Source organism: Pagrus pagrus (genome assembly GCF_965226575.1).
Source record: "Pagrus pagrus genome assembly, chromosome: 20".
NCBI lineage: Eukaryota > Metazoa > Chordata > Actinopteri > Spariformes > Sparidae > Pagrus > Pagrus pagrus.
Window position 1 is genome coordinate 2,680,113 of NC_140207.1, and position 112,500 is coordinate 2,792,612.

Sequence of the window (112,500 nt, forward strand, 5' to 3'; positions counted from 1 at the left end):
TTATTTTTAATACACAACATATAATTGTTGATTCATTTGTTTAAAAAAAACAAAAAAATTGTTTAAAAAAACTTTGGCTGTAGCGACTAGCTGCCAGTAGCAAGTTAGCTCAGTTAGCCATGAAGCTAAGTGACTATTAGCTGGCAGGAGGCTGCAAGGAACGCAACCTCGGATGGAGGTCAGCTGGACACAGAACTGGGACTGAACACAGCCTCTGAGGGCGACGGAGGTCAGTTTGAAGACAGGGGATAAAGTACAGAGGCGATTTACAGCGACTCCGACCAGGACTATGACTCCAGGGATGAGAAGACGCGACAGATGAGGACATGAGAGAGGAAGTTGGACATGAGCATATTTATTTTGAGACCAGAGGTGATGATGGAAAGACAAACCAAGACCAAGTTTTGGTGAGTTTGAATGAAGTGTGTTTTACGATGACTGAACGAGGCGATTAAGCTCGTTTTAGATCAATAATGGGTACAAAGTGGTATTAGGCGGACGGGCCGGGGCTAACTGGTTAGCATGCTAACTTCAGTAAACATCTCTGTAACACAGTATGCAGACGTCTTTGACTTAACATCAACACTGTTGTTTCTTCACACTGTTGATAATGTTCGTTTATTTTTTGAATGTTTAAAACTAAAATTCTGGCCTTATCTCACAAATTACACCTTTAAAATGAACAAATAATTTGAGTTTGAACAATTTCACCCTCAGACAACTGAAGGAACTGATGAATGTGACACCACACCTCTGACCTAATGGATGCCAGCTTAGTCATTCAAAACCGGTTTGACATTTGTGAGAGTTTAACGACAGCAGCAGCGTCACTTGTTTCTGAGCCTCCAGACTAAACCATCAATAGGTTGGCATGTCGTCTGACATTAATAATAACTGTACAGAGCTAAATGTCATGCAGGTGTGTGTGTCTGTGTGCACCTTGCTGACGCTCCTCTGGGTGGAGACGTTGAAGCGGTCCTGAGCCGAGGTGAACCGCTCCACCTCCAGGATCTTGGCGGTGATCGGAGAGGACAGGAAGACTTTGGCCGTGGGCTCTTTGAAGCCCACCGTGTGGTAGATCGCCGTTAAAGACAAACGCTCCGCTGCAGAAACACAAATGACGTCAGATGACAGACGCTCAGCGACGACAGACGAACACCGGGCAGACAACATGTACACACCTGGGGCGTTGGAGTCGGCTATGTCGTACTCTCCGTCCTCCAGGTCGAGCTCGCGGGTGTCCAACTTCTCCATGATGCCGGACATATCGTTGGCAACCAGCTCCAGGGTGCTGGAGGTCGGCTCGGACTGGCGCAACATGGTTAGCACTCAGTGTGGAGCCCGGGGCTCACCTGGAGAGACAGGTAAGGAGGGGAAGGCGGTGTTAAACCCAAAATAAGACTCAAACATGAATCATATCCTTTCATTTCCTTGCTCCAGGCCTGCGTGGTGGCACAGGGCAACCAAAGAAAAGATAATTAATCAGGTGCTCAAACCGCCTGGACTGCCTCGTTTCAACATGAAGGAACGCAGTCCAACAGTTTGAAAACCTTCTGATCACCTACTTAAACATTGTCAACGTCAAGTCAGGACAAACTCAGCAGTTGGACACCCTGGCTGCAGGAAAACGTACCTGTAGGTTAAACCTGAGGAGAGTTTCTCCTCAGAGTGAATGTGTAACTGTTTACTGCGTTTGCACTAATGAGGAAGTGTTTTCATTTGTTCATTAACTACAACGAGATGACCAACAGCAAAGAGCCTGGAAAACTGCTCAGGGCGCAACATGAAAACACAACTCTGCCAGAGTAAGAGGACTGGATTGTTGCCATCATGAGTATTTAATGTGTAAAGATATTTTCAGGCACTTTAAAAGGTCCACAGATACATATTTGTGAATATTTAGGAGTCACAGCCTGAAACATCTCAAAAAAGAAGAAGGTGTGATTTCAGTTATCAGTAATAAAAACACTTTACGGCTGCTCTGCTGACCGGCTGCTGTTATCTCTGCAGTAACCGACAGTGGAGGAAGCTCTGCCGGTGTTTTTGCGCCCGTGGCCGTGCTGCTGACGGTGGCGGATGAGTAGTTGTGACATCACGACCTCATGGAAGTCCTGACGGTTCGCTTGAAGGCAGTTTGCCTGAAATGTAAAAGCAGGATTTGACTGCTGTATTTTCATTCTGGATCTGATTATTTTCTCCATTAAATCGATTGATCGCTTTGTAAAAATGCTGACAATAGATTTATTGTCATGACTGATTCTCCTGAGCCCAAAGTGACACCTTCACACAACCTCATCATCATCACAAAGACAATCAAATGAATCAGCCGTCCTTGTATAAACTGTTGGGTTGTATCTCATCCATCATCGCTCTCTTCATGTCTCTCTGATGGATCTCTTCAGTGTTTTTTAAACCTCCATCTTTCCTTCCTCGCTCTCTCAGCTGCCTCCTCGGCGGTTTTATCTTCCATTCATCTCTTCCTCTGTCAGACCACATCAGCCGAGAGACGCTAATCCAAACAGCGGGATGAGCAGAGGAGCAGCACAGGAAGCAGAGGTGTGTGTGTGTGTGTGTGTGTGTGTGTGTGTGTGTGTGTGTGTGTGTGTGTGTGTGTGTGTGTGTGTGTGTGTGTGTTCGCTCATGAATGAAAAGAAGGATTGACTCGAGGGAATTTCACAGAAACTGACCCAGAAACATGAATGTGACGATAAATACTGTGAGACGGGGAGAGACTGATTGTGTTTGAAGATAAGAAGAAGCCTAAGTATAAGAAGTATAAACATTTTTGTAGTTGTTTTGAGTATGTAGTTGTTTTGAACAGCTTTCTGGGTATTTTCAGTGTCTTTGTGGTCGCTTTAAACAGCTCTGTGGTTTTTCTGAGCATCTCTGTGGTCGTTTGCTGCCATTAAAGAGTTATCACAGTCATCTGTCCTGGAAACAGGCCTCTGATCTGTGAAACATGAAGAATAAACTTCTAAATCAGTGAATAGTTTCTTTATGTGAACTTCTGGAATTAAAAACAAGCAATGACCGTGATTAAACTCCTCATTATTTATTTTGGAGTGAGCCTCAAACCTGCAGTCACGTCTAAACTGGTCCAGAATAAAATGGATGAAATATCTTCCCGCTCTGAAGCTGTACATAACTGATATCACACTTGGGACATTGGGGCAAATATTTATTAAAAATAAAACATTTCTCATTAGATTACCCTCCTATAAGTATCTGCTGTGTAATATGAGCAGAAACAAGCTGTCAGAGGAAGTCTGAGTCGATCGTGCATGAAGTGTTTCCTTTTCAACAACTTTCTAAAGTGAACTTCTGAGGAAACAACAATTTGTGTGTTGGTTCAGCAGACAGTTAAACTGTGGTTTGGATGTGGTCTGTCTGCTTTCACTTCCTCCTCCAGGCGACACCACTGCCAACACCACCAACCACAGCAGGCAGGGAGACTGTCCAACATCCAGGAAACCGACGGGTCCGAAGCCCACGGAGGCAAATCAGCTGATCAAAGAGCCTTTGTGCAAAACACTGAACCCCGACCTGCTCTTTTAAAAAGCTACGAGCCAAGAACGTAAAAGTACAGGGAAGAGATTTAAGTATATGAAACTATCCCAATCCCAGAATAGTTACTTCATACTTCACATGTTCAGTATCCTTTACCTTCGACACCGAGACCATCACAGGACCTTAATGATGAATAGCACGTCTAACCCCCATCGTGTACGACACCGACTGACTGATGTCTGACATTTCAAAATAAATGTATATAAATACAGTAAATTATATCATCTTTACCCTTCAGCACGCTGTCGGATCCACAAATTGTTTCTCAGTGGAAACTGAAACAAATCAGATGCAAATTTCCTGAACTTTACTGTTTTACCATGAGACCAAAACACACATTTATATCCTCAATCCAAACACACACACACACACACACACTGTGTACATAACCTGTAGTATGCAAACCATCCCTGGCATTAACATCCTGTGAGTCTCTGTTTGTGCCACTGATGTACTGAAGCTGCGTCAGAGGTCAGCTAACAATAGATCCTGGTGGAGCCGCTGAGACGGGGAATTAAAATAATACCAGCAGGAATAAAAGTGAAGGAGAGACACAAAGATGTGGAGTGAAGAAATCTGGCTCCGAGTAGAAAACTGAGATTATAACAGATTAAAACAAAGCAGCGGAGGAGTTTACAGAACGTAGCACAGCTTCAGTTACACCTGCTGTCTTTTGTCTGCGAGGGAATAATGTTATCAGCTGTGAACATCACAAACTGGACCCTTTTCCTCCACGTCTGAACCAGATTTGAACACAAAAGAGTTAAAGAGCAGAAACATGTGAGCTGCTGGAGCTTTTTAATGACTGTCGAGGTGGAAATTAAAGAAATCAGGACAGTCATGTTTTGGGTAAAGACCCCGGCAACAAAAACAGCCCTCGACAACATTAACACTCACATCCAGCATGACAAAATACTTTCTCACAGGAGCTCTAATCCTCCTCCATCGAGGCGTGACGCTGGTTCATCATTTATTTTTAAGTATATTCGAGCATCTTTTGCCCTTTTTAGATGTTGTGGATTATAGAAACAGCAGGAAATGACATTATCATAACAAAACCTCTGGACAACAATAAGCCTGTTTAGTAGAGCTGCAAAGAGTCGATTCATCGATCGGTCAGTCGAAAGATAATTAATCACCAACTGTTTGAATAATTGATTAATCGTTTCAGTGATTTTTCAAGCAAAAAAGTCAAGAAATGTGAGGATTTGCTGCGATTCTTCGTCAGTTTTGACATTAAATGAAGAGTCTTTAGGTTTTGGATTAAGAGCCTGACTGATATTAGGAAGTAAAGATACTCTGATATCAATATATCGGCCTATATAATGGATATAATCACAGAATACAGACATAAACACATCATTTTTTTGCAATTATCTCTCATATATGGTTATTAAACACTTGGGACACAGATAGGTATGTAGTGGAGGCAGGATGTTTTCATATCTGCACATATCCGAGAAAAATATATGCTGATACCAATATATCTGTGACAGGCCAATATTGGCTTTGGTTTGGGCTCAACAATGAGCATTTATCACAATTCTTTGACATTTTATGTTCAGACTAACACATATCATATCTTACTGACTGTCTTTCAGCTCTGTTTTGGTCTCCACCGCCTCGTGAGAAAAATATCCGGCTCTTAAGCTGCTAAAAAATAAACTCATCTGATCCGATTCTCAAACTAAACTACAGATTATTGGAGCTTTCGATATAAATCCTGTCCGTTTAAAGATATTTTCTGAGGCCGTGATCCGAGTTAACTCCACGTGACTCAAATCAAAAGAGGAAATGTGGCGTGAAGGTTCATTATTGACCTTGGAAATACCGATGATCAACTCTGGCAGTGTTCGGTGTGTGTGTGTATTATGAACCAGCCAGCGAGCACTCACATTAATTGGGTAGAGTGAGGACCAGTCACCCCCCTCAACTGCATCACTCGCCAGCCAGGTGGCAGGCTGTTGAGCCCTCACACACACACACACACACACACACTGAAATACCAATGCAATCAGGCTGATTGACACACAAAAACCTCTTTCTTCCTCTTTTCTTTAACTTCTGAAACGTCTCTCTGTCAATCCTCCTGTAGAGTGATGTCCTAAAAGGCAGAAATGACAAATATCTGATGGTTCCTGCCGCTTAAAGGTGCAAAATGTAACAATTTTAGGTCGAGACATTCAAAAATTAACTAAATTATCAACCGAATGTGAAGAATTAACACCTGTGTGTTGTGCTGAAGAGAAATGTACTGCAGTTAGCATGCTGACCCGCCTCCTCAGGCCTGAAAACCTCTTTCTAAACACCAACACTCCTCTAGTCCAGCTAGCTGTACGGCTAACTGAGCTAACGAGCTAACAGAAGCTAAGAAAACAGTTAGCAGGCGCTCTGGTGAGATGAGGGAGTGAGCGAACACTTCCTACATTAAACCACATCAGATAACTTTATTAATCCCCAGAGAGGAAACTAGCTCGGCTGCCTGAAGAGTCACAAGTAAGAAGACATGAGTCACAACAGAGACAATGTCACCACAGTCAAGACATTGTATAGAAACACTGTGACAAGCCTGTACGGTGAATCAGAGGTCATTAGTGATAAATCTGTTGTGTATGTCTGAAAGACAGGAGGGCAGCACTGTCACCTGGCAACACAACGTGTATATGACTGATCAGGTGATCAATAAAAGTGATCATGAGTGAAGCACCACAAAACAAGATGCAAAAAAAAGCCTCGAACGTTTGTCTCGGTTCATTTACTTCTGCAGGAGGAGGAGGTTATCTGGGCGCTACAGCGATGCACACGTCAACTTGTTTTCAGAGAGGAGAGTGAAAAAACAGCGAATGAAAAGACATTTTTCGGTACTCGATGCCTTTAAATGCAGCAGAGTTCAGTACCCAGCTCTGACCGTGAGCCGCGTCTCCATGTGGTCACGATCGGGCCAACTGGGACGTCATCGCTGTGAATTCACTCCATCTGGATTTTTGCCCACCGTGAAACACCAAAAGCTTTTTAAAGACGTCACATTGTGATTGAGCTCGACTGATAAAACAGACGATATTAGTCGATATTATCCAACGGGTCAGACTAACAGTGCAGTTGAGACTGGAAGACACAGCCTGATGTATTAACATGCAAGTTTTTCTATGTTAGCCTGGTTGGGTTTCGATAAAGTGACAGTCCTGACGAAGTTTTATGAAAAATTAATATCCACTAGTGTATCATTAGTAGTTTTCTTTGACTCTATCGGCCCCAAAAACGCACTTTGTTTCTCTATAAGCACTTTGAAAAGTTACTTTGAGCTCCGACAACACATTTTTGATATTTTAGGGAAAATTAAAACTAATCACAAAAACTTAACAGCTTGATTGATCATTGAAAAAAAAGGGCTTGCAGTAACATTTAGTCACACACACACACACACACACACACACACACACACACACACACACACACACACACACACACACACACACACACACACACACACACACACACACACACACACACACACACACACACACACACACAGAGGAAACTGGAAACTAGCAGCAGGCTGCAGATCACTGTATTATACAATAGCACGAGGAGCATGAATTTCCTTTCTGTGCACACACACTCACACACACACACACACACACTCAGAGACACACACACTTCGGACTCTCTCTACAGTGATGGTATCCACTCACCTGAGCCCGCGGAGGCTGAGGGAAGCCCGTCATCATCACCACCATCACCACCATCATCATCATGTCTTCACTTCCCTGAACTGTCTCTCCACCAGCAAAAAAACACAACAAGCAGCCACCTCTCCTCCTCTGCTGGGACGCTTCTTCTTCAAACCTCCTCACACACTCTCTACAACACACACACACTCACACACACAGACACACACACACACACATTCACAGAGCCCTGACAGACAGGCTGGGAGGTCGAGAGCAGAGTGCAGCAGCGCTGCAGACGGACGAGGGGAAGATCCAGCCAGGCGGGACGCAGCACGGGAGGGAGGACACGCGATTGGCCCGAGTGGCATCCAGGAGCCCGAAGACAGCCAATGAGAGGGGAGCAGGGGACTTCCTGTTTGAGGCACCTGCCTGTGTTAAAGGGGATTTGTGCCATTTCAAAAAAACTTCCACCAACTTTTCAATCTAATCCGGATCGACGGAAAATGAATCTGAAATGTTTCAAGCAAACAGGCCGAACATTCGCTCATCTGCAGCTTTTCTTTGTCTCATGTGAGAATAAACGTGAATATATTAGGTTTATCAACTGATGGTCAAACTAAAGAGAAATATGGGACTTTGAGCTGTAAAAAAAAAAATGCAATTCATTAATTTCTCCATTTTTAGTCTGACAGATATTGGCCGCGTTTCCCAGATTCGTTAAGAAGCTCTTAAGTGCTAAGATCTTCTTAGGAGCGCTCTTAAGAACGCTGTGAAAGAAGGATGTGTTTTCCAGAGTCGCTCTTAGCTTAAGAAGATCTTTCACTAAGAAGGAAATGTAAGATCGAGCTGACCCACTCTTAACAGCCTTCTTAGCGACCAAATGCTCAGTGATCAAGCGCGTCAGGGAAATTTATATCCTCCACTTTGCGAAATAATAAAACAATGCTCAGTGTTGAAATGCGCTCATAGCTGCGGACCACTGGCGCAAGAAAAAAAAATAAGAAAATGGTAGATGAAAAAAAACCTTTTTATTGAATTACACGTTTAACTTTTCTGCAACATCTGCATATATGAGTTTATAGTACTACACATAAAAAAAACAACAACCCTGTGGCATTTCACAGATATCAAGGGAACAGATGTATTAAACTCAGCTGAACCTCATCCAGAGAGGCTTCACCTGCTACTCTGCGTTGCCACGGCTATACAGCACATTCTCCCTGCGAACCAACAGCGTCGCCGTGCGCGAAGCCAGACGGTTTACATAAATGCATACGTGCGTCAGCACTTCTCCCCACTGGACGTGCTGTCAGACCGGGCTGTCCAGGCAAAGTACCGGCTGCCCCGTGCGGAGATCCAACGGCCGTTGGATCTTTTTGCCTGGACAGCCCGGTCTGACAGCGCACTTATGCGCTGATAAAGAGGTGGGTGATCGATTTGCCTGGCATCGATTGATTCAGCACAGCAGCAGCGCGGTGGACAGCTCCCACTAAGAGCTTCTTCAGAAGCTTCTTTGGCTTGATCTTAAGGTTCTCCTAAGAAGGCAGTTAAGAACGCATCTGGGAAACACCCGCATCTTAGCGCTCCTTCTTAGCCGAACCCTTCTTAAGAGCCTTCTTAAGTCCTTAAGAACGATCGAATCTGGGAAACGCGGCCATTATCAGCCGCTACAGATAAATTGGCTTCAGGGTCGATGTTGTCTGACATGCACCAATATACTTAGAGATTATCATGCAGGAAAAGATGCTGAGAGTATTTTTATTATTAGATTCCCAGTGAGGTTTATTGTTTCAGTGCACTGATGTAATTTTGGGCAATTAAGCATTTTGTTAAATGTTTAAAACCGTCATCGAGCTCTGCTGAAGCCCGATAACGACCCACTCATTTGAAATATCCTTCTGCAAGTCAGATGGGAAGATTGACACCACTCTCGCTGAACCTGCAGCTTCATATCCTGCAGAGTCGACCGATGCTCGATTAAATATCGGCCAACCGTCACATCGATCTGAATATTTCTGTGTCTCAGCCTCGTTTTTAAAAACAGGCTGTGCAGGGATACATTTTCTAGCAGTGAGTGTGTGTGAAGCCGGAGGACCGAGCGGCTCCCGCCCGAGACGAGCCGGCTGACGTGACTCATTGTTGACATTCCAGAGACGGACTGAAGCATTCGAGCTCCCGCCCACGTGTGAGCGCTGCAACACACACACATTCATAGATAAACTCACATATACACACACACACAGAGGCATACATAGACAAAAAGCTTTCACAATCCTATTTGAAGGGGGGAGAATGGGATGCAGTGACTGTGCTCAAAGCTGCATGAAGCACAGCTTAAATTGCAACATTTCTCTATGGAGTCTGGTGGGCGTCACAAGGGGAAAGCAGTTATTGCCCTCAGACTACAAATCATTTCCCAAAATGACTCATTTGTTCACTTTTTACTCCATTTAATAAGTAATACCCTCAAATTACTGAACCGTGCCCTCGCTCGACTTCCTGTTCATTCACCATGAAGTGCTCCAAAATTTTAAAGCTGGGTTCATTATGAGTGAAGCCTCGGGGGGGAAATGATCCGCTCTCCTGTGAAATGTTCGAGGAATATTAAAAAGAGGATAAAAAATCTGTGATTTCAGTCCAACATCACCGTAAAAAACAGTTTCAGATCCAAGTGGAAGCCAGTGTAAGCACATGAAGAACACAGACTTATTATTACAATGTATTATTATGAGGAGGGATATCGATGCCAACATGCTGATGTTCAGAGGGTTTAATGTTTCCCTTCTTCATGATCTTAGTGTTAGCATGCTCGCATTTGCTAGTTTGCTCCAGCAGCTATCACTCAGATGAATAATGGTGCAGATTTTATGAGTTCCCAGTCGATAATAGTCAGATTTATGAATCAGACAGTCAGACGCACCTCAACAACCCTGACCACACAATCCATGGTGGCTGCTCCACTTATCCACAGCCGTGAAAGCTGCAGACTGTCTCATTAAATCAGTCTCACACACAGCGCTGTCCAGCTTTCTATCCATGAACAAGCTGCTTCGGTGCTTGTTTGCACAAAATACTGCACATAGACTCACAATGAACTGGTGTCCCGACTTCTCCACTGGAATCTGGTCAACTCGAGCATGAACGAATGAAAGTAAAGGAGCAACCAAAGTCACTACATCTCACCCTGGACAGGACGTGTTTCTGCACTAAGCAGATGTGATGTATTATAATGAAACAGTCCATTTTTTAGACTGTATCCAGGTTGAGTATCCTGAGATTTTGCCCAACACAGAAAAAAATGAAAATTCACAGGACCACGTTAAATATTTCACCATCTAGGGGAAAAAAAATCAAACCTCAAGACCCTAAACAACTGATATTCTGTGCATGACAAAAAATACCCTTTAAGGCGAGAAACAAGACGTTATCACTGTAAATGAACATTTGCTGTAATGACAGGAGTGTGTGTGTTACGCAGAATAACTCCTCGACGGCACTCTGTCGTTCCTGCTCCTGATCAATACTGTGCGTCGCCTCGTCTTTGTGAGGCTGCTCATTATGTAACAATCACCATTATTCTTCACTGACGTCTTAATGACTGCTCCTCGGTGCTCCTCCAGTCATTGTGCTCATCGGTGCAGCTGTTTGTCCGTTCATCGAGCCTGAGGCTGAGCTTAAAGGATCAAATGTTACGAAACACAAAACGGTCTTAAAACACAGAGCAGAAACTTTCTTTTGAACCGTTTGTACGTTGTCGTGTCACCGTCCAGACAAAAGGCCTCAGAGAATGAACTGCTGAGCTGATTTACCTCCAGAACAAACACGTAGTCACAAACATGAGTATTAATGTGCGACTGTTGCAGAAGCGGCAGGAAGCCAGAAACAACAACACACACGTGGAGGAGAAACTGATTCATGACCGAACTCAACTCAAATCCTCCAAAAACTGATCAGAATCTGATGATCAGGTGCTGAATATGGTCCCAGCAGAGACACTGTGTGCCACCGCCACCTGGTGGTCGAAGAAATGCTAAACTCTTCTTCACACTTGAGAGAGTCAACAGCGACGTCTCCTTCCAGAGGTCATGATCCGGTTCCTCAGGATCATCCAGAGCAGTTATTTATCTAAGGAAGTGTGAGTCTACTCATTAGGAGACGCAGGTACGACTGAGTTCTTACAACTGAAATAACATTTTGTTTTAACAGAGACGGATGAGTACTGGAAAGAGAGGCGGTTGGGTATTTGTACATCATTTCAGGTGTTAATCCAGGCTCCATAGAAACACGTAAAAACCAATATGTGAAAAATGCAGATGAACCTTTGCACAACAAAAGAGACCTCAAGTATTCAAAGAAGTATCCAGAGTAAAGTTTACTCTCGCTACCGGATAAAAACCTTGTATTTCCGGTTTGGGGGGTGTGTCGTCATGCTTTACAAGAAGAAGAAGAAGAAGTGATGACTGTAGGAAGGAAGAAAGAGGGAAGGGAAAATGAAAGACCACAAGAAAGAAAGAAACCCCACTTATCTCATGTTAAAGGTGAAATCAGGAAATGCAGACTAACCAGTGACTGCAGCAGTCTGTCAGATAAATGAAGTAAGAAGTTCAATATTTCTCTTCAGATTCCAGTGAAGAAGAACAAGAGCAGGAAGTCAACATCTATATCGACTCGATTAACACAAATCACTGCAGGAACAAAGCTCCTTACAGCTCTGCAGCCTCTTATACAACTGCCTTAGTTACTCATAACTATTGTTTTAAACAGCTGTAAAACTGCATGTTTCAATAAAGCAGATATTTAACGACGAGCAGCTCTGACAGAGAGCTCGGTGCACCGATCCAGAAGCGTGTGTGCATGTAAAACTTCTGAGGTGTCACAGAACTCAGTTCAAAACTCGTTCTTGTGTTTCTGCTCCTGATCGGGGTCTTTAATGACGATGAAATGATAAAAGCCAACCATAAAAAGGCTTAATCCAAGTCTAATCTGAGTCTAACTCGAGAGCGTGTGCACCCTCAGCCCAGTCTCCAGGATGTGATGTCAGCAGTTAACGTTCCTGTAAACCACACATACGTCAAAGGTCGACATGTGCCAAGCGTGGTTTATCACCATCACATCATATGATTATTAGCTGACTTTCACATCAGGAGGTGGAGGTGGTGGGAGTTATTACAGCCACATGGCTGACTGCACTTCCAGTCACACCACTGGATACTTTCAAGGACACTTGGGGAAATTTCCAGCTGCTTTTGTGGCGACCAAACCAGGCTACTTTTCCCAGGAAGCCGGACCATCTCCATCTGTGATGGTGGTGATGTTTTCTCACCTAAACCCAACCAGAGCATGAGCACAGCGTTGTGACAAGAAATAGAAAATTCAACCTAAAAAGATGTAAAGTTGCAACATAAAGAAACGTCCAGTTTAAACGTATCTGCGGTCACTTAGCTCACATTTATTCTGGTGTTTGGGTCGACTGTGTGGAGCCATCACCTGAGACTTCACCTGAGTTTACATCAGCGTGGACGGAGGAGATGATGACTCCATTAATCCGCTTAGAAATCTTTAAAAAAAGACGCTCCTTCCATGTGCAGAACTTGCCTTAGAAAAATCATGTTTTTAAGTTTTCTTCAGTATCAAAGTAATCCAGTGATAGTCATCTGTACATCCATGAGCGCGCCGCAAACAGGAAGTGCTGATAGCTAATTCGGCAAAGTTGAAATTGAGTTTTGGATAATTATTTTTTTTCTTTGCTTGTTTTTTCCGTTTTAAATTTAGTCTCCAGCTACTTCCACCTGACTTTCCATCAACATGTGGGTGAGGAGCTGATGACTGGATTTACATTTGTGGGTGAACTGTTCCTTTAATGGTTTCCTATATGTTTGGACTCTTTTCAGTTTCTTGAGGACGTTTCACCTCTCATCCAAGAGGCTTCTTCAGTTCATACAGCTCATCACAGACTGAACTACCAGCACCCGGATGACTGAGAACCTCCATCAGTAGATTTTGTATCGTGTGCTGTAGTGCTGAGTTCACACTTCATCTGCGGTGTGTCATAAAGGAGTTGTTATCGTGTCTCTTTCTCTTTCAGTCTCTTGCTCCTCTGGAGGAGGGCTGTGGGGTCTACGACATGTTTTAGCCGTTTGACAGTTGTAGCAACATCGGACAGTTTGATGAACGCAGACTGACATCATCCAGCACCATGTGACTGCCAGTTTGCAGCTCACTTCCTCCTCTTTCACTGTAAATGTGTGCAACCTTCAGTGTGTGTGCGTGTGTGTGTGTGTGTGTGTGTGTGAGCGCTGGTCAGGTTACACTGGAGCCTGATTTCATTAAAAGATCACGACCGCCTCTTTCTTTATCGAGGTTAAGACTCCTCTTGTTGTGTCGCACCAGGAAGTCTCTGTTTCTGTCAGATGATCATAATCTCCTGATCCACCACGACATCACGGCTCGGTGCGAATGCTTCCACCAGACAAACCAGTGGCACAACAGGCCGAGTGTGCGCTCAATTTGCTCAGACATTTTAGGCATTCGGCTGACACTCCCACAGCATCCAAAATCACCATTATTAGCAACAGCACGGAGCTGATGTGTCGCTGAAAACACACCAACTCAGTTCACAACGAGCATTTTTGTTCCACTGACAGATTAACGGCCCAGTCAGAACAGTTTCAGAAACCCCGCTTTAAATTAATGTGACGTCAAATAACACGTTGGTCTCAATAAGCATCTGGGTCACTTCTCTGTAGAAGCGCTGGCGGCAGTCTTACAGGTCGGACCTGTAACGTTTCCACTACGTTTCCTGAACGTGACACAAGTCTGAACTGAACTCAGCATGAAGGTGACGCATACAGACATCATCACGCCTCATCTCTGGAGAGACTAATAGAGGGGGTGTGTCTGGTTTACTGTCAGTTTGGCTTCAACTGTCCATCACTCGTTGGACAGATCAGTCATGGTGTGACGTCCCTGCTGGCGTCCTGATTATTAACTGTCAAGCACACGAAGCTTCGGTTGCAGTTTTTGTTGAATTCAGGCTGCACAAACAGTTTGAAGCCGTCGTTCTTTATCAGCCTTTTGATCAGTCGTGTTGATATTTCCTTTTTTCCCACCACTGCCTGATGTGAACTTTTACGACTGTTGTCTGTAATAACTAAACACACTTTTAACAGAAGTAGTTTTCTACCATTACAGGAAACGTTTTCACGGTCGACCTCGTGCAACACGTCTCACGCCGTCTGATCTCGGCGATGTTCGCTCGTTTCCAGGAGATTCTGGATGAATTTAAGTGCCGCAGGTGATTTGTCGTCTCGCCTGTTAACCTCCTGCAGGAACAGTGAACCTGGTGCTCTGGTGGACAGCAGAGCAGCAGGAGACGGATGAGAGCTGGAGGCTGACTGTTGGATTTAAGCATCGTTTGCTCATGTTGGAGTGCCACATTCAATAAACTGTCTAAACGTCCTACAGATTACTGACGGAGAAGAATGTAAACAGACATTTCCGACTATTGTCACGCTGTAAATACTTTCATGGTCATTCATTTCATCCGAACAGACGAGATAAATGTGGCTCATGTAACTGCAGCAGCTGCAGACCGTGACACGATGAAGAGAAGTGTGAGGGAAGAGTGAGAGCTGCTTTTATCCAGCGGGGAGGTTTCTTCAGAGAGCTAATTCAACTCGACACGCTGCTGCAGCGACAAATCAAACCTGTGACCTTTTGGTTCCACAATAATCTCTTTAAACCTTTTGTGTGCCTGTGAACCTCTGAGAAACGAGCTCTGTTCCTCCGCTCGGATTCGATTTCAGCAGCATTTTGGGGAAGTTGAGGAAATATGAGCCTAATATCTCGCACTAGAATTTTTTCTCTCCGTCCACTTGCAACCACTTTCTGCTCATCAGACGAGTTTAGTGTTGTGTTGTGATGCAGGTTTCTAAGGACTCAACTCCCCTTTGTTCAAACAGAAGCAAACCTGTTTTGTTTCTCAAATCAGATCTGAAAGACGGACTGTCTGCACTTTTATTTGCAAGTGATCAGATCGGATTTTGGAGTCAGTAACTCTGTACGCTGGTGACGGATGATCAATCATCTCGCTGTCCAGTCGTCTATCATGACAGCTCACTGTCAGTCTTTGATTGTGTGCGGTGACATTTCCCTGCTGACAGTTCTGATTAACAGCTGGACCTCTCCGACCGACCGACCGCGCCCACTGCCCCTTGAGCTCTCCTATCAGCTCTCCTATGTTTGTGTGCTGGAAGGAAAAGCGCACACACACACACACACCCACAAAGTCAATTAAGCACTCCCATGCTGTGGACTGAGTTTGCTGGAAGAGCCATTACATGAATATATAATCACACACACACACACACACACACACACACACACACACACAGTATCCTACCTACAACAACACTAGAGCCAAACCCAAACCCCGTCTCTAAGTGACGAAGCAAGTGAGTCAACTTTGCCCCATTTAATCATAGAAAAATCACACACACACACACACACACACACACACACACACACTGGAAGAGCAGGTCGTGCTATAACACACCGTTACACACACACAAACACGTGAACGCCCATCACGCACATAAGAAATCCGGAGGAGACGTTTACATTCTCTCCTTTCTTCTTCTTCTCTCATTTCCTCAGACTTCCTGTCTGGGCTTCCTGTCCGTCGGTGGCGTTACTACGACAACCTTCATGCCCCCAGACCAGCCGGCTGTTACCCCACATGTGTTGCAGCAGGAGGACAGCAGCGTTACAACACAACAAGTCAGACCTACATCAACATGACAACATGGAGTTGTGATGGAGCCGAGCTTGTTGATCTCGTAGGCAACCGGTGTTGGCACAAGAAGTAGATCACTGGGACAAGACAACAACGCTGTTTACATAAAAATAAAGACATATATTCATGTAAAACGTTTGCTGAATGAACAAGTGAGCCCAAATAGATAAGAATGTGTTGCAGACAGCGTTTAATAAAGTTTAAACAGCTCCTTCTAGTGAACAAGTCTTAAAATTAAACGTTTTTGTAAGGGAGTCTGGTGACTTTCTCCACTTTATTTTTACCCCAAAGAAGTAGCCTACTAGTGAATGTGTTAATGAGTTCAAACAGCTGGCGGAGGACAAGACGCACCTCAGACACAGAAGCAGACAGGATGCACTTTAAACATTAAAAACATTTGAGATATCACCCAGGCTGAGAACGAGGTTTATATGTGGCGGACCCTGCCACCCTTCTAGCTTCAGGTAGTGTTCTGGGGCCATATTTTCCTCTGAGAGCAGCTTGTTGATTCACTTATGGAAAAAGTTTGTATTATTACCTCATTAATATTGTAAATATTACAATCCTGAGTGTGAAAGTCTTGTACAGAAGCACACAGCGCCACGTTAACGTCTACTAAAACACGTCAGGCAAAGTTTCTCATGTTTTAACTTGTGCAGCTCGATGCAACAGCACCTTCCTCTGAACATCACGAGCGCCTCTCATGATGAACAATCCCATAAGAATCTCTCATCCCACAATGCACCTCTGTCCTGAGGTGACACTTGTTTCATGTTTGGTTTCGTGGTGACTCAACCTCAATTATTCAACTTGTTACCGTAATAAAATGTGATCATGTAGAAACCGACAGTAAAAAGAGGAAACAATCAAGATCTCACGAGCTGATAGAGGCAGAGTGAGGGCTTCTGGATTTGTGTGCAGGAACCAGCAGCAGAGACACTGCTGTCAGCTGTCACTCAGGGCCTGATGGGCTGCTGCTGCTGCTGCTGCTGCTGGTGTGAACTGTGTGGTGGACGGGTTGATTTGGAGGAAGTGGTTTTTATTTGACTGCAATCTATCGAGGAGTGGAAAAAGGAAGAGGCGAGCTGTGACAGGCCAGCTGCTCAGTACAGGTCTGACCCGTTCTGATCCTCCTCGGGAACCCTCGGTGAACCTGCCTCCGGGCCAGGGTTCGGCTCCTCGGATCAGATCCTGTAATTCAGCCGAGATTCAACATCACCGACACCTACACACCCGAACACATGGCTCATATCTGCCCACTGCAACAGCAGGATGCTGAGCCCGACCACTGCAGAGGACGGATGCCTTCACATGCCAAAAAACACCGCGCAGCAGCAGCAGCAGCAGCAGCAGCTGCGCGCCGCCGCCGCATCGTTAATTACGCGTAAAGGCAACAAATACCACTAATTACGCATTTACGCACCTGCGCTGCGGCACCACGAGCAAACTTTACCAAACACCGACAGGGTTAAGTCTCCACACACACTCTCTCTCTCTCTCTCACACACACACACACACACACACACACACACAGAGGCAGCACCGCGGTGGTGAGCAGAAACATGAAGTGCGGGTCCGGTTCTTACCTGATGAGATGTGAAGCGACAGCAGCTGCTGGGCTGAGTGAGAGGAGGCGCAGCGAGCCGATCACCAAACCACCAGAGCGCTGTGACAGCAGCAGTGACTGACGACAGGACTTCCTGTGACCTCACTTTCAAAATAAAAATACTCTTTAGCGTCCATCAGAAGGTTGGAGTTCCCCCTGAATCTCCTTCACACTGTCATGAGCCCTTACACTTGATATTTACTGTGCTGTGTGCAGATAATGTTGGGTAAAAAGTTAATATTTAATAACTCACCCAAGCCTGGGAAGAGGCACAAGATACATTTATTGTCATTTTTCACAACACTAGAGTTTCAGAGGTAATTCATTCAGAGGTTCATCATTTTAATGTGAAATTAAAATATGTATTCACAGAGCGAGTCGTGCATATTTGCAAAATCGCTCCATGCAAATTAAAAAAGAGATGTTTGAGGATGGTGACATTTCTTTATATTAAATATTGAAGTCCATTAAAAGCACCAGAGCATCAGCTGTTCTCAGACACGTGACTGCAGTCTGATCTGCAGTATCGGATCTTTACAAAGAGAAGTTATGAACAAAACTTTTCTGGAGCTTCACAGTCAAAACAGCGTTGCAGCATTCTGCTAAACAGCTGAAGCAGCTGGAGACTTGATTTAAAACGGAAAAACAACCAAAAAAACACAAAATGGCTCCATGCAGCTCGTCTGCTGTGATATAACCCTCAAGAAGATCCCAACCTGATTTGAAAAGACTTATTTCAACCTTCTAAAGATGAAATCTTCACTGTAGCTGCTCAGCTAAAGGCCTGACGTGGTTGAGTGGGCCTGTCCCCTTATCCAGGCTGAGGATGTTGTGTGGTGTTTTATCTGTAAAGCCCTCTGAGACACATCTGGCTCGGGGCTGTGTGACCGACGTTGACTTGACTGTGACTTCAGCTGTTTGCTGAGACAAAAACAAGGTCGTCTCTTTCCCCGAGGCCCCGACAGACAGGTGGATCCAGACTCTGATGCTGGTACAAGGAGCTCCACAGCCCTCCGACCTCCAACTGTAGTAAATGGGAAACCAAAATTACTCTTGCCCTATTATTTTAACCATTTATAGTCAGTATTATACAAAATAATGTGACAGATATACCTTAGCAATGACCAGTGATAGAATGTAACTGGGTACATTTACTCAAGTACAGCACATAAGTACAATTTCGATTTAATTGTACTTGATTATTTCCATTTTCTGCTACTTTATACTTCCACTCTTCTACATTTTTGAGGCAACTATTTTACTTTTTCTTCTACTACATTTATTTGATAAATGTTGATTTCATCTCAACAATAGCACAGAGGCCCAACACTCACATTTCACTGTACCTCACTCTTAACTACTACTAATAGTGTTCGTTTCAATGCATTTAAACTCATACAAATAAATATATGATCACTATAAAGGTTAAACATTTAGATAATTACATTGCTGCTTGGATTTTAATCACGTTAACATGTTTATTTTGAAGGGTAATCCGCCTGACTTCCGGTTGCACTTGCTTCCTCGCGCTGTCTTGACCCAGCTGATCTCAATCAGGGCTTCCTCTGTTAAACCACGCCTGGAAACCTCCGTGCACTCTTCACAGAGGAGACACACAGTTTACTTACAATGTGTTTTAAAGGACGTCATGAGAATAAAACAAAGAAACTGTTTTAAAAGTGACAGAAAGAGCAGAGAGGAGACACAGGAGACACTGACTCACTAACTTCAAGTCCCTCACTGAGAGGACAGGACAATGATTTATGGTCTGATGCAGGAATCTAATCAGTCTGAGGTCCATGCACACACACACACACACACACACACACACACACACACAGATCTTGCTTTCTCTGCAGAGCTGCAGTAGCTGAACCACATAATCAATGTGTCAGGATGTGTGTGTTTATGTGGGAGAGAGGGAGGAGGACATTGGACAGACAGGACGTGGTGTCGAACTCTTCTGTCCCGGGTTCAGTGGGCGCCTTAACAACCCGTCACCCTGTTATATAAAGTTATTGTAAATCATGGTGCTACTTACAGGATGATGAATGAGTAGATTATAACTCAACCTTTAATTCCAGATATTGGCTGCAGCTGTAGAGGATCCTAATGTGTGGTGGACGACTGAGACAAGCAGAACAGATGAGTCATTTCCAAACTGGAGAAACTGCAGAGCTTAAATTGATTAACAGCATTAGACAGTGCAATAATCGCCTTTAACAGAGTTGTGTTAATGCTATTAAAGAGACACTTCAGCCCCAAATCAAAAACACGTTTTCCCTCCTAACTATGGAGCTATTCATCCATCTAGATCAGCGCTGCCCAAAGTGTTGCCTGAGGGCCGATGTTGGTCGGCCGTAAGGTTGAAATCCACCCATCATAAGCTTCTAGAGAAAAAATATACATATTTAAAGTCACAATATGTAAGAATTTGAGTTGGAAACAATCAAAAATTAAAGTGACTACGAGGAGCTTTCAGTTTGTGTTGATTCTAGCGCCCCCTTTGGAGAAAAGCAGCACGACACCACGTCTGCTGTCGTAAAGATCTTTGAGTGATGGAGAAACCGCAGGAGGGATCACGATGAGGTAATCTTTTTATATGTGATTTTATTTGTGATACATGTGATCGGACCAGAGCACAGTTAGTTAATAACAACTATATAACAACAGCAGTCTGTTCGCTGATGGTCTCGTTTGCTGTTACAGGTCGTTTATGATCATCAGAGGACTCAGAGACTGATTCATTAACTGGATGTCTTTTTTAGGTGAACGGTTCCTTTAACATTAACATCAGAATTTAACACTTTGACATTTGACCTTCTGATCCTAATTATAACGAACTTAAACCTCTTTTTATCTTTAAAAGCTGCCTCACAGACAGACAGACAGCAGCTTCCTCCCTGACACACAGCAGCCTTTATCAGTGAGGAGAGGCGGTTAAACCTCTCTGCTATCACATACTTAAACACACACACACACACACGCGCACACACACGCACACGCACACACTCACACACACACACACACACGCACACACACACACACACACACACACACTAGTCTTAATAACCACCCACACACGCAAACTCTCTCACACAGACCAACCGACCCCTGAAGGCATCTGCACAAACACACTGACACACACACACACACACACACACACACACACACACACACACAGACCACAGCTGGAGCACGGAGCAGAAACAGAGGCCTCAAAGTGAATTGCGCAACATTAAAGGAGCAGCACGTGTATTTCTGACTAAGCGGGGGCGTGTTAACGGACCGTCGGATCATCAGACTGATGATTTTTGGGTGTTTTGTATCTCAGCTTGTGGTCGGCGCCGCCTCAGCTCCTCAGCAGCCACAGCGACTGATAACACGTTCACGAGCAAAGATGCAAATACAGTTTTTCCCACCGGTCACTTGTTGTACTTTCTAGTAGTGCGATGCAACCCACGTACATTCACTGAAGCAGTACATGTTTTCACTTCACTTGAGTATTCCCATTTTATGCAACTTCATACACTGTAAAAATGATTACTGTAATTTTACAATTTATTACTAGCTAATAATCACAGTTCACAGTAGTATACTGTAATTATTTTACAGTATATTATAGATGATAATCACAGGAATATATTGTGTTTCTGCAGTAACCTGGATACAGTTGTACAGTGAAAATACAGTATTCTGATGTAAAATTACTGTATGATGCTGTGATAAGCATCTGCAGTTATTGTAGATATACAAATGTAGCGTAAATCTATAGTAATATGACAGTAATGTGCTGTGTTTTGATGTAAAACAAACCATATTGCTTGTTTGCATGTTAGCCTGTCAACTTGATAGCATGTTAGCACATGCAAGTGGACCTTGTTGGACCTCTTATAAGCCTGTTAGCCTGCTGTTAGCATGTTGTTAGCCATTTGGCATGTTAGCACGTGCTCAATTACTGTACGCTGCTGTTTATAGTATCGCCTTGTAATGTACCATTTTTTACTTTTTTACAGTTGCTTCATGTCGCTTAAATTCAAATTCACTTCAATATTTCTACAATATGGTATTTTTACAAGTACTGCAGTGCTGGAATGTAACTAAGTTCATCATTTCTCAGCTGTTTGAACTGTTCCCCTCCAATAACCTGCAGGTATATTGTGTATACATACATACATATGTGTACGCATACATACAGGTGTGCGTGTGTGTGTGTGTGTGTGTGTGTGTGTGTGTGTGTGTGTGTGTGTGTGTTGCCAATGAGAAAATTTAAAGGACGAACCCAGAAAATGTAGAAATGATTTGTCACACAGCCTGTTCACTTTCTATCAGGCTCAGTGGTTGAGCCAGAAGTTTCATCACCTCTCAACAATAAATACAGGTTGTTGTGTTGCTCCGGCTCGCTGCAGTATCACAGCGAGGGAAGGCGAGCAGCGTTATTGACTGTTTCATGAGCCTGAATGGTTCCCAGGGGGGCATTTTGCTTCTGATAAACACCAAACTGATGCTCCCGGTGCAGATTAGTGAGGCTCATTTTAAAGGAGTAATGATCCTCTGTTCACATAATGAAGGTTCTGAGGCAACGAAATGATCAGAACTCTGTAACATAACAGTCGATGATGAGAGCAGGATAATAACATGAGAAAGCCTCCTGGCAGGGCAATTAAAAGAGATGTGGAGAGACTCAGAGAAGCTGAAGGTACATATCAGGACGAGATTCAGCTCACTTATCTCCCCATTAAAGTCCACCTGCAGAGATTTAAATCACTCTGGAGGACGAGTTTACTGGAATTTACTGTACGGATCATAAATCACATTTATCCAGTTATAAAAACACAGTTCAACTGAGGACACAGAAGAGATGGAGGAAAACATTCTCAATTAAATGATTTGAGAAGAAGGAGATGTTTGCAGGCCACAAATACATCATCCCAGCAGTCGGATGATTATAGCTGAGTCAAACCTACAACACAATATTTCAGCTGGATGTGAGTGCCTCCCTTTCCAAAGTAGGAAAAACATCCTTTTCTGTTTGAACTAGTCAGGAGAACATAAACTGCTTTTATTTTGGCAAACCATTGTAGTTTGTGCTGTACTCGCTCAAAGTGCAGACAAAAAGTAGAAGATAAACACTGACAAACATTTAAGATTACAAAAAATATACGTTAAATCATAGAGTTTACTATTTCTCATTTCTGAACCACTTTAGAGGAAAAAACTTCTGTGTAGCTTTTCTTTGTTCATCTTATATTCTTAGGCCATAGTAGCCCACTTGTGTTTGAGGAGGTTTCAGTAAAAAGCACGACAGTCCAAAATCTACAAAAAAGTATACTGAGGTGTTTTTATGGACAGAGTATGAGCAGCTTCAACACCCAGCTGACCAGAAGAGATTTCTGACACAACAACAAGGCATGTAAAAAGCTTTAATGAGGCCTCAGAGTCTAAAAAGGTGTCATAACAATGACTCTGGCATCAGAAGGGTTTAAATATGAGTGGAGTGGCGTCCAACATCCACTCATTTGTTGCAGCACAAAGGCTGCAAAAGTCTTTAAATAGCTAGATTATAATTTGGCATGATCTTTCTTTTTTTAATCTTTTTTTGAGGGTCATATTTACTCACATTGTTGCAGTCTTTCCATCATGCACCATAAGGTTATCTGGGATTTTGTCCTGGTATGATAAAATCATAATAAACACTTTCAGTCTCGCTCTTTAGCATTTAGAATATCACTGACAAATATCATAACAAAGTGACATTTGTGGAATATTTCAATAAAAGGAACATTTTTAATTATTAAAGGAAAATCCCCTCTGTTTATGTTTTGCGATAGTCATCATCATGAACTCCCGTCCGTCGTCTGGCAGTGGCGGTGTTCATCTCGACTGAGACGAATCTCTTTGCTGGCCCGCGACGTCTCGCGAGAACTCCTGACGTCACGAGGTAATGGCTGGAGATCGCGGATATTAGAAGGTACTTTTCTGCTTTTATTTACTTTGCGGCGGATTAAAGTGGTGCATTTACACCAACTATTTATTATAACTGACGACGCGTTTGCTCGACTCGTCTTTGAAATCAGCGTTTCTAACAGTTTTGTGCCAACTTACGGCGACACCGCCGGTACAAACCGTCAAACCTTCGAAATAAGAGCACAATGTTTTCCGCGCTCTTTACCACTACAAAAACAGTTAGCTTTAGCTTCGCACTGTGTCCGCTCTGGTTACACACGGGAGGGTCATAATCGCTCCCGAGGTGGCTCGTACGGTGCACAGAGTATTCATAAATGTACGTGAAACAACAAACGACCACCAGGAGTCATTTGAACCCATCTACGACACCGCTGTTAGCATTAGCATGTCTGTAAGGCCTGCTCAGGAAGCAGGCGGGAGCTTTTATTTTCCAAAACTGTTTCTGCCTTTCACCTGTCAAGGCTGCTGAATCAGAGAAATAAATCTGTCCAGAAGTGTTTCTGCACATTGTAAATGGTTATGCACACTGTCATTATGCGCCATGGATTGTGTCAATAGTCTCATTCATGACTCTCTAATCTCCAACAGGGAAATCTACAATCAAAAGAGTTACAGGGGAGGTGAAGCAGACACACTACTGAGAGTAAGTTGGTAGTTTCCAGCAGAGTAATCCTTCTGTGCTTTGAGTCCTTTTTCTTGATAAATTCTAAATTTAATGTAAATATTGTGTTTGTGTTTTGTAGCTCTGGCTTTGGATTTTCACAAGGTGAGTGATTTAAACACACAATCCAGCTTTATTCAAATTACAGGCTGGTTATAGGTCCTTAAATGCACCACACCGTGTCAGTTACATCTAAGATGAGAAGTCACTCTACTACTGGAAAATAAGTTAGGGATACTGGGATTATAGGGATATGTGCATATGTACGTGTGCATAGATGTGCAATAAAAGTCAAGTAATATACTAAAATATCACATTATCCCTAACTAATGTTGAGTAGTGTTCATGTTTTATTATCGTCAGGTCTGATATATCGTCCTCCTCTGAACCATAGAGCTCTACTGTTGTCCAGAAACTATTAAAACACATCAATGAGCCACTCCTGCTACAAATATGAAGCACTATTACCTCCTGTCTGGTCAATATACTGACCAACTTCTTAAAGAAATTATTGAGCTTTTTGAACCTTTAAAGACCTAGAACAGTTTTTCGGGGCGCCTGACTCTCCTGTATTTATTTTATTTGTCCGGCCCGATTCCAGCAGCCAGCATCAAGTGTCACACTTCATTTGATTCAGAAGAACCTGAAGTTTCAGTCTGGCTCATTCAGAGTCTGAATTTTACTTTTGTTTTGTCTGAGAATGGCCAAATTTGCCAGAATTAAAAATAAAATTTAGAAAAACACAAAACAAATACGCCTGTCAAAGTTGTTTATTTTTTCAAACTCAGGAAGTTTAGTTGTTTTTTATTTATTTAAAAAGTTGTATTTGGATGTTTTAGACTTCCACAGGAATTGTTGTCTACATCTCATCACTCTTACAGCCATTCATTACAGATGTTTTTAGCCAGTTCTGGTCTTGTAAAGAATGAAACCATTACTACTAACTGAAGCAACAGTAATTTAAAATTGAATTAAATACATTATTTATTTGTCTCTATCAGTATGTCTATGGCCAATGTCAAACAACCACAGTGCTACAACATGTCTGTGCTTCATGAGGCTGATTGTTCTTGGAATGAAAATATTCTCAGTTGATTTTAGCGTCTCACAGCGCCTCCAAGAGGACATCTTATAACCAGAATAACAGTGGTGTTCATGATGTCTGTCTCTTCCAGCAGTGGAGATGGCTCATGTCACCAATCATGGGAAGCTGCTCCTGCAGCGCTTACATCAGCAGCGGGAGATGGACTTTCTGTGTGATATAACCATAATGGTGAGAGACGTAGAGTTCAGAGCCCACCGCAACATCCTGGCTGCGTTCAGCAAGTACTTCTCCTCCCAGGCTGAGAAGGGTCAAGACGTCACGACGTTGGACCCTGATAAGGTCAGCCGGTACGCTCTGGAGAAGCTCTTGGAGTTCATCTACACTGGACAGATGAACCTCAGCAGGTAAAACTGAATCCAATATAGGTTGTGATGATTTTTTTTTTTAAAAAGAGAAACAAGATCAAACTAAATTATTCTTAACAACCTTGATAAATAAAGTGTTTGTTTTCATGGTTTCAGTACCAGACAAGCAGCTGTGCGTCGAGCAGCTGTGTTCCTGGGAATTACTGAGGCAACAAAGTACCTTGAGGAAGCCATGACCCACTGGTTCGAGCCGGGCGAAACATCCCAGTCTGAGGCTGATAAAGAAGGCGGTCTCTCTCCTCCCAGTCCAGGATCTCCTGGCAGCCCCAGCTCACCTCTCCCACTGTCCATTGTGTCTGTGACAGGTGATTGGCATGAAGAGGGGAAGGGTGGCAAAGGGCAGGGTGACGAGGCCAAAGATGTAGATATGGAAGAGGGAGGCAGAAGCGATGATGAGTACACCCCCATTACTCTGAAGAGTGTTGGAAGAGGACAGGGGAGGAAGAGAGGCAGAAAGCCCAAGAGTTTCAGTGGCGAGCAGGCGGAACCGAGCAGCTCAGCCGACACCACCCCCAGAACCAGGGGGAGGGGGAGAGGCAGAGGGAGAGGCAGGGGGAGAGGGAGAGGTGGTGTGACAAGTGTAGACGTGATTGTGGAAGATTCAGACACCAGCGTGAAAGACTTCGGGGACACGTCTGCAGACTGGAGCCCTTCACAGGACGACGAGACTCCAGTCAAGAAATCCCGAATGAGCGGCGGAGAGGGACGGCGAGGGCGAGGCCGCGGGAGGGGGAGAGGCCGGGGGCGAGGCAGGGTGAGGGTCGAGGAGGCAGCAGAGGAGAGCGACATAGAAGGGGCAGAGGATGACGAGGGTGACGGTGAGATTGGGGAGTTATCGGATGTCTCAGGAATGGACGAGCTGACGCTGTCGTGCACCGAGTGCAACAAACTGTTTAAAGATGCGAGCAGCTTGCACAGACACGAGAAAATCCACAAGGGGCTGAAGCCGTTCGTCTGCATCTTCTGCTCTAAAAGCTTCAGACAGGCTACCCAGCTGAAGACTCACCTGCGCATACACACAGGTGAGCTGAGTTATGAGTCAACCTTTAATCTGTCAGTTCATTTTCTTGATTCAACGATTGCTCATTTAGCCTTTTAAGTTGTGAAATAGTGGTCATCGAAGTTCTCAGAGCCTGAGGTGAAGTCTTCAAATGTACATTTTAAAAGAAAGGAAAAGGAAAAATACTCTTTCCTGTCTGTTGCAGGCGAGAAGCCGTTCACTTGCACCGACTGCGACAAGTGTTTCGCTCAGAAGTGTCAGCTGGTCGCTCACCGCCGGATGCACCACGGAGAGGAGAAGCCTTACACCTGTGAGCGCTGCGGCTTCAAGTTCGCTACCTCGTCCAACTATAAAATACACATCAGGTCATTTTTTTTTGTTTTTAGCATTTGCTTTCATGTTGTATCATTGTGTACAGAACGATGTTTATTGTATAGACACACCACTGACTTATTTTCATGCGTATGTGTTTATTACAGGCTGCACAGCGGGGAGAAACCGTACGTCTGTGACATCTGTGGTCAGGCTTTCGCTCAGTCCAGCACGCTGACCTATCACAAGCGACGACACACCGGAGAGAAACCGTACCAGTGCGATCTATGCGGCATGTCGTTCTCTGTCTCTTCTTCTCTCATCGCTCACGCACGAAAACACACAGGTAATAATGTTTTCACATGTTTACTAAGACGGCAGGAATTGAACTGGTTTTGAGACGAAACCTGTCGTCTCTGTTCTGTCACACTCATGAATATGTTTCTGTCTACATGTGTATTAATGTGTTTGTGTTCCAGGTGAGACGCCGTACAAATGCTCGCAGCCGCAGTGTAACTCAAGTTTTGTGACGTCTTCCGAACTGAAGAAACACATGAGACGACTTCACCCAGGTGAGTTTTTCTCATCACACGTCAGACTTTTGACTTTGTGAAGAGGAGGTTTGATTAATTCATTTTCTGTTTTCGTGACCAGCTTGTTACCGGTACAGTTATATTGAGGCTGTAACTGTGTGTGTGTGTTTGTGTGTGTAGATGGGAACAGTGGTGTGCAGTGTCTGCTGTGTGGAAACCGGTTCGCCAGTGTGAAGAACATGATCAAACACCAGGAGAAGGCTCACGCTGACGAAGTGCGGCAACACAAGGAGAGAGCCAGAGCAGGTGAGCAGTGTGTCACAGTTTCTTCTTCTTCTTCTTTTTTTATTATTTTATCTTTGGAAAAAGAAGAGAGCAAATACAGAGAAACAAAAACAAACAAACAAAAACAAGTAGTAGTTGAAGCATTCTCATCACATCCTGATGTTTGTGTTTGTGAGCAGTAGTCCTCCTGGCGTCCAGTCATCCCGTGGCCTTTGTCCAGAGCAAACTCTCGCAGGAAAACAAAGGAATGGCTTCCATCCCGGAAGGAGAGCCACCCAACCCCGAACCCGCCACCCCCAACCCCAAAGCCACAGCACCATCTGCAGCCGCCACCACTGACGCTGATGCTGACACTGATGCTGACGCTGCCACCACCCAAACCATGATCCAGGACTTCAAGGGGGAGCCCGCTCACTCCACCATCAACACCACCGACCAGGTGACCTTCGAGCCCGACCAGGAGCAGACCATCAACTCAGACACCCTCCACGCTCTGGTGGAGCAGCTACGACCGCCGCCCTCCCCCGCCCAGAGCCTGGAGCAGATCGTCATCATCAGGACGGTGGACAACGCCGAAGCCAACCCTCCTCAGCAGTGAGGCCCGAGCCACGACGGTGTCTCTCTGGTGGAACATTTTCACTTTTTAACAAACAGTCAGTCAGTCAGCGCTCACATTCAGGCTTCTGTCGCCAGAAAATAGACTTTAATGGATCTTTAGTCATCTGTGAAATAAAGATAAATCTGTTAGATTACAATCTGGCTTAATTTAATAGTCCACTGGTTATATGAGTAATAACAACATTGTACTAAGCAAGTTGATAGCTGAGCTCAGGGAGCAGAGTCACATGATCAGAAAAGTTGTAAAAAAGCAAATTTATTTTGAAGAGAAAATGAAGGTGTAAAGTAAAATGATCAGCTTAATTGTCCACCATAAACCTCAGTGATCGACTACCTGATTCAGGCTGGTGTGTGCACACAGTTTACCAACATTTCATGTGTGCTTGCGCTCAGTCTGACCTCCAAATAAAGTGCTTTAGATAATCTAGATAATCTGTTGGTGGGTTTACAACCAACAATGTGATTGTCAAGTTTATCTAAAGTGATATTTGTATTACGTCGACTTACAATGTTGTTGTATCTGGTAGAATCAGTCATCGAATTTTGCATTGGTGCCTATTGAAGTCTATGGGAGATGTGTTCAATGAATGGACTAACGACTGACTACAGTAGAGATCGCACCAATGCAAGATTTGACAACATAATGTCCCTTCTGTCTTTGATAGGTTCCTTGTTTCCTGTTCTCTCAGTCATGGTTGCCTGCAGTTGACACAAACAACTCACAAACAACTAATTTAAACAGAGAACAGGATGTAAAGTGAGATGGTGGAACCAGAAATATCAGAGCCTGAACACATTAACCCCTTTTTACTGCAGTCATCCTAAATGTACCTCCTACACCATAGTGTTAAAGTTGCCGAGGCGAAGTGTCCTCAGTGCCGCACAGTGCCAGTAGGAGGCTGTTTAAAACAACCTGTGCTAAAATGTGGAAATGTTCCCCAAAGTCTGAACTTCTGTCTCCATTTAGAGCCGTTTGTCCTGCGAGCGTCAGCTAAATGATAGAAGTTGTGTAACATCACTGACGCCAGATAGAAACCTACTCTCTGCTCCGTTTCCATCCACTTCCTAACCGCCAACTTAACTTCCACTACCATATAAGAATAACTATTTTTTCAGAGATGTGAAGAAAAGTTTATCCGATCAAAAAATCTACAGTGAAGCAGCCAGTCCAAGTCTCGCTTTAATAGTTGATGTAGTCAGTAGGAGCCTTGTTAACTTCATGAGATATATTATTTAATACAAATGTTTCACCCTTGAGTGTTTGACATGTGATGGTGGCTTCATTAATGTAAACATAGCCCTGTTAATGCAACCCGAGGTTTTTGTTTCAGTGTAATAAAGTTCAATTGTTTTTTAAAGCAGCTGTTTTAGGTCTTAGCAGAAGTGTTTGTGCTTCAGGCTTGCATTATATACAGTATGTATCTCAACCTGAAAGAAGCTGGTTTTTTTTGTGTGAATGTGTGTCACGCTTTATTTTATTTTCTCTTTTTAATTTTGGATAAAACGTCTGGATTTTCTTGTACAGAAATGTGAATTCCATATACAAGTTCCCCGCTGTGTAAAAACTGTACAACAGGAAAATAAAATTAAAGACAAAAAGGGACAATCAGATTGTTTGTCTCAGTGACTGCTGCAGATGTGTTGAGAAATAAAGTATTATTGCTTATAATTGCATACGATTTTCACATTTTGTCCAAAGCTGTGTCGGTTTTTCTTTCAGTGCCTCATATATTCATATTTATGGCCAAAATATTAAACACTGAATATAAAAGACAACATTACAACAAAAAGCTACTGTACATTTGAATTGAATAGGCTTAAAAAATAAATGTTTTAAAACATAATATAGTTTATATATTAATATATAATTAAGTATATATATGAGTGGTTTACATTAGTAAATTTTGTGTTTCGAGACCATAATAACAATTCTGTGGCTCTTCATGTGTGAGAGAGAGATTCCTGAAAGAAAAAGCAGCAAATGTATGTCTGTGAATTAAAATAATATCCATAATAACTCAAAATATTTCAGTAAAGTCAGAAGAGGTGCTTTTGTTCTGGAAACTTGCACCAACTTCCTGTTTTGACTTCTACTGTCCTTCGCGCGACGCCATCCTGCCCTGTTGCCATAGCAACTGAACTCTTCCGCCGGTACAACGATGGCTAACGAAAACATTTCAACTTTCAGCGAGTTTTTCGCTGCTGTCTGCGCAGAACACGAGATTAAAATAAACCCGCACATTGTAGACGTGTTAAAGAAGACGACAGTAACAAAGTAAGTGGCTGAAAACAAACTCGAACGACTAAAAGTTGGAATTTAAGCCAGTAACGAACTTTAAGATTAAGCTAGCTCTCAAAGCTAATGATGCCTTCAGGTGCCGCTGACTCAGGTTGATATTATTTAGAAGATGGCGGCAGGTTAAAGTTATTTTATTAGCTAAATTATTAAGTCGATATTAAAAGTTTAATGTTGAATATTTCTAAACTGGGGTGGTGAACCCTCCCACTACATTCATTTAGTAACTTTAGTTACTTTGCAGATTACATGCTGCATCAGAGCCAAGTTTAGTTTATTCAATTTATCAACAATCAGATTAAAAAATAAATAAATAAAAGTGCTATTCATATGGATGACTTTCACTTTTAAGTAATATTTTAACACAATATCTTTAATTTTACTTAGTATGATTTTTGGATATTTATATTATATTTATATAACACTGGTCTTCTTTTAGAAGCTCATTGTGTATCAGTGATGAATTGTAATTAAGTACATCTACTCAAGTACTGTACTTAAGTACAATTTTGATGTACTTGAGTATTTCCATTTTTTGCTACTTTTGGGGGCAAATATTGTACCTATTACTCCACTACATTTATCTGATAACTTTAGTTACTAGTTACTTTGCCGATTACACGCTGCATCAGAGCCAAAGTAGAACATTTTTAAATTAACCTACACTGATTCTGATCATCAGGAAAATGCTGACTATCAGAGCCAATAATAGTTCGATCCATAGTATACAGTATATAGAGTAATATATATATATAATATACAGTATATGTAATGTTTACTTTTACTTGTACTTTTGATATATAATAAAAAAAAATAGCTGAACACACAGCGGCTGTGTCTGACTTCAAATTTAATCCGGTGCACCTGAAGGCAGCACGGCTGATCATGAAATAGTTCATTTTTGTTGTTTGTGTTGTTGTTGTTGTTGTGTGTTTGGCAGGAATGTCACCTTAAAACTGGCAGGAAACAACCGACTGAGACGTGTACAGCGACTTGATGACGAAGACGTTCTCGCTCTCTCAAAATGTCTGAGAAACAACTGGTGTGTGACAGGTGAGCTGCAGGTTTAGGTGAGCACCTTAACTTGGACGTTCTTGACCATTTCACACCGTTTGTTGTGTCAGCAGGTCTTGATGTCAGGTACAATGACATAACAGATGAAGGGGCTGGACACCTGGCTGACCTCTTACAGGTAAGCAGGTAATGGTGTCTAAATGTGTCAGATTTAGTTAAATAAAAATAGGTCTGTATTTATTTCTTCTTTGTTATATTTCATCACCTTTGTTCCAGTTGTGGTTTATGTTTATCGGTCTGTTTTCATTGAGCAGGAGGACAGCTCAGCTTTGCTCTCTCTGGACCTGATGTTCAACAACATCCAGACAAATGGAGCTGAAGTTCTCGCCAAGAGCCTGCAGGTTCATCTTCCCCTCCTCCTCGCTCTCTCTCTCTCTCTCTCTCTCTCTCTCTCTCTCACACACACACACACACACACAGACAAACAAAGGAAAGGAAAAGGAAATCCTTTCAGCTTGCCTTGAAGGTTTTTTCAACAAACTCCCAGAAAAGAACAAAACCAGTTATGTGTTACTCTTTCTCTCAATACTTTCTGACTTCCTGTCTGTGGCTCTCAGTCTCAAGCCCGTTGGTTCCTGCTGAAGATGTAAATCTTTAAAAAGAAAAAAAACAAAACCGGTTCAGTAATTACTTAAAGCAGCTGCTCGCTGTAGATTTGAGCAAACAGGAAGAGATAGTGCATTAGACTATTTTCAGCAGCGGATGAATCCACATTTGGTGCTCGAGTGAGTATTTGTGGTGCAGGACTGTGAACATTGGATTGAGTCAAAATCATTGACTGTATAAAAACATGGACGGCATGACAGGTCCTCAAAAGTGAAGCCAAAACATCTCAATCGCCTCCTGGTGGCCGGCTGCAGTACATGTCATAAACCACGTCCCCTGCGTCTTCGCAGATGGGACGTCTGCTCATATCACAGTAATCAAGGAACGATTTTAAAGATTGACCCAAAGTAATGATTTCCCCATCTCTCTCTCTCTTCAGTGTAACAGCACCTTGCTCTCTCTCGGACTGTCAGGTAATAAGATTGAGAACAGAGGAGCCATGCACCTGGCCAGCATGCTGCAGGTGAACAACACCTTGAAGGAGCTGGAGCTGGCTGACTGCGACCTGGTAGACACACACAGAGTGCTGTTAAGCACGCTGGTCGGAGAAATTATTTTTTAGTTTTTAAAGAATCAGTGTGACTAAAGCTGAAAGAGTAACAAAAAATATCCACAAAAAATAAAGTAATTCCTGTGATTTTATGTTCATATTGTTGGGGTCAGCGTGGTTGTTAGCCGTCCTGGTTTCCCAGCAGGATTTCTAACCTGCAGTCAGACAGAAGCCAGCCTCTCTGACCCTGCCTCTGTCCCTGCAGGCCACTCAGAGTGTGATAGCATTCGCCATCATGTTGAAGAGCAACAGCACTCTTCGCTCTGTCGATATCAGCCGGCCGCTGCTCTTCAGCCACCAGGTACAGACACACAGAGCATCACAGTGGTGTATTATATAAATCTGGTGTGGACGGACATATGACTCTGACCTGGAGCTCTCTCTGTCTGTCTTCAGGAGGAGTGGGCGGTGCACTTCTCTGAGATGCTGGTGGTGAACAGCAGCCTGGTGGAGCTCCACCTGGGGAAGATGGGGATGACCGACACCGGGATGGAGAGGCTGACTGAAGGCCTGCGGCTCAACCACAGCCTGCGCTACCTGGACCTGCGCTGGTAGAACAAAACATCCTCTACGTCACAGTGACTCATCCACCTCTTCCTGTCTACTGTCCCTCCTCTTGATCTGGTCTTTGTTGTCCTGCAGTAACCGTGTGACTCGTGACGGCGTGCATCATCTCTCCAAGGTGCTGAAGCAGAACCCGACCCTGGAGGTCATAGATCTGTCGTCCAATCGGATTGAAGATGAAGGTGCTGTGTACCTGAGCGAGGCTGTGGCCTGGCCAGGCTGCGTCCTGAGAGAGTGAGTCCTGCACACTCAGACAAAAACTTCAACTTTAGATATCCAAGTTAAAGGGATATTCCACCGGCTGGCTAGAGGAACATTTTCTCAGATGTGCTCTTGCTTTTAAGAACTGTTGTATTTTGGGCCGCCATGGTGGCTCCCAACCTTTTGGGCTTGGACCTCCTTAAATGAGGGACTGACTATTGTAGACCCCCATAAGTCTGGTTCCTTCTCAGATTTGTCTCATTTGAAGGAATTTTAAGGGTCAGAACAGAATAATCAATTTTTTTACCTGTTTTAATGGTTTTTAAAGATTTGAAGAGGTGAAAGTATCCAAATTAGTTGTTTTTGCTTATTTTCGTGTCATTTCACTCCGTTTTTTTATAAACTTTTTCAACAAACATATTATCAGACTCTGGATCAGCTGGAAGTATTAACATAAGACACACTGTCTGTCTGTCTGTCTGTCTGTCTTCAGGCTGTCTGTCAACAGTAACAACATCAGGACGGAGGGTCTGCTGTCTCTGGCTCAGGCCATGAAAGTTAACACAACTCTGAGCCACATCTACATTTGGGGAAACCACCTGGAAGAGCCTGTCCGTCAGGTGACACACACAGAAGTATTCAACATATTCTTGCGGATAAACTGTCTATGTCGTATTTTATGGGTATGATTTTAACTCCCTCCTGCTCCCCCGTCAGGCCTTCAGAGAGCTGATCAGCAGCGGCCGCCTGCCTCCAGAGCAGACAGACGTCAGCGCCTACGAGGTGGACGGTCAGGTGTTTCTCGCTGAGGTCTTCCACAGTTTGAGGAGACACTATTACAGGACAAACAGCGACGGGACAGACACATCCACCACCTCCAACACTGCAGCAGAACTGTTAACATCCCACGCTGCCAGCCCCGACTCCACCTCTCCGCCACAGATTGAGGGTCAGCAACTTGTTCCCATGCAGCCCTGCTAGACTCTCATTGACCTCCTCACACCCACCAGCATCCCCACAGACTGAGACTCAAACATAGACTGATTACAAAATACACACACGTCAAAAGAAGAAAATAAAACACTTCAAATAAGCTAAAAGAAAGAAGTCATGAAACTGATGAAAAAAGCCTTCTGTGAGATTTCTTTTAATTAAAGGTGCATCCAAAACGTACATTCTCTCTTATTCACAATATGTTTAGTGCGTAGATTAAAAAGTGCATCATGTAATCCATCTGTGTTCATCACATATTATATAAAACTGGGCGATTAACTCAATATCACGGTTACCAACCTTCAGACCAGAGGTTTCACAGCTTTCATCAAATTGTACAAGTTTAATTTGTTGTTTTAATTTTTTAAATTTACTCTTGATCTGAATTTCCACTTTGTTTGGAAATTCTCAAATGGACAAAAGTTTTGTCCAGTTTATCAAAAGTAAACTACACGTGACAGTTACAAAGTGCCTTCATGTGTCTGTTTAGTGTTTTTAATTAAGTGTCCTTCATTAGTGACATGTGATATCAGATGAGCAGCATCTTCAGGGTCTTGAGCCGCTACTCCTCAGGACGACTCTCCTCTGGGCTCTCCTGATTGGTCGCCACTGCTGTGTCCTTATTTGGTGGATCCCACTCCAGCAGGACGCTCCTCTTCCTCAGGCTGTGGCTCAGCTTCTGTCTGTCCTGAGAGCCGATGGTCCACCGCTGCACCGCCAGGCGAGTCAGCGCAGGAAGTCGAGGCAGAGCACAGAGCAGCGCCGGCACCCAGGCCGAGCAGGAAGCAGAGGTCAAAGGTCGGAGGCTGATGTCAACGTCCTCCAGCGAGCCCAGGCCTCCTGCAGCGAACAGGGTGGACCAGCCTTCGTCACCTACGGAGCCGTTGTAGGACAGATCCAACACCCGCAGAGAGGACAGACATCCACGTCTGCACACAGCAGCTGCACAGGACAAAGATGGAGGACCGATCAGTGATTATCAGAACAGCTCAATGGAATCTAGCCATCATTGATTTTACTATTTATAACAAATATATTTTTGTGTAGGTGTGTGTGTATATATGTGTGTGTGTTCGTGTGTGTGTGTGTGTGTTACCCAGGTGACGCAGGTCGTCTGTGGTGAGTTCACAGCTGCTGAGGCGGAGCTCCAGGATGACTGACGGCTGCAGAGCGTCCAGGAGCAGCGCTAAACGACCACCAACCACCTTACACCAGGAAACATCCACACTGCGCAGGTACGGCACGGCCAGGGCTGACACACACACACACACACACACACACACACACACACACTCTCACATATAAGTAAAAGTGAATGATACATATATGTAAAATAAAAGTAGTATCAGTAGTAGTAGCAGCAGTACTGTGCGTACCCAGAGCAGTAAACGACTCTGCGTTCAGGCTGCAGCTGTTGAGCGGCAGGCGTCTCATCCGTGTCAGGGGGAGGGCGGAGACCAGCGAGTGGACCACGCCCCCTGCCTCCTTATTGGACGACACGTCAAGCTCCGTCAGCGCCGTCAGAGAGGGAAGCACCTGGACTGGAGGAAACGAGTCACATGACCTGATCGTCACAGCTCACCGTCATTCACATCACTTCAGTGGGTGTCACACACACACACAAACACACACACACACACACACACACACACACACACTCACTCAGGGCTTCCAAGTCGGTGTGTGTCAGACAGCAGAGGTGAAGGTCGAGGCTCTCCAGGTGTGTGAGGTGAGCCAGGTGGAGAGAGAGGCGGTCCAGTCCTCCAGACAGACTTTTGTTACAGGACAGGTCCAACTCTCGCACTGAGGGGAGGCAGCGGAGCGAACCACCTGCAGCACAGGGAGGTGGAGGCAACAGATGGAATAAAACCAAGCTGTCTGTCACATCACGTTTACTGACAGGAAGCTGAAGATTTCCTACTGAGAGCTTCGAGGCTGTCCGTCGTCAGACCGCAGGCCTGTAACCGCAGCGTGGTGAGGGAGGCAGCGTGACAGAGAGAGGAGGTCAGCTCCCTGAAGCCGCCGCCGCCGCCGCCGCCGCCGCCGTCCACTTCCTGTGTGAGCTGAGGATTACAGGAGACGTCCAACACACAGAGTCTGTGGAGCGCAGACACCATTCCTCCTGAAAGGGACGATGCATGAATGTAACATGTGTTCTCCACTGGCATCATGGGAAATGTAGGAAATGAGTAAACAGAAGAAGATCAAGGATTATGAAAGTACTAATACGTTAAAGTCAGTACCCAGTACAGTCGCATCGGCCGCAGTGAGCTGGCAGGCCACCAGGCGGAGCTCCCTCAGTGACGGGGGAGGTTTACCCAGCAGGCCTTGCAGGGCGCCGCCCCCGACGCTGCTGTTCCAGGATAAATCTAGGATCTCCAAGAGAGGCAGGCAGCCGAGAGCTTCACCTGCACAAACACCCCCCATCGGTAAACGGCTCCGGATCAGAGCAGAATCTGAACTGATACATTTAACAGTGACCCACCCAGTGCAGTGATGTCATCAGCGTTCAGCCTACAGCCGCAGATCTTCAGCGCTCTGACCCCGTCCACATGCTGGAGGTGAGAGGTCAGCGCTTTCAGACATCCGCCAATCAGCTCGTTCCAGGAGACGTCCAACTCCTCCAGCTGAGGGAGAAACTGGAGCAGCGTGGCTGAGAGGAAGAAGAAGAGGAAGAGAAGAGGAAGAGGATGGTATCTGTAACTATAAAGCCCAAACTGGAAGATCCAAATTTAAAGCAAAACCTTCATTATATCTATATTTTAAAACAAGTCTCCATCTACTTCATTTGTTTAGGAGAAGTTTTAGCACAGTTTTGCTGTGAAGCTCCAGAAATGTGTTGTGGCCCACGAGACTTCCCCTGACTTTCCATCAGCATCGGGGAAGGAGATGACTGACTTTTCATTTTTGGGTGAACTGCTCCTTTAAAGTTAAAAACACTACCGAGCTCCAGCAGGTCTGTAGCAGTGAGATCACAGTGGGCCAGACGGAGGCTCCTGCTGTCGACTTTCTTCCCGAGTCTCTGCAGGAAAACTCGCACTCGACCCCAGCCGACGTCCCGCTCGCTCTCTGCTGCCTCAGCAACAACTGAAACACAAACACGCGTCACACACATCCGACCTCACGAGGCTGTTTCCTTCACCTTTTACCTCTGTTGTTAACTCAAACGTCTTCCTCTTCTTACATTGTTCTGTGCACGTCTTCATAAACACTGCAGCTGTTAAAGTATAGATTCATGTTTATAATCTTAAAACTACACTAGCATGCTATAAGAAAGAGATCCCTATCTATGGTTTTATCACACTTTATTATGTGTTTCACCTGTTGTAGGCTACGTGCCCATCAACATCAGGTGAAGGGCCAATGAAACTAACTCAGGTGCATTACATTTGTTTCTAATGTTGGATAACGTACACTGTCCCTTCTCAGAAATAAAGAATTAAAGAATTAAAATGCTCCATAAATCAGGCTATGAGGAGGAAAACATTAGAGTCTCTCGCTGCTGTGAAACACCACCTGAGCTCTGTCCTCTGTCCTCCCGGGCCTCCGTCTCTCCGTCCTCGGGGATCCCCGTCCGGTCCGAGCTCCAGGACAGGAGGCGTCCCAGCGGCTTCCTGTCTGAGGCCGTGCGCTTCCTGCGGATCTGGTTCATGATGACGTCGAGAGGGGAGCGCCTCTGACTGCCGCCGTCCCGCCCCCGCTGACCCTCTGACCAATGAGAGGCAGGAAACAGTTTAGAGGACTGACAACACTATCAACCAAAATACTCCGTAAAACGTCCTTAACTTCTCCTTTAAGTTAAGATAAACTGATTATAAATGCTTTAAGTGAGGGTTTTTGAAGGTATTCATTCCTGTTGTGATTGCTGAATTGTCCAACAAATGACCGACTGACAATCAGAGGGAGTCTGATTTTTCCTGAGAGACAGAGACGAGTTTGAGATGAACATTATTTTACTAACATGTAAGACTTCTCTTAAATCTGTCGGACTAGTTTAAAAAAGTAAGAGGCATAGAAATGAAAAAAAAAGTATGGGAAAAGCCATAAGGGGGGCGTTAGGGGGCGCTACTGAGCTGTCTGAGCTACGGGCCAAATTTGGTGAGTCTGCGAACATCCTAAAGTCCAGAAAAATGCATCGGAAAAATGAATATCACCAATTGATCACATGACCTGGGAGCTATTGAGCTAAAATGCTAATATTTACATAACAAAATTAATAAAAAATAATAAAAATTAATAAAAAATATGAACAGATGTAAAATGTAAAAACAAGAGGTGTATCTCATGCAGCCAGTGTAGTTACATGATCCCAACATGATTTTGAGTCAATTGATCACATGACCTGGGAGCTATTGAGCTAACATGCTAATATTTACATAAAAAAATTAATAAAAAAATAATAAAAAATATTTAGAGATGTAAAATGTAAAAACAAGAGGTGTATCTCATGCAGCCAGTGTAGTTACATGATCCCAACATGATTTTGAGTCAATTGATCACATGACCTGGAAGCTATTGAGCTAAAATGCTAATATTTACATATAAAAATTAATAAAATTTATAAAAATTTAAGCTGCAGGCAGCGATGAACTGGCCCTTGCAGTCCACGCGCGTCGGGGCGTGCTGCTGTCGGGGTTTGTTCATGCAACAACTTCCGTTGAGGAATGAAAAGTGAAGGCAGTCGAGCTGTTCTTTCGTCATTTAACAATAAAAGCGCCCCCTATTGGCCGATTTGCACCAAATTCTTCACAAACCGTCATCGGGCCATGGAACAGAATTTAAAAATGTTAAGTGTTAATGGGACTGTATTTCATCAAGATATGCAAGACCGTCTGTTTGACCACAACGTGCAGGAAATTGTTGTTTTATTTTTGGGGCATTCTTTGGACTATCTCAATTCTTTTAATAGGTTTTTGTCAGGAGGCTCCACAGATGCTGTGTGCAAAGTTTGGTGCAAATCGGTTAAATTGCCCGGGAGGAGTTCGAAAAAGTTTTGCGACATTTGGCGAATTTGCGAAAAAAAAACGGTAGGCGGAAATGGGCGTGGCCTATATCAGGAGATTCAGCACAATTCACTGAACGCGTGGATATGAGGTTTGAATGTGCGACAAAGTATATGGGAGTTATAAGCCAAAACACACTTTCCTTGATTATAGCGCCCCCTGGTGGTGGACATTCACGACAAACATAGATTATAATTATATTTTTTCGCCAGATGAGACGTCTTTGCAAAGTTTCATGAGTTTTGGGGCATGTTCAGGGCTCCAAAAAGCTCCTAATGCGCAGATGAATAATAATAATAAACAATCCGAACGCTGTTAGTGCTCGGGCCCTGATGATCAGTCCTGATTCAGACTGTAAACTGTGTTTGCTGGAGTAAATCTCTGCAGGACACTTTCATCTTTTATTCAGCCTCACAGTCTTCTTACCTGCAGCCTCCATGTTGGAAGAGTTGAGCTCCAAAAGCAAAAGAAAATGAGAGTAAATAATAAAAAGTTTCTATCAGGCAGTCTACGCGGTGATGCGTTCACGGTCCGTGTTGTTTGCGGAACTTGAAGACATAAAACAAAAAAGATCACATGACCGGATCACCTGCACGAGCAAAGTCAGGAATAACTACACCTGTCTGCGGCTGCGATCATCTGAACTTCGTCTTTACTTTGAGTTCTTCTTCTTCTTCTTCTTCTTCTTCTTCTTCACCTACATGACGTCCTGTCTCGTGCCTGTCAGGTGGATCATCCCGGAAGTGCGACAACAACACCTGAAGTAAATGTACACACCTGTGCTCAGATGTTTTACTTCTGATGGAATTATTATTATTAACGCATTAATGTGTTTATCACATTAATGTTGCAGCTGGTAACGATGGATTATTACTGTTAACTCATATGTATTTTATTATCTCCACCCAGGAGCAGGTCATGTTTTCACCCATGTCCGTCTGTGTATTTGTTGGTTTGTCAGCAGGATTACACAAAAGCTGAGAATATTTTATATCTTATATCTGAGAATAATAGGCCATAAATGTTCAAGAATATAAAAGCATCATTATCAAACAGCTTCTGCTAAATCTAGAATTTATATAAAGCTGCTTAAGAGCGATCATTGTGTCATTGTATCATCATAACTATCTTTTTTTTTTATCATAATTTCTTGTATTTATCAAGAAATTGTCAATTAATTCTCATTGTTTCATGTCCAGGTTAATGTTCCCCCTTTCTAACTCTGAGCTCCCCTCTGAAGGTCTCAGCCCAGAATAGACCCCATTAACTTTTGATGCAGATCCTGATTAAGGGACAGATCCAGGAATTATTTCTCACCGTCTTTAACATTGTAAAACAGCGGATTGTGAGGCTGCTGGCTGGTGTCCGACCCTCAACATCAGCATCTGACGACCCGGGGATGAGACTCTCACAATCATCTGTCATCCATCTCCAGGAAGTTACATTGTGTTGCTCTAAAGTTTTGTACTTATCTGCAGTTTATTGAATTTTCAGCTGCAACAACGTGTCGTCACATAAACACAAGCCGACAAACAGACAAAACAAGCACACTTCTTTCAAACGTATTTTATTAGATCTGACTGAACTCCGCAGACAGTACAGGATCACCTCTGTACTGAATGAACCTCCGGTCTCCCTCTCTGAAGGATTGTTATGATGGTGTAAAGAGCCTCCTCTCCTCCTCTGCTCTCCTTCATCTGCAGGACAAACCTGTGTTGAGGTCAGAGAGATTAAACTTGACCCCGTCTGACCTGCTGATGGAGAAGAGCCGAGGGAGGAGGCGTCTTTAAACCACTGACATGTCCTGTTCTGTTCACCTCCTCCGTCCTCGCGGGAAAATAAACAAAACAAAATAAACAAAAAATAAAAGCCGGGAAGAGTGCGATGGTTGTGATGTCCAGCTGACGGGAGCGTTGCTACGGTGACATCCCTCTTCTTCCCTCCTCAGTCGTCGTCCACTGTGGGTGTGATGGTCACGCCCCTCCTGATCTGTCCCCATCCAATCAGACTGACAGGAGAGAGAAGGAGAGGAGGGAATTAGCAGCTGCTCAGCTTCAGCTCTGGACAGATGGCTTAACTTGTTGCCATAGTAACTGCCAACTAATGCTAATCAACACCTCCATATGCAGCCTCCAAGAATGATGGATGCCTTTTACAGTAACATGGTGATTTCTGGAGTTACCTGATGGACAGATACCGGTAGCTTTGTTGCTAATGTGACCGCTTACTGCTGCTAAATGTGGCTGCTGTACGGTAGTTGACTCGTCTTGCCGTCCTATTTGCTGATCAGCCTCACCAAAACCACCCATGTACTGTTCATCATGCCGCCTCCGTCTACTCAGATCTACCATCCACTCAAAGCTGCCAGTCCAGGCAGTGTAATGCCCACTCAGCGCTACAGGCAACTGTAAAATCATTATCCCACCCAAGTTGCTGGTTTTTACAGGAAACATGCAACTACGGCGAACAAATAGCAGAGAGGGGATTCTTACCGCCAATGTTTCTCCACACGTCGACTCAGAGCGATCTTCTCTCCGACCTCTGTGCACACCGGGTTGGTGAGGACGATCTTGGCCAGATCAGCCTTGACGGCGCTGACGCGGCCGCCTGTCGACAGCGAGCCGATGTTCACCATCAGAACCTCGTTCTTAGACAGCTTCTGGACCTGCAGACACACAAAAGATAAAGGATCCCATCATGAAACTGTTCAAGATAATCTGTTACAGGAAGATTATATTTCTGCATCCTCACTCCAGCTACAGCTCACACACTTCTCTTTTACTTCCCTAAGAGTTCAAACTACATTTCCCATAATGCATGTCTCACCTTGGCAGCCTTCTTGTCTCCCTCTGTGCGGACTCCCAGCAGCCTCCTGAGAAGGAAGTAGGAGATCTCCAGCTCGGTGAAGATCTCTGGCAGCGCTCCGACGGCGCCCAGCACCTGACCAACCATACGATCCGCCCTGCACAGTGTCGGGTCGATCTTGGTGCCCACACCTGCACAGAACCAGCGTTTACTTTCATTTAAAATATTCTTTAAATGTTTTGTTTGTTTTCATCTGGAGTTGAACGACAACAGGTTAAAGCGTGTGAGTGTGGACGTACCGATAAGGCCTCCGGGTGCAGCGTACTGCAGGTCGTTGTGTTCGGCGAACAAAGACACGATCTTGGAGAAGATGGGTTTGCACATCAGCTTTCCTTCCTGGTCTTTGGACACGATACCTGGCCGCACCTCGATCTCCTGACCCACCTGAAGATACAGAAAAGAGGAGGACGGTTTAGACGGGCGCACAATTCATAGAGGCTGTGTTAGATTAATGTCCAAAACTGCCAGGCCTCTTTTATTGTAGACAGACGTTGTAGCTGTTTTCCACAGTTTGGAGTTTCTCAAAATGTCAGAAAAGTTTTCTATTTTTTATTTTAAACTAAATTATAAAGTCAGAGAGCAGGCACATGCACATGCATCTTAAAAGATAAAAAAGTCTTTAATTTAATTTCTATCTGCATTGTATCGCTGATCGGGCAAATAAACTACTTCAGTCACTGGCAGCTTAAAGTAGGGATGTTGTCTGCTGTGTGCTACAGCTCCATCAGACAAACTGCGACACAAGTCCCATTAAGCTTTTTGTTGCTCACAATTTTAAACTCAGTTTTAATTAGAATAATGACCTGTGTCTGAGTCAAAAACTGAATGTAACTACGAGCTTAAAGCCAACGTGACATGGGAACGGCCTTTAGAAACTGTGTGACATGGATTTAAACCATCAGAGAGAAAACAACACGTTGTGTAAAATAAATGTGAACGTGTGTTATCCATCTTCTGATTTAACTTTGACACAGAAGCCAAGTACAATTTCTCGGAGGAGGAAATGTTTTGTCTGTTGAAGTAAAAAGACCAAATCTCACCTTGAGCACTCCCTTCAGGATACTTCCTCCTGCAACACCTCCCTTCAAGTCGTCGACCTCACAGCCGGGCTTGTTTACGTCAAAAGATCTGATGACTGAAGCACAGGAGATGTTCACAGGTTTTAATCAACTGACAGAGCATCTTATTGAACAAAACTACAAAGTGCTTCAGCAGGAAATAAAAAGACAACGACGAGAGTGTAGCGAGGAAAACAAAAAGCTGAGAACACACAACAGGTTAGTGAGAAAAAAGGACCACTCTGAACGTTTGTGCATTTCTTCTTACCGATGAGTCTGGGCTCGGACGTGAAGTCTCTGACGGGCACTGGGATCTTTTTGACGATGTACTCACAAACCACCTCGATGTTGTACTTCAGCTGGGCTGAGATAGGAATGATGGGAGCGCCCTCTGCCACTGTGCCTGCAGGAGGAACATGACATCATCAGTCACAGGCCAGAGACTCAGAGGAAGACTAAAGTGACCTGAAGAGTCACGAGTTTGAAATGGAGGAAATGTTGCCGTGTTTCAGGAAAAAATTAGTGTTTGCTGTTGAGTGCTGTTTGTACCAGATCTGAAATTTTATCAAAATCACAATATAGCCAATATTTATATATATGTATAATAATCTGAAAACAGATAGACCGGTGAGAGACGCAGAATTACACTAACTCATAATATAAATGGTTTCATGCAATGTTTTTCTTGTAAAAACATCCAATGATGGCGCGAGTTCCTTAGACCGCAGGTTCATAACGACTCACCCTGTACGAAGGCGAGGATCTGCTCGTACTGCTCTTTGGCCTGGCTCTCCTTCACCAGGTCGATCTTGTTCTGCAGGATGAGGATGTGCTTCAGCTTCATGATCTCTATGGCTGCCAGATGCTCTGACGTCTGGGGCTGAGGACACGACTCGTTACCCGCTGACAGGAAGAGACGAGAACAGGGACTTATAAAAACACTGGCAGTAAGTAACACACAGTCTGAGTCACAGTTTGTCTTGTCTGTTGGACTGAAGGAATCGGAGGCCTACCAATAAGCAGGAGGGCTGCATCCATGACGGCGGCTCCGTTCAACATGGTGGCCATCAAGATGTCGTGACCGGGACAGTCAACAAATGACACGTGTCTGGAGAAAGAAAATAAAAAATTCCACTGATGAATAGAAAAAGGATTTTTAAACTAAATGCATTAATCTGTGCTTTTCTTCTCTCTTCAGTCGTACCTGACCAGTTTGAAGTTGCCCTTGGTGCCTGGGATGTCTGTGGGAAACTCATCAGGAGTGCTGCTGCCACACGACCTGTAGCACTCTGGCCTGGGACAGCTGGGGTCATCCAGCTTATAGACCTACAATAATTAGCGGAGGTAGAAACAGGGAAGTGTTGATTCAACACTAAGAAAAATCTGATGCAACATTTGTGGATTAGTATGAAAAAATAAAGAGGAAGTCCTTTTAAAATGTCAGGTTATACACTAAAAACACTCCACTCCAACCTAAAAACACTCCAATGTGTGAACTTATTTGACTTCACCAGCCAACTGACACATCCCTGGTTGTTTTCTATCTGGTTTGCAATCAATACGTGCCAATTTATCTTTGTATATGTGTTAAAAACTGATCCTACTCAAACTACGTCCCAGTCATGCAGACGCTGCCCCTCAAAATAAAAAAAAAATGGCAGCGTTCAGGTAGACAGGCAAGTTACTCTCAGAAAAATTTACCACCAGTGCCCCTTACCTTAGCGTTAGCATATCCTAGCTTGATGGTGATGTTCCTCTCCAGCTCGTTCTTGAACCTGACAGTGTGGACACCAGAAATGGCCTTCACTACTGTGGACTTTCCATGGGCCACATGACCGATGGTGCCTAGAGGAGAGGAACACAGAAGTCAAAACAGGCCGTCCTCACTTATCATCTCCAACCTTCAAGGAAGGATGCTGTAAAACCAATGATCAATTCTCATACCAATATTGATGGTGGCCTGTCTGCTGATGATCTCTTGAGAGAGAGGCGTCAGGGTGGACACATCCTGCCATGAGAACAACACACATTAGACCCATCGCACACTGAAAAACAACACCGAGGTTGACAGAACAGAGCAGGGCCCGCTTTAATCCAGGGGGTGAATAGACACAAAGGGAGCCGCCATGAGTACAGACACACAAACACTGCCCCATAATGACTTTGCAAACATATGAGGTGGACACAGAGGCATGTAAAACCAATACTGCTGCTATTGTCTGTTAGTATATCATGTTTATTCTGGCTAATCGACTAATTCTGGTTATTTTTGCTTCTTTCAGTGTTACTCATTACAGCCAGAGTTCATCTTTGCATTTCATAAAATATCTCAGCTGAAGTTGGTAAACTGATGAAACAAAGCATGTTGTGTCTCTCCCATATCTACTGTTATTGATCTGTCTGCCGATTAAAAACGAAAGATAAAGGTAACTTATGATCTATATCCTGTCAACACCATTACCACCATCCAATGTTCACATATTTCATAAAAAGACCGTCTCAATCATTGGTTTAATGTGGATGAAAGCCGACACTAAGTGAGATTGTTTTGAGCCACATCCCTGCTTACATCTCCATTAAGAACCCCATTGACATTTTTATACATTTAACTTCAACTTAGCATGAGATGCTAACGTTACAATCAAACATGGCTAAGCAGACATAACTGGCGTAGAATAAATATGGCGACTACAGCGGCGCTGTGAATACACATTATGTATACATTGAAACGTTTGTCTCATTTTAAAATGTTGATAAAAAATGTAGTGTGACGCTAATCTTTGTTAGAAGTGCGGCGGCTGTCTTAGCTCTGCGCCCCGCCTGGCCTGCCGTCATGTGCCGGGTGGTGGCGGCGCACCACCGGCGACCGTTAACGTTAATTGTCATCTTTTATGAAACTGTTCCGGCAACACAAGGGACCGACAGCCGCCAACATAAAAGTACAAAGCTTTAAAATCTGTTTAACTGACACTTACCAGAGAACTAAGGTCTTGTCTAGCCAGATGAGGCTGACCAAGCGTTGTACCAGACTCGTCGCCCGCCATCTTGAATGAAAAGGGAATGAAACAGGCGGCTCCGGTAAATGCCTGATCAAACCGACAGAAACAGCCGTTTCTCTTTTCCAACAATTACTTTCAGTGATGTTTACGTGTCACAGTGTTACCAGAAAATCACATATGTTTATAATAATAATAATGCTATATATTTATTTTCGCTCACAATTCACAAAGACGTGGTTTGTAACTCGCGTGATTCATCCCAGTAGAAGCACCGGGGTCCTTTCACAGCGGATGATGCAATTTATTTCTTACTTTAAAACACTTATTTTCTGATGACCACACACTTCTGCTCTTTATTCACCGTTAACAACTATTTATCATCGAATGACGCCCAAGTTTCACAAAAAAATCTTTCACAGCAAAAAGTAACGACATATATTTTTATCCGTGCGTCAGGTCCGTCGTTGTTTAGTGACGTCATCAAAAGGCTTTTTTCCTCGTTTGGAGTTATGGGGCTTGTAGTTCTGTAATGTGTAGGAGCATTAAGACAAATCCTGGAATAGTTGGCTACCTATCCACAGGTTTGCTGCTGTATTAGTTTAAAGTGCAAGTTAATGTAAATTCATACAGAAATATGCACTTTTTAAACGAAACATCACTGAAATACCTTTAAAAAAGTCTCAAAACCAGATTGGCTACTTTGGCCACACAACACCTGCCTTATGGTCCTTTTCCTAGCTTTGAAAGTCATGGATAGATTACTTGATCAGGTTTTTCTGTCCATGTGCACTTTTTTTATTTGTTAGTGTGTCCATACTGTCTATGTACAGAGGACTGAAACTGCCAAAATCAAAACGTTATAAATAAACGGCTCAATAAATAATCATATGCTAATAAATACACCAAAAATCATATCAAAAGTAAATGTAGGCATAAACTAATTTATAAAAATGTGACATAAATTGGTATTTTTGTTTTAATTGGCCTCTGCATTTAATTACCTTGGTATTTATCTGCCTATTTATTTACTTTCCTATTTGATTTTCCTTATTAATTTATCCTTTTTTTGTTTATTTGTTTAAATATATATGTCTGTATCTTTTTACTTTGCATTTTGCAAGATAATACATTCATAAATACATAAATAAACGGATTAAAAATGAATGAAACAATAAATGAAATAGCAAAACAAATGTACAGAGCCCCCCGAGGGTCATGGTGAGAAAGACATGGCTCAGAAGGAACGGAAAGAAAAAAGTATTGCGAGGTGACACAAAAAGGTCCTAAAAACAATTCTCACCATGACCCTTAGGGGGCGCCATACAAATGGGAAGTCATACAAAAGTAAACAAATACACAAGACAATAACTAAAACAGAAATTCAATGTATGTCAAATCTTATATTTTAATTAATGCCTACATTTAATTTAAGTATTATTATTGGTGCATTTAATTGCAAATGTATTTATTTGTGATTTTGTCGGTTTCAGTCCTCCATTTGGTGCAAACAAAGTTATTTTTTATTATTATTAAGAACATCCTCATAAAAAAAAATACTGAATTTAACTCTAATTTGTAATGGAGCAGAAGACGGTATAAAGTAGGTGAAAAGTGCAGTAAAGTAAAGTACAATTACCTCCAACATTACTTGAGTACAGTGTACTTTTGGGCTATTTTTAGGACAAATGAAATGCTGTGCTGCCCGTTTTGAGAGTCGAGAGTGATACATCTCTCACATATACCATCTTTGCTGCACCGCACAACGCCCTTCAGTTCCGCCCAAAAGGGAAATGACGCCGGTGCAGAAAATGGCGTCCGCAAAGCCTGTGGACCGCTGTGGTTTGTTACCCGTTTAATTTAGAGCCGAGTGGGGGGTCTCTTCGTCTGGCAGACGGACGATAACATGGCAGTGCACCGCTGCCGTCCGCTTTCTTGATTCCGGCATCGAACCCGCAACTTCATGTCCGACGGAGCCAGAGCTGCCTGGTCGAAGAGGGGTTGTGGGGATTCGCACCGCCGAGGTGAGACGGCTGGATTTTAGCTGCTAAGCTAAAGCTGTTACCCCGGTCGATCAGTGTCGGATCCCCCGTAGCTCCTGTCACCGCCGCTGAGCATCGTGACAGTTAACGCGCCTCGTCGGGCAGACAGCTGCTCAGCGACACCTCCGCCTTTATTACGTTAGCCTCGTCCTCGTGATTCACATTATCAACATGCTAACACCTTCATCTCGGTACCAGAGGTGTGTGTGCACCGTTATGTGCAGCCCGAGCCTTTGTTTTTGGGCTCTTCTCTTAGCGTGTCAGGTGCGTGTAGCACACTTTTCTGTCGCTGTTGTAGTGAAAACTGAAGTTAGCGGTGGAGGTTAGCATCTCTAGCCCTCAGCTGCTCTGCCTGTGTCAGTTCATTGTAAAGTTAGGCAGCAAGTTTAACGGTTTCCCCCTCTGTGCTAACGTTAGCTTTCCCTTTAGCAATGCCACAACGCTTGTTCCTCTCTGCTCCTCCTATTGTCATGACTGACACAATAATACAAACAGTTTATAATGAGCCACACATCGCGGAGATGCTCTTGTTTGATGAGTGATAGCTACACTTAGCTTAGCTCAGCTCAGCTGCTGGCTGTGAGGTGACAGTGAGGCAGGACAGCTTGTTGTCAGGTGAGCTCAGCTGCAGTGACACAACCTGTTGTTTCCTTTTCATCCAGGGGTCACACTGAGGTCAGGTCACTCACACTGTCTGATTCAAAACCCCACTGAGATTTACTCACATTTAGTCTGGCTGCTCTTCACTGAGCGTTAAGTTACAGACCTGCTGTGACACTGAACACCTCTTGTTATGGTTTTATATTGAGAGGTGCTGGGAATGAAAACCCACATTCAGTTGATTTAGATTATTTTTGAATAGAGAGAGGATCAATAATGGTTTTATTAATTGCTGCATGATTGTACTCGAAAACTGCCAAACAAGAATCTGCTGAAACAATTGCTTTTCTCTCTCTGGTCACGTCAGCATCACCTGTAAACGTCACGTGGCTGTTGATTAAGTAAAATACCCAGTGCTGTTACGATCACTTTATCAATCAGTGGAGGTCAATAGAAAATGAATCGGTGACACACTCACCAGTCAAACGTTGAATGTGAGGTTTGGCTTGTTGTCTTCAGCATATACGTATGAGAGAAAAATTAAAAAATCTCGAGTTTTGGACCGATAGTTGGACGAAACGAGCAGTTTTTAAATGTCTTCTCTTTGACTCGGACGATGTGCATTTTCCCACAATTGAGTCACATCACAGTCTAACCCATGAATCGGTTATTTGAGGGGAAAAGTGTGTTTTATCATGAAGTGTTTGAGTTAATTTGCATCCTGCGATGTGGCTGTTACGCGTTCAGACATCGTGATGTTGATGCTGAAACGATATATTGTAGAGATGCGCGATATAGATCTTTTTTCAGCCGATATGATAACCGATAATTATCTGACTGTCGTGGCCGATACTGATAAAATAACTGATAATAGAAACCAACAGTTTAATGCTTTTTTATGCACACCTGAGTAATGACAGGCTGAGACGTAGTGAGCAAAGATGGTTCACTTGATATTTCATAGCTGTGATAAAGTTTTATGGACTTTTTTCAAAACAACTACATGTGTGGCTGTTATCTACATTGCGTGGCTCTACACAGGTGCAGCAGTTCGACGTTACGAGTGAGACATCAGTGTTTGTTGTTGTTCTTCTGTGTTTATTGGCTGCTCACTGAACAAATGTAAAGGTGCATCCCACCACCTTCTGTGTGTAGATGCTGCACTTGTACAGTCAACAAAAAGCAGTTTCGCTTTGTATAAACGGCTATAATTTCTTTATCTGCCGATGACCGATAATGTACATTTTCCATTATTGGGCTGCTAATCTATCCGTCCGACATGTGTCGTGCATCCTGAATATATTGTGCAGCTCTAGTTGCAGCCTGACTGGAAGAACGAGGAAAAGAAAAGCAAAGTTTAAAATGTCCTTGAGTTTTTGGAAATGCTTTTTAATGTATGCTGTTTATTTTGCCACAAACTGTTCTCGTGTGCTGTAAAAACAGCTCTAACTTGCAAACCCCTGAATGTGTCGTGTAACGTTCGATGGTATCGTCATTCCTTCTCATGTGTCTTCTTCTCGTCTCCTCTGTTAGAACCAGGGAAACATAAACACAGGAAATGCGAGCGGCCCCTTAGCGCTCAGCCTTCAAAGCCTGTGATTGTTCGCCCGGGCTCCAAAAGGTACGAGTCTGCACACCTCAGCACTGCATGTCGAACTTAAACCCAAGCAAACCCACTTCTGTCATGATTAACTCAACTCATCCTGCCCATCACTCATCGGCTTCATTTCCTCCCCCTGTGATTCAGGCTGACAGGGTTGATGGGTTCTTTAAAGGGTGACTCCACCAATTTTCCACATTAGAGTGTGTTTACAGGGGAGTGTAACTGCATATGTGAAAAAAAAAGCAGTTTAAAGGCTTTTGTGGTGACAGAGGAGGCTGCATATAATCAGATGAATTGCCTCCAGTAATGTCACTCGGTGGCTTTGTTGCATTATGAGTAATGTCGGCACCGGGTCAAATTAATTAAAGGAACAGTTTACAGAAAAACTGTCATTATCTCCTCAGATGGAAAGTCAGGCGAAGCCCTCAAGGCCTGTCAACACACTTTCATGTGGAAAACTGGTGGAGTTACCCTTTATGGTAGGAGCCCTTTGTTGCAATAGTCTCCTCAGTGCCGACGTGTCCTCGAGCAAGACACTGAAGCCTTAAGAGCTGTTTGACGAACTTTGTATAGCTGAGCATGATCTGTGTGCACAGGGACGAGGGCTGACAGGGAATCACTGTTTCTGTCACTAGTAAAAGTAAAGGAGCTGATTTTTTCTTTAGGATGGGTTCTGTCACGTTGTCATTGTTTTGTTATGGTATAGTAAATATTTTCAGTGGTTGGTGTTAAGTTTTACGCACTTTGCGGTCCAACTTCCTACGTTTAATATTTTCCCATCACTCTTCCTGACCTGCTCCTGCCATCTCGAGTCCACTGACCGACTGGAAATGTTTTTTGTTGGTTTAATTGTTTGTTGGATTAAAGGATAATTTCTCATATCATCGTTCTCTTTGGTTTATTATAATAACATCGTACCAACCAAAGTCATCGCAGTGGTCTGGGCTCTTGAAAGTCAAATGAAAAGTCAGATTGTAAACATGAAACTATAAACCGACAGTAAATCCAGATTACCTGAATCACTTTATTTGGAGGTGAAACTCACAGCGAGAGCGTCTGAACCTCTGCTTATAATCCCTCGTTGTACAGGAAAGCACAGTAGGTCAGAGTTGAACCAGGAAGTGCGTCTGTAAACTGTGATGGATGTTTACAACAGTCAGTCTGAGTAATAATATTACTGTTTTTCCTCCAAATGAGTTTGTCTAACCTGCAGATTTGTTTCCAACTTGTCTGATTGTCTCTTCTTCTTCTTCTTCTTCTTGACTTCTTTTTGCTTTGATCAGATCTCAGCAATTCACTAGAATGTTATTGCTAAAATACAAAAATAAATCCGTATAATAAATAGTCCTTACACTTAGTTAGGACGTCAACTAACATTAAGTTCAATAATTAGAGTAGCCATCATGAACTCTCCTGCATTAACACTGTTTGTGCCACAGTTGTGTTTTGTTTTGTATTAAAATATGAGAAGTGAAACACACAACAAGGCCAAAATCATGTGGACAGAAGACACCTGAACTGTTGAACAACCTCACATGGGTGCAATGTTCTGGTGTCCACATTCTTTTGGCCACAATTACATTATTTTAAAGGAGCATTTCACCCAGGAAATGTAAATTCAGTCATTATCTTCTCACCCACACGCTGATGGAAAGTCAGGTGAAGTCTCGTCGTCCACAAAACAGAAAAATGTCTCCATTCAGCTCATACTGCGTAATCCAAGCCTCCAAGTCTCTGGACGAGCCGTTTGGAGCCACTTGATGTTATACGTTTTAAATCATCTCCAGCTGCTTCAGTTGTTTAGCAGAACGCTGCAACTCTGTTTCACTGTGAAGCTCCAGAAATGTTCTGTGGACTACGAGACTTCACCTGACTTTACATCAGCATGTCGCTGCGTTGATGATGGCAAAATGTTAATTTTTTGGGTGAACTGCCCCTTTAACATGCACAGAAGTCCTTGTATGGCTCTTATCTGAATTGCAGACGTTCATGCTTTAATGTGGCGGTTGTGTTGGCTTTGTCGTCCAGGTGATTGACGCTCAGAAAAGGGACATTGTTAGCATCTACTGGGAACAAGGGGCACTGTCCTCTGATTGGCTCGGACAACCCCCTCTGACATGCCCGTGGCCAATCAGAGGTGAGTGTGCTGTGTGTGTGTCTGTGTGTGTATGTGTGTTTTCATTTGCGTTCTTAATGAGCGACTGTGAGTTGGTGGAGGTGTGTGGATGATGTGTGTGTTTTCTACTTTTTCTCGTGTGCAGAAAGTCAGTAAAACTACATACAAGTTGTGTGTGTGTGTGTGTGTGTGTGTGTGTGTGTTCCTGTTGTTTATCCTCTTTGTGATGTGTGTGTGAGTGAGTGAATGAATAAATGAATGAAGTGACATGTGAGACGCTTTCTCTTTACTTTAACCTCAGTGTGTTGCAGTGGGTATTTCCCCAGTGTGTCCGTGCAGAAACACACGTCTGGCTGTGAAAGAGTAACGGCTTGTTAGGATGCGGCAGCTGAAGTGCTGAGCTTTTAAAGCTGAGCGTCCTATTGAATGCCCTTCCAGTCCCAGACTTACTGTTTTCAGCTGCACACACACACACACGCACACACACTTTTCCTTGGAGACACTTGCAGTTTTTTGAATAGTTGTGAATTGTAGTTCATCCGTGCTTTATCTTTTCTAACGCTCTGTCGTTTCCACGTTACCCCGTCTCCGTCTCCCTCTCCTGCTCCTGCACTCTGCTCTCCTTCATGCCTCCAGGTGTGTTATGTCGGGGGCAGATGTGGAGGTGTACCTGTCCCAGGTGCACGATGGGAGTGTGTCGTCGGGCTTCCGGGCGCTTTATGAGGAGCGTCTGCTGCTGGATGTCACACTGTTGATAGAGGAGCACCACTTCCAGGTACGCAGAAAATACATGTCACGGCCCTGCTGCGATGTGTCTGGGGGAACTCGGACATTTCAGTCACAGTTATCTTTATAAACCTTTCAGGAAGAATATTAGAAATATAAACTCACTGGATGTTAGGAAATCATCTTAGCGACTTTGAAAGGAGAATTGAAATTAAAGATGTCGTGTCACTGTAAAAGAAGTAAAGAAAAACATCTTTTGCTTCCACAGAGAGACATCTCAAGGTTATATGGGAAACATCTAGGCCAGTGGCAGACTGAAGGGCAGAATGAAAGCGAGACTTATAGGAACAAATCTATAGGTCGATGGTGTCGTTTTTCAACAGCCATTTCACTGTGACATCAGTATTTACTGTAGAATGACAAGTTAGAACAAAAACGTTGTCTCTGGCCAGTTCAAAACATTTTACATCCGCAAGAAATCAGTGCAGTGTATGTAGCGTATGGTCCTGGACCCGGGCCGGGTGTTTCATGTGGCCTCGGTGAGCATCAGCCTCATTGTGTCCGGTGTGTCCGTCCTCCTACAGGCCCACAAGGCGCTTCTGGCCACCCAGAGCGACTACTTCCGGGTCATGTTCACAGCAGACATGAGGGAGAGGGACCAGGACAAGATCCACATGAAGGGGCTGACAGCTGCCGGGTTCGGCCACATTCTCCGGTTCATGTACTACGGCTCACTGGAGCTCAGCATGCCCACGGTCCAAGAGATCCTCCAGGTAACACCACCCACTGATATCCTCGCTGCGCTGGTTCTCATGACGTTATTGTTCTTCCATGTAAGCCTTGATTGATGAAAAACTGAAAGCAGTATTTTATGCATCTTCCCGTCCTGACAGGCGGCCATGTACGTCCAGCTGACGGAGGCGGTGGAGTTCTGCTGCTCCTTCCTGCTGGCCAAGATCTGTCTGGAGAACTGCGCGGAGGTCATGCGCCTCCTGGAGGACTTCAGCGTGGGCGTGGAGGGCGTCCAGGAGCAGCTCGACAACTTCCTACTGGACAACTTTGTCCCCCTCATGAGCCGACCCGACTTCCTGTCCTACCTCGGCCTCGAGAGACTGCAGGTCCGCTTGATATGGATTATTAATGCAACATGCTAACAGAACTGGAACTGTAGAACTAAACTAAATTACCTCAAACCTCAGTGATGTTTTCTAAATTCAGTCTCTTTCCTTCTCTCTCTCTCCAGGCGTACCTGAACAGCGACGCTCTGAGTCGCTTCCCAGAAATCGAGCTGTATGAAGCAGTCCAGGCGTGGCTGCGACACGACCGGCGGCGCTGGAGGCACACCGACACCATCGTGCAGTCCATCCGCTTCTGCCTCATGACTCCTGCAAACATCTTTGAGAAGGTGAGTTCTGCTTCCTCTGTAGATCTACGGTAACACTGTCCTGCAGACTCGGGCTTACTGACGGTGTCGCCGGTCTTCTGTCCTCCTCTTCATCACAGGTGAAGACGTCAGAGTTTTACCGTTACTCCAGGCAGCTGAGGCAGGAGGTCGATCAGGCGCTCAGCTACTTCCATGATGTCAACCAGCAGCCTCTGGTGGAGACGCGCTCCAACCGAATCCGCTCCGTCCGCCCACAGACGGCTGTCTTCAGGGGAATGATCGGTCACAGTATGGTCAACAGCAAGATCCTGCTGCTGCAGCGCCCCAAGGTGTCCGCTCGTTTTCAGCTTCAGCATTCATTCTGCTGACGTGTGTTTGAGTCTCGAACTTCTTTTAGAAGAGGGCGAAAACAAAGATGATGTACCTGCAGATATCACTTTAAACTGCTGTTACTGAAGGATCATGCAGGTGTTTTTACTACCACAGCTTCCTACAGTGCAAGTATTTATCCAGTTTGTTTCAAAACAACTAACAGACTTCATTTACTTGTTTATACCTTTTCGGCGTGAAGCGGCTCACAGTGCTGTGTGCTGAGAAGCCAAACTCTGACACTGCACATCTTTGACCCTTCCATCTGATCTGTGTACAAAATGTGAAAGCAGAGTCTTTCTCATTAACCTGTGTTTTAACCTCTCAGGTGTGGTGGGAGCTGGAGGGACCTCAGGTGCCGTTGCGGCCGGACTGCCTCGCCATCGTTAACAACTTTGCCTTCCTGCTGGGCGGAGAGGAGCTCGGGCCCGACGGGGAGTTTCACGCCTCCTCCAAAGTCTACCGCTACGACCCCCGGCAGAACTCGTGGCTGCGCATGGCCGACATGTCTGTGCCCAGGTTAGAGGAGGCTCAGTCACACTGTGTGCTCTGAACCCTGCTGTCGTGTTTCTGATGTGAAAAAACAGATTTCTTGTACTTTCTTTGGTTAATTGTCTCCTTATGTTAATTTCAAGATGATTTCACGGACGCTCTCAGGCTCCCGGACAAATTAATTTGAATGAATTATTTATTTATTGATGCATATTCATGGTGTTTGTTGTCTGCAGGTCAGAGTTTGCTGTCGGCGTCATCGGGAAGTTTATTTACGCCGTAGCGGGCCGCACGCGAGACGAGACCTTCTACTCCACAGAGCGCTACGACATCACAGAGGACCGCTGGGAGTTCGTGGACCCGTATCCTGTAAACAAGTACGGTCACGAGGGAACGGTCCTGAGTGGTAAACTGTACATCACCGGCGGCATCACCTCCTCCTCCACCTCCAAACAGGTGTGCGTGTTCGATCCCGGGCGGGAGGCTGGAGGTGGGGGAGGAGGAGGGAGCTCGGGCGGGTCAGACGCACACAGGACACGCGCCGGCCGAGGCCCGCTGCTGCCCGGCACCCACGCCAGCTGCTGGGAGAACAAATCCAAAATGAACTACGCCCGTTGCTTCCACAAGATGATCTCTCACAACGGGAAGCTGTACGTGTTCGGAGGCGTGTGTGTGATCCTGCGGGCTTCCTTCGAGTCGCAGGGCTGCCCGTCCACCGAGGTGTACGACCCAGACACCGACGAGTGGACCATCCTCGCCTCCATGCCCATCGGGCGCAGCGGCCACGGGGTGGCGGTGTTGGACAGGCAGATCATGGTGCTGGGCGGCCTGTGTTACAACGGCCACTACAGTGACTCCATCCTCACCTTCGACCCTGACGAAAACAAGTGGAAGGAGGACGAGTATCCCAGGATGCCTTGCAAACTGGACGGTCTGCAGGTGTGCAGTCTGCACTTCCCAGAGTACGTGCTAGAGCACGTGAGACGCTGCAGCTGAGGTCTGCTCCACAACAAGCCTCCTTTTTATAGAAATGGGAATTCACTGAGGTGTCCCGCTGGGAGATCAGGTGTTTACAGGTGGGAGACTCTACTTTTAAACCAGAGACCAGCACTTACCTTCGGTGAGGAAGAGATGGCCGGGCCATAGATTTGCTGTTCTCACTGAAGCCAGTCGAAGTGTGGCGTGGTGAGACGTCACATGCTAACAGTCAGCTTGAACATTTTCAGATTTAGCTTTCTCAGAAAATTAAAGAAAATTATTTGTGGGGAGAAAAAAAAGTTCTGCTGGTTTATGTTTGGACTGTGGTCAGTTTCCTATTCTACTACTCACCTACTGTATTTAGGCTGTCCAGTCAGGCTCACTGCAGAAACGCACTGGAAGCTTCACGTTCATGCTTTTACAAAAGGACCTGTATGTGTTTAATTTCACCCGTCAAACAAACCTGTCACAAGTAGGCGTGTCTCGATTTTGATTCCAACTCAGAAAAATGATCAAAACGAGGTTTGAAAATCAAAAGCAGGAGAGGCGATCCTCCCTGTGCTGTTCTCACTTGAACTCCTAAAAGACGACACCGCTAGCTTCGTGTTCGCCTGCAGCGTCACTTCCAGACACTTATCCCGTGTGCACGGAGACGATCTGACTGGTGCTGGACGACAGAGTCAGAGTCAGAGGTGTTGGGTTTATTTTCTCTTTAAGAGATCCTTTTATTGATTTGTTTGTGAAGAGGGTTCACTCTGGACAGATTTAAGAAACAACAATAACAAACTGAATTTCTATCTTTTGTTGTTTAATGAAGGCTGGTGAGTATTATTTAAACTAACCCTCTAAAGGCCCCCAGGATAAAGTCAACTGCTGTAAAAAACCTCTCTTTAATTTGTCAGAGCTGAAAAAATATGTAAATCGAATTTAATCGCGGTTTTGGAGAATCGTGACGCCCTCGATCACAAACTTGTCTGAATCGGTTTATATTCACAGCAAACAAACATCCTGTATATCATGAAGCAAGATGCTCTTTTTCAAGAAATAGATTAGTGAAAGCCAAGACGTGACTGCAGCTACTACAAACAATCTGAAAACACCCTTTAAGATAAGTAACGGCAAGTTAAAGCATACAATTAGGTATATAAACAAAATACGAGCACTATTTACTGTAGCGTAGCTGACTTTATAGCCTCCAAATATACGACGCAGACTGATGTGAGAGACCATTGTTGCTGCTAACGCTTCGATCTGCTCCCGGCTGTAAACCGTCAGATTCTCCAGTTAGAAACTCAGTTCTGGCTTCCAGTGCGTTCCAGCTTCTAGTCCTACTCCTGCTCTTTACTCCCAGATATCCACCATACTGTGCTCATGTTCATATAACATCACCGTGTCGTTCTGTGTCCCCTCTCCTTCCTCTGTCTCTGTTTGAGAGTGTGTGTGTGTGTGTGTGTGTGTGTGTGTGTGTGTGTGTGTGTGTGTGTGTGTGTGTGTGTGTGTGTGTGTGTGTGTGTGTGTGTGTGTGTGTGTGTGTGTGTGTGTGAGAGAGAGTGTGAATGAGAGTGTGAATGAGTGTGTGTGTGTGTGAGAGCTGAATGAAAGCTTAAGAGGAAAAAAAACACTACATGGTACACGAGGGCTCATCCTTCATGCAGTGATGATGTCATATGATGATAGTGACACCGCAGGGGTCAGAGGATGTCGTCTGTATCCGTCTAGTCACTGGCAGTGCTTTATTTACTCTCGTCTACATTCCCTGCACTTTATCGGTTCTCGCTGTGGCTCTTGGGTGTAAATGCGCAGTTTACCAGCTAACTTTCAAAACGGCTGTAATATTACAACCTGCTGTAATGTTACAGACATTTTACGGTGTCTGAAATTAACCTCCTGGCTGTTGAACTAAAATGTACCTCACTCATGGAGCTGGTGAAGATATTTAGGAAACACTGGGACTTGTGCAAGAATAGTTTCATGTTCTTACCATGTTCACCCAAAAGCTGGAGACTCATTTTGAAACGTAAAAAACAAAACAAAAACATAAAATGGCTCCATACAGCTCCTCCTGTGACTCCAGAAGCCCCGAAATCCCACATTGATTTGAAAAGAAGTTATCTGCACCCTTTTTTAAGCCAAAATCTTCACTGTAGCTGCTAAGCTAAATGTGTTAGCGCCCACCACGTCGATGCACGAGGGTGTAAATAGTGTCTTCAAATCTATTTAAGATCTCGGGGCTTCTGGAGACTTCCTGTTTCTTTTCACGATGGGGAAATTGTCATCGCTCCAACAGCTAAGGGGAGAGCAACAATAGTTATAAGCATCAATAAAAAACAATATTGATAAATAAATTACAAAGCAAGATATGAACAAGAAACACACTCCATCCGAGGATACATCCAGAATCAAGTCCCATCCTTCTCTCAGCTGTGAATTACCAGCCAGTGTTTTGCATGATTCTTGCCAGTATGTCCACCAAAGCTGAACTTTACCAGCCTTTTGCAGTCAGCTGTGTTAATTTCCGACACTGAGATGTCACCTGGAGTGCTTCAGTCACGTCAGTTATTCAGCAGATTCAATATTTCTGTTTTCAAACCTGCTGTCAAGCTTTCAGTCCGGCGCCTTGATCCTGCTCGATGACCAGCTCCGTGTCCCTGACCTCGTCCTCTCTGCATATTTATTTTTCCTTCTTTTTTCCACGAGCCAACTGTGAAAAGGGCTAGAACACATACTGATGCAGTTGTGTATGTCAGCCGCGTATTTATGTTATTTATTGTCTGAAGTATTGCTTTTCACCGAGCTATGCAGTAACAGATGTAGGGTTATTTATTATGACAAGAATTTTCATTGTGAGTCGTGTTGTTTTCAAGTTGTACCTCCTGTCCTCGGTTCATCCTCGGCCGTCTGTCCGTCTGTCCTGTCCACCTCAGCAGCACTGCATGTGGCTAATGAACGGACGCTGCGAGAGTCTTTCCTCAAGTGTAAACTCACGAGAAGAAGGATTAAACACACTCAGCAAGTGTATAGTGGAAATATTTGAAAATGTGGTTGTGTCTTAACAGATGAAGAGGTGTGGGGTTTTTTTACTGTCTCCAGCAACTTTACATTTTCCTGTATGCAAACTGTCATTCACCAGATGTTACATTTACAGGTTTTTTCATCATTTCTCAAACACAAACCTGTTTGTAGGTGACATGTTTTTAAAGGACCAGACTGACATGAAGAAAACCCGGTATTGTCCTCTTTAATTCATGGCTCTTTGTGTCAACAATGTCCCTACGGTCCACACAAACCTCTGGAGACCTGAGCCGCAGCTTTACAGTGTTCATGTGACGCCACTGGGGTTTGTTTCTTTGGGGAAATGTCCAACATTAGATTGCGTAATGTTTCATGTCGGCGCCTCTTCAGCAGTGAGACGTTGTGTGTTTCACTGTGGACTTCTTGCATCTTTGTTTTCAAAGGGGGGAAATGTTTGACAGCGAAAAATGTTCTAAGAAAAACAGTCAATGTGGTAAAGATTATTCTGGTTTGATGAAGGGCTGAACAATTAAAAGCAAAATACTTGAAATAGCCTTGTGGCTTCAAGCAATATCCAAATTGCAAGAAACTGCAATTATGTGATAAAGATAAAACAGGATTATAATGAAGTAGGAAGTAAGAAAACATATTTGTTTTGGACAGATCCCAACAAATGTCACGATTTTTTCAGTGAAAAGGAAAACTGTAAAGCAAAAACGATCATTCCCACTAATCAAGGATCATATCGCAACATCTGTCAAGAAAAGAAAAAACTTATCGTATCGTGCTGCCCTGATTTAATTGTTTAGTCAATAAAATGTTTTGTTTGATCAACAATCCAAAACTCAAAGATCTGTAATTTATTGTCCTTTATGGTGAAGAGAAGCAGCAGATCCTCAGATTTCAGAAGCTGGAACCAGCGAAGGTTTTGTACTTTTTCTTGAAAAATGTCTTGAACAATTATTAGATTATCAAACCGAGACTACTCCCAAATCACTCACACTGTAGCTGCATGTCATTTTATAATTGTTTTGCCGTTCCAAGCCACTTAAAACCTTTTAAGCAGAAGCTAAATGAAAATAAAGAATCAAATTGTAATTCCACAAACTTCAAAATATTTTTTTTCTGCTGTCAAACATTTTTATTGTTCAAATTAGTTTTTAGATTCAAAACAATTCATGTTCATTGGGTTTTTGTTTTTATTTAAATCTAAAACTTTTGCTCTTCCTGTATTTCTGTATTTTTCATGGTAACTTTTTAACTCGGAACAACCACAGAAGTGTCACATGTGGCAAACACAGCAACGATCACACTGTCGGAGGCCTCTTTAACTCACGTCTCTTACGTGTCACTGTACTCTGCAGCTGATATCATCATCATCATCATCATCACATGTGCAGTCCTCCTGCTGCTCCTCCTCCTCCTCCTCCTCTCATGTCGCTGTTAAAAGAACAAAAGTGTAACCGATAAAGTACTACTGTCCTGATTTGAGGCACGTTCAGTCATAGCGCAGCATCCTTTAGTCCACCAGTCTTCAGTCTGTCAGTAGGAAAACAGAATAGAGGATTTAAAAAAAAAAACATACCTTGCAACAACGACTGTATCCGAAAAAGAAAGTAAAATCAGATTAACATATCTTATAATCTGAGTAGAAACTCTTTGGAAACGATTTGTAACTTCTTTCCAGAAATAAATGTTCATATTGGTCAACTTTCAGCCGGCTGCCCGAGTGCTTTCATATATGTGTGTGTTTCTGACTCCTCTTATGGCTGCAGGATGAACTCATGTATTAATTAAAGCATATATGTGAACACAGTAATAACTACAGCTGCATCTAATGATAAGTTTCATATTAATTCCATTATTTCTCTTTTATTAGTCAGGAGTGTCTGAAAGAAGTGAAAAATGCTAATTTCAAGATTCCAGAGTCCATGTTGATGTCTTCAGACGTGCTGTTTTGCCTGAACAACATCCCAAAATTCAAAGATCTAACATTTAAAACGATATAAAATGGAGAAAAATGGTAAATCCTCATGTTTAAGAAGCTTGGAGCAGTACGTGGTCGTCATTTTGTTTGATAAATGGCTTAAAAGATCATTTTATTTATCCAATAGCAGTGAAATATTTAAAATTAGCTCCATCTTTACCAGCTGCAACATTAGAGTGATGTATGCAATGATGGACCACTAATTATAATCCAGTAATATAATATATACGATTCTGAACTGGAATATTTAGAAAAAGTACTTTTACTTTTGGTATTTTGATGTTAATACTTGTGTACTTTTACTAAAATATGAATCTGAATTAACTCACCTTTTATTTTCGTCTTTTTTATGTATTATTTAAAGTTTAAACAGCATTTGAATTGTTCCTTATGATCAGAGTGCTGAAGCAAAACGCGCATGCGCCCTTTGCCTTGACCCTCCTTCGGCTTGCCGTAGAAAGCGAAAGTATTCTGGAGCAAGATGTCATATGTGAAGCTGGTAACTATCTCCTGATTATTATCACTTTTTGTCATCTTACGCATTATTTACATCTTAATAAGTGGCTGTCAGCTGGTGAGGTAACGACTTACAGTGTTACACACTACAGTTTAAGAACAAAAAGATGTAAACGTTGCTAAATTACTAAACAGCTAACGTTAGCTTGTTGCTAACAGGTCATTTAAACAGGCGAGTGCTCAATTTTCCCTGTTTTTAAAGAGCACATGATGTTAAATGTGTGTATTAGTGATGTTAGATGTGTGTATTAGTTACCTCTCGTGTTTAATAGTGCCTCAGTTAGGTGATTTAACCGGCATTAGAGACTAATTGGTTAGCTTAATCGTCACCAGTAGTTTGCGTGTTGTGCCGCCAGGTGTCGCTGTGCGCCGCAGCTCCGGGTGTGACGGGCCTGCTGTGCGGCTCGGTGCTGGCCGCCAGTGAGGGCAAGAAGAAGAACTCCCAGGCTGCTCTGAGCCTGGATGAGGTGGGTTAATGAACAACTGACATGGCCTTGTAACTTTGTCCTCAGTGTGTTTTTATTTTGTTTGTCCACGTGAATCACGGAAATGTCTTTTATTCCTGTTTTTGAGTCATAGTTGGGATATAACTGTGGTGCACATGGTGGAGTCAGCTGGTTAATTATAACTGCATACATGACTGAGACATCACCTGGTTTACTGTTATCTGCCGTCTGTGACTGATAAGAGAGAGACAGATTACTGTGTTAACCCAGATGTGAAAGCCAAGTTACATAAATCAGAAAACAGTTAGAATTAGAAAGTATAAAAAGTCAGGAACTAAAAACAGCCACAGTAAACAAACTAGTGCCTATAAACACTGAAGAATCTGAATCTGCAAAGTAACTAGTAACTACATTTATCAAATAAAGTATAAAGTAGTGTCTGTGAAAAGAGTAAGTACATACACACACATCCTATTCATGCAGTGGAGAGTCTGGTGTATGGATAATCTAATAATAATGATCTAATAATCTTTATTTATACAGCACATTCATTTCTTAACAAGGTTGGTGCTTGTACAGTGAAATAAATGTCAGATAATGCTCTTTACCTCAAATAACCTGAGGATTTATCCTCTAAACTGTTATTATTATCGATCGAAAGGCAGTTAATGATCAACTCGATGTATCAGCTGTTGTGTTCTTGTCTTGCATTGTATAAGACTGAGGCAGAAACTGATTCTTGTTCCTCCTCCCTCTCACACTTCATCTTTGTTCAACAACAGAAACAGTGTTGATGCATCTTGTGTGATGATACCTGCGTAGTATTAATTTATTACCCAGTCAGACCTGTGACAACACTTCCTGTTTCAGTCTCCGCTGTGGGGCTCACACCATGTTGTTTGTTTCAGCTGCCGTCTTTATACACCATCCCCGAGGCAGAGGCTCCGTACGTGGAGCCGGAGGCGGGCCCTCTGGAGGAGAGCGTTGCATCGCTGAGGAAATGGGCCGAACCGTACACGACCCAGTGTCAGGTGAGGTCATATGTGAAGCTCAACATGCCTCAGGGACAAAAACTGTCAACAAAGAAGTTGGAACGTTTGAATTCAGGGTGGAGATGATGAGTCTGTGTACGACTGCACCAGCCAAAACCCCCCTTGTATGTTAGGTTGTTCATTTTTATTTGTTTTATTTACTATTATATTTCTGTTCAGAACTCATCATTGAAAGCACTGTGATTCAGCTGTCAATACTGTTTATATTTGATTATCCTGCAGTTGTTCCCTTTAAAAACACAAGAATCTGCTGAAACCACTCACATGTTTTTCATATATTTTTGGAGGACGACCGTCCAGACAAACATTCCTCACACACTTCCTCCTCCACCGTTCAGCAGCTCTTCAGTTTCACTCCTGACTTCCTGAGTTTTGGTCAGCTGTTATGACTTCATGCCATCGCTGCATGAAACACAATCACATGAGCTGACAAGAAACTGCTCGCTGCAGCTTTTTATGCAGGTTGATCCCTTTGTTTTCCACACGGAGACACACACCAGCAACGAGTTTGTTTTTGTCACGCTGGGATTTCATCACCACAGCTGAAAACACACCCCGTCGCAAAACTGGTCCCAACACAAACAAACAGTCCTGATTGTTTTTTTTCCATTATTTCTGCATTGTTGCTGTTGTGAGATGATCAATGACTGAAGCTTGTGTTCAGTTTCAAAAATGGTCAGATTTCTGCAGTTTGGTGCGACGGTCCAGTACAAAGATATTTCTGCTCACATGAAGCGACCACATCTGTTTGGTTTTAGTGTGTTCTGCTTCTCTGATCCTGAAGGATTTAACATCCTCTGGTTTTCATCATGCGTTTGCATGCAGGAAAGCGTGGACTATTTTTAATACTGAACTTTACTACATGTTGGAAAGACAAAATCAAGTCAGCTGGGACCTTCAGCATTTGACTTGACTGTTGATCGGTTCAGTTTGGAGTTAAATAAAGATAAAAGCTAAAATGTTGTGTGAATGAATTATCCTGAATTTCTGTCTCTGCTTGCAGACGACGGGCCAGGCTGCGATGGAGAAAATTGAGGTCAGTGACATGTAAAAATTATCTCACCAAGGCTGAAAAACTGGAACCTTTTGAGCGGACAGCTGCAGCTTGTTGACGTGTTCACCACAAACGTGTCAAAACCATGTGTGACGAGGCTGTTGGCTTTTTCTTTACTCGCAAGTCGAGAATACGTTCTTCATTTTTAAACGAGGTCACCTGCTGTTACGAAACGCTATAGAAGTCCTTACTGTCAGTGCAGAAAATAAACATCACCTCCGTCGCAGGTAGTGAGTGTTTAAATGTTGTTTTTGGACACATCTGGATAACAGATGCATTCACAAACTGTATGTTATTGAAGAGTGAGAGCAGCATTTTAAATAAAGCCATTTTTCTTCTGTGTTATAAACTATTAACAGCCTCACAATCTGTAAAAACCTGGATTTAGTGGCTGCAGGGACCTTTTTGCTGACATGTGGTCGACTGATTGTGTCTTAAACTTATATTCAACCCATCTGCTCTGAACCTGACTGTCTTCATTTGATTGAAGTGAATGAAACAGTGAAGTTTAGGTGCATGATAAGTTAAAGCAAAGACAAGTTGTCTCCTTCCAGGTTAATTAATTCAGTCTTGAAGGGATCATAGCCGTTTACTCGTCTGCTTTCTAGCGACCTTTCAGTCCATTCACTCACTGACTGTCAGTCCGACTTAAGATTGAGCCTAAAATCTAAAATCTGAGCCTCTGAGCCTTGTGAACACAACAAACAAACCGTTCTGCAGATGATAAAATGATCCTCTGTTGTCGAGGAGTGCTACACGAGGACATAAGAGCCAGAAACAATGTTTAAAAAAGGTTTTATTGCACATTTAGAAACAGATAAAGGCTGTTCTCAGATAAAGGTGACCTGCTCTTCTGTCTCTCTCTCTGTCTCCTGATGATCTTTGGACTGCAGCAAGTTTACAGGACAGTGGAGCCCACAATCAACACGTCCATAACAGCAGTGACAGGTGAGAAAACACTTCAGAGTCAATGTCGCTGAGCTGGCTCAAATACCTGTAGTGTCTGGAAAGTGGAGTTTGACAAGTTGGTTGACAGAAAGTTGATAAGTAATGTTGCTGATAACACACCTGGTAGAAACAAAGCGTTTCCGTGTTACAGGCCAGTTAAGTTTTGAGAGTTTTAACTCTGTAGATGCTCTCTGATTATGCACATACGTCCAAATCAACAAAAGAAATTCAAGTTTCATGCAGATAATGCCCGTCACCAGTGCAACACATTGGATCACTGTATCATCTTTTATATTCCACATTCTTCTACAACTCGTGTGCCAACATTTTCTGCAACTTTCCGAGGTTAATTCAGTTCAACCGACTCGAGTGACATTACTGGAGGACATTTATCAGACTCCACACGGCTCTCACTGGAAACTACTCCTTTTGGAAAGCACGTGCAGTCGTACTCCCACAGACACCAACCTTTTTTTTCCTCTTTGTTCCTCCCCGCCTCATTTTATTTTCCAGATGTTTACCAGTTCGTCAGTGACCCTCCTCCGGACCTTTACCCCAGCGTAGCGGCGGTGGGCTTCTCTGGCTTCCTGGGACTTTATTTGGCCAAAGGTAACCTTTGAACATTTACACTCACACACGAACACAGTGACCTGCATTCCCTCGCAGAGACGGGTCGGGTCAGGAGCTGCAGACGGGAAGATAACGACAGAAACGCTGCTGAAGAAGTTATTTTGTAAACAGCAGAAGGTTAATTCAGTTCAGCTGTTTGCAAACGTGTTTGTTTTGTTTGTTTTAATTCATAAAGCACCTTTATGCTTGAGACCCTTCACAAAAGCTCGACAGTTTCCTGCGACCGGTTTATCTCGGTCTGTCTGCTCCTCTTGCCAAGTTTAACATCCTGCAGTTCCCAGAATGCCTTTCATCTACCGACCTCCAGAGAACAAGTCACGGAAACATAAATACAACGTTCAAGTCATCTGATCTAATGAAGGCCGGGGCGTGTCTGTAAGTGGCATGTTGCTGCAGAGACACAGGTGTCGTCAGGATGTCTTAAAAACAACAGGATTAAGTTATTGTAGTTTCACCCACTAATCGTGACTAGTCAGCAGTTGTGTCAGCAGCTCATGCTGGTGAACCCTCGGTGTTTTGACTGCAGCAATTTGCATCCAAATTTGCATTCCTTGTCTGAGTCACGCCTCGGTCGCTTCTTCACAGACAGACACGTAACACATGCTGATGTCGCTTAAACTGTGCGAGGATATCCAGCGCGAGGAAAGCTGGAGGAACCAGAGGAACAAAGACGGCATGAGAATCATCACGTATTTAAGTTTGCCATCCTCAGTTTTGTCTTACTTTGATTAAAGGAACAGTTCACCCCAAAATTATCATAGTCTACTTAAAGTCAGGTGAAGTTTCGTCGTCCTCAAAACATTTCTGCAGCTTCACAGCAAATCAGAGTTGCAGCATCCTGCTAAACAACTGAAGTAGCTGGAGACTTGATTTAAAACAGAGAAAAACAACCAAATACAAAACATAAAAGGGCTCCACACAAATCGTCCGGAGTCATCGAAGTCTCAGAGAGCCCCGAGATCGATGCTTTTTATACCCTCGATGCACGGTCGAGCTCGTACAACCACTTCAGACAGGGTTAGCGCTACAGTGAAGACTTCAGCTGTGTACATCTTCATCGTCTTTTCAAAACAATTTGGGATCTCGGGGCTTCTGAAGACTTGGATTACGTCAGATTGCGTCATGATGGAGCCATTTTATGTATTTTCTTTCTATGGTTTTGGTTGTCTCCAGCTGCTTCAGTTGTTTAGCAGAATGCTGCGACGCTGTTTTGCCGTGAAGCTCCAGAAATGTTTTGTGGACGACGAGACTTCAGCTGACTTTCCACCAGAAGAGATGGTGACTGGAGCTTCATTTTTGTGTGAACGGTTCCTTTAAAGTAACTTAAATGAACCCTGTCACAAGTGTTGCCTGTCTGTCTGTCTGTCTGTGAGCTTCTGAAATCTTTAAAATGAGAGGCATATACAGCGGCTGATGAACGTACAGAAGTCGCCTCAGGTCTCACAGCAGCTTAAAAACATCTCTCTCTCTTTCAGGCTCCAAGGTGAAGCGACTGGTGTTTCCAGTCGGACTGATGGCCCTGAGCGCCTCCATGTTTTACCCTCAGCAGGCTGCAGCGTTACTCAAGGTGAGTTTGTTATTGATATTCATCTCCCGTTCACATTGTTACGGTGGAATGAATTTGCTGTGTGGGAGGTGGCTGTTAATCTGTAAATCAGGTCACGCTGTTTATTTTCGCGTGCAGAGATCAAAACAAATTTCCTTCTGACAGTCAAACGAGTCATGTCATGGGGGTTGTGACAATATAAGCTTATGGGAAAAAGATTTTCGGGCCCTGGTGCAACAACAAAACACAGTTTGACCTCTTACGAAGAGTTGATCCAGAGCCCGGCGCTCTTCCTGGGGGCTTGCTCCATCCTTTGTCCAGCTTTTTGGCTTTTGGCCTACATGACCTGCCCTGACCTGCAATGTGTACACGCTGCCGGGATAAAAACAAAGTATTGGAAGTTTTAATCCGTTACATTGCTCGTTATTGGGGAAAGTAACAGTACTGCAGATTCTGGGTTTAGGCGGTTTAGGAGGTTTGTGTTGAAATGGACACTTTTAAAAGTTGAAGCCGTGTTTCAGAGGCGACTCCTCCCGTGTGTTCATTCCTCTGGTTGTTTCTCCACGAGTCAGAAAGCTATGACGTTACAAAAACGTGATTGGTCAGCTTCAGTGATCAGTGTTCAGTCCTGGAGCTACATTAATTATGATTTTCCTGGAACGACACCAACACGGCGAACATCAGCTAACAAATCAAAAACATTAATCCTGTAAATCTGTTTTCACCTCTTTATTTAATGTTCCCTCTCAGCACTGAAATACTCTCAGGAAACAGCTGTGAAAGCAGGAACAGTTACACACGTCTGGTTTATGACTCGTTGTATTTTTAGGTGCAGGTAGATATTTTTTTTTTTGTGAGCCAGAAAGTTCATTCTAGGAGTGTTTTTAACTGGAAAGTGGAAAATCACAGCCTCACCCTTCAAACAAGACATCACGTACATTAAAACTTTCCAGGCAGGTCTCACGCTTCAGAGTTGTTTGAGCGTTTGTGTCACCTGTGACTCGTTTCCTGTGAGGAAAGGGTTGTGCTTCCCTGCAGGAAGTCCTGGCTGTGAATTGTGCTCCTAATTCCCACTGAAGTCTGGGTCACTTCATTTCCACCCACCGACTCAAACACATGAAGGGAGGTTCAGACGCCGAGCGCAGAGACACGCCCGGTTCGATCGCACTGCCGCAGAGATGAAGCAGAAAAGGAAGCGGGGCAGGGCGCAGATACGAAAACACATGAGCTGACGAGATAAGAGGAGACGTTGAGCCGCTTGTTTGCAAGTCAAAGGCGAGGTGGAAAACTATTATTATGAGAAAGGAAGGGGAAGCTGCCACTCACAGCCCTGATGCACTACTTTTATTTAACTTTCTGTAGATGTCAAAACTTTGATTTATAGACTTTAAATTAAATCATTGCGTCAGTTGTGAGGTTTTCCTTTCCTTTGTTTCATTGAGCCTGTGGAGTATATTTGTGTAGTTTCCCTCAATAAAAGCTTTCATTCGTTCAGTTTTCCATGTATTTAAAAGCAGAAACATCTTAAACAAGAACGTCGTGATTTCTGAGTTTTGAATTTAAATATGATCAAAATGATTCTTCGGTTTGGATAATCGAATTCAAACGAACGGTGAAAAGCCACCAGGACAAAGTCAAACACAACATCGGGCCCAGGGTGGATGAGACTTGGCTCTTGGACACCGGACCTCTGTGGGTGTCCTGTGGTGTTCGGGATGAGTGCGTCAAGTCCTGGTGGTTACGATGTGGGGCCGCCTTCTCCCGGCATGTCCCATTGCGTTTGGAGGCCAGCTCTTTGTTCTTCCGGACAATCCTGAGCAGTCTTTGTGGTGTGTCAGGGCGTGTTGTCCTGCTGGTGGCGGCCACAGCGATCCGGGAGAGCTGCTGTCATGAGATGGAGACCCAGTTCTTTAATTTTGGGGCTGATGTCAGTGCTCACAACAACAGACAGAGCAGGCTGATTATAGCAACATCTCCTGTGATTTACTGAAGCTGAACGCTGCATCCAGCACTTTGAAGTCAGTGGTTGAAAAGTTCATGGTAAAGCTCGACAGTAAATGTCGGACAGAAAGTTCGCTGTATAAATACACCCGACGATTATGTTCAGACACACCCTGCAGCTCGCCGAGACGTTACAGGAGCTGCTCCTCAGTTGTCTGATAGAAACTGAATCGTGCTTCTTGAGAAATAACTGGCTCACGGACGTCATCACGGTGACCTCTGTCTCTCTCCCTCTGTCTAACTGATTTGTGCTTTTCTGATGATGTTGTCCACCAGGTGAGTCGGGACTCGGCGTACACCTGGGCCCAGCAGGGCCGCGTCACCGTGGAGACGCTTTGGAAAGAGCCGCCGTTTGGCAAAAAAAAGGTACGCAGAGAATTTTTCTCTAAATATTACGAGTCTGATGTTCACGGCTGAAGTAACGATGGTGTCTCGTTTTGTTTTGGAGAAGAAAGAGCGAACAGAGAGCAACGACACGACCAGCTGAGACGGCGGGAAGACGCACATCTCTCCTCACAGTAGCACACACCTGAGCGGCTCCTGCAGGTTAACTCTGTGTTGAGACACCAGTAACGACCCGTATTTAAATTATTTATCCCACGCCGTCGCTCAAACTCATCCTTATCACCACCATCTGCTCCACGAGGCAGACTGACCGGATTCATCAGCTTACATTGACCAGATAAGGTTGTGTATCTGTTTCCTGGAGCAGTCCTCTCCTGTCAACACTCCCAGTTTCTCCTTCAATGACCTCGGCTGTCAACAGTTTCTGCTCTGTAGTGTTGCCAGCAGCACATTTATAATACTGACACTGACACTTCCTCGTTCTTGAAGATGTTTAAGCTGCACAACACAAGTTCTCACACTGGAGCAGAGACACGAAACTGCTAAAACACAACAATAAGATGATTATAACACAACATTAATCAGCTATTTTCCACAGTCACATCAGTTCGGTGATTCCAGCTTCACAAATGTGAGAGCTGGCTCCTTTTCTTTGTCTCACTCTCTCAGTTCGAGGTGACTTATTTGTCCTTATACATCACGGGGTCACATTGACCATAGTCACACGGTGGCCATTTTCCTCTGAGGTCGGACTCACATTGGGAAGCTTGAATGCTGCGACAGTCTTAGTGCAGGGAATCTGAAAAATCGTCTTTATTTGACGGCTTCACAATCAGTCAGACACTGAACGGACGATGGATGGTGAAAATCTGGAGGGAGATCTGGTTATATTAAAGGTAAAACAACATATATGAATCCTGTTAGCTAACGTTAGCATTCAAACACTTCTCTAGCTAACGTTACTGTTTTACAGGATACAGTAGGATCCTATAATAGTTGTTTGCAACCATAAACTGAGCGTGACCAATGATAGAAAACATGAACAGAAGTTGTTTGTAGTCGTTTTATTCGTCTGTTTGTTTGAAGAATGACTCAAAAACAGGTTTCAGAGAAGCTGAGTGGAACGTGTTGATTCACATCTGCAACATTTTCTGTTATTTAAAGCGGCAACAGCGTTTTTCCAAGTGGTATTCTCTGTCTAAACCCTGCGCACTGAACCTTTAATCCCTTTCTCGGTGTTATGAAATGTTGTTTTTCTTGTTAACCACACAAACTAACTGACACATCAAGGTGCAGCAAACATTGTAGTCTTATGAAAACCTTCTTGTCTTGTCTGAGTGCCACTTTGATCAGTTGAATATTGAAGGACGATCGTTCGCTGTGTTCACTCACTAATTGTGTCAAACACGTCGACATTCCCACATGTTGTGTTCATGTCGCTTTTGATGCTAACGATGCTACTATGCTACAGTGAAGGGCCGGATAGTGTGTGTCCTCCAGCTTGAGTAATGATTAATGAACTGAATGAGAATGTGTTTATCGTCCGTGTCTAATAATGAACTGTATATAATGTACGAGGTTTTAATTTAAAGTAATTAAATCTGCCATCTGACTGAGCTGACGCCTTTTTTTCCATCAGTTATTGAACCAAACACACACGATAGTGTTTGACTAACACATCTGTGAGACACAGGTAACATCTGTCTGTTTAGATTCAACCGGCTCAGTTGATCAGAGGTTTTATATGCAGAGAGTCGGGTGCAGATCCAGACCTTCTGGAGGAACAAACACCTGGAGTAACGTCTGATTCGGCTCTGATCCGACAGAGGAGACTTTTTAACTTTAGGGATTAAAAGGTGGATTGCAGCAGTGACCTCAGAGGGACTGTAAAGCTTTTCGAGCTTATGTGTCTGATAAAACTCGAGGATTTTGTTTTTATTTAAAGTGTGTGATTGTTGACAGTGAACTTGTTGACTTGTCAGCTTGTGTATATTCAGAAAGATCTTGATCTTGAGTGAGATTCCCTGAATAAATAAATCTTAACCAACCAAATACCACTGGCTTTTTTTGACAATGTATTTTTCCTCGCAGTGACGTTTGGGTTCGTTGTCTCAGTATGAACAAACTTCATGAACTTTAAAGGAGTTAAAATGTGTCTGGCTGCTGAAAAGAGGAACATAGAAAGAATTTATTTATAATTTACTGAACTAATTACCAGCGTGAGGAAATAAAATGCAGCTGTAATCACTTGTTAACGGGGTTACATGTTTTAAAACTGAAGTGAGTCTTGATCGTTAAAAACGTCTCTTACGTCTCTGTTCTTGTCTGCAGCAGGAAAACGTATAGACCGATCGTGTGTGTGACGTGTGTGTGGCTGAAACGCTGCAGCACTTCCTCATATCACACCACAGAGCGCTCACAGTTGAATGTGCCACTTAACTTGAATTTACATAAACATCTGCAGAGTCTTTGTGCCGAATGTTCCCATGTAATCTAATTTCTCCTCTCTGTGGTTTTGATTTGTCTTCGGACCACTCAGGTCGTGTTTCTGCAGACAGGACAGAGGATGTGTTGTAACTCTCCTCCTTTTCAGGGGTGAACCAAGATTTTTCCCAATGAAAAACAGCTTGATTTGAAGTTTTTAAAGCATTATGAGACAACAAACAGACCTCCAAGAACCTAAATCAGCTGCATCAGGCAAATTAAAACATATTTATGCCGAAGGGAACGTCTGGAAAAAACTGACAGCACATTTTGAAGCAACAAAAGAGGAACACAAGAGGAGGTGTGTGTCTTCCTGTTCCTCTTAAGATGTTTAAAATGGTTTAGGTTCCTCAAATCTTCTGAAATGCAAAAACTAAATGTTGAGCTGTGCTTTCCAAAGACTGCGTGTGAACGACTTGCTGCCGTGTCTTAAGGTTTTCTCACATCACTCTGAAAAACACATCACGCTGTTTCTGTTTTCACTTCTCAGGCAGCACAACGTTTTACTGTTAATGTGCACTGGATCAGGAGGACAGATGTTAAAGAGTGTTGCATCCTGTCTGATAGGATAAAACGATTAAGTGATTTTATATCTAAAAGTTCAGAGGTCAACTTCACTGTGACATCAAAATATTCTGCATCAAATGTTCTGCCACGACGACCGCTCCAGGGATCCAAGCTCATGCTGCTTCTTTGTGAGTAAATTCCTGCAGTGGATTTATGATTGTTCAACTCAGATGAACTCCTTTTATTGGAGGGTTTCCCTCAGGAATGATCGTCTGTCACGATAACGGCTCCACGGTTGAACAACAGCCCTCAGTTCCATCTTACAAATGCTAACGAGGTCGGGCTGTTGAGGTCAGACTCGTTGAGTTTATGGGGTCCAAAGGGGCTTCACACAGATGGTTCTGATAAACACAGCTTCTATTTAAAAGGTGTAAAACCTCACTGGGGCCCTGCAGAGCACCAAGTTCAGAAAGGCTACTACTTTGATTAGAAAGAAGTTAAATATTATCAAATTAAACTGTAAACTATTTTAAATATTTTTTGTTTTTACTTCCACTTCAGGTTTTTTTTATCCCTGCAACTGCATTTTTGCAAATCAGCTTTAACATGAAAAACCTCCAGACACACGTTTGTTTACATCGTCCGCCTCTCGCACCAAACCTGCAGAGGAACGACACCACGACGACATGTTTGATTAATTATTGTTTTATTGAAAACTTAAGTGTTTGCCTCTTCCACACATCAAATCAACCAAAATAGAAAATTAAATCTCAGAATAAAACACGCTGTTAATAATTCAGTGTCAGTAAACAGAAGGCTGACTACAGATCGTGAGCTACATATAGAGTCATATAACTGTGATACAGAATTCCCCTTTTTGAAAAGCTGAACTTCTACGAATCGACCTCCGTCTGAGCGGAGAGAAAAGTCGAGGAGGTTAAACTCTGCTCGGACTGTCGAGTCTCCTCCGCTCCCTCCTGAGCTCCGCGCTGGGCCTCTAGTCATTCCTCCGCCGGAGTGGCCATCTCCACGAGGCTGTTCTTGCTGAACTTGAAGAGCCTCCAGCCTTCGTCCTGGGAGAGATCCTCGGCACCGCGCCGCTTGTAGAACTGGATGGACGGCTCGTTGTCCTCCGCGACGACGAACATCATGCCGGTGCAGCGCATCTTTATCGCCAGCTGGAGGAGGGACGAGAGTTAAAGGGCCGCATTTAAAAAGTTGAGTCGGGACACATTTGTGTGGACAAGATCGGCAACTTCTACCGACTGTATATCACTAGATCCTAGATGATTACATTTTCAGTTATAGATGCAAAACACAGGAGATTTTAGTGAGAGCTTGTGGTTACAAAGAGGATCTTATCACCTCAGCCTGTCATTGGCAAAGACAAGCAGGAGCGGATGTGACTTTGACAATGCAGGAAAACAACAGCCTCATTTTTATCTCACCAGACTAGTTTCAGCTGCTGAAAAAAAAAAACAGCACTGCAGGCGACAATTCAGAGGTTTGGAACCAGGCCATGATGCTATTATTCCCCATCAGACACACGCTGCAGACACAGTGACGTGCTAACAGCTAAACGCGCTCACCTTACTGAGATGCCGCAGGCACTCGGAGCCGATGCCGAGCCCTGGAGAGAGAAGAGAAACATGGGAAGAGTTTGTGAATAAAGAGGCAGCTTTTATATTCAAACAGCTTTATATTCAATATGCTCGCCACTTTTGGGGATGCATGATATAAATTATATTATCCGCTATTTATCTCCGGGATATTCTAGCCAATAAATAGGTGGCTGATCCACCAATAGAAGAAGAAGAAGAAGAAGAAGAAGAAGAAGAAGAAGAAGAAGAAGAAGAAGAAGAAGAAGGAGGAGGAGGTGGAAGAGAAGAAGGGAAGTGTTTCTTTTTCTCAGGAACTTCTTTTTAAAAACACAAAAATCTCTGTTTTATTATCTGTTATCTTTTCAGTATCCAGTTATCAGCTGAGAAACAAATTATTAACGTCAAACCAGCGTGGACTGGATCAGATGTTTATACCTCTGTAGGCCTCCATCACATAGAAGTCCTCCAGGTAGAGCTGTTTTCCAACCCAGGGGTCATAAGTGAAGTAGTACATAGCGAAGCCCACCACCTTCAGACCTGCAAAGCAAACAGTTAGACAATGATGACGTGTGAAGAATCCTGCTGCTATTTTTGAATGGTGATTTCTATTCTGCCTCAAGGGTTTCACAGTTGCACAACCGGAGTCAGTACTTCTGGCAGGGTTTGCAAAAATATTTGACACAATGCACAGTTCAGGTATTACACCCTGAGGGATGAGGTATCTCTGACCTACTTCTTGTGCTGCTTGAACATGTAAAATGTGTTATGTCAAGAGCGCCTGACTGTTCACACAGAGAGTTAAACAAAGCTCAGAGTTTCTGATGCAGTTTGACACCATATGTTACCAAGTTAAGCACAGGGTGTACAATAGATCAGAGAAGAGTGAACATCTGCAGCCAGGCAGCTGCTGCTGGGTGCTTTAACAAGCACGCCTCTGTTATCACACCTATAGTTATTTTACAAAAACAGGAAGCACATGCAGTACGGCGTTTAGGTAAACACCCTCAGCCCGAGCAGATGTTGGAGGCAACTACAGCATAAGCTTGGAAATATTGTACAGAGAGATGAGATCGTTAAAAATGGGCGCAGACATTATAACTCCTGGAGAAAAACAAACCTGACCGTCTACCCCGGGCTAAGAGCGTAACAGGAAACCTGATGAGCCTGTGTGTGTTACCTGACTTTGGATAAGACTAAAATGAAGAGGCGGGCTGCATTTTTCTGTGCGAGGAGGTGCGGTGGGTGGTTCGTACCTTCACTGCTGTTGTCTCCTTGGATTTCAGCGATGATACAGTGGTAAAACGGGGTCTCACCAAATCCATCCTCCAGGAGCTCTGCACAGAAATGTAATCTTTCAGCACGAGACGCAGAATACTAATAAAAATATGCGTATAGTTGATTAATGGAGGGCGCTTTAAAGCCCACCTTTTTCAGTCAGTGTCACCTGGTGCTCCATCTCTTCATATTTTGCCAGTTCCTGTGAGAAGAAAGACAGAAACAGCGGGTTAAGTTTGACACCAGAACCCAAATACAACCAACAAATAAAATCTAATTAATTATAAACAAAATGTGATGTTTTTTACAAACACTGTAAGCTCAATGTGTTCAGTCTGGGACATTTCACACTGCTCTAGAGGCTGAGGCGGTCTTGTGTCACTATTATGACGTCATCGTGAGCCGCAGGCCTCGGGGTCAGCGTGACAACAACATGCGCTGGACCTGCCGCTGACCATATTTGGTAAACCGGTAGTGAGCCGGATGCGAGACGTCTGGCTGTAAACAAAGGCCGCCGACATCTGATCTGTCACTCGGACATCCTCCGGACGTTTCCCCCGGACACTCGGTGAACATTACACGGTGTCATTAATCGTTTAAATGGCGTCAACTGACTTTAAGAGTCGCATTTTTTTGAGTTACTCGAGAGTCGCGATAGAGTTTAAGTTCACGGCTAACAGGCTGTTTAGCTAACATGTAGCTAGCTAGTAATCTTAGCCGAACTCACGTCGGATAATATAATTTTAAGGTTTCTGAGCACATTCCCGGTTCGTTTTGATTCCTACCTTCACCATTCGTAATATATCAGACACGTCCCTGGGTTCAGCTTTTCGTAATTTATACTCCATTTTCTTCTTTTACTCTTTTTTCCTCTCGTTACTAATCCTCTGTACGTGAAGTGGAAGATGAGTTGTTTCTTCATTCGCTTCAGAGTGGCTTTATCCCCACAGTCAGCCTCTGATCCGGACGCGTTTGTCGAGAACAGAACATCCAGTAGGTATCACCCTCGGCTGGGTCGCTGCCGTTCAACTGTCCTCTCCTTTGTTTACATCGGAGCTTTTATACCCGGCTCGCGCTGGAATGCGGTTGGTCAGTCCCCCCCGACGGCTCTCAGATTTCTGACGAATCAGCGACAACCTCTGTTTTTTTTTTAGCCAATCGGCGCACAAGGGGATTCTTACGGGGGAGTGTGTTGTGATCCTGTCATAGGATCTTTGTTTTGAAGGGACGAAACTTGGAAAAGTAGTTTGAACTTCAGATAAAAGTAGAAACTCCACATATTTAAACTGCCATGTTTACTGTGCGTGAGTTGAAACACATTTTGCATTAAAATAAGTAAAATAAGCTCGAATAGAAAACGCCTCAGTGTTCAAAACAGTTAATTAACTGCATGCTTCAGTGTGCTGCAGGACTACAACGACCACTCCATTTTCTTTAAGGTGTGTTAAAGAAGCATTACAGTGCATAAGTAGTTTAACACACCCACAAGACTCAGTCAGACAAGTGGAATTTTCCACCTCTCACACACAGAAAGGTCAGGTGAGGCTACAGGCAGGTTACAACGCTATGCAATCATGGATCAAAATCACATCCTAGACTTCTCCCAATAATGACGTTCAATCATTATCTCCTCATCCCCTGTCCTGATGGAGAGTTGGGTGGACGAAACGTCTTTAGAGTTTCACAGCAAAACAGAGTTGCAGCATTCTCCTTAACAGCTGAAGTAGCTGGGGTCTTGATTGGAAACATACACAAACAACTGAAAACAAAACATTGAAATGGCTCGATACAGCTTGTCCAGCATAATCCAAGTCTCTGCCAGCCCTGAGATCCTAAATTGATGTGAAAATACTTTATTTACATTACAGTGTGTGCACACACTTCAGACAAAGCTAAGCTTAAAGGGAAATTCCAGTATTTTTTTAACCTTGGCCCTATGTTTACATGTTTTAGTGGGTCAATATCCATATTTGTATAATCAGTCCGGTAGATCACCTCAGCTGGCAGCTGTGATATGGCTGTCACATACTTAGACTTAAAGGAACAGTTCACCCAATAATGAAAATTAAGTCATTGTCTCCTCACCCTCATGCTGATGGAAAGTCAGGTGAAGTTTCGTAGTCCACAAAACATTTCTGGAGCTTCAATGTTTGAAAAGCGTGAAGACATGAAAGTGTACATTCAATACACCGGGTGGCACTGTTTTGCTAATTTCATTTAAATAGTATCCACTGTACAACAGGTTAAGTCTATGAAAATTAAATGTCAAACAGCTGTTTCATTTTCATTTTAATGTAGCCATAGAGTATGTAAACCCCTACGACGCTGTCCTGAGTTCCCTTCCTGAGACAGCTTAGCACCCGTTTACACCTGGACCCACCTAGTCCTAACGACCCACACAAATGGGTTAACGACTCACATTTGACCCTGAAACTCAGAGTTCACATGCAACGACCCTGTTATGGTGCCTTCCATTGCTAAAAGTGGTCCAGTGCGGTTGTTTGGAAAAACATTGTTCACTGCCAACGGTTGTTTGAATCAAACTTCACAAGCATCTACAGCAGCTGATTTAACAGTTAAGGGCACTTAAAAAAGGGCAGGAGGCTCCTAACACATACTCTCAATGACTTCTATTGTGCACAGATCAATTGAATAAAGGGAAAATTACAACTATAAAGTTGTGCTTACTGCACGTTTCACAAACAAACACATGACGTAAAGAGATACATAAGTAAAAAGTAATTGTTCACTGTGTGCTGTCAAACTGCTGGTATAAGGGTTCACATCCTCACAGGGTTTAAAGCCTGCAGCTCCTCTCCAGTTAGTTAGAACAGAAGGACGAGTTGTGAAACGTATTTGAGAAAATACATAAAATGTAAATGCAAATTAATGCATTTTTTGCATGAAACTTATTAAGCTACTGTGGAATAACATTTTAGTTTTTAAATTTGCATTAAATCATCTTAATAAAGTCCTCTCTGGGCTTCCATACAGCCCTCCTCCCCCATCTGGAGGATCCACTCGGCCAAATCAGGACAAGGGCGCGTCATGTGCGTGCGTCTTGCGTCATGCCGCAGTGGGCGTGTCCGAATCCCAACACGGAAGCTGTCCTGTGGTCCTGCCTGTCCTGCCACCGCACTGCTCTGACGAGAAAATCTGTCATATTTCTCCTTTATTACCAGCTCACCGGCTTCATTTAGACCCCCGGAGCTTTAACGCCGACACCCCGGACACCACAATGCTCTCACCCAGGTCAGTGTGATTAAAAACGGGGCTCAAAGACGTGTTGCTGCCTGGTACTTTTAGCTTAGTACCGTTAGCATATTTACACATCAGTTAGCTGGCTAATTGGTGCCAGGAACGATAAGCATCCCTGTGAACTACTTGTGTCAGTGGTTTTGTCCTGGTGCTTTGGTTGTACAGCTGTTTTTAAGGTTTTTTTCTGTATAAATAAAAGGATCAGCTCCACCTGGGAAAAGAAAATCAGGCCCAAACAGGGTGGGGAGTCGTTGTATACATAAAGGGTGTGTCAAGTTCATACCACTGCCAGAAAAGTACCCAAGTAGTATTTACAGGAAACTGAACAGAAATGAACCTTTCCATGCAAAGTTAATGTAGCAGGTCAAGTTATACTCTTAGGGGTATGAGGTATAGACTTTAAAGGTGCACTATGTAGGTTTTTTTAAAGAAAGATCTTCATTAACTGATTTATTTTTGGCTAAATAATCAAACTCTATTTGTTTTCACGTCTGAATAAACAGACTGACCTTAAAGGACAACACAATTTATACTGTTTTACTTTGTTTACATGTGGCGGACCCTGCCACCTTTCTAGCTTCAAACAGTGTTCTGGGACCTTATTGTCCTCTGAGAACAGCTTGTTTATTCACTTATGGAAAATATAGATATTTCTCTATTAGCACCTCATTAATATTGTAAATATTACTTTTCTGAGTTTGAATGTCTTCTTTAAAAACTACGTAGTGCCCCTTTAAAGTCTTGAATTGCATTATGTCTAATGAACGTGTAGTTTATTTATTCTGAGTGGCAGCCTGCTACGCCTCAGCATCCTCCAGTATACCTGTGTATAAATCTTTTAAACGAAGCTGCTGATAAACAGAACTGAAATATCTGGCAACACGACAACTTTTACATTACGCAGGAAGATCTGTCCGTCCGTCTGCCTGCTCAGCTGTTCACTGTGGAACAACGCAGCGGTATTGAAGGCAGATCAGATTCAGTTATAATTAGAAGAGGAGGATGCATGTGGATGTAAATGGACTCCTCGGTCTTCAGGTCATCTCAGGGTTTGTTTATATTCTGTCTTGTCCTCATGTGGGCTGCAGGTTCCTGCTGCTGCGGTCGGCTGCGTCCTTGACCACAAGGTCGTTCTGCGCTGGGGGCGTGTCCAAGCCGGGCAGGGCGCCGGACATGGTTGAAGGTAAGACTGTGAGAGAATGATCCTGCTTCCTGTTTGACTTGATAGACCCTCACCTGGTTCAGTCATAGATCTGTTATAGACACGTGTGTGCTGTCTGCTGTTTTGCACTGGATGGCAGAGAGTTTACTGGTTCCAGACCTGTGAACCTGCTGACTCAGACTTTTCTCAGCATTTCAAATAGAAAATGAAATATTCGATTTTTAGGTTCAGAAATTGTATTTTTTATATAAAACAAAGAGAGACCTATATTGTGTTTCACTAGTTAATTATGACAGAAATGTTGTCACCTTCATTCTGTTATTTCCCAGCCCTCTGTCAGTGTCCCTGAAGTGGTCGTGGTGTGTGCTGAAGTTTTGATGGTGCGTTCAGGGTCCGTTGATGTTGTTGAAGCTCTGCCCCTCTTCTCGATTCTCAGTTTGCTCATCCCCGCCTCCTTTCCTCACCTCCTCTCCTCGCGTCTTAGTCCCTCCCACATGATTAGTGAGCTGAGTAGGAGAGGAAGAGACACGAGGAGACATTTAGCGAAATGAGACGTCCGTGCTTCAAAGCCTCATTTTAAAGCAACGTCAATCATATACGAGGTGTGGCGCAGCTGCATCATCTTTGTTTTCATGACATCCAGCTTTTACAGCTTGTCTGGAGGTGCGAGCGCATCATGATCATGGTGACGTAATTAATGTGTGTGTGAATCAAGTTCAAATCGTCTGATCTGCTCACCCCCGTGCCTTTCTTAATCATTTTTATTTCTCCACAGGAAATCCACTTTTACATGTGTCAAATGGTGTGTGTTGGTAAACCGAGACAAATCCTAACTATCTAAACCACGCTCTCCTACCTGTAGTAATTCTCCTCTAATTTGCTCTAATTGCACGTTAATTCCTCCTGCATGTTTCTGACCGAACCTCCGTTCTCTTTTACCTGAAGCGCACCTTCTCTCATGTACGGCAGCTTTCACTGTGCACTCGTTCTGGATTCAATGTTGCAGCTGGCTGGGCTTCTCCTTCAGCCTTCCCTGCAGCGGTGGTTGCTGGTCTGTTAACCTTCTTCTTCAGCTGGTTCCCTCCTGATGTCTGTCACCGTTCGGCTGCTTCTTTTCTCTGTGTTGTTTCATATTGTCTCACAGTTTGAGCCACAGTAACCTGCAGCCTTCAGGCAAGAATTAGGGACATTTTACAACTTCTCCTTAAACATTTAAATCTGACTGGTGAAGATGTATGAGGCTGATTACTGGTTTCCTTGAAGGCTCCAGCTGTAAAAACAAGAGTTTAACAGTCCCATTGTTTGTTACACAACTTTGGATGAAGCGCTGCTCTGACAGAGACAGTATGAAACATGTATCCTTGAGCTTTTAGCACTTCCACATACGTGCACACAGAAGAGCTGATTGTCTTTTCTGTGTTTTTCAGTGCGAAACAGGCTGAGAGAAATCGTGGGAGCTTCCACTAACTGGAGGTACTGAAACATCAAAGGGCACATAATGAGCTTGTTTTGTGCTGACGGGTCACCACAACCGAATTAAGCATTGACACTTTACATGTTGTACACCCTGACTCAGACTTACTCACTTTATTTCAGTGATTATACTTCATATTTTATAAGCAAATGAAAGATTTAAAAAAGAACAAATGGACTTTATACTGCAGGCACATTGCACATTTGTGTCTTTTTGACATATGTACATTTTATATTTTTACATATACTGTATTTGTAAAAGTCCGCCACACTGCTCGTCCCTCCACAAACTATACATGTGTACGACAAATAAACATTTCAGTCCTTGGAAGACGATGACGGAAGAGAAACCGTATTAATTATAAGAAAAAAAGAAATGGCGTCCAGAAAGTTCATCTCCAAGGGTGTTTATTTAATAATATGTTCAATAATCCCGTCTGCAGTGACCACCAGCAGGCCATGGCGGAGCGCGTGTCGCTGTCGTCCATGTTGGCGAAGTCTCAAAACGACCTGCCAGCCAAGAGGATGAAGGACAGCTACCTGGAGGTTCACCTGCCTCTGGGCTCCGAGCCACAGCTCCGAGAGAAATACCTGACCTTCCACAACACTGTCAGGTACACACATACACACACACACACACACACACACACACACACACACAAGAACTCACCTTCCTCTAACTCTTCTTCTGTCTTTTTCCAGGTTTGGCAGAATCCTGGAGGACTTGGACAGTTTAGCAGGTATCTTTCTAACACTCATTGATGATTTTTGACATTTTGACTAGACAGGAAGTTCAACACAGTCAAACACTTATCCACTAACTTCCTCGTCTCTCTCCTCAGTCCTCATCTCTTACTCTCACACATATAATACGGCACTGAAGAGGTCTCCGCTGTCCATCGTCACCGCCCTGGTGGATAAGATCGGTAAGAGGCTCTCATACGTGATCACACCTACAGGTTGAGTTGTTTGACCTAAAAGTTTGGCCAGATGTCAACGTCCACGTCCTTCTACCTTTAAACTTTAGGATGTGTTTCTTCAGTTGATGTTATTCCTGAAAGGATTCGTGATTTCACTGATTTACTGACAGAAAATGTATCAACAACATCTTTTATAACCAGTTAGTTAAGTTAATTTGGTTTGGTTTCAGTGGTTTGTGGTCAAAACAAGCTATTTGAGAAGTAACCATAATGTCAATAATTGGTTTAACAAAGACTACGAGACAGTCTGATTATCAGCTGTCTGGGTGCTTTATTTGGCACAACCACAGTTCAGCACAACTGTTTTAATTTGACCTAATAGTCCAAACTCAACACGTCCAAATAAACCCATAAAACATGCTTTGTTCGAGCGTACATTTACGTCCATGTCCAGGTTTGAGTTGCAGATGTTTTCATGTTGTGTTGTTGTTGGACAGACATGAGGCAGCACATCATCTATCCTGACTGCGACATCAAGTTCACCGGTCACGTGACGTGGGTGGGAAAGACCTCTATTGAAGCCAAGATGCACATGTCACAGGTAGACACCCTTCCCTGTCTACTTATGCACACATTGCGTGTTTACTGTAATTTAGTTTAGTTGTCAGGTTGAAACAAAGACACAACTCAGACAAAAGACAAACAGGTAAATTACCCACATGGCCTGTGAAATAAGATGAAAACAAGCTAAAGAAGACAAATTAAACAAACTTTATTCTACTTGTGTGACATCCAGAGAGGATCAAACTTTAACTCAACTGACATCCCCAACAGATATATTTTACAAATACAGTTAACAGTGACCAATATAGGCTACTTATCTGTCCCTGTGGAGAAAGTCCCCAGACTCCCTTAAAAAGTCGCTCAGTTTTGTGAGTTGTTGAATGAGGAGAAACTCTACAAACATGTGAAACGCTGTCTCGGACAAATTTATAATTATTTGGGCCTTCTTGTAAATTCGGCAAATCTTCTACATTAAATTTCTTTCTTTGTGTAGATCATGTTGTCTGGTTGTCCCAGTTAGATACGTGTTTATTTGCATAGAGAGTAGAAAGTGAGATCTGATCACAAGTGGTCACTCAGACGCATCTTAATTGCCAGGTGTGAAGTGACGGACTTAGAGCTGTCCACTTGTGAACAATCAATCAGGACGGACGTTAATACCAGGACTGATCACTTCCTTTATGATGTGACTCTTCTTTCAGTATCGTGATGGAGCTTATTCCCCAGTTCTGGATGCTACGTTTGTTATGGTGGCCCGAGATCCAGAAAACAAAAGGTAGGACGCTCAGTCGAAGCTTTTCAGAAAGTCTGAATGAGTATTTGTAGGAAGGAAGTGAACCCATACAAATGAATCAACAGTTGTCAAACCCTCTCCTTCTTCTCTCATTAATGTTGCCTGAATCCTCTGTTTGTTTCTGCTCACACTTCTTCTTCTTCTCCTTTATTTCAGAGCAGCTTATGTAAATCCACTGAAGCCAGAAGGCCCAGAGGAGGAGAAACTCTTCCAGGAAGGAGAAGGTTTAAGATCCTGACACAACAGCGGCTACGATAAGATGATGCCTTCATTTGATTTTTGTGCCAACCTCTTTTCTCTACATCGTTTGTGTTTTCCAGCTAATAAATCCCGGCGTGTGGAGCTCAGCACTGCGTCGCTGCTGAAGGTGGCTCCTACAGACGAGGAGAGGAAGGTCGTACACAGTCTGTTCCTCAACACGCTGGACACAAAGTACGACTCACCGACATGCTGTGAAATTAAATCTGAACTACATAAGACCTCAATAAAATCATCACGCATATCGGGTAGAGCAGCACTTACTGCAACTTAAACAATTTGGGATTTAGTTCAAGCTACGACAAAGATAATGACTGAATTATCATTTTTGGGTGAGCTTATCCTTTAAGATACAGCGTTTTAAATCCCTCACTTCTTCTGTATTTTCTGTGTATTTCTTCTCCTACAGGACGGTCAGTTTCCGCAGCAGAGTTCTGCCTCCAAACTCAGTGTGGATGGAAGATGCCAAACTGAAGGGACTGGAGATCTGCCACCCTCAGGTGAGAGGAAGTCTGAGAAGTCTACCTTCCATTCTTCTTACTTTATGGTGCTTCTAACATTTTAAAGAAACCTAAAATGCACATGTAACGCAGTAAAATTAGATTTTTAAACAACAGTAGGAACTCACTTTAAGGCCCTTTCTCTCTCTGTGTGTTGAACAGGAGAGGAACATCTTCAACAGGATATTTGGAGGTTTCCTGATGAGGAAAGCCTACGAGTTGGGCTGGGCCAACGCCTGCTCCTTCGGGTGAGAGCTGAGAGGAGAAGATGCTGCTGCTGGAGAAAGAAAGAACGTTTTCTTTGACGTTAAAGTGTTTGTTGTGTGTCCTGCAGAGGGTGTCGGCCGAGTCTGGTGGCTGTTGATGATATCCTCTTCCAGAAACCTGTGGAGATCGGCTCCCTGCTGCTGCTCTCCTCGCAGGTCAGAGAGTCTGTGTGCATCTCTTGTGTTCATCTACATCTGATCAGCGTCTTCATATTTTATTCTGCCAATAGATCCTCCTAAATCCTTCACACTGCACTGTGAAACGCTGAGAGGCTGATTTACTGAACATTCAGATGTTACAAACATTAATTCTGTGATCGGGAAGGCATACTGATGTATAAGTGTGTGTCTTTGTGTGTGTTTCAGGTGTGTTACACACAGGGGAAGCACATCCAGGTCAGAGTTCACAGCGAGGTGTTCGACCCGCTGTCACGCCAGCACAACACCACCAACGTCTTCCACTTCACCTTCGCTTCAGACCGAGACGTCCCCAACATCATTCCCAACACATATGGAGGTGAGCACACACAGACACACACACTGTAACACACACAGGTGGAGTTGTTGTAGTAAGGATTTGTGCCTTTTTACCAGATTAAGTCTATCTAACTACAGAAAAACGAGGGTGACACATACTGGATTAAATAGGACTGACAGACGCTAATTAAGATTCAAAAACCTTCTGTCTCTTGTAAAGTGAGAATTTTGTGATCACTACATGTTCAATGCTGGTGTTTTATTTGTCTCACAGAGTCGATGTTGTACCTGGACGGGAAGAGACACTTTAACCAGACTGTGGAGCACTGAGAGCAACACGTCTGCTGCCTGCCAAAGCCTTTCAGCAGCTGACCAATGAGGCTGTTCAGACCTGGTATCAAGTCAACATCCGTCCTGAGTGATCCGATCACAAGCGGACAGCTCTAATTAAGGTCACAGTCGTGATCTGATCACTTGGACCACATTCAGAGACGGTCTAACCACATTGTTTTTGCAGTTTGTACGCACACGTGTCCCGGACCACCTACTCAACTGACATCCTCTGTGAAAGAAGAAGAAGAAGAAGAAGCCACAACTACAGGCAGAATGGATTAAACACTCTCTGATTTCCATGTGGTTCACTGTGATGTAAATTACATGTTTGAGCTCTTAACCTGCCAATGTTAGCAGCAGATGTTTGTGAAGACACTGTCTGTTTTAACTGATCCAACCATTGAACTAGTAACCACAATATCACCAGACTCCCTTAACAAATCGTGCAATTTTAAGTGTTGTTGAGTGATGAGAAACTTAACAAACTCTGTGAAATGGCTACAACAAATTCTGAATCATTGGTGCCTTCTTGTAAATTCAGCATAAATGTAAAATATGAAGTTGTTTGATTCCTTATAAAAAAGTGTCAGTTTGTGGCAGCACGGCTGTACCAGCCTGTCTGCTTCTGTGTCTAAATTGTGTCCAACATTTACACTTAATCCATAAAAAGGAGACAACTTTTTCTTGACGTAAACATGTCAAAATTTACAAATACAGCAACCAATATAGGCGACTTCTTTGTTGTCTGCAGAGAATCCCCAAACTCCCTTTAAAAATCACTCTATTTTGTGAGTTGTTGAGTTAGGAGAAAATTATAAACTTTGTGAAAAACTGTCTCTGACAAATTCTGAATTATTTAGGCTTTTTAATTAATTCGGCAAATGTTATCAAGTTCTTTCTTCCTTTGTGTGCAGAATATTGTGCCCATTCGTCACAGTGAAAACGTGTTTATCTCCACGTAGAGCTGGGATGTGAGATCACATCACCAGGTGTGAACTGACACTCAGAGCTGTCCATTTGTGATCGGATCACTCAAGATGGACGTTGATACCAGGTGTGAAAAGGGCCTTTGTGTGTGTGTGAGCAGTCAGTTGAGAAGAATGAATGCAGTTCATAAAGTCTATATAGTTTTTATATCACGCCTTGTTAAGTTTACACAACCATGTGGTGACCTGACTCCTGTTTCTTTATTTCTTCTGGTGGTTTACATTTTGTTCTCACGAGGAAAACTACAGTACAGCAGAAAGACAGCTTTTTTACACTCATTTATATTTTTATCACACTTTGTTTGACAGATATAACTACCAGACGGTTTGTTTGACAACCAGTCAGCGTTTACAGCTTCGCGAACATGAAGCAAACGTTTGGTTTCCTTGCCTCGTCATAACCTCAGATATTCTTGTTTCGCATGTTACATTGTTATTATCCACTGTCGCTTATACGCACAAACCTTTTTGACTTTTCTTTGTTATGTTGAATGGGCAGCTTTATTCTGAATGTGTCAGACTGCTACAAGAGGAAAGAGGGTTTCATTGTTTCTGACTTTCAATCATATATTTACTCAAATGCAATAAAAGAATTATTTATCTTGACCTTGTGGTGTCTTTGCTTTCATTACGTTTGCTAAAAGTAAAAACTGGTGGGTGGATATTATCCTCTGATGTCCTCCGTTTCCTGGAGGAGCTTCGTCAAATCTGAGAAACAAACCCCTGATTGTGTAATAATGATGTCATCAGGGTTATTTATGTCGTCTGTTTCCTGGAATTTACAACAGAAAAACATGAAATGACTGATGAGTCTGTTATTTGTCTGTGCAACCAACCCAGACTGATTAGCCAATGAGAGCCAAGAATGACCATGACATGTCTTTGTGACATCATCCCTCATTATCATAAAGAAGTATAGAAGAAATATATTGACAAATAACAAATGAATGTGAAAATAATTAATACTGAAGATATGTCATTTGTTTTATTGTTTATTATTCTGTTTGTTGGAGTCTGTAAGTATTAGTAATGCTGTTTGATTTCCTGTATTTTCACAAGTAAATTCTGTGGTACCAAACCTTTGTCCCTGCTTTGTTAAACGAATACCACCAGGTGTATCTACTTCATATCTACATTAGTTTAAACATCATTTAGATGTTTTTTTCCTTTTTATATTTGCATTTAATTTCCTTATCTTTTCTTTTTTTTTAAGAATGTATGTCTAATTTATATCTACATTACTTTTAAAATAATTTCCATGATTTATTTAGCTTTATTTTCATGTTTGCATTTAATGACTTTATCTTTTCATTTAATGCGATAAAACCTCTGGGGGTGGGAACCAACGTTCTGTTCCGTGTTCACCGGAGTCCTTTCACGGACGGACACTAACAGTTAATTAGCCGCCAGCAGCTTCTAACTCCCGCTGGTCTAATCCCTTCAGAGCCGGGTCGTCGTTCAGTAGCATGCAAAATATGTTAACCATTATCTCTAACGCACTTTGTCGGATCACTGGCAGGAATGTGGTGAGTTTTCTGGCCTGGGGGTGAACTTCGAGCCGGGCGTTGTTTCTGAGACGATGCTAACGGTTAGCTAGCCTGGTTTTGTTTGGCATGGGGCTGACCTTGTGAGCGGATAGCATGTTAGCCACACGGACTAGCTTGACTCTTGCTTTTCCATTTGCATGTCGAGGTGGATATATAATGAAATGTGTGCCTGCAGATTGTTGACTGACAAACTGGTGATTTAAACGAGAGCAAGGATAACCGCGGTCTCGCTCAGGAGCTAAAATGGTGCTCGGTGTCGTCGCGGTCATGACTCTACACTGTTTCTGAAACCACAGCTAATCTTCACTTTGTCATGTCTGTGTGTCTGTGATTGTGCTGGTTTGCCTTCCTCGACCATCTTTGATTAACTGAGATGCACTGATGTGATCAATACTGAACAATATCTGTCTTAAAATGTAACACAAGGCGAACATTGGCTTGCTGTGTTACTTAAAATATCCAAATAACCACCAGTTATAAGCACGAAGCCACCGTGTAAACACTGGTTTCACACGCCGAGCTGATTTCTTCTGGATGAGAGAACAGAAAACAATGATTTCACACAGTACAGCTGATACTTAATCTTGTCTAACCTCGACTAGACTTATGATGAGCGCCTAGAGACGACTTAAAACCCTTAATTTAAATCTGAAAACGTTTGTTTGAGTAAACAGTTTGAATCCCCAGAAAGAGAGAGATGAATTTTGTGCAACCAGGAAATAATTTGTGGGCTCAAGTTTAAGCTTTATTTTATTTATTTCCTAAAGACTCAATCTTTTAACAAACTGGGACTCCTTTAAACAGTTTTCTATTTCTTTTGTTGGTCCAGTTCAAACAGGAACAGAGAAATCTAGGTCTTGATTTAGCTAGATTAAGCTTAAAGGAACAGTTCACCTAAAAATGTAACTCCAGTCATTCTCTCCTCCCCCCATGCAGATGTAAACTCTGCTGAAGTTTCGTAGTCATGTCTGGAGCCTCACAGTAAAACGACGTTGCAACATTCTCCTAAACAACTGAAGCAGCTGGGGACTTGTTTTAAAATGTAAAAAACATATATTAACAGAAGATATTGGTCTCAATTGAAACACATCCGTGCATTAATTCTCACTCTGCTTATCCAATAGAAAAAGCCAGAGCCCTGTCGGCAGCATGTTGTGTCTGTGTTGTGGTGTCTCAGCAGCAGCAGGGATCCTACAGTCCTCTGGTGTGACTTTGGTATAAATCAGCTGTATTTGTTTTACAGCTCTGAACCTCATATGAATGTGCATTGATAAAAACATTAAGAGCAACATGTGACTGTAGGAGCTCTGCTGTTTTACGGCTTTGTATTGAAAGGGCACAAGCTTTCGTTCTCTCCCTCGGCTTCCTCTCCCTCCTCATTAACACTCGCACACACAAACACAACAATCCCTATTTATTTCTTGCTTTTCTCCCTCCTCTCCCACTTCCCACTCGCCTGAACCCTAGGGAGCCCAAACAGTGTCTGAGGTAAGCAGCTCGTTGCTCTGCTGGTGTTTGTCTGTAGGCTCGGTCCTACGCTTCCTTCCCCCTGCAGTGATGTTTCCTAAGAAATACTTTACTTACTTTATGAATTAGGTAAAAATAAGAAAGGAAATGACTAGAAAACACAAAACATTACTCGTTATTGTTCCTCTTGCCTAGATTCAATCAATCTAACCTGTTTTACTGTGTTTAGTTAATTCTGTCCCTTTTTCAATTTATTTAAATTTCATGGAAAATTCCCATTCAAAACATCAGTCTTGTGTTTTTTATTTTCTTTACACAATGATGTTATTCATGACTAATCTAATCTGTGTTAGCACAGTTGAAGCCTGTTATCTGGGTGAAAACACGTCCCAGTGATATTTCACATTGGCACAATATTTTACCGGCTGTTTGAGCAGGAAGGACGTATACGAGATTTTATTAACATCTTAAAAAATAAATATTTAAAGATGCAACACCTAACCGTCGACAGCACTGAGAATCAGTCTTAATGCTTTTGTCCCAGTTTCTTGAAAAGTTAAAACACACTAACAAACGTGTCAGACTTGGTGAATAAACAAGTTTGTCTATTTTTTTCTAATTTAAATAAAAATCCTGGAGAAGCCTGTCCGACTGTGTTTTAAAGTTTGCACCCTTGAGGAAAGATTTTTTGTTTACTGATGATTCTTAATGTTTAATCTATAGCGAGAATGGAAATGAGCCCATAACAATACTGTGTAGAGCCCAATGGGCTGTTCACCCTGTTACAACACACTGTACCATCAAAATGATATTGAAGCTGTTATTTTAAGGTGTTATGTTTCATTAAGTTGCTTTAATACATGACAAATCAACATACTCGATCATATTTATCCAAAAATCCAACAGACTAGAGTATTTCAGTATGAACGTGATGGAAAAATCTATTTCAAGGTTTTTAAAATGTTGTGCCAATTTGAAATCTCGTGTGCTGAGTAGACACTGTTGGGCCGGTGCCAGTCTCCATGTTCCCCCAGTGTGTTTCTCCTTTTAGCCTCTAGCAGTCATCACATGTGTGTGTCCGTGTGTGTGTCCATTCTCCACTTAGCTGCTGCTTCTGCTGTTTTCACCTGTAGACGTCTCATCACCTGTAGACTCTGTAGAGCTCCTCTGGCTGTGCTGTGCTGTGCTCTGATTGGTTGGCTCCTGTGTTCCCCAGTTGCTGATTGACCTGTCAGAGTACGTCAATCTAACCTCACCGGCGGCGCCCGCCTTGGCACAGACTGCGCGGCAACCACCTAAACCACCTCCAGTCAGTACTAGAGCGCCTGCTGCTGAGTTAGTTAGCGGCCAGACCGACCAGCTAGACAGACCAGTAAGAACATGTAGCATCCTCCATGTCTGCCTGATCACTAACACGGGTGGGGAAACTTAAAGGAACAGTTCAACCAAAAATGAAACTGGGAACAGTCGTTATCTCCTCCCTCCATGCTGATGGAAAGTCTAAAGTTTCGTCATCCACAAAATATTTCTGGAGCTTCACAGTAAAACAGAGTTGAATGTTTTGTGGACGACGAAACTTCACCTGACTTTCCATCAGCATGGAGGGAGGAGATGACTAATCATTTCTGTTTAACTTTGTTTGTCTGCAAACCACTGTGGCTCATTAGAATTCAAAATTAAATTAAAGTAACCTTATTAACACAGTTGGTTATGTACTATCCATTCATTGTTCTGGGGTCCTTTTTTATCTTGGGTGTTTTTCTGGGAAATGTTTGAAACTAACTGAAGATGTAAATAAGGAAGGTTGAGAGTAAAAAACATCTTTTTATGCAGAATCACAGGTGATCACAGATGTTTGTGTTGTCTTTAGAGCTGCCACATTTATCATCCCATGGATTTACTGTAAAACCTTTATTCATTTCATGATCGATCTGTCATTCTAATTGGTTTTAAAGTCAATTAATTGTTTTGTCTTTTCATTTTGAAACTTTTAATATATTGAATTTACAAAGATTTAAAGCAGAGAGAAGCAGCTAAACATGTTTTTTGTTTTGCTTGACAAATGACTCGTATGCATTACTGTATCATATCAAACAAAAACCTAGATTTTACAATCATACCAACTCAAGGTCTGCTTGCTTGCTAGCTTTTGTGAACGCTTCATCACAGGCTTCATCAACAGATGGGTTTTTCCTTTGTTACCGTGGAGATGGAGCCGGTTCAAGTTCAGTTGCTAACGATTTCATCCACGGATCTTTTCAGGACTTATTGTTCGTGTTGACTTGAAGTGAAGCATGAAGTTATGGAGTTATTTAACCTCAACAATGAGTGTTCATGCTCGTAAAAAGCTGGAAATTTGACTTTAATATTTAAACTGACATTTCTAAAGTCAGAAATTACCTTTAAAGTCTGAAAATGACATAATATTTTAAAGGTGTAATAGGGATTTTGCCACCTGTCACAGATGGGAAACAGCAAATCACCAGAGGAACCACTAACTAACTAGGTAACTGAGGATGCTCAGTTAGCTCTGCAGTCAGTGGCCATAAGTTGACATAACTGGGCTCAGCAGCCTCTGTATTTTACATAACGTCAAAACTGATATTTCTTCACATACTGTTGATCATTTTTGAAAGTTTTAAACTAAACTTGAACCTAAATATGACATATTACACCTTTTTTTTTTTTAAATAAATTGTTGTACAGCAATGAAGAAACCCGACGATGAGACGTCTGCAGTGGCCAAAAATTGGAGACTAAGTTTTCATATTTTCCCAGAACCAGCCAGTTGTTGGTGGAAACAATGTTCAGATCCACAGCCGAAGATTCGGTTGTTACTGACTTCCTGTAGTCACCCAGTTCAGAGAGAATCACCTGATCCCCAACTACCTTCGACCTGCTGTGAAGACGCTGTCAGTGTGGAGGACTCGTGTGCCGTCTTTACGGCTCATTATCTGTCAGTGATTGTGAGCTGTGTGTTTTTGAATGACCAACATCTGATGTGTGTTCTGGTCACTAGGGTGCCAGAGTAGTGGTCTCCCGCTCCTTTGCTGACTTCACCCCTCAGGCGACCTTTGACATCAAGGTGGGTCGAAGAAAAGTACAATCCTGACTGTAAAAACTTCCATCAACCGCTTCCTGCTCAATAATGTTTTTTTTCCCCTGCTTGCTGTCTCGGCGAGTAGAAATGCGACGTGCACCGTCTGGAGGAGGGTCCTCCGGTGACGGCGACGCTGACTCGGGAGCAGGGCCTGCAGTATTACCGCATCATGCAGACCGTGAGGCGCATGGAGCTCAAAGCTGATCAGCTCTACAAACAGAAGATCATCAGAGGCTTCTGCCACCTGTATGACGGACAGGTGAGGATCACTGATGGATGAGGTCTCGATGGAGTTCGTGCAGGTTATGCTGCACCTTATAAATGTTGCACACTGTTTTTGAAGTCTGCAGTAAGAAGCCTTGTTTTGATCCACTGCTCCCGTTTGTCCTGTTAATGTTACTCTATTATGCTGAATAGCTGGAAACATGAACAAAGAGACGATATACATTGATTGTTGTGTGTGTATAAGGTAATTCTATATATTTTCTTGCAATTGCAGCTTTGGTAACAAGTACACATGATGATAAAGGCTTTGAGAGCCTGGAAATGTTTGGTTTAGTGACCTTGAAAGTGCTTAAAACGGCTTGATTTTACTTTCAAAGCTGTTGAATAAAGGAATAAGACCAGACAAGGAAAAATAAATGTTGAAAAAGCAAAAAATTATTACATAGTTATTCATATTCATAGTTTTATCCCTGTTCTCCTACAGGAAGCATGTGCAGCAGGCATCGAGGCCGCCATCAACCCCTCCGATCACCTGATCACCGCCTACCGTGCCCACGGATACACGTACACCCGCGGCATAGCCATCAAAGAGATCCTGGCTGAGCTCACGGGTGAGAGAGAGTTTTTTTAATAATCCAAAGCTGCGGATGATACTTGTACGTCACCGCAGTGACATCACTCCTCATCCTCATTATTGCTCAGGTCGTAAAGGAGGTGTGGCCAAAGGAAAAGGAGGTTCAATGCACATGTACGCTCCACATTTCTACGGCGGCAACGGCATCGTGGGCGCTCAGGTAAACACACCATGAAACACAAAAACTTAAATATTTCAGCTGCATTTACACTGATACAGATAATAATCATAAGTCATGATGAACCCAGTCGGACACCACTAAAATCACAAGTTCTGTTCAGGTACCTCTGGGAGCTGGCATCGCTCTGGCCTGCCAGTACCAAGGCAACAACCAGGTGTGTGTCACGCTCTACGGAGACGGGGCAGCCAATCAGGTAAATATCCTGCCCGATTCTTAAACATCCCTCACAGTTGACATGCATATATTTGTTGAACCCGTCCAACTCCTGTCCTCTCCGATCCAATCAGGGCCAGCTGTTCGAGGCGTTCAACATGGCCGCCCTGTGGAAGCTGCCGTGCATCTTCACCTGCGAGAACAACCAGTACGGGATGGGGACGTCGGTGGAGAGAGCTTCAGCCAGCACCGACTACTACAAGAGAGGAGACTACATACCAGGAATCAGAGTGAGACACAAACTCAGGGAACTTCACTGTGATGCCCCGTCTTAAAGGGACAGTTCACCACAACATCAGAAAAACACATTTACCTTTTTACCTTTCTTATATTTATCCATCGAGGTTGTTTTTGTGTGAGATGTCCATTTTCTCTCCAATATAATAAAACTAGAAGGCAAGTGTGCATGTGGTGCGTTAAATAATGTCCTCACCTGAACTGTAACGCTAGCTAGCTTAGTTAGCTGTCCTCTCACCCATGACTGACTTCTTCGCTGTGATATGGTTGTTGGGTTTTTTCATGAAATAGGGGTTTTATCACGATACTATATAATATTGATTCATTAGACGATACGATATTTGCCGATATCACAAAGTCTGCCCCAATATGGATTTGATTCCCTTCAGTACCCTGCATGTATTATTTATTTCTACTTTTTCTTACTCACCGCTGCTTTAAGTCGCTGCGGGTGTATTTCAGCCTACGTGAACATTTTTTCAGCCTGACATTGTTGAAGCAGATCAGCAACGAGTCGAACACCAACAAGTGAAAAGCTTTGTTCGTCTGCTGACTCGTCTTTTCTCTGGAATCCAAAATATTTCCACCCTGCTGATTTTTATTTTTTCTTCTTCTTCCTGAGAACAGAGTGAATATTGTCTTTGTCCTCCTCCTGGCTGCTTGCCATTACCTCGCTGACACAGCAGTGTTTAAATGTTAAGGAAGGGGGTGTGGAAAAGGTGATGCTGCGTGCGAAGGGAATTTCAAAATAAAGGCGTCGCCTAAAGATGATCTGGATCGATGTTCCACTTCGCAGTCATGGCATTAGATCGTCACTCGTTAAACTGATTTATCGTTGAACCACTAACATGAAACTGCACACAACAAGCTCTGTGGATTATCTTGAGTAACTGAGTCATGATTTCTGGAAAGAGACATTAAGCTGAGTTTTGTATAGCTTGAACTTAAGCCTACACCTTATCGGTCAATTTTTCCTTATCTTTATTTTGTTTTAAGTTATTTTAATGTCTTATTGTTACTTATTTATTTCTATGTTTGTACATTTTGGAAAATCCTCAGTAAGGGCCGAAATAAATGACTACTACCACTTTAATCCTTTGTGAAATTGAAGCCTTGTGGTCTTAGGCGGTAGCTGCAGTGTGTCTGTTGGCCGTACGCTGCAGCTGGCCTGTATCGACCGAGACTATAACAGGATGAGACTGACGGTCCGTCCTGGCAGTTGCAGGTGTGAGCATCCATACAGCTGTCTGACGCTCATGTATGATACTGCACACAAACAGCTGAAAAGCTCATTGTTTTACTACTTCATCAACATCTCCTGAATTAAATTAACCAACCTGCGTCTGTGTCTTCTGACCTGTTTCTCCTCCTCTTCTTACCTGGCAGGTGGACGGGATGGACGTCCTGTGTGTCAGAGAGGCCACACAGTTTGCTGCCGACCACTGCAGATCTGGGAAGGTGAGCCAAGCTGCTCTGTGTGAGGAGAAGAAACTTCCAGATATAAAATCAGAAAGGCGACGAACTAGTGGAGAGTCGAGGGATGATAAACGATGAAAGATTTAAACAAAAAGTGTTTTTACTTGGTCAAATTTTCTCTCTACTTCTTGATAATTCATCTGTCAAAGGTGGAAAAAGTTCACGCCCCACAGTTTTTATCAATCAGTAAAGGATGAGCTCATCCAGACGATTTCAGCTTATATATGGAGTTAATAGCGTGTTCATCGTGGTACATAAAGCTTATGTTCCACTGGATCAAGCCATTTGACCGTTGTAAGGAGGTTTTGAGCAGTTTGGATGAACTCTGAAAAATGACTCCATGTTTCAGGGTCCCATTGTGATGGAGCTGCTGACCTACCGTTACCATGGACACAGCATGAGCGACCCAGGCGTCAGGTGAGTAAACAATTAACGGTGAATTCTGGCGTGTTTTTAAACCCGGGCCCTATCTTAATTTCAAAGTCGGGTGTGTAAATGATTCATGTTCAAAGTTGGTCCAGTAGGTCGCCTCAGCACCAAATATCAAGACCCAGCGGGAGAGTTTGTTCTAACTGTGATGTCACTTCCTGTAGTTATCGTACTCGTGAGGAGATTCAGGAAGTGCGCAGTAAGAGTGACCCCATCTCCCTGCTGAAGGACCGCATGCTCAGCAACAACATGGCAGCTGTAGAGGAGTTCAAGGTGAGTGCACGCAACACACACCAACCGTAAAGTTAATGCAACAGCCTGCAGTGAAAGTGTTTTAAAAGACACATCGGTCACAAGAACGGGCGTCATCCTGAGCACAGCTGCTCTTTGTCTCCTTGTTGAGACTGATTATCCAACATTTTTGCCCACAGTTGGAGGAAATTCATCTTGACTCGTGCATTCATTGGTGTTCTGGCAGTGATATTTTGACCTTTTTAAACCTCTTGATTTATTAATCTCCATGATATGATGTTGAAACCAGATTTTAACCTCCCAGCCTTCAGTGATTCAACCATCAACAACAAAAGATAGAAATGCAGTTTGTTACAAAGTTCAGTTTCTCAACTCTGTCCAGAGTGAACAATCTTTACACACCACTCAATAAAGGATCTTTGAAAAAGAAAATAAACCCAGTGACCTCTGATATCAGTCAGCTGATCATCTTCGTGGAGTTTGAAGTGTTTACTTTAAAATAGTCTTTCATATTTCCTTTTCCAGAGTCTAGAAAAGACTCTTATCCTGAGAAGCTCCTCTGGATAAGAAGAAACAGTTGTCGCCTCAGTTGACTTGATGAGTTTATGAGGAAAACAAACCTCCGTCACGTTGTGGAGCTGTAGGAGTTAACGAGTCCTCTCTTCTGTCCTGTCAGGAAATCGACATTGCGATCCGTAAGGAGGTGGAGGAGGCCGCTCAGTTCGCCACATCAGATCCGGAGCCGCCGCTGGAGGAGCTCTGCAACCACATCTTCCACAACGACCAGCCACTGGAGGTCCGCGGGACCAACCCCTGGGTCTCACTGAAGTCCGTCAGCTAAACTCACACACTCCAGATATACATAAACACAGCGACCACCATGAGTAGACTCCTTCAACTGCACCCTGAAACACGCAGCAGCCTCTTCCTCGACTTTAGATCGACTCATTCCGCACCTTAATGGGACTTGGACCTGAACCCTGTCAGTGTTATTTATTTAGAGTTTTATATAGAAATATGTTGAGTTATTCTGTCTGCATTTGTTCTGCGCACATCTGACCAGTCTGTTGGTGTTGCACTGTCATTGAGCCGCTTAACAGGAGGGCTGCAAACTATACGCACAAAACCTAAGCTTCCTGTTTTCCCCTTTTTATTTCCTCCAATACGACACGTTTGACATAAATTCTTCCGCTTTTTGGTCGCATTTATTAATGTTTTCCAGCTTTTAAATGGTTTAAGAAACTCGCAAAGGAATTTCCCTCCAAGAAACCAGTGGAGACTTTGAAAAGCAATCAAGAATATTGTGATGTCTCAGGCAGAAATGTTACAGACGAGGTCGAGTTTGATTCGCGTTACGTTTACTCTCGTTCTCCGACTTCCTTCCTCGCTCTCTCACTCTCTCCTGGATGTTTATACGACAGACGACCAAATGAAACGCACCGTTACCTTCAGTAAAGTCACAGATTTCTCTGTTTGGACATTGTTGGAAAGGTCAAGTTGTTTTTAGACATTTTAATGCGGAAATGTTACATATTATATCTTTAAAGCAATCAGTCACTTTTTGAGTCTTTAGACTTTTCAGAACTTTTTGTTTCGTTTTATTTTTTTTTAAAAGACAGCAGAAAAGGATTCAGTATGAAGCAGTGGTGTAGTTGAGTAATGCTACTTTATACTTCTACACTTCAGAAGAAATGTAATCGTTTGTACTGCACTTTTTATTTGAAGGGTTTAGTCACTAGTTACTTCACAGATTGAGATTTTTATTCAAAATTATACCCACAAACAATGTATGATGAATTATTATGGATTAAGCTACTCAGCTACAGCATTAAATCGAAGAATATATTATTGTATCATTAATTATAATCGAATTATGTAAAATATTTATTGTTACTTTTATTTACATAAATGATCTGAGTAGTTCCTCCACCACTGGCTTGAAGTTACAGATTGTATAGGATTAAATGATTGAATATTAAATGAGCACTTCACCCACAAATGTAAACTCAGTCATCTCCTCCCTCCATGCTGATGGAAAGTCGGGTGCCGTTTGGTCGTCCACAGAACATTTCTGGAGCTTCACAGCAAAACAGCGTTGCAGCGTTCTCCTAAACAAGTGAAGCAGCTGGAGACTTGTTGTAAAATGGTGGTTTTAACGTTTTAAATCAAGTCTCCAGCTGCTTCACTTGTTTAGGAGAACGCTGCAACGCTGTTTTGTTGTGAAGCTCCAGAAATGTTCTGTGGACTACGAAGCTTCACCTCATCAGCACGGAGGACCGTTCCTTTAAAGATGACTGATCTCCGAGTTAAAGCTCGATTAATCAAAGGTTTTATTCAGAGGGATTTATAGGAAACTACTGACCTTTAACCTGAGTGTGGCCAGGAGGAAACAGTTCTCCCCCTCAGCTGCTCTACATTACATCCTATTGGACACATTTTATGTTGTGCTTTTGGTGAATTATGTGACTTTGACATGTGTAGATGCAAATTTAACTTGTAGGGGAAATGTGAGGTGAAAAACAGCAGCAGCACTGAGTCCGTTTCCTGTTTCACTTGCCTCTCTGTCCTGAACACGAACGTTTACTGCCCCTGACCCTGACCTTGCACAGATATGAAGCTTTACTTGACTATTTATGTGTGTGTGTCGAACTGAAAGACTGTTTGGCTGTAAAATAAATGCATAAAGAAAGTGTGAATAGAAACAGCGTGTGTGTCGATCTTTGTTGAATGAAAACAAAATGTTTGACATTTTTAAAGTATTATTTTATGTTGAAAATGAAGATGACTGATTGATTTATGCAACACAATATGAATAAAAATAGAAAACGGGTTAAAGGGCTGTAAAAACTAGAGGCAATCCAGAAAAAGAAAAACAAGGAAAGAAATATTAAGAAACCTTTTTTTATTATGGCTAACTCATTAAAAGGGCAAACATTATAACAGCCGCCACATTTCGAGTAGATCTCCCCAATTATACTTGCAGACTTTTACTTTAGTAACATTTAACTTTGACTGAATGTATTTATACATGTAAGTACTTGTGCTCCACCACTGACCACTAGATGTCACTACCAGGCTGTAAAATCACTTTATTTATTGAGCGTCATGGCAACAAACATCACAGTAAAACAGCGCTTTAATTAAATGGATCGTGTTGTTACTCTAATAATTTACAGGCAGTTAATGAAAATACTCCAGTGCAGCCGCCCAGAGAGCAGATACAGGAGCACGATCACCTGAGAGAAGATGGATGAATTAAGAATAAATGTCACAGGAGTCTGGACAGTGATTATAGACACTGGGAAATGTCATATTTGACTTTTCATCACCAGGAACACAAACACAGTGTTATTGTTCTAACTTAAAGAAAAAAGTACTTTGCATCAGAGGAAACGAGAACTCGAGCAGGACAAACGACCACAAACAAGTCTGACACAGTAAAAACCTCTCATGTTGTCACTTAAAGCTGGAAATCATCAGAAAGTTTGAGGATTCAGAAAGTGAAAGCGTCAGAAGTTAAATTGTTCCTTTAAAGCAACATTATGTAACTTTGTTCACCTTAAAATATTAAACGTAGCTCAGTTATTCCACCACCAGTGTTCGGTTTCATTAACGAGAGACAGAACTTTTGTATATTTAGATTTGTAGACGGCGTTTTGTCTCGCTAATCAGGGATGAAATGTAACTAAGTACAATTACTCAAGTACTATAAGTGTGATTTTGAAGCATACTTTACTTAAGTATGTCTGTTTACTTCATACTTCCACTGCACTACAGTTTGGAGGCAAATACTGCACTACGTTTCTTTCCAGTAACTTAAGTTACTAGTTACTTTGTGGATTACATGCTGCATCAGAGCCAGTAATCGGTCGACAGTGTACACATACATGTAAATATATTTATAATTTAACTCCTATTTGTACTTTTGATGCTTACTTTTCCTTAAGTACTCAGATAGGTGACTATTAAAGTCAGGTGTTAAAGTAATATTTTAACACGATATCTTTACTTTTACTCGAGTATGACCAACACTAAAGGTACCTGAAATAAGTAACTTCGCTAACCAGTGATGGAATGTAACTAAATACATTTACTCAACTACTGTAATTAAGTACAATTCTGAGGTACTTGTACTTAAGTATCTCCTTTTTTCTGCTACTTTATACTCCAACTCCACTACACTATGTTATGGAGGCAAATATTGTACTTTTACTCCACTACTTTATCTGATAACTTGAGTAACTAGTTACTTTACAGATTGCTAGTCTATTAGTCGAAACACTTATAATATTAGATAGTAATGAAGTATTATTCATATGGGTGACTTTTAAAGTCAGGTGTTAAAGTAATATTTTAACACGATATCTTTACTTTTACTCGAGTATGACCGACACTAATTTTGTGTTTTAAATTAATTAATCACATCTCTTTTTGTGTAAGTGCGGCACAGTAACGTGATGAATGAGTTCCGGATGTGATAAAAAATCAGATTAAATCCAAAGTGGACTTTTTCTCTTCTTCCGCCTCCTGACGTGACGTAGGCGTGACGCAGCAGTCTGACGGACAGGTAAACCGACACCGGCCGCCATATTGGGAAACAACGGAAGTGAGAGAGAGACAGAGCGGTAGAGCGAGAAAGAGAAAGAGATTAAGAGATAACTGTGTGTGTGTGTGAGTGTGTGTGAGTGTGTGTGTGCGTGTGCGTGCGTGCGTGTGTGTGTGTTGAGTCAAAGGGCGTCCTCCTCTCATGTTCGTCTCCCCGGAGGAAGGGGCGGTCTCAGCGCCTCAGCAGATCCGGAATTAGAAGGTGTTCGCTCGGCTCTGCTCGGCTCGCTCGCGTCGCTGAGCTCCGCGGCGGTTCGGTTCTAAGCGACACTCAAAGAGAGGAAACAGAAGCGGAACTCGGGCCGAGAAGACTTCAGTATAAAGAAAAAGAGAGGAGAAGGAAAGAAAGAAAGAAAGAAAAAGAAGGAGAGAGAAGCCGGTGGGAAGTAAAAGTGTCGGCCGAGGGAGGGACGACAGCCCCGGAGCAGAAAAGAGGAATAAGAAGGAGAAAGTAGGCAGAAGAGGACGAGATGCCGCTGGCTCAGCTGGCCGACCCCTGGCAGAAGATGCCACTCGGGGGACCGTCTGGAGAGGTGAGACAACACGGTCCTCGTGTCAGACTGACTCAGGGACTTTTCACTTGTCTGTGTGCAGTAACGTGGTGGCAGCAGGTAGAGACACCACACAGGATGTTATCTGGTGCTGAGCGCACCGTCACAGCAGGGTGATGATGCAGGCTCACAACATGCTGTTATTATCTTCATACAGGTGTTAAAGAGGAGCCACAGGAGGCTGACCATGTCATAAAATACAAAAAAATCAAATTATGTACAACACATGCTCCTAAAAATGAACTAACAATGATTAGAAGTGAATTAACTTTCATTATTTATTATTTAGGCGTAGTAAGTCACTGTCACATCGTTATTAAAAAGCCAAGTCGGATTGAAATGCACCCGAAGGATCATGAAATCAGTCTGAGCTCACAAAACGTGCTGTAATTCTCATTATACAGGTGTTAAAGTGGTGCCACAGGAGACGCGTGTTACATTTATGAGGTAGAAAATGACAATAAAATCAAAATATGTTCCACAAATGCTCCTAAAAATAAAGTAATAAAGATTAGAAGTTAATTAACTTTACTGTCGAGTCCATAGTGGAAGCAGTTGATCGTTTGATTAGTTGATTATGGTCAATATTCAATATTAAAACATCCTTTATCGTAGGGTTGCAGTGTTTGAAGCCTGACTGTCATCACACCGTGTACATTTCCTCATATATGGTATTGAATTCGAGCATATTAGCGTTATAATATATTTATTTCAAGTGTAATGTCTGTCAGGAAGTTATATTTAGTCATAGGTGCAGAAACACATCACGCAGGATGTTATTTGTAATAAAAAGGCTCCATTAGACACCTCAAAGTCACTATTAGACCTTTATTGAGAGCTGCAGCGACTCTTAGAAGCCAAATCAGATTAAAATACACCTGAAAGGATCGTAAAATCACTCCGAGCACAGAAAACATGCTGTAACACTCATTACACAAGTATTAACGTCGTGCTACAGGAGACACATATCCCATAAACCACCATGAGGTGCCAAATATGAGCTTTAAATATATTTAATAATGTCACAGCGGTGTGACAGTGGTAATATTTTAGGTTGAAAATGTCACAGAATCCAAAAAAAAAAGACAATAAAATCAAATTCTGCGCAACAAATGCTCTAAAAATCAAATAAAAATGATTTGAAGTTAATTAACTTTACTCTCAAGTCCAAAGAGGAAGCAATCAGTCGGGTGATTGATCATTTGATTAGTTGATTATGGTCGATATTGAGTATTAGAGACTTGCTACACCCTTTTTATTGTAGGGTGGCAGTGAAACCTGACTGTTATCATACCGTGTACACGTCCTTGTATATGCTGTTGATTTCTACTGTATTAGTGTTATAATAAGTATATTTATTTCAAGTTTACATCAACTTTAATGTCTGTCAGGGCATAATATTGTTAAAAAAAGCTGTTTTCATTCTAACTAATAACTATATTAATAATAATAATGATAATAATAATTATGTAATTCTGTATTTCGTGAAACTGTGATATCCTCTGAGACGGTTATCACGCCATGTAAACTCTGCTTTATTGTACCTTTATAAGTGTAAAGGTGCAGTTGCAGGTCACACACCTGTAAATTAAAATATAAGACCACAATAGACGAATACATTTACGACAAATGTCTAAATATAGAAGCCTTAAAATGCCAAATATGTGAAAATAAGGTCGTTAATGCTGCTGTGAATAGTATGTAAGAGCACGAAGACGCATGAGATGAAGCAGCGCGCTGGAAGCTGACGTCACTACTGAGCAGCAGCAGCACCGGCTCGCTTTAAGCTCCTGTAGTGACGTCAGAGTGACACTTAACGAGATTAAAAATACCATAAACAAACTGTAATACTCTGTAGGAGTAGTTTATATTATGTGTATTTATAATTATTAAATTCCCAGTGAAGTTTGTTGTTTCAGTGCACTGCCGTCGTTTCAGACGATGGAGTTTATTGTTAAACGTTCTGCCTCCGTCTTTAATAAACACATTTCAGGGTTTATTGCAAAAAACATGCAAATATTGACTGATGTATTAATGTTGGAATTGATTTACTTACTGACATTAGAGGCTTAAAATGTCATTTAGTGCAATAACATGAAGATAAGGTTATTAGTGGGTCGATCAAATGTTCTGCAAGAGCAAAAAGATGCATGAAATGATGAAGTTAAGCGCCTGTAGGGACGTAAGAGCGACACTAAATGAGATTTAAAAACACCATCAACACAAACACAGCACATAAACATAGTTTATTACTCTGAACACATAGTTTTCTGGTGAATCAAGCGCCATAAAGTGACAAAATGTCACTTAGATTTCCCATTCTCATTATTTCTCTTAGCTGGCTGAGTGTCCAACATTTTCCTAGAAGAATTGAAAGAACGGATCATGAAAATAACTTTAAATTATGTTTATGTGCACAACATCAGAACATGAATATGACATAAAATGATGCCACATTTGAATAGCAGGACCTGAATGTGACAGTCGAGTTACAGCTGAGTGTCGCAGAGCGACGACGAGTCAGTCTGCGGTTGTTTTGTGCACAATGAAGCGGCCCTTTGTCGTGATTTAGATTTGATTTGTGTGAGGATTTATTTCTTGATGTAAAACAAAAAGCAATAGATGCAAACGGGCGATGCCAAAGTGTGGGATTGTTTCTAAAAGGAGCCTTGTCGTCAAAACTGAGAGAGATTGAAACAAAAACAGCTCCTGTGTGTTTTTTTTCTTTCCAGTTCTTCCTTCCTACAAGTTTTTGAATCTTGATAAAGAGCAGGAGGCGGTGCCTCTGCAGCAGCCGCATGATTCAGGAAGAGCTTACGTCTGTGTGTGTGCGTGTGTCCACTTCCTGTATGAGGTGTCACAAGGGCTGTATGGAGAAATGTGTGTGTGTGTGTGTGTGTGTCACTCTGTAGGCAGATTGTGAACAATCAAACCTGATTCACGATAGGCTGAAACGCAAAAAATGCACTGAGTCACAGCCAGCTTCTCTTTTTTTCCCCCCTCTCTCGCCTCCTGACAAGCTCATACCTGCTCACACTTTCCCCACACGGCCTCCTTTCACCTCCCTGTCAACCGGACAGGAACACGGCGCCGCTGTCTGCCCAAAGACACTGACCTTTGACCTCTGTGTTACACCTCTGAGCCTTTCAACGTGCAGGCGATGGGTCCGATAGCTGAAGTTGTTGTACCAGCTTTTTGTCTCCTAGGCCACCACGGGACAAAGATAAAACACACTCACACACACACACACACACACACACACACACTCACAGACACAAAGGAGCGAGGAGTGAAGTTGAGGAATGAAAAAGAGATGCTTCTGTAGGATTCGTGCCCTCAAGACAAGATCATTCAACACACACACAAAGAGCAGGCAGACGCTGCACTCGTGTTGAAATGGGGAAACAAAGATGAGCGTAGATCAAGATGGCTGCAGCCGCGAAGCCGCACTCTGTCAGACAAACTGCGTGGAAATGGCAGCGTTTGATAAAATATCATTCAAGGCTCAATATTGATTTTGTTTTGTGCAGGAAATAAAAGAAAAAGCTTGACAATTATAACTCCTGAAACACAAGGTCGTGCTTGTTTTATCCGACCAGTGAAGGTGGAGAAGCCGATTGTTGAGTCTCATTCACAGGTCGACAGATAAAGACGCTTTGGTTTGGTAGCAGGTCCGTCACGTTGGTGTTTGATGACCTGTGAGTGAAACTCAACAATCACCTTTTATCAAAAACGTGTCAAATATTCACATTTGAGAAGGTGAAACCAGAAAATTAATGCGTTTTCTGCGTGAAAAGAAGCTGAAACTGTCATAAAAATAGTTGCTGATGAGTTTTCCGTAACGCATTAATAATTAATTGAATCATTTCTAATAGAGCTGCAGTGATTCATCGATGAGATGTCAACTTTTAAATGAAACGCCGCTGGTTTGAGTAGTTTCTCTACAGTTTTCTTCCTGTGTTTTTTAAAGCGTTCGTGGCTTCTTTCTTCTTCTTCTTTTATACTCAATGAATGGCCTTAACATAAGATCACAATAGTTATAAACCTCAATAGTTTGAAATCTTCTCAGAAGCTCTTCATGAATGTTTGGACCGGCTCACATGGAGAAGAAATCTAGTCTCACATCAGGATAATGATGTGATGTTGAAATGTTGCTCAGCCTCAAATGAGGTCAAACATTTCTTTGAATAATTGATGAATCAGTTACTTGACTTCTTTCTTCATGTAAATTCATAATCTTCAGACAAAACAAACCTAATTTACAGACTTAGATTTACAGACTCACATTTTTCTGTCCAGGCGATGAATTAGTTACAAATGAATGGTTAATTAACATAACTGTAAATTGGAGCTCCAGTTCTGAAAAATGAAAACAAAGTCTCTTTCCAGAAACAATAGATGATCTGGATAATCCGCAGACTGAGCTGTGCTCATTGTTTTCAGTTTAATCTGGATATTGGCTTCAATCTCCCAGTTTGATCCTTTTTGTGATGTGAGTGTCTGAAGTTTGATCCAATTTGATTTGATTTGACTCGTGAAGATTAAGTCACAGCAGATAAATGCTAATATTGCAGAAATATGAAAGTGTTTCTCTGAGTTTATCCTCTGAAGTTACATTCTTTATATTCTTTATAGCATTTTTATACTCATTCAGTAAATTTACTCACATTTTACACATCGTGCTCCTACACTGTAACGTACGTACACACAGAGAAATAAAGATCAGTATTTGATGTTATTAATGGAAATTAAGACCATCTGAAATATGAAATATCAGTAATAAATGGCGTTTTAATTTCACAAACCCAAGCTCCACTCACTTCCATGATATCAGGGTGGTAATCTCAGGTATGTAGCAGAGAGCATGACTCATCGTCAGAGCTGAATAACATTAAACACAGAGCGAAGTACTTCATTTTCTCTGGAAGTACCACCTCTTCTTCTGTTTAGTTGTTTGTTATTCAGTCTAATCATGCACGCCCACCAGCAGGGCTGGGAATTGTTGCTAATACTTGAGAAACTGTAAAACTTGTTTTCACTCTAAAATTAGTCAACATTTTAATGTAATTCAGGAAAAACAAGCTAGACCACGAGTTTCTCCATGCAACATCAAGCACTCGGCCGGAGAATTTAAGACACATTAGTCATTTAAATGGTGACATTTCTTCTTGAATATGTACAAATGACTAAGGGGAAGAAAAACACATGTTAATGTAGGTGTAAATTAATAACAGTCCTCTGTGAAAGAAGAAGAAGAAGAAGCCACAACCACAGACAGAGACAGAAACGATTACACACTGTCTGATCTTCATGTGGTTCACTGTAATATAAATAACATGTTTGTGCTTTCTTAACCTGCCAGTGTTAGCAGCAGATGTCTGTTTCAACTGGTCCAGCCATTGAACTCGTAACCACAATATCGCCAGACTCCCTTAATAAATCGTCTGATTTTAAGAGTTGTTTCATGAGGTGAAACTATAAAAAACATTTGTGAAGCGGCTACAACAGATTCTGAATCATTGTCTCCTTCGTGTTAATTCGGCAAATGTTTTACATTAATTCTTTCTTTCTTTGTGTAAAAAAACACCGTGTCTGTTCGTCTAAGTGATGTACATGTTTATTTGCATATGGAGCGGGGAAGTGAGACCTGTTCACAAGTGGCCACTCATGTTAATATCAGGTGTGAACTGACGGACTTTGAGCTGTCCACTTGTGATCAGATCAATCAGGACGGATGTTAACACCAGGTCTGATCAAGCTTTAACTGTAACCATGGCAACCTGGTACTTCTTGTTTACGTTATATCCCCCCAAAGCCCCCTCAAAACTTGGAGCATGATTATCCTCCAAATTAAAGAAAGACGAGGGACAACAATAGTGTTTTTTGTTTATGCAGACGTTTGTTGCAGCCCTGCGGACATGGAGACAAAAAAAAATCAGCAATTTAAAATTGTATTTGTGCGGCACAGTTGCCTGAGGGAGTCCCACAGCGTCATCGAAGACAGCCTGCTAGGTTTTTACCCGTGGATCAGACTCTGCAGGCCTTCACGTAGGCAACACAACAGCTTTTCTTCACTTCCTCTCCACCTACACCTCCGCATCCTTCTCCCTCTTTCTCCTGGTAATCCACCGCCCGTCTCTCCTCCTCTCTCATCACTCTTTCGCCCTGCTGTGCACATTTCAGGCTTATCCTCCCAGCGCTGCACTCACCGGCAAAGTAAATAATCACCATAATCGCTTTTATTGTTATTATTGTTTTTTGTCAGGCAGGAGTATCAGTGCTATCAGTGTCTGAATCACAGCTGTTGTTCCAGCAGGGAAGCAGACAGACTGCTAATCTTCCTTACGTAATGCTAATTCATATCTGTTGTTGTTGTTTTTCCTTTTGGCCGAGCAGACGAGGTAGAATCGGTCGGAGTCTGGTGGCCCTGCTGATAAAGCTCACGTTGTGACCGTCTGGGGACTTTTTAAAAAAAAAGAAATTGAACTCTGGTTTGACTCCTCCGTCACGGCGAGCAGAAGGGAGATGACAAGATGGTTTTCAAAATAAAAGACGCCTACTGTTCGAGCGGCGCACTTCACTCCTGAATACCATCACAGTATGAAAGTGTAGGCAGCTGAGGACAAAGCACGAGTCTTTACAGTCCGTCTGCACACGATCCAAAATCTGCCACAGGTGTTCAGTCGGGTTATTTTGCTCAGCATCTTGTCACGTGTCACACGTTATGCAAGGATGTTTATTTCTGTGTCCTACAGTATGAAGCACCTGCGTTCATTATGTTTCCTGTTTCATTTTTCTTTTCTATTTTATCATTTATCTCCAATCTTACTGTTGCAGGTGTTTTTCTGTGAATCCCTGTGAAATCCAAAAGCAAGTCCACCAGAAAACAAGCTTAAAGGAATAGTTCTCCATTTCTTGCAGAAGTTGAATGAGACGATAGAAACCGCTCTCTTATCTTAGCATAAAGACTGGAAATGATGGAAATATTAAAATCAAACTACCAGCGCTAATAAACACGTTTTATTTGTTTAATCGGTTGATCGAAGTTGACCGAACGTGATCTGATCGCACCTCTCCAAGTTACAATTGCACTATTACACAACCATAATTATATTTTTACAACCGAGTCATAAATCACGACCGATGTGAATGAAACCAGCCTGCTCAGTCGGTATTCGCAGTGACGTGCAGTCGTTTTTCAGGCTGTTGTTCAGGTGAACATGTTCCAACCTGAAGCAGTGACGTCGCAGCCGTCTGGCAGGACCTAATTACCGTGTCACCGCTGTGCATCAGGTGTGTGTTAATGCGTGACGTCTCTGTGTGTGTGATTACAGGATGCACATCACGATCCGGAGGACTCGGTGGGCGAGGACGACTCCATGCCTGTCTGCACCGTAAGTCCGCCTCACATTCTTGGGTCTTACGTTCTCATCACACACAGCGGAGGCTCCAGATTGTGTTTGGAGGTTTCTGTTAGTCCTGCCTGACATTTAGTGGGCTTCAGTTGTAAACACAGCGAGCGCTCTGTTTGTACTGACAACAGCGTAACACTCTGAACTCAGTGATGGCAGCTGTCTTCCTGTGTGTGTGTGTGTGTGTGTGTGTGTGTGTGTCAGCTACAATAATGCAGTCGTAAGTTCGACCTGCTGCTATTGACGAGTAAACAGCCTCCCCGACGTGTTTGTGGCCTTGTGTGTGTGTGTGTGAGACTTCACATAGCTTCAGTTGCAAATTGCACAAAAGCTCAGTTTTTCTTTTTGATGATATATCCACTGTTTGGGAAAACTGACGCCTACTCCTGCAGGATAATTGCTGGTATGAAAGTGAAGCGTAGTGCGACTCACTATTAAAGTCATGAGTCATCCTAAAGCAACAAATCCTCCCTCAGATCCTCGGCTCTGCTCGATATCATCATTCAGTGTCGATGTTCATCACGTCCCGGGAGTTATTTGTGGGTTAGATGTTGTTGTTTACTCTTTCACTCAGTTCACATCATTCACACAGACGCCATTTTCCCTCTGACATCACACTCGGGGTGGGAAGCTCCACTGTCGTTCTGCTGTGTTGCAAGTCGTGTAAACGAGGGAACAAACAACAACAAATCGCTTCCTCGACTGAAAGACGACGGACAGTCAGACTCCTCAGGGACCTGCGGCCATGTTTCAAGGTCACACAACATCTTCTCCTACTGTTGATCTGATCGGTTGAAGTTAGCCTGGGATAGACGGCGATAGATAGATCGATAAGTTCGTCCAATCACCAATCAAGAGTCTGTCCTTTTCCAGACAGTTTCTAAAGGTGACTGCTCGGGGTGTAACGGGACAGAGAATCGGATCGGTTAGCAAATAAGTAATTTAAGATCAAAGATGTTGCCTTTAAAAGACGATAACGAACGCAAGCATATAATTATTTGCAGGTTATAAAGAGGTTGTGTATCTAACTTATTGGAAAGTAAACCGTTGTAAACCCTGACAGTTGTAGCAGACTTCAGGTGTTCAGGAAGCTTCCACAGGTGGATCGCATAGAAAGGAAAAGTCTTATTTTTATGCAGGGCTGATAAAATAAAGTAACGTAAAGGTGATGTTAATGCTAATGACATCAGTAACGTTAATATCTTCGGCCCTGTGGATGTTGTTGGGGCTTATTTTATATAATAATACAAAATCCAACAAAAAACTGCCAGAGATTTTTGCTTTTTGTCTCAGTAACCGCCATGTTAACTGATACGTCGCCCCTGCAGCGCTGTATATGAACACAGCTAGAAATCTCCCAGAGTGCCTTTACAACAGTGTTTAGATAACAGATGTTGGTGCTGGTGTCAGGTTGAACTCTGAACTGGACTGATGGATTTTATCAAACCAGAATCGGAGGAGTCGGCTGCCTGTTTATTCCTCAACACACGAGAAAGCGGCAGCGGCAGCAGCAGCTCAGTGTGAAGCGTGTTTCATCTGCGCTCGAGCTGACTGAGGGCGAATTTACTTGACATTTGAATATTAATGGGGATATTTGCATCACACTGACACATAACATTTGAATGCAGCGGACTGTGTCGTTTAGACGAGCAGCTTGTTTCACCGCAGTTTTCCTTTTTATTGATAAAGTATTTCAACCACATACGGACAGATATGGTGCGTCGTTGTAGAAATAAATGAGGAGGGATGTAGAGCAGTGGCTCCCAACCTCAGAGTCGGGTCGTGGGTCATTAAAATGAGCATGCTGGTGTTAGCAGTTAGCTCAAAGCTCACAGAGGCGCCCGCGTGGCTGCAGACTCTGCTTATTGTGAAATACTGCAGTTTTATTCAAATGAAACAGTCTGAGGAAGGAGTATCGATGTTTCATCGGACTGCACACAGCTCATGGACATATGTAACCTTTGTTGAAGGGGTTGTTAGTAGATATTTCTTCACTTTAAAGGGTTTCTAAGCCATAACGGCCGGGAATCACTGGTGTGGAGCGTCCAGTATCTGGAAACCCAGAGCCAACAGTCCGGTGTCTCCACTTGAATAAAAACCAAATTTGACTTCGATCTTACTTGGATGGTCTTTCTAGCTGTGTGTGTGTGTGTGTGTGTGTGTGTGTGTGTGTGTGTGTGTGTGTGTGTGTGTGTGTGTGTGTGTGTGTGTGTGTGTCGGCGGCAGGCAGGCAGGGCAGCTGCACGCATCGATTTTTAAATGCAGAGGAGATGGTTTATGGATCCACTGTCTGAGAAAGAGCTGAGCACTCATTACCTCACTCTCTGGAGTCTGCAGCGTGCACACACACACACACACACACACACACACACACACACACACACACACACACACACAGAGCTCGAAGGCAAGAAGCCAGAGGTGAAAACTGTATGAACGTCACATCATGCGTGTGTGTGAGGATGAATATATTACAAAGCTGTTAATGAGTGAGTTCGACTGTTCCACTGGCTCAACTGAGTGTGAAATGTGTGTGTGTGTGTGTGTGTGTGTGTGTGTGTGTGTGTGTGTGTGTGTGTGTGTGTGTGTGTGTGTGTTGTCTCAGGTTAAAGTGGGGTAATGAGGCATCTTTCACTCTCTGTGTCACACTGCTCAAAGTCTTGAGTGTGAAACTGACACAAGTACTGAATACATGAATACTGAATGCATTCACTAAACTAGAATGGCACTGAGTAGAGCGCATACCTCCGCCAAGGCCCAACACTCCCCCTTTGGAC

General features: G+C 43.0%; 11 protein-coding genes across 25 annotated transcripts in view; 7 read left to right on the plus strand and 4 right to left on the minus strand.

The window, feature by feature from the left end:
• pld1b (phospholipase D1b) overlaps nucleotides 1-17,701 on the minus strand; it is a 34,965-nt gene extending 17,264 nt beyond the window's left edge. The window contains exons 1-3 of one of the 2 annotated variants that reach the window (XM_084340353.1): nucleotides 17,619-17,701; nucleotides 1,182-1,352; nucleotides 940-1,103 (exon numbers count right to left, since the gene is read on the minus strand). In XM_084340353.1, coding sequence (XP_084196479.1) covers nucleotides 940-1,103; nucleotides 1,182-1,320 — 303 coding nt within the window. In that variant the 5' untranslated portion in view covers nucleotides 1,321-1,352; nucleotides 17,619-17,701. Of the gene's footprint in view, nucleotides 1-939; nucleotides 1,104-1,181; nucleotides 1,353-7,259; nucleotides 7,493-17,618 lie in introns of those variants that run through there. The other variant, XM_084340354.1, reaches the window with a different exon arrangement.
• Nucleotides 17,702-23,545: 5,844 nt separating this feature from the next.
• On the plus strand, nucleotides 23,546-30,169 carry mynn (myoneurin). Of its 4 annotated transcripts, none has more exons than XM_084340649.1 (10): nucleotides 23,546-23,609; nucleotides 24,194-24,248; nucleotides 24,349-24,371; nucleotides 25,442-25,715; nucleotides 25,833-26,758; nucleotides 26,942-27,101; nucleotides 27,216-27,394; nucleotides 27,528-27,620; nucleotides 27,762-27,887; nucleotides 28,046-30,169. In XM_084340649.1, the coding sequence occupies exons 4-10, from the start codon at nucleotides 25,450-25,452 to the stop codon at nucleotides 28,462-28,464; spliced, it is 2,169 nt and encodes a 722-aa protein (XP_084196775.1). In that variant the 5' UTR covers nucleotides 23,546-23,609; nucleotides 24,194-24,248; nucleotides 24,349-24,371; nucleotides 25,442-25,449; the 3' UTR covers nucleotides 28,465-30,169. The 4 variants fall into 4 exon arrangements, with proteins under 4 accessions (XP_084196775.1, XP_084196777.1, XP_084196776.1 ...); XM_084340651.1 differs by having other exon boundaries at nucleotides 25,445-25,715; XM_084340650.1 differs by lacking the exon at nucleotides 23,546-23,609 and adding an exon at nucleotides 23,643-23,921.
• Nucleotides 30,170-30,596: 427 nt separating this feature from the next.
• lrrc34 (leucine rich repeat containing 34) lies at nucleotides 30,597-34,948 on the plus strand. Of its 4 annotated transcripts, none has more exons than XM_084340189.1 (10): nucleotides 30,597-30,759; nucleotides 31,721-31,833; nucleotides 31,905-31,972; nucleotides 32,109-32,195; nucleotides 32,840-32,968; nucleotides 33,216-33,311; nucleotides 33,407-33,561; nucleotides 33,653-33,808; nucleotides 34,269-34,410; nucleotides 34,493-34,948. In XM_084340189.1, the coding sequence occupies exons 1-10, from the start codon at nucleotides 30,644-30,646 to the stop codon at nucleotides 34,754-34,756; spliced, it is 1,326 nt and encodes a 441-aa protein (XP_084196315.1). In that variant the 5' UTR covers nucleotides 30,597-30,643; the 3' UTR covers nucleotides 34,757-34,948. The 4 variants fall into 4 exon arrangements, with proteins under 4 accessions (XP_084196315.1, XP_084196317.1, XP_084196316.1 ...); XM_084340191.1 differs by having other exon boundaries at nucleotides 34,269-34,395; XM_084340190.1 differs by having other exon boundaries at nucleotides 31,908-31,972.
• lrrc31 (leucine rich repeat containing 31) lies at nucleotides 34,902-40,616 on the minus strand. The gene is made up of 10 exons (XM_084340188.1): nucleotides 40,198-40,616; nucleotides 38,285-38,476; nucleotides 37,712-37,855; nucleotides 37,254-37,421; nucleotides 37,012-37,176; nucleotides 36,690-36,890; nucleotides 36,431-36,598; nucleotides 36,145-36,309; nucleotides 35,865-36,020; nucleotides 34,902-35,710 (listed from the first exon to the last, which is right to left on the minus strand). The coding sequence occupies exons 1-10, from the start codon at nucleotides 40,208-40,210 to the stop codon at nucleotides 35,331-35,333; spliced, it is 1,752 nt and encodes a 583-aa protein (XP_084196314.1). The 5' UTR covers nucleotides 40,211-40,616; the 3' UTR covers nucleotides 34,902-35,330.
• Nucleotides 40,617-41,321: 705 nt separating this feature from the next.
• On the minus strand, nucleotides 41,322-46,775 carry eif2s3 (eukaryotic translation initiation factor 2, subunit 3 gamma). The gene is made up of 12 exons (XM_084340854.1): nucleotides 46,670-46,775; nucleotides 45,639-45,702; nucleotides 45,412-45,539; nucleotides 44,899-45,020; nucleotides 44,708-44,802; nucleotides 44,439-44,597; nucleotides 43,963-44,097; nucleotides 43,677-43,771; nucleotides 42,876-43,020; nucleotides 42,598-42,767; nucleotides 42,264-42,436; nucleotides 41,322-41,779 (listed from the first exon to the last, which is right to left on the minus strand). The coding sequence occupies exons 1-12, from the start codon at nucleotides 46,736-46,738 to the stop codon at nucleotides 41,716-41,718; spliced, it is 1,419 nt and encodes a 472-aa protein (XP_084196980.1). The 5' UTR covers nucleotides 46,739-46,775; the 3' UTR covers nucleotides 41,322-41,715.
• A 1,620-nt stretch (nucleotides 46,776-48,395) lies between these two features.
• klhl15 (kelch-like family member 15) lies at nucleotides 48,396-61,728 on the plus strand. 2 transcript variants are annotated; one of them, XM_084339929.1, is made up of 9 exons: nucleotides 48,396-48,714; nucleotides 50,866-50,953; nucleotides 53,688-53,826; nucleotides 54,362-54,550; nucleotides 54,671-54,895; nucleotides 55,021-55,182; nucleotides 55,281-55,490; nucleotides 55,859-56,049; nucleotides 56,259-61,728. In XM_084339929.1, exons 1-9 carry the CDS (start codon nucleotides 48,654-48,656, stop codon nucleotides 57,016-57,018), a joined length of 2,025 nt encoding a protein of 674 aa, XP_084196055.1. In that variant the 5' UTR covers nucleotides 48,396-48,653; the 3' UTR covers nucleotides 57,019-61,728. The 2 variants fall into 2 exon arrangements, with proteins under 2 accessions (XP_084196055.1, XP_084196056.1); XM_084339930.1 differs by lacking the exon at nucleotides 50,866-50,953 and adding an exon at nucleotides 52,964-53,072 and having other exon boundaries at nucleotides 48,398-48,532.
• Nucleotides 61,729-62,430: 702 nt separating this feature from the next.
• Nucleotides 62,431-72,153, plus strand: apoob (apolipoprotein O, b). 2 transcript variants are annotated; one of them, XM_084340519.1, is made up of 9 exons: nucleotides 62,431-62,498; nucleotides 62,872-62,982; nucleotides 63,870-63,992; nucleotides 65,017-65,049; nucleotides 65,961-66,015; nucleotides 66,529-66,624; nucleotides 68,121-68,212; nucleotides 70,469-70,558; nucleotides 70,641-72,153. In XM_084340519.1, the coding sequence occupies exons 1-9, from the start codon at nucleotides 62,481-62,483 to the stop codon at nucleotides 70,677-70,679; spliced, it is 657 nt and encodes a 218-aa protein (XP_084196645.1). In that variant the 5' UTR covers nucleotides 62,431-62,480; the 3' UTR covers nucleotides 70,680-72,153. The 2 variants fall into 2 exon arrangements, with proteins under 2 accessions (XP_084196645.1, XP_084196646.1); XM_084340520.1 differs by having other exon boundaries at nucleotides 70,644-72,153.
• Nucleotides 72,154-74,217: 2,064 nt separating this feature from the next.
• LOC311249141 (diamine acetyltransferase 1-like) lies at nucleotides 74,218-77,452 on the minus strand. Its single transcript, XM_084339944.1, has 6 exons — nucleotides 77,190-77,452; nucleotides 76,555-76,606; nucleotides 76,383-76,463; nucleotides 75,565-75,666; nucleotides 75,118-75,158; nucleotides 74,218-74,706 (listed from the first exon to the last, which is right to left on the minus strand). The coding sequence occupies exons 1-6, from the start codon at nucleotides 77,250-77,252 to the stop codon at nucleotides 74,530-74,532; spliced, it is 516 nt and encodes a 171-aa protein (XP_084196070.1). The 5' UTR covers nucleotides 77,253-77,452; the 3' UTR covers nucleotides 74,218-74,529.
• A 2,044-nt stretch (nucleotides 77,453-79,496) lies between these two features.
• On the plus strand, nucleotides 79,497-88,000 carry acot9.1 (acyl-CoA thioesterase 9, tandem duplicate 1). The gene is made up of 16 exons (XM_084340893.1): nucleotides 79,497-79,656; nucleotides 80,751-80,845; nucleotides 81,600-81,626; nucleotides 82,252-82,297; nucleotides 82,741-82,911; nucleotides 83,000-83,037; nucleotides 83,140-83,223; nucleotides 83,715-83,818; nucleotides 84,483-84,556; nucleotides 84,731-84,798; nucleotides 84,895-85,006; nucleotides 85,242-85,332; nucleotides 85,495-85,580; nucleotides 85,667-85,754; nucleotides 85,965-86,115; nucleotides 86,350-88,000. Exons 1-16 carry the CDS (start codon nucleotides 79,643-79,645, stop codon nucleotides 86,403-86,405), a joined length of 1,305 nt encoding a protein of 434 aa, XP_084197019.1. The 5' UTR covers nucleotides 79,497-79,642; the 3' UTR covers nucleotides 86,406-88,000.
• Nucleotides 88,001-88,764: 764 nt separating this feature from the next.
• pdha1b (pyruvate dehydrogenase E1 subunit alpha 1b) lies at nucleotides 88,765-98,351 on the plus strand. Of its 5 annotated transcripts, none has more exons than XM_084340604.1 (13): nucleotides 88,765-88,920; nucleotides 90,409-90,429; nucleotides 91,625-91,780; nucleotides 93,428-93,493; nucleotides 93,594-93,767; nucleotides 94,218-94,344; nucleotides 94,436-94,527; nucleotides 94,649-94,741; nucleotides 94,836-94,991; nucleotides 96,385-96,456; nucleotides 96,824-96,891; nucleotides 97,068-97,176; nucleotides 97,832-98,351. In XM_084340604.1, the coding sequence occupies exons 1-13, from the start codon at nucleotides 88,861-88,863 to the stop codon at nucleotides 97,994-97,996; spliced, it is 1,359 nt and encodes a 452-aa protein (XP_084196730.1). In that variant the 5' UTR covers nucleotides 88,765-88,860; the 3' UTR covers nucleotides 97,997-98,351. The 5 variants fall into 5 exon arrangements, with proteins under 5 accessions (XP_084196730.1, XP_084196732.1, XP_084196733.1 ...); XM_084340606.1 differs by having other exon boundaries at nucleotides 91,625-91,717; XM_084340607.1 differs by lacking the exon at nucleotides 91,625-91,780.
• Nucleotides 98,352-101,773: 3,422 nt separating this feature from the next.
• rps6ka3b (ribosomal protein S6 kinase, polypeptide 3b) overlaps nucleotides 101,774-112,500 on the plus strand; it is a gene marked incomplete at its 5' end in the record, with an annotated part of 44,254 nt that continues 33,527 nt past the window's right edge. Inside the window, 2 exons of one of the 2 annotated variants that reach the window (XM_084339774.1) lie at nucleotides 101,774-102,293; nucleotides 109,646-109,705. In XM_084339774.1, the coding sequence (XP_084195900.1) occupies nucleotides 102,231-102,293; nucleotides 109,646-109,705 (123 nt within the window). The remainder of the gene's footprint in view (nucleotides 102,294-109,645; nucleotides 109,706-112,500) is intronic. The other variant, XM_084339775.1, reaches the window with a different exon arrangement.

Bases quoted from the DNA above. Each gene is read 5' to 3' on its own strand.
- mynn (XM_084340649.1), top strand. From the start codon at position 25,450: ATGGCTCATGTCACCAATCATGGGAAGCTGCTCCTGCAGCGCTTACAT. The intron at 25,716-25,832 runs GTAAAACTGAAT...TCATGGTTTCAG, and splicing joins GGACAGATGAACCTCAGCAG to TACCAGACAAGCAGCTGTGC. The intron at 27,395-27,527 runs GTAATAATGTTT...TTTGTGTTCCAG, and splicing joins TCACGCACGAAAACACACAG to GTGAGACGCCGTACAAATGC.
- lrrc34 (XM_084340189.1), top strand. From the start codon at position 30,644: ATGGCTAACGAAAACATTTCAACTTTCAGCGAGTTTTTCGCTGCTGTC. The intron at 31,834-31,904 runs GTGAGCTGCAGG...TTGTTGTGTCAG, and splicing joins AAACAACTGGTGTGTGACAG to CAGGTCTTGATGTCAGGTAC. The intron at 33,312-33,406 runs GTACAGACACAC...GTCTGTCTTCAG, and splicing joins CGCTGCTCTTCAGCCACCAG to GAGGAGTGGGCGGTGCACTT.
- lrrc31 (XM_084340188.1), bottom strand. The intron at 37,856-38,284 runs GTGGTGTTTCAC...TTTGTGTTTCAG, and splicing joins GGACAGAGGACAGAGCTCAG to TTGTTGCTGAGGCAGCAGAG. The intron at 37,422-37,711 runs GTAGTGTTTTTA...TCTTCCTCTCAG, and splicing joins TACAGACCTGCTGGAGCTCG to CCACGCTGCTCCAGTTTCTC.
- eif2s3 (XM_084340854.1), bottom strand. From the start codon at position 46,738: ATGGCGGGCGACGAGTCTGGTACAACGCTTGGTCAGCCTCATCTGGCT. The intron at 45,703-46,669 runs GTAAGTGTCAGT...TTCTCATGGCAG, and splicing joins GACAAGACCTTAGTTCTCTG to GATGTGTCCACCCTGACGCC. The intron at 44,803-44,898 runs GTACGACTGAAG...TTCTTTCTCCAG, and splicing joins GGCAACTTCAAACTGGTCAG to ACACGTGTCATTTGTTGACT.
- klhl15 (XM_084339929.1), top strand. From the start codon at position 48,654: ATGTCCGACGGAGCCAGAGCTGCCTGGTCGAAGAGGGGTTGTGGGGAT. The intron at 48,715-50,865 runs GTGAGACGGCTG...CTCCTCTGTTAG, and splicing joins TGGGGATTCGCACCGCCGAG to AACCAGGGAAACATAAACAC. The intron at 56,050-56,258 runs GTTAGAGGAGGC...TGTTGTCTGCAG, and splicing joins GCCGACATGTCTGTGCCCAG to GTCAGAGTTTGCTGTCGGCG.
- apoob (XM_084340519.1), top strand. The intron at 65,050-65,960 runs GTCAGTGACATG...TTTGGACTGCAG, and splicing joins CTGCGATGGAGAAAATTGAG to CAAGTTTACAGGACAGTGGA. The intron at 66,625-68,120 runs GTAACCTTTGAA...TCTCTCTTTCAG, and splicing joins GGGACTTTATTTGGCCAAAG to GCTCCAAGGTGAAGCGACTG.
- LOC311249141 (XM_084339944.1), bottom strand. From the start codon at position 77,252: ATGGAGTATAAATTACGAAAAGCTGAACCCAGGGACGTGTCTGATATA. The intron at 75,159-75,564 runs GTATAAACATCT...TTCTCTCTCCAG, and splicing joins TGTGATGGAGGCCTACAGAG to GGCTCGGCATCGGCTCCGAG. The intron at 74,707-75,117 runs GTGAGCGCGTTT...TCCCTCCTCCAG, and splicing joins GCCTGCGGCATCTCAGTAAG to CTGGCGATAAAGATGCGCTG.
- acot9.1 (XM_084340893.1), top strand. The intron at 80,846-81,599 runs GTAAGACTGTGA...ATTTCTCCACAG, and splicing joins GGCGCCGGACATGGTTGAAG to GAAATCCACTTTTACATGTG. The intron at 82,298-82,740 runs GTACTGAAACAT...TCCCGTCTGCAG, and splicing joins GGAGCTTCCACTAACTGGAG to TGACCACCAGCAGGCCATGG.
- pdha1b (XM_084340604.1), top strand. From the start codon at position 88,861: ATGCAAAATATGTTAACCATTATCTCTAACGCACTTTGTCGGATCACT. The intron at 93,494-93,593 runs GTGGGTCGAAGA...CTCGGCGAGTAG, and splicing joins AGGCGACCTTTGACATCAAG to AAATGCGACGTGCACCGTCT. The intron at 97,177-97,831 runs GTGAGTGCACGC...CTGTCCTGTCAG, and splicing joins CAGCTGTAGAGGAGTTCAAG to GAAATCGACATTGCGATCCG.